This window comes from Phragmites australis, chromosome 11, assembly GCF_958298935.1.
Source record: "Phragmites australis chromosome 11, lpPhrAust1.1, whole genome shotgun sequence".
Taxonomy (NCBI): Eukaryota; Viridiplantae; Streptophyta; class Magnoliopsida; order Poales; family Poaceae; genus Phragmites; species Phragmites australis.
The window spans coordinates 29651185-29769588 of NC_084931.1; the positions used below are offsets into that span (position 1 = coordinate 29651185).

General features: G+C 43.9%; 18 protein-coding genes, 1 long non-coding RNA gene and 1 pseudogene across 26 annotated transcripts; 14 read left to right on the plus strand and 6 right to left on the minus strand.

Annotated features, from left to right (window-relative positions):
* Positions 1-2834: 2834 nt before the first annotated feature.
* On the minus strand, positions 2835-5053 carry LOC133885762 (uncharacterized). The gene is made up of 2 exons (XM_062325508.1): positions 4479-5053; positions 2835-3105 (listed from the first exon to the last, which is right to left on the minus strand). Exons 1-2 carry the CDS (start codon positions 4751-4753, stop codon positions 3063-3065), a joined length of 318 nt encoding a protein of 105 aa, XP_062181492.1. The 5' UTR covers positions 4754-5053; the 3' UTR covers positions 2835-3062.
* A 10836-nt stretch (positions 5054-15889) lies between these two features.
* On the plus strand, positions 15890-18223 carry LOC133885774 (protein SULFUR DEFICIENCY-INDUCED 1-like). 2 transcript variants are annotated; one of them, XM_062325522.1, is made up of 4 exons: positions 15890-16122; positions 17016-17228; positions 17311-17463; positions 17571-18223. In XM_062325522.1, the coding sequence occupies exons 1-4, from the start codon at positions 16003-16005 to the stop codon at positions 17973-17975; spliced, it is 891 nt and encodes a 296-aa protein (XP_062181506.1). In that variant the 5' UTR covers positions 15890-16002; the 3' UTR covers positions 17976-18223. The 2 variants fall into 2 exon arrangements, with proteins under 2 accessions (XP_062181506.1, XP_062181505.1); XM_062325521.1 differs by having other exon boundaries at positions 15891-16122; positions 17308-17463.
* A 485-nt stretch (positions 18224-18708) lies between these two features.
* On the minus strand, positions 18709-20278 carry LOC133884145 (uncharacterized). Its single transcript, XM_062323506.1, has 3 exons — positions 19712-20278; positions 18989-19307; positions 18709-18857 (listed from the first exon to the last, which is right to left on the minus strand). The coding sequence occupies exons 1-3, from the start codon at positions 20276-20278 to the stop codon at positions 18709-18711; spliced, it is 1035 nt and encodes a 344-aa protein (XP_062179490.1).
* Positions 20279-23226: 2948 nt separating this feature from the next.
* On the plus strand, positions 23227-25032 carry LOC133883913 (GDSL esterase/lipase At5g45910-like; annotated as a pseudogene).
* A 4057-nt stretch (positions 25033-29089) lies between these two features.
* LOC133885693 (ribosome production factor 2 homolog) lies at positions 29090-32572 on the minus strand. The gene is made up of 6 exons (XM_062325429.1): positions 32310-32572; positions 30683-30886; positions 30071-30316; positions 29748-29984; positions 29513-29578; positions 29090-29425 (listed from the first exon to the last, which is right to left on the minus strand). Exons 1-6 carry the CDS (start codon positions 32379-32381, stop codon positions 29318-29320), a joined length of 933 nt encoding a protein of 310 aa, XP_062181413.1. The 5' UTR covers positions 32382-32572; the 3' UTR covers positions 29090-29317.
* Positions 32573-33222: 650 nt separating this feature from the next.
* Positions 33223-34071, plus strand: LOC133885610 (uncharacterized). The gene has a single exon (XM_062325340.1). The coding sequence runs from the start codon at positions 33394-33396 to the stop codon at positions 33895-33897; it is 504 nt and encodes a 167-aa protein (XP_062181324.1). The 5' UTR covers positions 33223-33393; the 3' UTR covers positions 33898-34071.
* Positions 34072-34774: 703 nt separating this feature from the next.
* On the plus strand, positions 34775-37012 carry LOC133885829 (large ribosomal subunit protein eL38z/eL38y-like). The gene is made up of 3 exons (XM_062325581.1): positions 34775-34928; positions 35548-35731; positions 36804-37012. The coding sequence occupies exons 1-3, from the start codon at positions 34926-34928 to the stop codon at positions 36824-36826; spliced, it is 210 nt and encodes a 69-aa protein (XP_062181565.1). The 5' UTR covers positions 34775-34925; the 3' UTR covers positions 36827-37012.
* Positions 37013-38932: 1920 nt separating this feature from the next.
* Positions 38933-43285, plus strand: LOC133884615 (calreticulin-3-like). The gene is made up of 14 exons (XM_062324089.1): positions 38933-39125; positions 39484-39591; positions 39713-39905; positions 40316-40574; positions 40657-40713; positions 40804-40851; positions 41196-41282; positions 41365-41422; positions 41614-41681; positions 41987-42082; positions 42166-42222; positions 42306-42398; positions 42801-42824; positions 42922-43285. Exons 1-14 carry the CDS (start codon positions 39020-39022, stop codon positions 42931-42933), a joined length of 1266 nt encoding a protein of 421 aa, XP_062180073.1. The 5' UTR covers positions 38933-39019; the 3' UTR covers positions 42934-43285.
* Positions 43286-44298: 1013 nt separating this feature from the next.
* On the plus strand, positions 44299-44943 carry LOC133884146 (NAC domain-containing protein 68-like). The gene has a single exon (XM_062323507.1). It carries the CDS (start codon positions 44299-44301, stop codon positions 44941-44943), a length of 645 nt encoding a protein of 214 aa, XP_062179491.1.
* Positions 44944-55902: 10959 nt separating this feature from the next.
* LOC133884617 (low-temperature-induced cysteine proteinase-like) lies at positions 55903-59695 on the plus strand. Its single transcript, XM_062324091.1, has 6 exons — positions 55903-56585; positions 57929-58164; positions 58264-58404; positions 58494-58925; positions 59160-59283; positions 59409-59695. Exons 1-5 carry the CDS (start codon positions 56111-56113, stop codon positions 59256-59258), a joined length of 1383 nt encoding a protein of 460 aa, XP_062180075.1. The 5' UTR covers positions 55903-56110; the 3' UTR covers positions 59259-59283; positions 59409-59695.
* On the minus strand, positions 59594-62646 carry LOC133884618 (uncharacterized). 5 transcript variants are annotated; one of them, XR_009903145.1, is made up of 4 exons: positions 61020-62646; positions 60773-60925; positions 60564-60628; positions 59594-59711 (listed from the first exon to the last, which is right to left on the minus strand). It is a non-coding gene; the product is annotated as an uncharacterized LOC133884618 (long non-coding RNA). The 5 variants fall into 5 exon arrangements; XR_009903142.1 differs by having other exon boundaries at positions 60564-60925; XR_009903144.1 differs by lacking the exon at positions 59594-59711 and having other exon boundaries at positions 60288-60925; positions 61020-61919; positions 62126-62646.
* A 5226-nt stretch (positions 62647-67872) lies between these two features.
* Positions 67873-71871, plus strand: LOC133884616 (jacalin-related lectin 3-like). The gene is made up of 8 exons (XM_062324090.1): positions 67873-68052; positions 68204-68782; positions 69225-69443; positions 69779-70240; positions 70337-70579; positions 70657-71001; positions 71110-71325; positions 71431-71871. Exons 2-8 carry the CDS (start codon positions 68780-68782, stop codon positions 71725-71727), a joined length of 1785 nt encoding a protein of 594 aa, XP_062180074.1. The 5' UTR covers positions 67873-68052; positions 68204-68779; the 3' UTR covers positions 71728-71871.
* Positions 71872-73868: 1997 nt separating this feature from the next.
* LOC133885717 (thioredoxin H-type-like) lies at positions 73869-76581 on the plus strand. Its single transcript, XM_062325454.1, has 3 exons — positions 73869-74049; positions 75977-76099; positions 76197-76581. The coding sequence occupies exons 1-3, from the start codon at positions 73948-73950 to the stop codon at positions 76329-76331; spliced, it is 360 nt and encodes a 119-aa protein (XP_062181438.1). The 5' UTR covers positions 73869-73947; the 3' UTR covers positions 76332-76581.
* A 6169-nt stretch (positions 76582-82750) lies between these two features.
* Positions 82751-84925, plus strand: LOC133884147 (uncharacterized). The gene has a single exon (XM_062323508.1). The coding sequence runs from the start codon at positions 82751-82753 to the stop codon at positions 84923-84925; it is 2175 nt and encodes a 724-aa protein (XP_062179492.1).
* Positions 84926-89040: 4115 nt separating this feature from the next.
* Positions 89041-100608, plus strand: LOC133884620 (TNF receptor-associated factor homolog 1b-like). Its single transcript, XM_062324092.1, has 13 exons — positions 89041-89316; positions 89789-90006; positions 92126-92237; positions 93286-93374; positions 93458-93526; positions 93622-93751; positions 94098-94256; positions 94364-94727; positions 95324-95433; positions 96112-96265; positions 97391-97584; positions 97662-97860; positions 98479-100608. Exons 2-13 carry the CDS (start codon positions 89829-89831, stop codon positions 100426-100428), a joined length of 3708 nt encoding a protein of 1235 aa, XP_062180076.1. The 5' UTR covers positions 89041-89316; positions 89789-89828; the 3' UTR covers positions 100429-100608.
* Positions 100609-102061: 1453 nt separating this feature from the next.
* On the plus strand, positions 102062-108171 carry LOC133884621 (calmodulin calcium-dependent NAD kinase-like). 2 transcript variants are annotated; one of them, XM_062324094.1, is made up of 8 exons: positions 102062-102589; positions 103189-103412; positions 103517-103578; positions 104342-104563; positions 104879-105008; positions 105287-105612; positions 105832-105912; positions 107748-107920. In XM_062324094.1, the coding sequence occupies exons 1-8, from the start codon at positions 102484-102486 to the stop codon at positions 107749-107751; spliced, it is 1155 nt and encodes a 384-aa protein (XP_062180078.1). In that variant the 5' UTR covers positions 102062-102483; the 3' UTR covers positions 107752-107920. The 2 variants fall into 2 exon arrangements, with proteins under 2 accessions (XP_062180078.1, XP_062180077.1); XM_062324093.1 differs by having other exon boundaries at positions 102067-102589; positions 105832-105973; positions 107748-108171.
* LOC133884149 (small ribosomal subunit protein uS19-like) lies at positions 108082-110848 on the plus strand. Its single transcript, XM_062323509.1, has 3 exons — positions 108082-108104; positions 108725-108782; positions 110533-110848. Exons 1-3 carry the CDS (start codon positions 108082-108084, stop codon positions 110779-110781), a joined length of 330 nt encoding a protein of 109 aa, XP_062179493.1. The 3' UTR covers positions 110782-110848.
* Positions 110849-111570: 722 nt separating this feature from the next.
* On the plus strand, positions 111571-112351 carry LOC133885759 (photosystem II reaction center W protein, chloroplastic-like). 2 transcript variants are annotated; one of them, XM_062325501.1, is made up of 2 exons: positions 111571-111746; positions 111834-112351. In XM_062325501.1, the coding sequence occupies exons 1-2, from the start codon at positions 111671-111673 to the stop codon at positions 112166-112168; spliced, it is 411 nt and encodes a 136-aa protein (XP_062181485.1). In that variant the 5' UTR covers positions 111571-111670; the 3' UTR covers positions 112169-112351. The 2 variants fall into 2 exon arrangements, with proteins under 2 accessions (XP_062181485.1, XP_062181486.1); XM_062325502.1 differs by having other exon boundaries at positions 111579-111746; positions 111852-112351.
* A 730-nt stretch (positions 112352-113081) lies between these two features.
* On the minus strand, positions 113082-113696 carry LOC133884150 (NAC domain-containing protein 14-like). The gene has a single exon (XM_062323510.1). The coding sequence runs from the start codon at positions 113694-113696 to the stop codon at positions 113082-113084; it is 615 nt and encodes a 204-aa protein (XP_062179494.1).
* A 2006-nt stretch (positions 113697-115702) lies between these two features.
* On the minus strand, positions 115703-116332 carry LOC133884151 (NAC domain-containing protein 83-like). The gene has a single exon (XM_062323511.1). It carries the CDS (start codon positions 116330-116332, stop codon positions 115703-115705), a length of 630 nt encoding a protein of 209 aa, XP_062179495.1.
* Between the last annotated feature and the right edge of the window lie 2072 nt (positions 116333-118404).

Below are 118404 nucleotides of genomic sequence, written 5' to 3' on the forward strand. Positions count from 1 at the left end.
CATGCAAAACAGTGTAGTCGATCAGTGGCTTAGTCAAAGGAAGAGGCTGTCAGTAAGCAGCACAATGCAAGGAAAACCTTCTGATACTAAATAATTCAACCTCAACTCGTAGGCATGTTCTGTCAGGTATTCTTTGGCGTGCCTATGCCCTTCCTGGCCTCTCCTATCACCAGAAGCTAACGTGGTTGGACGTTCCAGCGAACACCCAGCGGAACGCAAGCACCGGCCACCGGGGGGCGGGCTACCGGCACAGCACAGGGCTAGGCACACCGCACGCGCCTAGTCGTCGGCCGGAGGCGAGCCGTCCAGGCGCGTTGCAGAAGCCATCCAGCAGGGAGCTTTTTTTATTTTTATATTTTTTCAATTAAAAATTTAAATAAATAGATTTTTTGTGAAAAAAATTGTAAAACTAAACCCTTACCATCCTTCTATAGAGCAGTTAGTCCCTTATCACCTTTCTGATAGGTGATAAGCAGTCCTACAGACTCTTACCGCTTTCTCAGTGCCGGTAGCCTTACAACCCTATAAAGCGGTAGCTACAGTACATGAACAGTAAACCTCACTGAACAGTACTTCGAAGTTTAATTACACTCCTACCTTCTCTATTTAAAATAATGATATTCTGTTGCTCCAAAAATCCTAAATCTTTTTGTACGTGTTACATAATACATGTGCAACCCATTTTAATTGAATTCACCCAAAAATCCTATGTAGAATTTAAACTAAAATTCTCTAAAAAAGGCTACTTTTATAACTTCTAGTAATTGTTAGCACCTCAAATAAATTTCTAAAAATCTGGTAAAATCCACTAATATTCTTCTTACGTGATGTGATAATTTATAAAATTATTTTCAGCCCGATTATATGGTAAAAAAGTGGATTCCTTTTTAATGCACCATTTATATGTATTTTTATAATTTCATGTGATATTCTTCTTTTAACTTAATTTGAATTCAAACATATATAAAAATAGTGCTAAAAATAATTTTAGAAATTATCACATCACATAAAAATAATATTAGTGATTTTTACCAGATTTTTAGAAATTTATTCGAGGCGCTAACAATTGCTAGAAGTTATAAAAGTAGACTTTTTTTGGAAAATTTTAGTTTAAATTCTACACAGGATTTTTGGGTGAATTCAATTAAAATGGGTTGCACATGTATTATGTAACACGTACAAAAGGTTTTAGAATTTTTGGAGCAATAGAATATCACTATTTCGAATAGAGAAGATAGTAGCAAAATTAAACTTCAGAGTACTGTAGCTACCCGCCCCTTCATAGGTCTGTAGGGCTGCCGCCCGCTGAGAGTGCAGTAAGCAGAGGGTGGTAAGGGTCTAACCACCTTATGAGAGAGCGGTAGGTGTCTAGTTTTGTAATTTTTTTTATGAGGAATCTATTTATTTAAATTTTTAATTAAAAAAATATATAAAAAAAACTCTCCAGCCCACGTCCCTTTTCTCGCTACCTTTTGCTCTGGTGCTGGGCCCATAACCTAGCATCACTCCCTTCCTGTCGAGCCTAGGGATTTAAGTAGGTAGTTCTAGATTATACTTTCTAGAATTTTTATGGTTTTTATGTATAAGTCTGATTATTATTTTCTATTAGAATATATTTATAATATCTAATAAATATAATATTATGAAAGTATTTTTAAGATAAATCAATATATATATTTTTTATAATTTTAAACTAAATATTTTGAAAGTTATTGACGTTCAAAATTTTAAAATTTTGATTGGATCTTTATCAAAACGATAAATATTTATGATCTGAGGAAGTACTTAGTTTATTTTTTTAACTTAGCTAGATAAGAGTGAATATTTAGATTATTTTTTAAAAGTTTTTAACCAAGAAGGCCGAACGCTCTAGACTGCCTGCCTGGCCTGGCCTGGCCCGTCCGTTGCCGACCAACACCGGCGCCAGGGCGTCAGTGTCTCGTCTTTGTGACCTCCTTGCTCGACCAGTCGCGGCCCGGTCAATTCCGTCTCCTCCTTTCTGCGTGCCCCGTGTGGCTCTGCCGCGGCGATCTGCCATCCTGTTCCGTCAGGCACGCACCAGACCGGCAGACCTCAAGCCTAAGTTTCACGTCACCCGCACGACGGCGCCGTCGTTGATCTGCCGTGCGCCGTCGTCGCGTCGCGCATTGTTCGACGTCGACCGCTGCGTAGGAATCACCTGTCCGTACGCGCCCGGAGGCCTCGCTGTCGCCGCCGGCGATGCTACGTTGAGCGCGACGGGATCTTTGCCGACCTCAGTAGTCTGGCATTCTGATGGTTTTTGCAATTTAGGCTGCTAACCTTTTGAAATTTAGGCTTACGTACGTGTGGGCGTGAGGTTGGAGATAGCCGTGTCATGTAGGACTGCAGGAGCCAAGGTAGCCGCTCCAAACTCACGCGAGAATGTACAGTGTTTCAGCTCCTTTCTTGCTCCTCGAACACTTCAAAACTTGTGACCTGCAACAAAAGAAGTAAAAGGGGAAAGCGCCCCGCGGCACACGCGCAAACGCAAGCCGTGCCCATCGATGCTGGCTGGCTTTAGCTCTCTCTTTCGCTTTTCCCTATCGCTTACGATGGTTCATGTCTCGGATAATACCATGGCCATGCCATGCCATGGCATGCAAATGTATAGGAAATACACGTTTGGTGAACATTTCATGCATGGCTGTTGCAAAAAATGCAAACCACAAGCAAGGTTTACATTTAGTGGTTTGCATATATAAATCATGGATTGACTCTGGCTGCTGACAAACAGAGCAAGCTGCACACTACAAATAGCTTTGGTTTCTTACTTCTTACACTCACAAAAGATAACAGAATAACAACAGATTCGAATCAAATCTTGGAAGAATATGCGAAAGGTTGATCAATCTCATGAGTCATGACTCACCGGCTTGGTGAAAAAAAAAACAGAATTCTTGCGAGGGAAGATCGCAACTTTATACATACCCCCACAACCAAAATCTCATAGTAACAGAATTCTCTGCAGAAAGCCAAGGATCTCGTCTTCTTCGCCGCTAGCTGGCTAGATTAATGTTTCGCTCGTCGTCGTCAGACTCCAGCTAGTCTCTCCGCCGCGGCGCAATCGTTGTCTTCCCGGCACGCCTGAAACCACATGCCCGACGAGGACGAAGGTGAGCGCTAAGTACGAAGCTGTGTTTCTTTCAAAAGAAAGAAAGAAAGAAAGAAACAGGTACTGGGCTGTTACTATGAGAGTAAGACACACTGACACAGGAAGTTCTCTTCCTATGAGATGACAATTGTACTACCTTGGCAATCATCATTAGTTTGTGATGCTTGTCTTAACTGGTCTAACTGGATCCAAAAGCAGGGGCAAGTGAGAATAAGGTCCCAGCAGTAATAGAGGCTTATGTGGATACTATCAGTAACAATGAGCTAATTGAGCTGCTTTTCTTGTCAGTAAAGCCGACTTCTGCGATGCTTTGCTTTGCTCAGAAGTACACTCATTTTTTAAGGAGCAAACAAGAAAAATAAAAAAGATACAACCGCCACACCTAGATCGGAAAACTCCACGCACACTACACTCTGTAGCTCACAATCTAATACAACTGGTACGATGCTGAAGCACACAACATGCACTCCACCAAATGACACACCAAGGCTTCAAAAATTGTGTACTAGCTAGACATTTCGGCGGATCACTAATGCACGAAGCTTGAGACTTGAGAGAGAAGAATAGAAACAAGCACAAGATGAACCACGAGAATCACCAGGGACGAAAAGCCATGGCATGCACACATCGACGCCTCCCCGCGCGGATCCGGGGCAATCGCCGCCCGGATCGACGCCACTGTGCGCGGGAACTGTCGCTGGCTATGACGTCGAAGAAAAGGGGTAGGGGAAGGAGAGAAGGAGGGGCTGCGAACGGTCACCAGCTTCGGCGCCACTGCTGGCCGCTGCCGCATTTGAAGTACACTACATTCGAGTTTGTGAAGGTTCTCAGAAGTGCACTCGTTTTGTTCTTCGGTTGTGCTTTGCCAAACTTAGAAAGAAGAATCCAAGAACTCCTCAATTCAAAAAAAGAAAGAAAAAAAATGTATTTATCAGGTGGCATTGCATGTGGGCCTGTGGGTAGGAATTCCTCCGCTTCCTCAGAAGAAGAAAAATAAAAGAACAGAAGATTCTTATACCGCCATACGAGTTAAGGATTATACATGTGCAAGTGTATCCAGATTTTTGCTGGGACAAAACATAGATGTACCACTGCTCATGCTGTGCATTGTATGATAACTGTGAACAGACGACAGAGTACTAAGGAAATCATTCAGTTTTTGTTAGTTCATGCTATTTCGTCAGTCTATTTGGTTCGCGAATCATGATCCTACCAGTTGGATTTACCAATGCATGCACTTATAAACTGTACGAAAAATCCAAATTGCAGTTTACTGGGTGCAGAAAATGCCAAACGCATGCCAAAAAACTAAAACAACAAGTGCATGCATGCATCGTCAAGGTACCTGTTGTGAATGGGGTCGGGCCCCTTGGGGATCCTCCTCTTGCTGCTCCGGAACGCGTCCGCACCGGCCGTACTGCCGCTCCCGCCGGAATACCGCGCCGGCGAGCCCGTCGTCGTCATGTCGGCAGCGGTCGCGGCGTCGTTTGGCCCTAAGCTCGCAGCGTCTGTCGCCGCCATGGCCATCAAAAGGCAAACGCAGACCAAGAAGACGAAGGTTAGCAGTAGAAGCCTGCAGCGCACCGATTCCCCCGGCGACTTTTTTGGTCTTGTTCCCATATAGAGAAGAGAACAGTCCCTTTCTCTGTGTTTCTTCTCCCTGCCCTATCTCGAATCCTAATGCTCTCACAGGGGGATGAAGGTAACAATGGCGTCGTCCTTACGCTGTAAGATAGTATGAGAAGCAGAGGGTAGCTATATGAAGCCGGTGGCACAGAAAAGCAGAGCACGGGAGGTAGACGGGAAGAGCAGGGCAGAGCAGAGCTGTATGATGACGAACGATGCCAACGCAGCTGGCGATCAATGATCTCAGGGAGCTAATGCTACCAATGAGCATTTAGATTGCGACCTTTGCGTGGCTTGGAGTGGGTCTGGGTGGGTATCTGTGATCCTGCTTGGTTTTGTAAACATTCTTATCTCGTTCGCTTCTCTTCTTTCTTTGCTCGGCGCTTTGCTCTCTCTCTCTCTCTCTCTCTCTCTCTCTCTCTCTCTCTCGCTTCCTTGGCCGGATAACTTTGCTCTTTGTTCTTTGTCTTTGTGAGTTCAAAGCAAATCTGCTGCGCTTTTGTAGGACCATGCATGGGGCGGGGAGCCGAGCTGGGTTCGGAACGTGACCTGTTTCATTTCGAGCTCTTGTCTTTGGAAGCCCGCGGGCCCCTGCTTCGCTTCTCTTATTTCCCGTTCGAGATGACTCTCCTATGTCTGTGTGCACACATGGCGTACTGCATGGTGGCATCTGTCAGAATCTCGTCGAGATTCGTGCAAAGTTTCGGACGAGATCGTTACCACTTGATTTCCATCATCGTTTGTTTCTTTGATCCACCCTGGTATTCTCACTTTCTGCACGAGCAGAGGGCGAGAGCGTCTGGTTGCGGGTTGGATCCATCTTCTGGAATAAGAGCTGTTGTTTTTCTCGCAAAACTACTCCATCTCGGTCGCAAAAGAGAGTGTTTCTGTGCGACTCTTCAACTCTGTATATAGACATGGCATGCAATGAGTTGAACGGCTCTTTGCATGGGTAAGCATTTAGATCCTTAATTTAAGTTTGAGTGGTTGATAATACCATGATCATCATGACTAACGTGTATTTTATAGAATTATTGAAAGTTAGTAAGAAAACATGTTGAGATATGCTGGTTTATCTTGTGTGATGAGTGATTGATGTTTGTGTGGTTTTTGTTGGTTAGTATATGCATGGTTATATACTTCAATGTTGATTTTGTCTAATCAAAGTTGAAAAGAATTAAAGTTTGTATCGTTATCTCGGTGCAGGAAGCTTACACTCATCGGATGATCCGGTGTGAAGGTTTTTGATATCACCGGATATTTCGGTGTGTGGTAGATATGAGCACCGAAGATTTTCAGCGCAGTGACAGAGAAAAATTCATTCATCGAAAGATCCAGTGTCGGTGAGAGTGAGCACTGGACTAATTTTTCTAGAGAATGGTGCAAATGTGAAAGTCTGGTGCGGTAGCCTCACTGGATAGTCCAGTGTATGCACGAGTGATCATCGGACAAAGATTTTCACATAGGTTGAAAAACTAAGTTCCAGTGATGATGTACTCACCGGATGGTCCGGTGATGGGTGTGTGAACACCAGATAGTATCACCGAAGCCTTTCAGTTCTGAGACAAAATATTGAGTTGTTCACCGGATTATCTGGTGTTGGGATTTTGTGATCACCAGACTAATTTTTTCAGAGAGGAATGCAAACTAATTTTCAATGGAGTTGTACTCACCGAATGGTCTGGTGTTGCACTGGTGTGAACGCTGGAACGTCTGATCTCATGGTGTGTAGGTGATAGATGCAACTTGGCGATCGACGATGAGTGATCGGGACTAAACGGGGTGCTTGGAGTCAGACGATCAAGGAGGCTGGGTGGAGTCAAAAATAATCCTAGTGATACATGTAAAGGTCAAGTAAAGCAAGAAATGAAGGTTGATGAAGGCAGTGTGTTGACAAAGTCAAGCGAAGACGATGCCGGTGCAAGTGACAAGACGATTCGAGAGATCGGGAGAGAAAGAGACTTGTCTGCAATCAAGATCATAAGACGGAGAACACGTGTCATCATCGGAGCACTTGCTTCGGATGGAATCAAGTGACGGCTAGTCACGCTTTGAAAAGCATGCTAGGGTTTCGCGGTTTGGTCTCAAAACCCTGGGAGGATTAGAGATCCATATGGTATCATCACGAAGCTTGCATCGAGGCGAAGCTAAGTCGTGAAGTCGTCACGGTCGTCCGATGGATAGAGAAGAAAATAGACCAAAATGCTCACGATGGTAGGTAGGAGTGTACTACAAGAGAGAGATATTTTAGAAATAATCAAGGAAACTTAGGAGTCAAGTTTTCTAGGCTATAAATAGAGAAGTTTGGCTGGTTAGGAAGCCCCATTTGAGCCATCCTTATGAGAGTCTTGTAGTAGGGTTTTAGATGAGAGGGAAAAGGTGCTTAGAGTATGTAATATGTGAGAGTTTTGAGAGATAAATCTTTATAATTTGTTTAAAATAGGGCTGATCTATTTGAGTAATGAAGTTTAAGTTTTTGCATATGCTTGAATTTTCCTCCTTCTAATTTTTTTCTATTGGTTTCCTTGCAAGTTCTTGGTGTTTTTATTGTTGACTTACGTTTTTCTTTTTGAGTTGAAATTTCAACACCTTGGAAAGTTGTTTTTCCTGATGCTAGGGCATAGAATTCATATGCACATACATATATGATGTAGTCTTGAATTTTCTTATCTCTAGACCATCATCTTGGAGAGTTTACTTTCTCGGTGATCTTGTCTCTGTTTCGTCCATCTCTAAAGTTGCGAGCTTTTAGGCATAAAGACGTATGGAATGATTTTGAATAGAATATATGGTTCATATTCCATTTCGCGGAGTCATATCACTTGAAACTTTCTATATTGCTTTGTGTCTCTGAGTATTTTGCTTCCGCTCAAGGTTTGAGGTGCGTTGGGTGATTAAAAATAGGCTCAGTACACGCGACTTCAATGTGTCCGCAGGCGAGAGCACGGCGGCTGTGTGGGTCTCTTCACGTGCAGGCCGGGTGTGTGAAGGAGAAGGGGGGGGGGGGCTCGCGATTGACAACGCGATGTCCGGCGACCGGCTTCCCCGAGCTCGGTCGTCGTTCGTGCAACGGGATGGGACAAGTTGGGGCAGAGAGGGGTAAGTGGACGGCACGGCGGGGTGGGCGCGTACCGGCAGCAAGGGAGGAGCCACGCGGGTGTACGGCGGCCGTGCGTGCCTGCGCGCGCATGCGTAGGGCGATGCACGGTGCTGACCTAGGGAAGAAGAAGGAGGGGGAGGGTGCGCGGGCCAGGCCAGCGTGGCGCGTGTGGGAGAAGGAAGGGAGAGGAGAGGTGGGCCGGGGAAGGGGAAAGCGGCCCAAGGGAGGAGAAGGGTGGGCCGGCCAAGAGGAAGAAGAGGCCCAGTCGGGTGAGAAAAAGAAAAAGGGGTGATGGGCCAGCTGAGGGAGGAAGACAGATTGAGCCCAAGAGAGATGAAAGGATTTTGAGATTTTTGGAAATAGTTAAAATGGTTTGAATTGATTTGAAAGGATTTGTTTGAATCAAATTTTGAAACTGTGCCCAAAAAATTTTGGGATGTTACAAAATGGAAAGATCTCGCTGTTTGATGACCGTGATTTTTTTACTGGAATGTGTGTATGGAGGCTTATCTACCAATGAAGTACAATTTGGAAGGTAGTTGATTCCAACTATGAAATCTCTGCTGTATGTACGACTCAAGTTCAAATCGAACAGTATGAGGTCAACAACAAGGCCAGAAATATTTTGTTCACAAGTCTGAGTCAGAATGAGTTTAACAGTGTTCAGCACCTCCGTACTGCCCAGGGGATCTAGACTACTCTAAGTGTATTTTATGAATGCACTAATCAGATTAAGGCCACGAGAGAGCGATCAAACTTCTCTATGCTCTCGATCAACTGGTATTTTGCCTTATTTTGATCACGAAAGAGCGATCAAGCTTCTCCGTGCTCTCGATCAACTGATGTTTTGCCTTATTTTGACTACGAGAGAGTTATCAAATTACAATACGTTAATTTATGGTGAACTTTTCAACAAGTTCAAGTCTATCGAGATAGGCAAGATGGCTCAAATTGATTTCGAAAACCTCTTATCTCAGAATATGACGTTAGTGTTTCAGACCTAACATAAACGAGTCAGACGCGTTTTGAACTCACGATCTCTCTAATCTCAATCAACACTGCACGTCTACACCATGTAAACTGTCCATAGTTCAGCACTCTTCCCTTCTTCTTTTTTGTGAGGTGTAGTTTAACATTGTTCTTCTTCGGAGAAACCCCCCACAAAATTCCGTTGGTGCACTGCCTCTCTACCAGGCCCGGCCATGGAGGGCAGGCCAGAGACTAGTGCATGATGCCACCACGAGAACGGCTCGATGGCGCACCGTTCCACTTTACTCATGGCGTTTGGTCGTTTGAGCGTGTAGGCAGCAGCAGGGGCCTTTTTTCTCTAGTTCCGATAGGTTTTTCGAAAGGGCCCCCTGCACTTTCCGTCTTTCCCAGCCTTGGGGGATACAGGATACCGTGATACGTATCGGCGGAAAGGGCCGGTCAAATACGGCCATCTTTAATCCGTTCGTGTAATCTACTCATTGCGAGCTCTTGCGTGGGAGTAGATCCTTTAAAAAGGCGAGTATATTCTGGCAGATGCATGTGATCCGTCTACGAATCAGGTGTTTTTTTTTCTTTTGCTCTACGCACTTTGAGATGATGACGGAGGTTATTCCCATCTTTGTTAAAAGTGCAGATACGAAAGATGTACATACATACATACATACACGGTGGAGTTTTGTAGTTTAGGACAAACATATATATGTATATATATACCCAAATGTATTGTAGTTTACTGTTGTGATACCTTCCAATTATAACTTAAATAACTATCGGTTACAACCGTATATTCAAAAATACATAATTATAATACGAAAAGCTAACGAGTTACGTTTTAGATTATACTATGATTATTACTACCTCCGTTTCGCAATGTTTGTTCATGCCCACCATTGCGTACAAATCAAGAAATACTGAAATCGAGTGAAAAAATGCTGTGAGATGACCATGCTACTCCTAATGCAATGATGAGAGCAAGTAACTCACCAGTGTTGAAGTAAATGCATCCATGCACTTAAGGACATAGCAGTAAAATGGATCATAAAACATCCTTAGTTACCGTAATGGACAAACAATTTGAAACGGATACCCCCGAGGTCATGAACAAACATTACGAAACGAAAGAAGTATCATATTCCTTAGGTTATACATCATTAGATAAGAAATTCGTTAAAAATTACATTCATTCATAACGTAATTGTAACTTAATTTTTTTATTTACGTCTGGTAACTCTCTGTCTTACAGATTGTAACTCTACTATTTTTTATATTGTAATTAAGGTGACATAATAGTAATTAGAGTTGGAACTAAATACATAATATATATCCAGTGTGTATATATACACTCCCACCTATCAGGTATCGACCCGTTCTCTTCCACAACAGCATTCAGAGTTCGGTTTTGAACGTCGCCATCTCTTCTGCACCGAAATTTTCTCAACCGCTAGCTCCTTTTTTAGTTGTGATGCATTTCTTTCTTCCGATGTTGTTACAGGCAGCAAGCTACATACTTCCAGGAACATCATACTAAGTGCTAGCCGACAAGCCAATGATTCTCCAACAAGAAGTATTCAATTAATTTTTAAGGAGTATATACCTCTCACAAAGTAGTAGTACTTCCTTTATTTGGTATATACTCCTTTAAGTAGTATTATACTTCTCTTTTTTATGAGTATATACTCCTCACTAATTAGTAGTACACTTGTCTTTTCTGAAATGTAGTATATATATTGCATTTATGAATAGTAGTATATACTTCTCAAACAGTAGCATCATATTTTTTTTAAAGATAGTAGTATATACTAAGTATTGCAAACAAGTAGTTGTCTCTTTTTTTGGCATGAAGATAGTATCACTGCACAGGAAAAAAAGTATATATGCTAATACAATCGGAACACAAGTTCCTGCATAGAAATTTAGGAAGTATTTCATCACTTCATGATATCTAAGCACCTGTTTCTGTACGAACAACAGAGGAGGTATATTAACAGCTATACTTCTAAGACGGAGAAAATCCTCAAGTAAATCCATCCTTGTGTGCTAGGCAGAACCGGCACATGACTTGAAAGAAGGATGCTGCCATAGCAAACAGCAGTACAAAGAGTCTAATCCTCCCAGAATTTTCTTGCCACCTATATGAACTCAGTGGTGCGCATTAGACATTTTGAAATGATCCATGTTATACTGATGAAAAGAAAATGCATAATGTTATCTTTGCCCCAGCTGATGGTGATATCTAATCTGAAAAGTATTCTTACGAGAAAGCTCAATAAAAGATCCTCGGTGTCAGTCACAAAAACAAAGTGTGTTTTTTTATATCTGAAGTTATTACTGATCAATTGATCATTATACTTTTTTTCTTTTTACTTGAACATATCCCTTTTCCAACATATGGGTTAGCTACAAACTAGGGAAGAATTTAAAGTTGTGATATACATTTTGAATTATACTGATGCGCATGCATGAACGCTGATTCCAGATGGTCAGGTTTCAATACAGAAATTCAGCCACACATCTAACTAAAATCTAATCTTCTTCTCATTCCTAAGGATATAAATCAAGCCCATAGTTGTATAGACTTTAATGGAATGTAAGTCTTTCCAAAACTAGGAACCATCAGATGTGTTGCTACTGTAAAACCCCCCATCTACAAGGTATTTCTTCCTTAACAACTCATAAATAGGATCACAATCACCTCTTTCTAGTTTCAAAATCCATTTAGATAACAGGCAAACATTCATAACTCTAGTATCAGTAAGGCTCAAACCTCCAAAATCTTTTGGCTTAGTTAACACATCCGATTTAATCATATGATATCTCTTCTTCTGCCCTTGCTCATGCCGAAAGAAATTTGATCTCACAGACTTCATCTTTTTATGTATAGTTTCTGGTCAAAGATGCACCCACATCGTGTAACTAGGAATAGAACTCAAAAAGACTCAATTAGGATTGTTTTCCCTAGAGGAGAGGTACATGCATTGCCAGTTCCCTATTTTTTTTTCAACCTTCTATCCCACAAACATCAGCTCTCTAACTCTAAGATGGGTAACACTCACTGGAATGCCCAGATATTTGATTGGTAAAGAGCCCACTATACAATTGAACATATTAGCAACTCTTTTTTGTTATTGATCAGAAGCACCCACAACAATCACATCACTCTTCTCATAAGTAATTTTCAATCTAGATATGCTTTCAAAATAGTACAACAGAAATTTTGTATAGGTAATGGATCAATCATCCAACTCTAAAAGAATAATCGTATCATCTGCATATTGAAGATGGGTTATCCCACTAGGAAACAATGATGAACTAAATCTTTTATTCACCCCTCCTTTTTAGCATTACTAGGAATGGCATCTAAAGCATCACTGGACCACCTTTATCTGAACAGGGACACCATCACCAGGGATTCTAGAGCTCTTCCTTTTGGCAATCACTGGACCACCTCTTCGTTTGTAGGTTACAAGTGTAAACCCCTCCTCTAGGTGAACTGCCTCCTGTGTGGATGGAAGAATTTGCTTCTCTTTCTCAGAGCTGCCCATCTCTACTGCTTGAAAATCTTTGATTGGGTTTAGGTTCAACAGTGGACCTATCTTTTTTGCTCTCTCTTCCACTCCTGCCTCCAGCCTCTGCATCTCTCCCTTTCTGTTTCTAGGGGGTCCTCCTCATAGTCCACTTGTTCCTCCTCTACTTCATCTTCTGCTACCTGTTGTGTAGGGTCTTATGAGTCATTGAAATCTATATGTTCATTTATTACTTCTTGTATACCAGATACCATGCCTGACTCTACTTCCATCTTGTTTTCATGCTTCTCCAACTCTTGAAATAGTGTTGGTTCAATTAAAATTTCATTTGTATCACTATTTGCATCCTCCTCCAACTTTTCTGCATACTTATCTCCTATATCAGTCTGTTTTTTGTTATTAGTGGTGTTGCTTTTGCCTTCTTTACTGGTACCCTCTTCACCAGCTTATGCTTGCATCAATCTAACAAAGCTAGAATCATGGCTACCTTCATAATCCCCACCAGAATCATCTTTATCATCATCATACTTATCATTATGTCTGTCAAATTTAGAATGAGGGTTATCAAATGGAGGAGGATTATGCTTGCCAGCAGGCTCAACCTACCATGTAACCTTATACCCTTCACCATTTATAAAGACCTTTGTTTCTCCTCTAATCTGACAAGAGTCCCTACAGGCTATCTTCACCCTAACAGGGCCAGGTCTACTCAAAGAGTGCTCATCTACCTCTATAGGATCACCAACTAAGAAAGCTAACTCGGTAACAACTTCATCATATTCTGCAAAATCAGGAATGTCATACGCTTTAACCCATATCACCTCTAAAACACAAGAAGCATCTACATATATCTCTGTAGATTTGACATTGGTTTTGATCATAGTGTTCTCAACTATCTGAAATTCAAAACCCTTGAATCTAGTCAATTGATATCTCATATCATCATCTGGAAAGGTTATTATAAATTTCTGCTCTGACATTTATCTGATTTTCGACCCTTTCTTGCCTCTAAAAAGGTGAATCATCTCTTTATTTATAATCTCTATAGTAGCTTGCCCTCTCTCAATAGTCATCACTCCTAGCACTTAATTATTGTTTAACTTTTTTCCTAGATGGAATATGCATATTGTAGAAACCCATGCCTAGAATTCCAAAGCCACAAACCCTGAGACCTCTTTTTTCTGGACATGATGTGGCTTTGTGTCCAGTCTTCTTACAACCATAGCAGAGGGTAGGCTTGGTGCAGACAACTATATGATGACCAGGTTCATTGTGGTTATAGCAAAACATATCAGAAGTAGTGGTACCAAGGTTCTTCCCTTTACCCTCTTGCCCCACATCTCGGAGAGATTTGGAGAAATCAACCTCACCCTTGCGCTTCTTCTCTTGATCTCTTTTGAGTTTGTTACAAAGATCATGTTCCAACTCTATAGGATTTTTGTCTAGTTCATCAGGTCTCCTTTTGTTGGTCTGGCGAAAATCTCCCTCACCTAGGTCTAAGCACACATGGTGATCCCCTCCAACCTTCTGTAAATCTGGATCTCTATCAAACTGTTGGCGCCCTTCTCGATTAAAATTTCTCTAACCAACTCTACCAAAAACCAGAGGAACCATCCCTATTGTTGTTGGAAGGGCCATCTCTACCCAGCAAATCAGAACCATCTCTACCAAAGTTGGGGTTACCATTTCTGTGAAGTTGTTGATCTCTTCTAAAACGTCACTGATCTTCACCATCTCTTCCCATCGGAGGCTCATCCCTTCGATTTGGATCAATTTTCACACCGGATCAAAAGGAGGGGCCACCCGTTGACTTCTTCTTCCCTGAATTGTGATTTATCTAGCCTCTAACAACCGCCGCAAACGATCGAGAGTCAACTCTATGTTGCACTGCTCGAACAACTCATCGTGCCGTCACCCCCAAACCGACGGATCTCCGACGCTCGTGCTTGGAACCCTAGATGCGCCACCTCAAGCTCTCTCCCTCGCGGAACCCACATCCAGATTCCAATCGAATCCGTCCAGGAGTGTCCGTAGATATCCTCAACACAAGTGCCGAAAGCACACTTGGGTCGAGCCGAATTGCTTGACCAAACTGGGCTAGCGGACGGGCTCTCACTCCTGAACAACAGAGGAACAAGGCGCCAGAATTGCCTCTCGAAACACCACTCTCCCATTCTTTTTCCAAACTACTCTCTTTTTCCCCCACTCCTAAAGGAATTTATAGGAGACTGTGCTCTTATCCTGAACGACCAGCAAATCAAATCGGAGTATTTAGCAACTTTTTTCTTCATAGCATGCATTCCGGACTTGTTAGGTGCACTTATAATAAGGTACTATTAAATAATAAAGAAAAATACTATCATATCACATGACAATTGGAACACATAATTTTCGCATGAAACATCAACGATTGAAATTCTTGCGTTCCAAACACACCTTTGTTCTCTTTCTAGTTTCCCCTCCTCTGTGTTCTAGTGTCTTGATTTTCCATCCAACGACTCACCGTCACTACTCTACTACATGTAAGCATAAATTTAAAAAAATTCATACTAAGAGTGTGGTTAAAGACAGGAATATGGGAGATGAAGTAATTCCAGACACAATTGGACATGTTCAAATGCTCATATGAAGGGAGTAATAGAGGCGCTTGAGTTGCCTATCTCAACTAATCTCAACCCACTAGGGATGACAATCTAAGTATGATATGTGCGTATAATGATCATCTATATCCGTACCTATTAATTTCTATCTGTTTATGGTTATACCCGTGAACGTTCACTGGCGAAAAGCAACCCCTAAACCCATTGTCCGTGGGTACCCATCACCAGCGGATATACCTATTTACCCGCTTGCCACAACAGATATAACAAACACTACCACAAGAGTCATACATCATTCGTTCATTCTATACGAGAATAATGTAATGGTTGTAACAAAATATATAAATAATTTTAGCAAGATATATAAATAAATGATTTCAGCTTAAACAATTTTAGCAAGATGTATTATTTCTGTATGATTTCAGCAAGACGTATATTGAACTTCAATATGATCATTTACTCTAAAATACATCATAATTTTCACTCAAATGAACATTTGAACAGACGAGCAATTCAAAGACTCTAATGAATATATAAACGATGAATAAAGACATCATCGGAGAACTATATGGGTTTCATTGGTATGGATACATCTTCCATGTATCTGTATGTATCTACTCATCGGATAATATTTTTCATCTATAAATGTATTTATAAATATCCAATACTACTCATATTCAAATATTTATCTACAAGTAAATATGTAAGAAAAATAAATTGCCATCCCTACAACCCACCCCCTTTCTCCTTCAAGGCGCCGCGAGCACACCATTGACCCGGCTCGGATCATGACACGTCACGCCACCCGTCTCGCTAGATGGGCGCCATGTCCCCATCCAACCCCCGCGCTGGAACCCGGACGCTCTCCCGTCCAGGTTCAACCCCCGCCCCCCCGGGTCATCTTCCTCCGGTCCCCCTCTTACCCCCAGATCCCGCAAACCGCCTATCCGTGGGCGCTGATCATTGTTCTCATCACCCACGCACCTCTGCTCCTCTCTCGCCAAGCCTCCGTTCAGAGTGCTCTCCTCCATGGCTTCTTCCAAGATGAGAGGAGGTGGTGGTGTTGGCGGGGAGAAGAACGATCTGTTCCATGTCGTCCACAAGGTGCCCGCCGGCGACAGCCCGTACGTCAGGGCCAAGCACCTCCAGGTTACTGGCTTTCCCTGTTCTTGCCAATTCTGTCTCTGCCTTTTCTTGACTAGATTTTAACAATACCGAATTGGCATATCAATCTGGCAGTAGCTAGCTTGTGTACATACGAGTGTCCAGCTATATTTGCATGGAAGCAACCGTCTTTTGTATGTTTCTGGGTGCCTCCTTCATTGCTCTCCATGCCAATTGACCTTTGCCCTAGACACTGGTGTGTTGACACAAACCACCTTATGCGTTAGTAGGTCTTTTTTCGCTAATCCTAACAGTAGATGTTTTCCTGATTATGAATATCAGCTATTTTTGGTCATTTTTGTTTGTCGGTAGAAACTAAATATCATGGAGCCTTTTTACCATCGACGATCTGTTAGCCAATTGACAAAAACATCGCTGCCTTGGGAGGTACCCAGAATTTTAACTTGGGAGGTATCAAAGGTACCAAATTTCGGTACCTCCAGAAGTATAATTTGGTGGCACCTTCCAGTGACTGGAAAAAAGCTCAATATGGTATGCTTGCAAATATGGCAAGGTTGCCTTTGGCTGATATGGATATTGATTGTGATAGTTCTTGTCGTTCGGTTCTGTGCTTTTTGCTATACTGTTCACTGAGTCATTCTATGTAGTACTACTACTACTATATTAGGCTTGGAGCACATGGTTACCAGAAATGGATAATGATCCAACGGGGATGAGTTATTCACTGGTCCAATCTCCAAACAATTGCGTGCTTCATGATTGGTTCATATTTAGTACTTAAAAGTTAAAACACCTAATTGCACACGGCTTAGTTCATGCTTACTAGTAGTGGACCTAGTGGTACAAAATTTAGCTGAAGTCCTCCCAACCATCTTGATCGCTAACTTGCGTGAAATGATTTTCATTGCATGAATCAGCTTGTGGAGAAGCAGCCGGATATGGCGATCGTGTGGTTCTGGAAGGCGATCAACTCCGGGGACAGGGTGGATAGTGCCCTGAAGGACATGGTCGTAGTGATGAAGCAGCAGGATCGCTCTGAGGAGGCGATCGAGGCCATCAGATCCTTCAGGCACCTCTGCTCCAAGCAGGCCCAGGAGTCCCTCGACAACCTCCTCATCGACCTCTACAAGGTGTATTTTTGGTGCATCACATCTTGCACAAATGCTCAAGGATTTATGCATTCTAACATGATGTGGTCACATCTTTTAGAAGTGCGGGAAAGTCGAGGAACAGATAGAGCTACTGAAACAGAAGCTGAAGATGATATACCTCGGTGAGGCCTTCAACGGGAAGGCGACAAAGAAAGCACGCTCCCATGGCAAGAAGTTCCAGGTCTCCATTCAGCAGGAAACGTCTCGCATTCTGGTACGGGTTACTGCTCCTCATGTTACTCCTACTGATTGAAATTTGACCGTCGATGAAGTTTTCAGTTACACTCAGCTTACTGAAACTTTCCCTGGTATCCGTCACAGGGCAATCTTGGGTGGGCTTACATGCAGCAGAACAACTACGAAGCTGCTGAATTGGTGTACCGCAAGGCACAATCTATTGAGCCTGATGCCAACAGGGTGTGCAACCTTGGGCTCTGCCTGATTAAGCAGGGTAGACATGAGGAGGCAAAACAAGAACTCGAGGATGTCCTACTGCGCAGAACCTATGGATCAGACGATGCAAAGGTGGTTGCCCGCGCTGAGCAGCTTCTCCGTGAGCTCAACCCATTGATGCATGTTTCGTCGCCGTTTGATGTTGGCTTGAGTGTCAGTGAAGAGATCATGGAGAGACTAGACCTTGTGATGAATGAGTGGACGCCATTCAGGTCAAGGAGGCTGCCTGTATTTGAGGAGATTGCCACTTTCAGGGACCAAATAACTTGTTGACTCATTGTTCTGCATGGTTTTTTATCTTAGCGTGCATAACCGTTTGTTACTTTAGATGCTTTTGTTCATATATGGAAGGTGATGTGGGTTTTACAGCGAGAATTAGAGATCAGATAGATATCATGTAGCTGGGGTTGATGCAAAGCGTTCCCTTCAGGAGTAGTGTGGTTTTTTCTTCATGTTGTGTGGTGCATAATCTTCAGACAGTAAATAAATGGTCTTGAAGCATGTTGTGAATTTGTACAGGATATACAGTTGCCTGTTCTGAGCTGATCGCTTTCTTGGCTTGTTGCAATGAAAACTGAAATGACTCGGCTTCAGGCAAAGCCAAATGTTTAGGACGAGGAGGAAAGAACAAGACAGAGAGACAGATCAGCGTGATCTGCATCAGAAATGAAGTGCCAAAAGTAAGAGGTTGAAGCAACTAAAAGAAACACAGCACATATGCTATTGATAAGGAACAGTACACAACAAACATCATGTTGAATAAGAGAGAGACTCAAGAGCTGGATGACTAAAAGTAACTCCATTATTATTCCCGAACAAATTCAGCACCATACTTCCAAAAGAATTTGTATACCTTTCTGACATTCTTGTCGATCTACCTGTCTGTTTGAAGCGAAGTACATGTTTAGTGTCCAGAATTAGAGAACGAAGGAAAAATAAGCTTCATCCTAGGTGACTGAAATTGCACTATGTTCAGTTCTAGTTATGCACAACTCTAGGATACACACTACAAAAATGCAGAGCGGAGCGCCGAACTGCCGAAGTACTCTCCATCCTTCTTACAACGATGCCAGGCCACGTCCTTATGGCCATTGTAGATCATTTGCAGCTGCAAAAACAGGTGGTAAACAACATCAGTCCTTGTTTCACAAATTCCTAGACCAAAAAAAATGTTCAGAAATTAAACAAGGACAGGAGATTAGAAGCCGCATGAACAGATTTTCAGAGGTTAAACAAGAGCAGGATGCTAGAATACAAGATGGAAAAGCTGAGAGGCCCAGTGTTACCTCTAGATGGCACCAAGACCAGGACAAACTCCATCTCATTGTTGCCGGGCGGCAGGTCCAGGACGACGGGGAACAGCCTCGGCAGGGCGCCGCCGCTCCGGCGGCAGATGACGAAATCCTTGTGCTTGGTCTCGTCTTCGAGCCTACGGCGCAGCGCGGCGAGGCTCTGCTCGTTGAACGTGAAGTACCTCCAGGTCCCCTCGTCGAAGTCGTCCACGCCGCCGTCCTCCCTGGCCGTGTTGTGGAAGATGGTGCGCCGCGCCGGCATGTGCAGTGGCTCCTCAACTGATGGCGGCTCCTCAAGCTTGTTTTTTGATTCCTAAATCATTACGAGTTCCTTAGCCTTGGATACAACTTAATTAAGCTAAATCAAGATCACTAATCTGAAATAACAAGTCATTGATCAGCGACACCAATTCATCAGAATGCAACTCGTTCAGGACAGAACGAATAAGAACAGTAATCATTTTCCCAAGAAATTAACATAGCAGAAAAAGCGTCAATTACACAAGAACCAATCAAGTTGGAACTGATTGGATGAACTAGCTGGTAACTACGCAACAATCAATCTTAGCAACTCAAGAAGATGCATTCGTTCTCCAAGAATTCAACGAATGGTAATGGTAACATGCTTGGAGGTTGGAACAATGCAAGAACTGGACCCGTCAGATCAAGAACGAACGAACGAACCAAGCAATCAGGATCAGGCTTCTGTTCGAATACCTTGGCGGAATAGAACCTGACGAAGGCGCTGGACGCGGTGTCCGACGTCGTCGTCGTCGCTTCCATCCGAGCGTCGCAGGATTGGGCGCGGCAGGGCGGCTGCCGCGGCCCCGCCGCCTGCTCCGCCGGGACGACCTCGACCACCCAGGAGCTCTCCTCCGGCTCGACCTCGAAGTCGAGCGTGACTGCGTTGTCCCGCGGCGTCTCCCCGAAGCTGGCGCGGAGGAGGCGGCCCAGGGGCCCCGACAGCGTGAGGCACCCCCGCTCCCCGTCCCGCCGCGGCGTCCAGAGGAAGGCGCTGTCGTTGGGCGTGGACGGCACGCCCTGCACGACCCTGCAGCTGGGCGTGGCCGCGTCGAGCGCGGTGGCGGGATCGGCGGCGCCGAGGTAGAGCCCGCGCTGGCCCTGTAGGCGGACGTACTCGTCGCCGGCGGGCTCCACGGCCCAGACTGTGCCGCGGGAGTTGCGGCGGTAGCCGTGGGAGACGGCCTCTGCGTCGTCGGCGCAGAGGTACGTGCCCAGGTGGCTCTTAAGCCGCACGGACCGCGCGTCCTCGAAGAACTCCATTGCCTGCACGCGGAGGAGGGATCAAGAATTCAAGAACCGGGTGGCGTTTCTTGATTTTGTTTGCGAAGGGAAAAGGGAGGAGGAGGAGGAGGCTTGTTTAGGCGGGAGGAAGGAAGGCGGTTCAAGCACAACGGCCCCTTCGTTTCCAAAAAAAAAAAAAGGCACAACGGCCTCGTCTGCTCAAGCTAAGCTATTTGTAGGAGTGGGAAGAGTGGGACCCGGACCAGCCGACTACGTGCCCACTCCCCTCACTCGCTGCTCCCTTCGCCATGGCGGCGAAGGGGAAGGGCAAGCAGGTGGCCGCCGAACCCGCCGGCGGAAAGAGGCGGAAGGGCGCCGAGGACGCGGGGCCCTCGTCATCCTCCGCCGCCGCAGCCGCCGATCCGGCGTCCTCCAGTTCGTCGACGACGCGGCCGGCGTCGACGACGAGTACGAGGCGGAGGAGGACGACGAGGACGAGCCCGGGGAGGACCTCGACGACGGTACGTACGGGACTCGCTTCGGTTCCCGAGATCGAGCCTCCGTTCGGTACCATCGCGCGTGGAGCATGGATCGGTTGGGTGGTCCGTTCTGGGGTTTGGGTTCTGCGCAATGTGGATTCAGGCATTCCACTCTGCACGCCGGGTGCCGGGGCCTCTGCTTCTTGGACAGGGTACGACACCGCGCCGTCCTGCTCCGGCGAGACGATGTTTCTACGAGGCCTGCCCACGTACGACGAGTGGGGTATCGCTGGATCTGCAGGTGCGTCGGGTGCCTCATTGCCTTGGACTGTTGCATGGCTGATGCGAGTGACCGTGACCAAGACCATGGCATCTTCGGCTCTTCGCTAGTTCTTGGAGCAGTTTTTTTAGTTGCTGGTAGGATTAACATGTTCTATTGTTGTATTAAGACCTTGATGCATGTTTCTTGACGGGACATTAAGACCTTTATGTTAAATTGATTGATTGATTTTTATTTTAGAGTGTTGTAACTTGTAACAGCTGAGAGCCCACATGTTTATCCAATCAATTTTTTGGGGCTGTTTATTCAACCAACCTCTGTATGATTTTCCTTGCGGTGTGAATGTGAACATCTGGATGCCAAAAGCCTGCGTGCAAGCTCGGCCAAAATTAAAAAATAAACAATATATGCATCGTATATTGTAAAAATAGATAATATGTTACCGTATTTACAAATTTAGTATGTGTATTCGGTACCTTATTTACCGAAAATGTGATTTCGACATTTGATGTGTTGAATACGACACTGTGCATCATATTCGGCACCACAGATAAAAAAAAACAGACTGTATTTGGCACTCAGATGTTGAAATCACGTTTTTGATAAATAAGGTACCAAATATACATGCTAAATTTATAAATACGATAATATATTATCTATTTTTACAATATACAGTGTACATGTTGTCTATATTTTTTAATTTTTGCCTGCAAGCTCTGAAGTTTGCTGCTGATTTGGGCATGGGCATGATTGAGGTTGAGTCAGATGCTTTCAATCTAAAGACTGCTCTGGAGAGCACAGAATTATTGCTGAATAGCACTCAGTATCGGCGCAGCGTAAGTGTGTAACAGTGTAAGGGCCATTGAGCCACCCCTGGGCTATGTAGCGATCGGTGGCCTCCGTGTACTACGTGACATGACCAAGTTGTGATTCTTTATCAGGAGGTCAGAGCACAACACGCTCGCCTCCGGGCGGGAGCAGCCGCAAGGGTCGTGGCGCGGTGCGCGGTGGCCTGGGTCGATGTACGTGCGTGGAGCCGTGGATCACCGGCTGGAGGCGTTCCAGCTCGGCGGGTCGGCGGCGGGGGCCATGCGCGATCCCGCCCGATCGAGCCGCGCGGGGTTTCGTTTGGGATGGTGTACTCGGGCGTGTGCGCGGGTTCTTTTTTAGGACGAGGAAGTGGACACACACTCACACACGCATACACATAATACTTACATCTGCACACTCGTATTAATACGTTCTAACTCACATAAATACATTCTAACAGACATCTAAATAAAATTAAAGATTTAACCTTATGTACCACATGTACACATTTTGATTATTAAACATACCTTATATGCATGTACTATTTTTATCTAAGAATTAATTTTAAAAAAATGCGAGCACACGTGCTGGATCCAGAACTGGAAAACAGATGTAGTTCGCACAAGTGCGCGGGTTCGAGGCGCACGAGAAAACACAGTACAGTAGTCAGCGTGTCGGGCTCGCTCGCGCGGCTTTGGGAGGGTCTATGCCAACACGCTAGCGGCCGCTCCCCGCGCGCGCGCGGCTACGGTTGCGGGCAGGCGCCGCTCCGGTCTCCGGCGTTCGGCCCACGAGCCTGCGTGCGTGCCGACCGCGCGTCGGTCGTGAATTCGTCGCACGGGCACCTGCCTGGCGACCCGTCTGCTGGGCATCTGTACGAACCCGAGAAGAAGATTTCCGGCTTTTGAGGCGGTTCCTTTACAGAAATGCAATGCGGCGAGAGAAAAAAATGTGCTGCGCTATATTCTATGTATGTACAGGGAAAAAAAGACGCTCCACAATCTACAACTGGCGTATCATCAGTTCATCACAAGCTTCTGCTGTTCAAATAAACCAACGATGATTCCAAGTGCAGATCATTCTACCCATTCATGCAGTGTCCCACATGGTCCGAACTTTGAAGTCTTCTTCATCAAAACAAACAATGGTCAGTAAGAATTTTTAAGTCGTTGTATAACGAAGGTCTCAAACGGACACGATCTAAGACGTACATGATTTGACCTCAAACACAACTGTACGAGGGCGGCATAGCGCGGCATAAGTGCCCCTCAGTTGACCAAACGTATCCAAGCATTTCTCCATGGCGCAACAATTAGTCCAACTTGTGACTTGGTCTTCTTCTCCCTTGCAAACTGTAGCAGCCGTCTCCTTCTTTAATAAAGACACGCAAGTTTTTTGTCAAAAATGTAGTAGCAGCCATGGAGCTCGCACTTCTCTTCTCACTCGTCTTCCTCCTCGCCTGTCTCTCCGGCGTGAGCTCTGGCTCATCAGGCTACTTCACCTCCATGTTCACCCTTGGGGACTCCTACATCGACACCGGCAACTTCGTCATCATGGCAACTCCAGTCATTCCTGTGTGAATCGACAAGCCTCCCGACGGCATGACCTTCTTCGGCCGCCCCACAGGGCGCACCAACGATGGAAGAGTCATCATAGATTTCATCGGTAATTCCAAATAACTTAATGCATTTCTTGTCAGAATTTGACTGTCTGAAGTCTGAACACGCACTTACCTGTAGTTTGAGCACATGTTTAATTTGAAATTCTGCACTAACACTTCGTTCCCGCGGTTTTAGCGAGAAGTTTGGCCTCCCGTTCCTCCCAGCTTCCCTGTGGAACAGCTCGGACATCTCGCGAGGCGTACACTTCGCCGTCGGCGGCGCGACGGCGATCGAGGTCGGCTTCTTCGAGAGGAACAACCTGGTCCAGTTTAAGCTCCTGAACAACTCGCTGGACGTGCAGCTCGATTGGTTCGAGAAGCTCAGGCCGTCGCTCTGCAACACCACGGAAGGTGTGCCCTGTGTCCTCTGCTCTGTAACTATCAGCATGTCTTCTTCAAGAGTACACATATTGTTGTGCTCATTTTCTACTGAATGAGGTTGACAATTAAGAAACCGATTGGTGCAGGGTCCGGGGGTTGTTTCGGTAAATCACTTTTTGTCGTCGGGGAGTTTGGAGTCAACGACTACAACTTCTTCTGGATGGCGAACAAGACCGAGGCCGAAGTGAGATCGTACGTGCCAAAAGTTGTGGAAACCATTGGCATGGCCGTGGAGGTACAGCACATTTCTGTTCAGTGTCCACGCCGTTTCATCAGTTCTAGCTAGCTTGACACTGACAGTCAGTGATCGAGCTTTGCAATCATGGCAGAGGCTCATCGACGACGGCGCGGCGTACATCGTCGTGCCGGGGAACCCGCCGAACGGGTGCTCGCCCACCGTCCTCACCCTCCGGCAGAGTCCCAACGAGACGGACTACGACCGAATGGGCTGCCTCCGCGGCGTCAACGACGTGGCTAGGGGCCTATTTATTTAGGTTTTTATTTTTTTTCTCTGAAAAGTCGTGTTTTTGTTTTTCTGAAAATTTGTTTTTGGATTTTAGCTGTTAGATTTTATAATATTTTTTTGTTTTCAGCACATTATTTCTCAGAAAAACTACTCTCAGCTAGCTTCTTAATTTCTAGTTTATTTTCTCAGAAACAGGTTTCTAACTTCTTATAAACCACTTTTCAACAAACCCGTTTATTTTATCTTCTAGCTTCTAAACTTTTAACAAAAACAGAAAAAAAAACAGCATAAAACAAACATGCCTACCACGCTCTGCTCCGTGGGTGGCCTCACGTGTAAGTACCCCCATGGCAGGATCATCTTCGCCGACTTCTACAACCCAATACGCAGAATCCTCCAAAACCCCAACCATTTCGGTGAGCTCTGCATCTTTCATTTCCAGATCTTGCACGTCCTCGGACTTGCCTGGACGTTTTGCAGTCACTGACTTGCCTGAAAATTCTGCGACGTGCAGGAGTGGCCCCTGACGACGTTCTGAAGGCGTGCTGCGGATCCGGCAGCGCCGTCTGCGGCATTCCCGGGGTGTCCGCCTGCCGGAACCCGTCGGCGTACGTGAGCTGGGACGGGGTGCAGCACTACACGGAGGCCATCAACCGCTACGTCGCCAAGGGGTGGCTGTACGCTGATCCGCCGATACTGACCGCTCTTCGGCACTAGATTGCCAAAACTGCTGCGGTTGCGTAGTTCTCGCAAGCGTGGCAATAAGTCAACACAGATCACAAGCGTGCCAATAAGTTACTAACACCGGTCATGCACAGGCATGCCAATAGGCCAACACGAGTGCAGTTTGCGTTGTTGTTTGGGCTGAAAAGAGACTTCCCGTTAATGGATCTGTTGAGTGTCATATGGTTAGGGACGTAGAGTTCGCGCGGTTAAGAACTTAGAAGGACCACGTAAGTCTTTTCCTTCTTCGTGCCGAGATCAAGACACGAATCACAGAAGGATACCGTGAGCCGTGAGGTGTAACGTGACACGATCTCATCAGAACAGTGGTTCGGCTCCGCTAGGTGAAGTTCTTGCAAGCATGCCAATAAGTTTTTTTTTCTAGAATCGTCGATGAGCGCCGGTACGGTGGCTGTACCTTGTGGAAATCCACTCAGGGACAGAGCTAGCCGGGAATATCATCCAGATCATCATCTATGCACGATGAAATCAACAACACAGATGATATAATAATTTTTCATAGGATTCGCAGAATTTTATCGGGCTCACTTGATCCGATGGCAAAGACTAGCTTCACCACTGAATCCACGTGATGCGAGCTGCGACTGAAACTTGTTGGCCATCCCCCAACCCTACTTCACGTGTTCACCCGTGACGATCACAAGCAGAATCACAGAAAGATATGGTGAGGTACAACGTGACATGGATGGCATACGATGCTTCCCAGAACAGTGGTGCGGCGTGCGGAGGCCGGGCCGACGTACATGGACCGGATCACAGGCAGGAAGCGGTCCAGCTCCGCTCGAGGTCGAGTTCGGCCTTCGGCTTTGGTGGCGGAGGCGCACGAGACGACGGCCGTCGGCATTAGGGCCGTCGAGCCACCCCTTGGCGATGAAGCGATCGGTGGCCTCCGTGTAGTGCACCCCGTCCCAGCTCACGTACGCCGCCGGGTTCTGGCAAGCGGCCACTCCGGGCATGCCGCAGAAGGTGCTGGGGGCTCTAGTTGTAGGCGCCGCCGGCTCCGCGGCAAGCCTTCGGAACGTCATTGACGAAGCCTGCACATTGCAAAACTTCATGCTAGTGAGCGAGTGCAATTTGCAAAACTACAAATGATTGTGCCGTGCAAGAATCAGAGAAACCGATTGCTGTTCCCAAAATTAGGAAAAACTAGATGCTTTTGAAAAACTACCGCAATGCGAAACGGAGGTTTAGTCTGGAATGAAAAGATGTAAGGCTTACCGAAGTGGCTGGGGTTCTCGAGGATTCTGATGATAGGTTCGTTGAAGTCGGCAAAGATGATCCTGGCATAGGGGTACTTGCCCCTGAGGCTGCCCAGAGCCGCTCGGAGCAGCAGGTTGTGGTACCTGACCACGGCGTTGGCGTCCGATGTGGTCGTAGCCTGTCTTGTTGGGGCTCAACCGGAAGGTGAGGACGGAGGGTGAGCACCCGGTGGGGCGGAACCAGCCATGGTCAAATCAGGGGCCGGCCTATTTAAGTTCAGGCTAGATCTTAAAAATCTATTATTTATATAGTAAAATTCAATAAAAGTTTGGGTCCAAACTCTAAGCTAAAGCCTAGGTTACCATGGATTTGATTCCGCCCTGACCCGGTTGGCAAATTCCCCATCACAACAATGTGACTGCAGACTAAAGATGGCTAAATGGGCCAGTCGGACCAGGTCGGCACAGGCCCGGTTAGACACAGCCTGATTAGGTATGGCCCGACAGGCTCGACTAGTATAATGGGTCGTACCATGTTGGCCTGCATATCGTGCCCTCGGTCCACGACACGACCCGTCATGCATCATGCCGTGTCGGATCGGTTCAGACACGATTGCGGTCCGGTGGCACAACTGGTTTGATGGGCATGACGGGTATGGTTCCACAGGCGGCTCGAAAAAATAAAAATAAAAAATAGCTACAAATTTTAAAAATATATATAGAAAATAGATAAAAATAAGATAAAAATATAGAAAATAGATTAAAAAATACCTGCAAAATTAAAAATATACATAGCAAACATAAAATATCCGGGTCTAAACATGCCGGACCGGGTTGTGCCCGTCCGTGCTGACTCGTGCTGGGTTGTACCTATGCCGGCCTGCCGTGCCGCGCGCTCGGCAAAGGCACAATCCATAGCCTCATGCAGTGCTAACTCAGCCCAGCTCGGTTTGGATCATGACTGAGCCGTGCCTATTATGCCAGGGCTCGAGCCGGGGCCTATTTGACCATCTCTAGACTGCACCTTCGTTGATAAGCCTCTGTTGCTCCAGGGAGAAAAGAGAGAGGATCATTGTGTTAATCAGATCAACATTCAATCAGACAATCCGTTGGTGCATACAAATTCAGTGGTCACAGAATGTGACTTACACATGAGAAAGCAAAACTAGAGGTCAACTGGTGGCCAAAAAAAACTTGGTGATTATGTTCTTAATCAATGCTGGCAACTAGACAAGTAAAAGTCAGCAAAAAAGAAAAAGAAAAAAAAGAGAAGTGTTTTACATAAGTAATGGCCCTCCGCACCAGGATCAGGCAGGACTAAAGAAGGATTAGTGGATGGAGCAAAGCGGTATTTAACTTGGCAACAAAATAAAATCGATGATTTATTACTCCCACTTAATGTTAAAACCAATATATGTATATTTCTAATCATTGGTTTGATATGTTCTTTTATGTTGGTGCAAATTTGTCCATCTAATAATAACTACTCCCTCTATATTTTGTTTCGAAAAAGTCATCAAAAGTAAACTTTGTTAATTTCACTTCTAATATGTTGTCAATTGTTATAAAATAACATCATATTAAAAAATACTTTGAAATATAAATCTATTGAAATAAAATTTGTATACTAAATATGCATATAATTTGTTAAACTGTCGATCAAAACTTATAAAGTTTGATTTTTCAAAATAAAATACGCCTTACATTCTTGAACGAGAGAGTATTTATTTTAAGAATCGTGACCTTTTCTAAATGAAATCACCTCACATTCTTTTAAGTACATTTCGCCAACTGAATGGTAAGATGTGGCTACCACCAACACATTCTGTTTTACTAAGACAATAGTGTTGACACAGAACAGAACCTCACAGTCACAGGTCTAGAATTACCAATTAATAATAATAATAAACATATTAATATTAAAGATTCAAGTTGCAAACGGTATATACTCTGTGAACACGTGGATGGGCAAGTGCACAAAAAGGCATGGCCATGTGCAAGAACATTGCATGGACGAGTGGAAAAATCTGTGCTAATACATCGAGAATTCATTTGAACGAACTTCAGATCGATTCAGGTTCTGGCATGTACTACAAATTAAAGCTAGCAAGAACTGTAGAAAGGATTGTTAGAACCGAAGCTTGTGATAGGCTACTTTAGTAGTTTTAGACCCGTACACAAGTCCGGAGCAGCCTGTTCTTATATGTTCCATGAAAGTCTATGAACTGACAATTAGGCCTCGTTTGTATAGGATACGGTTTTAGAGTTTCTGATTAGTTAAGAAAGTGATGATAGCTGTTAAATTTCATTTATTAGTTCTTATAATAAATTTTTAGTTTTTTATATATCAGAAATAAAAAAATTCATCTCAGTCTGCTTCTTAGCTTTAATCAATTTCAGCTACAGGTACCTTCGGTCAGCCAAAAGCCACCCAACAGAGCCAAAAGGTTGCCGTTTGAATAGCTTCTGTTTTTCTAGGAAAAATCTCTTTTAAGCCTATCTAAACGAAGGGTCAGACATCTCCCAAACATATCCTCCCAAGTCCTCATTCTTGATTCCAAAAAAAAAAGTTTGTCGCCCTTTGGCAGTGATCCCGCCTTGCTCCAAGACTGGGTACGGCTTACCCAGAACCAAAACAATGATACTGGTTATTCGAAGTGCAGAAAATGATGGATGGTCTTGGGACAGACACAGAAAACACAACAGTTTGTGGGGCAATATGGATCAGTAGCAATTGTGCATTCGTAACAGCTTCAGGATTCACAACCACATGAATGGAGATGCCATCCAATTCGTGACGACAAATCATCAGATATCATTGGCATCAGGACTAACTGTAAGATAAAATATTTTTAACATACCATTGCTCAAAATTTCCATGCTTATGTCTGACAAACGAGTTGGTACACGATATTGTTGTGGAAGTCTCAAAGGCTTTTAGCCTAGGAAGATGGCACTAAACTATTTACCACCCAATCTAACAGCAAGCGGCTTCCACTTGGCTAACACAGCAGCTGGGACCAGTTACAAGCAAAAGTCCTTAATCTGACCAGAGTTCTTTACTCAGGGTTGACCTTTTGCTTCTTTGAGTGCTCCTTATTTTTCTTGGCCTCGCGGCGCTCCCTCTTCAGTCCCTTTATGTCATTCGATAAACTCATCTTTCCAACCTTTTCAGTCAAAACAGTGAACCAAATTAGTTCGTCAGTAAAATAATCTTCATGTTTACAATTGCTCCAAACAAATTAGATACAAACCTCCTGGTCTGGCATGTACACCCTTCCCAACTTGCCGTGTACTGGATCCTTCGTGACATTTTTCATCTGCAAGAAGGTTCATGATAGTTGTGAATACTGCAGTGACTCAGGAAGATTTTAGTCAACAAAGAAGACAGAGCGGGTATTAGCTGTTCAAGGCTAATGGAACCAAAGTTAGCAAGATAAGATAACAATAATCTGAAGAATAAAAGACAGATAGTTCCATCAGGTATACCTTCTTAGCATGCTCAGCAGTCTTCATAGCTTCTTTCTCTAAACTTTCAACTGGAAGCCTGTGCCTCCTAACTACCAGATCCATTGAAGGTCCAACTTCAACCAGCTCCATTCTAGGAATAGATGTGCCTGACCTTTTTAGACGAAGAGCACAGTGCATCATGTAGATAGTAGTAGGAGAGATTGCTGTGCACACATAGATTCGATCCACACCGGCAAGGTTTAGATTCTCTACAACCTGCATTCAACATCAACAGTTTATTGTGAAGCTCAAGAGACTATCTACGTCCTGCATACCAGATAATATTTAAAGAATGGGCACACCTCTCCTCTGAAAAGATCAAGCAGCACTTCTTTTAAATGCTTCAGCTCTTCAGCAGTCTCAAAGTGTTCCCCTATAAAGGCAAAGAAAGGCTTCGATCCAAGTTTTGGTGCCAGCTTCTTGTCATAAACAAAAGATTCCATCGATTTGTAGTTCTCAACTCCTACTTCAACAAGGTCATATATGTGGTGGTCATATGTCCTTCCCAACACCAGATTGTTGGGTCTCTTCTTTGAATGAGCACCATACTGCAGCACAAGTAAAAAAATAAGTTGAAAACAATGGAGAGAAGAGCACCATACTGCAGCACAAGTACAAAAATAAGTTGAAAACAATGGAGAGAGATAATCTCTCAAGACAAGTCAGCATATCACCACATTTAAGATACAAGGACAGAGAAAAGCATTAAAACAGAAATAGAAAGTGTTATACTCCATTTGAGATAGGTTTATCAGGGGTTGACAGAAATTCATCATGTAGCTCATTCGATTGTTCTACTTCTAGTCCGCACCATGAGTTATTACAGCATTAGCAAATACAGGATCACATCTCTTGAAATGGGAAAAAAATACTTCTTAACGCTGAGCACCAAAATAACAAATGATTTCACTCACCACTATAAGGCTGCAGTCCGTCTTGAGGGAGAAAAACTCCAGAGAAGATTCTCCACCACTCTCAAAAGGCCTAATGTTGTCATTCTTCTTGGTGTACTTCACAGCATTATCACGCTTCAGATGGTAAATATCTGACAGTATAGAGTTTAACACAGCACTAGTCTTGGTACCATGGAGGATAAGCGTCTTCTTGCTGGTCTCAACCTGGCAAAAGTATCAAAGCAGAAATCAGACGAGAGACTCAGTCAACCATTAACTAAGAAACACATGAAGAATTTTCTTTTCAGATTTCTTACCATACAAGGTTCAAAATATGTTGAGCCTCCTAATATAATAACTAAATGAACTAACGCTAAGAATCCCACGTGTTTTGAAGCGTAAGGCATAGTGCACTGAGCACTCTTCCAAAACCTCACGCCTTATTTCATTTTTTTTTCAACCCACTAGAGTGGTAAAGTTTTTCTAGAGTTCCATCACTAGCAACGGAAAACAAGTTTACAGGAAGGTAAAGATGTTCAGGACAGGAAACAGAAGAGTAGAGCTGCAACAGATTATCCAGATGTTGCCTACTCGGTGCTGTTTGTTCTAAGATGGTTCCCACACAGTGGACCCGTAGGCAAGCTGCTCATCTTTTTTTTTTCCGAATGGGGCCGGGTTTATAGGTAAACTGGAAGCATGGTACAACCCGCCCTTAGGAACCTCATCCTCGAACACAGTCGAGGAAAACATATTGGACTCCGCCGGAGCAAGCCCCAGCGACCCGAGAGAAGATCGAGATTCGCCGGAGCAAGCCCCGACGACCCGAAGACATGAAGTTACACCGAGGGGAGCTAACGCATCCCCCAAACGCAGCTACCCTACCAACAAACCTAACACAGATGTCAGCGAGCTCAAGTAGGCCGAAAACGCCACCGGAGAGGAGAAAGACATAGACACAATGCACTACTCAAAGTTGCTGCAAACTCCTCACCGCCAACTCCCAAATCCAGCGCATCTAAAACCAACTCCTGCACACAGGCGACGTGACCAGATCTGTCGGGGGCCTACCTCTACACGAACATACTAAACACAAAGACACACACATACGTATCGGCATCCGTAGAAGCACCGAGAAAAGAACAAATCGTGCCGATGAATCGGCAGCGATACCCGGCTGAACTCCAAACGGTAGCCCTGTCGCTTGGCTGCAATACCGACGCCACGCGCCGCCCAGCCCGCGGCACGCAGCAGGCTCACGCTGCTCATCCTGAGCAGCCGCAATCCTTGATGGCAATGGCAGATCCAGAACTAACATTTTAGGTATGGCGACGCGGTGCACTACTAGTATTAGTATCCAAGAGCAAAGAAAGTAGCAATCACGCTAATAAGCTATGTAAAACACTACAGATTTGATACTTTAGTCGTGTTGTCATGCATGCATATATTGATTTTCTACTTTTACTGACACAAAATGTCCTTCTGTTAAAAAGGATGGCAACTATGTGTTCAATTGCATAGAAAACGAAAAAATCGGAACGTGTATTCAGGGCACACCGAAGCCCGACAGGTAGCTCCGCCCCCTGCTCGACGGCACTGATGTTTCGGGAAGCGAAAGCTGCGGTGGGAGGTGGCAGAGAAAGAAGCTTACGAGCTTGGGCGCGTGCTTGAGGAGCTCCCGCTTGGCGCGGCGGCTCTTGGGCACCCTGATCGCCGCCACCATCTCCTCCGCTCCGCTTCGATCCGAGCCGCGCGGCGGAAGAGAGAGAGAGAGAGAGAGAGGAGGCAATGAATCGATAAACCCTAGAAACCCCGAGGGACGCCGCTTTTGTCCTGGAGGAGGCGGGGGATCGCGCCGCACAGAGAGGCGGAGTCGAGGCGAAGCGACCAGGATGGCGGCGCAGGCAGCACTAAACGGTTGCCCTTCCTTATCACATGTGGAATTAGCTGGGCTTTCTTTTTCCTATGTGGCGGCGCAGGCAGCACTAGAAGATGTACTGGTCTGGGTTGGGCCGGCTAGCTAGTTAGCCCTTGATGGGCTTCATGGGCTTTTACGCCTATACAGTGAAGTGTTTACTTTTTCTTCTTTTTCTCACGCTTCCTATTTTTCAGATGCTTGAAGTAGCGTGATATTTCAGTGATCCATGTGAACGCGTGTCAACACGCACTATTTTCTTCTTCGGCGGTTTTCTTTTGTCTTCGAGCTTAGAGGGAGGTAGCAGGGTGGCCCAGCGGCAGTGGCGAGCATGGGGGCGGGACGGCGGAGGACTACCGAATAGAAAGTGACAGAGCAAGGGCAAGAGGAGATAGATGACCCCGGTGGAGTGGGTTAGCACGATAGGGGTGGGGTGGTGGCAATGAATCCAAACTCCTCAATGCGAGGAAGAAATGAACAGCGTCGGGCGGACAAGAGGAAGAAATGAACATCATCGCGCGGACAGGAGGAAGCAGAAGCACGATGGATCGTCAGATCACCCTTTTTCTCGGTCCCAACGTCTCCTTGAGCACGCTCCCTGCTCCGCTACTAAGGCAGGCTCCTCCAGGAGCTAGCTGTCAACCCCTCGCGGCCCAACGGTCGCGAGCCCCTTTCCCGCCAGCGACTCTATTAATGCTATCGCTTCCACGCTCTCCAGCGCAGTCCATCCCTCGCACCCCGCCCTTTCCCCTCGATCTCTTCGCTCTCGCTCACAGGTCCTGATCGAGAAAGAAGCAGCCGGTGCGGCGCTGGGTGATCGATGGCGAGCGGAGGGCGCGCGGCGCACAAGGCGTTCCTGCTGTGCGACTACACGCTGCTGGGGGCCGCGTCGGCCTGCATCTTCCTCACGCTCTCGCTCCGCCTCGTCCCGTCCACGTGCGGCCTGCTCCTCGTCTTCCTCCACGCGCTCACCGCCGTCTTCGCCGCCGCGGGTTGCTCGGGCTCCTTCACCGACGGCGGCGCCGGGGCCGGCCGCGCGCACGCGGCGCACACCGCGGGGGCCGTCCTCACCGCCATCTTCCAGGGCGCCGCCGCGCTGCTCGCCTTCACCCGCACGGCCGACTTCCTCGCCCAGCTGCGGTCCTATGTCCGGGAAGAGGATGGCCAGGTGATCCTGAAGCTGGTGGGCGGGCTCGGCGCTGCCATCTTCGTGCTCGAGTGGGCCGCGCTCGCCCTCGCGTTCGCTCTCCGGCTCGACGACGGCGGCGGCGAGGAGGCGGATGCCGAGTACTCTAAGAGCTGGATGTCAGGTTACCATGTCTGATTCTGCTGTGATCCAGCATTGGAGAGCCTGAATCCTGGAGACTGGAGAGATAATGCACATAAATCAGAAATGAGGTATCTTTTTTTGGTTCTGTTTATTTACAGATTGGTGGATCTATTCAGCTGTTGTTACCGTGATCATGTACTAGAGCGCAAAGGCAAACGTATAGCTTTGCTCTGTATTCATTTCATTCGTTTATCCGATCTGGTATAAACTGAAAGGAGATTTTTAATTCGATGAGTCGAAACAATTTTGCCCTGATCCTTTTCTTTTTGGAGATATTAGACTATCATATTTTGTTTCTTCTCTTTCGGATGATTTGGCAGTCACTCTCACTCCTGTCCCAGGCCTCAAGGCTCCACATAGTATGAAATTAATTTCAGCTGGGCCTTACTTTTCTGCGTGGAAAGGATTTTGCTGTGATTTATTTTGTTCTTCTTTTGGGCAGATTGGTCCATCCATGTATATGATTTGCCGATCTGTCAAGCCTCGCAGAGTACGGCAAAGCAAAATAAAATCAGTTTTTCGGTTCTTCTCTTGCAGATGATTTCCTCAACTCCTCTAGCCTCCACAGTCACAGAGCATAGCAAAGTAAATAATAAAAGAGAAATTTAATCTGGGCCGTTTTTACTTGGTTTTTTTTTATATTTTTTTAAATAAAAAAATACGTCTGTTTTAAAAATTTGCAAATTTAAACTCATTTCGTCCATTGAAACTGCCAACATGAACAGATCTGCTGGAACTTATATCCGGCGACAGGAGTATACATCTGTAATTTTTTCAAAATAAATGTATATATTTACAATTTTTATTTAAAAAAATATAAAAATCGTTTTTTACTTACCTAGTTTGGGCCGTCGTAACTTTGCAAACTGGGCCTATAGGAACGGCCCAAAACATAAGGCAGGATTCCGCCTGGCTACAAAACCTAGCTCATCTCCGCCGCGCCGCCGCCGCCTCGATCTCTGCCGCTCTACGCCTAGGTTTTGTGACTCAAGGTTCGTGGCCTCCTCTCGAGCGCAGCCAACATGGTAACTTCCGCTCCTCCTTTGTATCTCATGCCCCTCATTCTTTTCTCTTCTCGATAGATCGACGAACTGAACACTGAGTAAGGGATTCAGAATGCGAAATTTGTACATGTCTTGGTTGTCCATGTCGTTTTCTAAGTGTGCAGCCGATGCACTGTTTATTTGTTTAAGATGATAGCTTTTCATCAGATCTAGCTAACCTGTAGTGCTCTGTGTAAATATCGTTCGGTTTCGTAGCGGAAATCGAATTCGGTGGGTGACTCAAAATGCCATTAGAGTTCATAAATCAAAAGAAAGTGGGATAATTGTGAGACCAAAATGTTTAATTCCAATATTAAAGACTTGACAGGATAATAGTCCTACTCAGATGTGATAGCGTGCAAGGGACCTGGATACTGATTAGCTGTAAATAAATTTGAATTTGTTATGCTATTGAGGATACACTATTGGGGATACAATACCCATTTTAGAACCACCCACTGCTTCAAGGTATTGGCCTATTGGTTATTTCGGTATATGACAGTTGTTGGTCTTGCAGTGCTGAGCTGACATGGTAAGTTGATTAGTCGTAAGTGGTTGATTCTGATTGTTTTTCTGTTCTTTTTTTTTTTTTGGTCTAAAGCCGAAGCAAATCCATGAGATCAAGGACTTCCTTCTCACAGCAAGGAGGAAGGATGCCCGCTCTGTGAGGATCAAGAGGAGCAAGGATGCTGTCAAGTTCAAGGTTCGCTGCTCCAAGTACCTCTACACTCTGTGTGTCTACGACACTGAGAAGGCTAACAAGCTGAAGCAGTCTCTACCCCCTGGTATGTAGTGGGCTAAGCCCAGCTTGATCCAAAATAGTCCTTGTGTATCCTAATGTCTCTATGCTCTTAGTGGATGTGACTTTGTCTATTGTATGACTTAAATCTAGATAAAATTAGACATGGGATTGTAAGTGTCGCACAGATGTTCATCAAGAAAATAAACTTTTGTTATTCCTAATTGTGAGTTGTGAGCAGAAATTTTGCACAAGAATGTAAGATAGTTTTTCACGGAATAGAAAAACATTCTGTATTGAGAGTTCTGGCTTCTGACTGTTGCTGGTTTTGCTATGCATGTAGTGTACTGTGTACGTTATTGCAGCCCTATTAGATTTTAGTAATTGTAGTTTTTCATCATTGGACAATCATTTGAACTTTGAACAAGCTGTTTCTTGAAAGAATTGTAGTGCTTTACATATTTATTTGATGTTGGTAAGTGTCGTCTGGTCGTCATGTATACTTATTGTTAGCTGAAAGCTTGACTCTGATCTTTGCTTCAATAGAGATCCTCATCGGAACACTGTTATTTTCTGTGAATACTGCTTCAAGCCTACTTAATTGCAGCACTAATGAAATATATATGTTACTCTTACTGAAATATAGCTTTGGGAACTTTGTACTCCGTGATGAGACATGCCTCTTTGAACAAAGTATTTAGTTAAAGGTTTTGCTATGGTACAGGTGATTGAATTTGTTGTTTGTTATACTCGATGGCTGAATCGTGTGATTTTTGTCGTGATTAGTGCATGCTGCACTGAGACGAGCTCACATTTGTTACAGTAGATTGTTTCCTCAGTTTCTTTGAGTTAACTGTTCCTTTCGGTGTTTTCAGGCTATTGTCAGATAGCCCCTCCCTTAGCTAAATCGAAAGGTTGTACACACGCATTCTTCAATTTTGTTCTAGCTGTCAGCGTCAGGTCCTCAATTGAGAAGTAGATAAGGATTAGTATTAGCTCAAAAACTTGATTCTTCTGTGTCCTTCAGTGCACCTGTTTAGAAATGAAATATGGTTATGAAAATTTCCATGCCATTGTGCAAGAATCAAGATACTGACTTTGATCTCTTCTTTTGGCAGGCTTGAGCGTGCAGGAGGTTTGAGATTTGGAAACAGTGACTATGGTTCCTCCGTTGGTTACTTCAAAGATTTGTCAATCTACCTTCAATTTAGCTTATGTAGTCGACTCCTGAACGATGTTGCTAAATGTTTTGCTGTTGAGAGAAAAATGTTATGTGGAATTAATATGATGACCGGCTGATCTTGTGAAATCATGTCGATGCTTTCTACTCTGGAATGTTTTGCAGCGGTGACATTCTCTGTGTGACATGTGAAGAGTTGATATCAGGTTTAATGGTTCTTATGGTGTGAAATTCTCCGTGTGACATGTGAAGAGTTGATATCAGGTTTAATGGTTCTTATGGTGTGAAATCGCTGGGCTTTTAGTCTAGGGGATCAGTTAGATCAAACCACTCGATCTCTATGGCCTTGGAGATGAACTGCAACACCTACTTGCTGTTGGTTCTCATCGTGAGATGCGCATGCTACACTACCATTGCATTGCTGCTCAACTTTTACCTTGCAAGTTCATATCAGTTTGCGATAAATTGTACTCCTCGGACGAGGTTTTAATAAGTAGTATTGTATAAGTAGTTAAACAGAGTCATATCTGGTGAAATTAAAAGTATTTGATTGATCGTAGCTGTCTAGACAAGTTAAATTGAGTTTCTGTTTAGTTGATTGAATTTGAGATTGCAAGAACGGATACAAAAGTTGAGATTATTATTGGTTATTTTTATGCGGATTTTGTGACACTGATGAGTAGGTCTTGCTTGTATGAGCGGATGTTGTATATTTGTACTCATCGGATCAGGTAGCAGCAGTAAATACAGATAACCAAACGGGTTCCTTTTCAGAATCCTACACATTGGTTATGCCAGATTGAGAAAGATTTAGAGAACTAAACACACCTATTATAAGTAATTGTATAGAGATAAAGAAGTAGAGAATATAGAGTGATTCTTGTATTTATTGATGAGAATGTTTACATATTTATACATGTTGAATGGACATATTAAGTGGACATATCTATTAAGGAGATATAACTCTTGTAGTTAACTCTTAATTGATCACATGATGTTTATTCTCAACTTATTCTAGTTGTAAGCTTTTTTTTTTAAACTCCTTTAAAACCCTATGAGAAAATATAAGGATAAAATAATATGTTAATGTGCCATTAAAACTCCTTTAAAAACTAATAAAAAATATAAGAAAAAAATAATATGACATATATTGATTATTGTCTCATTGTAAGTTTATATGAGAAAGCTAGGTAGGAAAAAATTCATTGGTGAGCTGAGAGAATAATAATTATGATATATGGATCATATTAAAACCTTTTCAAAAATCTTTTAAAAAAGTAGGAGAAATAAGATAGATATTGCTTCGTTAAAAAACTTATATGAGAAACCGTATAAGAAAACTTATAAAGAAAAATAGTGTAATATAGCATGAATATGTTATTATTCAGGGATCAATCCTCCTGGATCTGTAAATCTCGTAGTTGTCGCATACTAGTTACATGAATATATTTTGAAATGTGAAAATTGATAAAGACTTAATAGATAAATCAACGAGATTATCACATGATTAATTTACAAGATTTATATTTTCTTATTATTTTATAATTTATGAGGATAGAACAATTGTTTGAACTGATGAAGTGTTTAGTCTCGACAACCCCACCCTAGATACCAGAAGCCGCAACGACCAAAACGACTCTTCCACGGGCAACGGATACACGTCGTTTGGGTGACGTGGAGCTCTTCTACAGGCTGTCGCAGCAGCTCCGACGAGCGGCGATTCGCTGCAGCGGGATCCGTTACGCTCAACTGTGAACGTGGGAGTCACGGCCTCCGGGTTCCACAGCTCGGGCCGTGGGAGTCATGGTCCACGGTGCACTTTGACGAGTCAACGTCGTCGCCCGCGTTGCTGTCCACGTAAGCCGGTCCACCACGGAAGACCGGACCGGCCTTCGCTTGCAGGTCTCCACCAGCAAGCCACTCCCCTTGGAACGAGCCAACTCGACCCCCTTGTGTTCGCGAGAACCACAAGAATGCCATCCTCGTCAGTCAGCCTGAGCGGGACGGGATGGCGTCGCCGTAAATACTTCTCATGCCGATCCCCTTCTCGGCCCCCCTCGCTTTACAAATATTCCCTTCGCGGCGCCCACCAGAAATTGGAGAAGCTCGCCGCAGTGCGGATTCCCGTTTAGCGGCGGCTACGGAGGCGAGGCGATGGGCCGCCCCCGCGATGGCCGCGCCTTCCTCCACCGCGCGCTTGTTTTCTCGTCGCTGCTGCTCCTCGCCTCCGCCGAAGTCATCTTCGAGGAGCGATTCGATGGTACTGTACCTGTCCGCTGTCCCTATTATTTTAGTTACTAGTTTGGTGTCACTAGTTACTGGCTTACTGCTACTATCGGCAGTTCGATAGCTTCGGTTTATACTTCAGAAGAGGGCAAACTTAGTCTAGAGAGCTTTGTGTTACTGTGTTAACTGTTGATTGCGCGTTTTGGTATGCTCCTGGAGTCAAAGGGCAGCATCTGAGTTAGTGCAAGTTAACTAATGGCCGTGGCTATGTCATATCTTGTGCAATCCATGAACCTTTTCAGTAATCCATGTTGTTTTGCTCAATTCCTTCTTTTTTTCTGGTGGACCTTTTTTTTTTGCCTAATGAAATTGTGCAACATGCTAACATTTAGATGGGTGGGAGAGCCGTTGGGTGAAATCTGATTGGAAAAGGAGCGAAGGAAAAGCTGGAACGTTCAGACACACTGCGGGAACCTATTCTGGAGATCCTGATGATAAAGGTGAGGATTTGCATTCGCGCCATTTCAAGTAAAAATGGTCATATGAAAGGTGGAGCTTTATTATGATATAGTTTGTTTCACGCGTCATATGGTTATTTGTGTTTTGCAACCGTTTTCTCAGGTATACAAACAACTATAGATGCTAGGCATTTTGCTATATCGGCAAAATTCCCAGAATTTAGTAACAAGAACCGGACATTGGTGATTCAGTACTCAATAAAGATTGAGCAGGATATTGAATGTGGCGGTGCTTACATCAAGCTTATGTCTGGTTATGTCAACCAGAAGAAATTTGGCGGTGACACTCCTTACAGGTCAATTCACTACCTTATATCTTTGGTTATGAGGTTCCTTCATATAATGTTTAAAATAAAAGACATCATGAAAAATATTGTGTCTACATGCAAATATAATACAAAATTGACCAAAATGTCTTAAAGTTTTCAATAAATCACCATAAGAAGCATTAAACCTTGCACCTAAGCCAGTTGTATTACCAGATAGTCAAATGCCCCATGCTTACCTGTAAATATGTTTACTGACACAATACCAGCAATGATTGGAGAATAATCTACAACTAGATGTTGACCTAAGCTGTATACACCATGAAATGATCAAATGACTTATGTATCCAGTCCAGTTGCTCTCCTTATTGGACTTTTAGTAGTTGTTCAGTCTGTCTAATCTTCTGCTGAGCTAACTGTCTTGACGTTTACTTCTGCAGCTTCATGTTTGGGCCTGATATATGTGGGGATCAGACAAAGAAGCTTCATCTCATACTTTCTTACCAAGGGCAAAAATATCCTATCAAGAAAGATCTAAAATGTGAAACAGACAAATTAACACATTTTTACACATTTATTCTTAGGCCTGATGCCTCTTATAGCCTCCTTGTTGACAATCGGGAGAGAGAATTTGGGAGCATGTATACTGACTGGGACATCCTCCCTCCTCGTAAGATCAAAGATACTAATGCAAAAAAGGTTTGAGGTTTGCTGGTGTGATCAAAGCAATATTATACTGAAATACAACGGTATTCTTTTCTTATACATGTGTTTCTTGCAGCCAAAAGATTGGGATGATAGGGAATATATTGAAGATCCTGATCAAGTTAAGCCAGAGGTCTGCTTTGTCATATTTCTCGTACTTAAGTGAACCGATTATTTAAATCAATAATTCTCTGTAACCTTTTACCTGCACTGCACTGACCAGGGCTATGATTCAATTCCTAAAGAGATACCTGATCCAAAGGACAAAAAGGTATATATTTCTGAGTTCTTACTTAACCATTTTATTGCCACATTGGTGATCCAGAAAACTTCTTATTTATTTGAATTTCGGTGTACAATCTCACACCTTTTTAGTTTATATTATGAGACAAAGGAATAAACAAATGTTTCCACTTGACCAATTCAAGCTATTTATATTTGCTTGCTACTTTTGAAACATCCTAGTCACTTTTCTTGAGTTGCTGGCTAGTTGGCAGCGATTTCTTAGCCAGCATGACTAAATGATTCTTCTAATGCTCGATGAATATTTTTTAATATTGTAATTAGTAAATGCAACAATGTGATGCAAAACATTTTGTTCTTATGCTAAATCAGCCCGAGTCATGGGACGACGACGACGACGGCATATGGAAGCCTAGAATGATTCCAAATCCAGAGTACAGGGGACCATGGAAGCGCAAGGTTCGTTTTCTTGACTAATTATCTTCTTGTAACCTTTTATTTGTTTGAACAATTATGTACTCTCACGTGCTTCTGCTCTCAGAAAATCAAGAATCCTAAATATAAGGGAAAGTGGAAGATCCCATGGATTGATAATCCAGGTGAGAAACATAGATCTGATCTCTTGTCTGTGCTATAGTAATGTCCCTTCCATATTCTTTTGTAGATTATGTCTACTGTTTGATGCATAACAGTTTTCTCCTACCAGTAATATCACTTCATATCTATTTTTGAACTGAACCTTGCACGCCTAACCTTCAAGAGTAAACATTACATGAACTATCTTCTGCAGAGTTTGAGGATGACCCAGACCTATACGTTCTGAAACCTTTGCAGTATGTGGGAATTGAAGTTTGGCAGGTAACCTTTGCAGTAGTAGTTGGTCGTGGGTTAACAGTCTCTAGTTCCTTGTGCTGGCTTCTTGTCGGCCTGCAACTTGTTTAGTTGGCATTCGTTGGCCTTGTAGCCCAATTTTTGCCTGTTTTTCTTTGTTCTGTTTCCCCGGTTTAGGGTCTTCTTTAATAAATTCACAGTAGGGGCTTCCCCTACTGTATTTCCGTCAAAAAAAATATATATATAGTAGTTGGTCAAAGATGCGATCGTAATTCTTGGTTGTATCAAATGACTTGAATCCTATCTGAACTTACTACTACTACTATATACAGGTGAAAGCAGGTTCAGTTTTTGACAACATTTTGATTTGTGACGACCCGGATTATGCAAGACATGTTGTAGACGAAACTTTTGCTGCAAATAAGGAGGTAGATGGGACATATTTATTAAGTTGATCCATGCTGTCTATTTCCCTGGGAACCGTTTGTCTCAGTTCATTTCTGTGCTGCAGGCTGAAAAGGAGGCCTTCGAAGGAGCTGAAAAGCGGAAGAAGGCTAGAGAAGATGAGGTTAGCGCGGTCTAGTCTGGTTGCTGTTATGTGTGTACTATTCTATGGAGTGGGACCAGTTAACAGGGGTTACTTTTCCACAGGAAGCACGGCGGGCGCGGGAGGAAGGGGAGAAACGAAGGCGAGAGAGGGATCGGGACCGTGGCAGGGACCATTACAGGAATAAATATAAAAGAGTACATTTCTTCTCTTTGCTATGTTGGATCCTCTTTTTCCCTGTTGCAATTCAGTTCGTTTTGTCCTTGTCATATAGGGAATTATCCTTTTGATTTGAAGTTTAGAATTTCATCCTCTTAATTTATCTCTTGCCTTCTCAAGGATTATCTGCCAAAAGTTTCAGGCTATAGGTCTTTGCTTTCCGGTAACTAACAAGTATAAACGATTGCATCGATGATGCAAACAAATAACACATATGTCCAGCACACCAATCAAGAATTTTAAACATCATGACTCCAGTGAACAAGTGTTCATAGCTGCATTGTGTGCTTAACTATTGATGCATAGTCAGTCAGCGATACGATAGCGCTCTAAATATCAACCATAAGCTGACATGCTCTTTCTTTCCTCTGCATTTGCAGCATCATAGGCACTACGACGATCATGTAAGTTGCAAAGCATCTTTGTTTGTTATCCTGTGACGACCTAACTTACCTAAGAAACAGTTTACTGACGGATATGAATTGTTGGTTCCATGTTCAGGACGAGCTATAGATATTTGCATTCTTTCAAGGGGTGCTAAACTGGTTACTGCTGGACATCGACTGTCGTCTTCTATGGAAATTGAACATGATGCTTGTGTCAATAAATTATGTCACTTCGGGGCAGAGCAAGTTGAAGTCCTTAACCATACGGTCGTAGTCGTGGAGAGCACACGTACAGATGTTGTATGCTGTACGCAGTACACCCGAATCAAATTGAAACGGTGATCTTAGCGATGGCATGAGATTCGCCATATCCCAGCTGTAAATTGGCCATGAAGTGTGAAGTCTGAAGTGTAGCACTGTCCTTGGTACTCTTAGATTTACCATGACGAGTTAAATGCATGCTGCTGATTTTCAGACTCCTTTTCTGCTTTTTTCTTTTTTAACGTAAGACTCCTTTTTTTTTTCAGTTTTCCTTTTTATGATACCGCAAGTCACAGTGGTATATAACTATATATATGGCTGTTTGCTCCATTGGTGCTTGCATGTGTTATCCACGTGTCCAGTAGACGTAGCCATGCGCCGACAACTGCACAAGCGTATGCCCGATCCAAATCTGCTGCGTCTCCAGCGAGCAGCAGAGCGCCAGCGTGCACAGCCGTGGTGCAATGCTACGCGCGCCGCAGCCGCCACGCGGACACGGCACCGATCGATAGTCAGAGGAAACAGGGAAACAAGGAAAGAAGTTATCACTGTAGAGGATAAACAGTATTTTGCATTAGGATCCGTTCCTACCGGCGGATCAAAATTTAACGGATCGGATCAGACTCTACAGTAGCCAATAAACAGTAGTAAGGAGGTGCAAACAGTAAGCGAATTACTGTTTCTACAGTACTATATATAAGAGTTATAAGATTATGGTTGACTGCTTGTATGAAGATAATTTTATAATACTAATAAGTGGATCTGTTTGTATAAGTAGATATAAAATTTACATTTGTTAGATCAGATCGCAGAGTGAAGCTCGAACTTTTAGATCAGATTAAGACTATATATTAAAAAACCATTGAATCAGATTTGCTATAGTATATAAAGACAAATAAATATGTTTTTTAGATTTTACGTATCCACTATGTCAGGACTGAGGAGATGTAGGGAACCAAACGAACCCGTAAGCGCGTGGCCGGGCCGGGCCAGAATTGGCGCCGAGCCGCCGAAGTTGCCTGACCCAGCACCCGATCTCGGCCGTTGCTGTCCAATGCCGGTCGAATCTGACGGTCCGGTGCTATCAACCGTACACCTCGTCGACCTCGACCACGCGCAACACCAGGCGCCAGGGCGATATAAGCGCGTGGGCGGGCGCCCCAATCTGCGCTCGATTGTCTTGCCCTAAACCCGCTCGTTCTCGCCGTAAGCCCTCCGCGCTCCACAACCCATGGCTCTCCTCCCGCCGCCGCGTGGCCTGCCGCCAGGTCTCGTCTTCTACCCCTCGGACGCCGACCTGCTCTCGGCGTACCTCCGCCGCAAGATCGCGGGCGAGCCGCTCCCCGCCCCCGCGGCCAAGTTCTTCCACGACGCCGACGTCTACGCCGCCGACCCCAACACGCTCACGAAGGCCTACCAGGGTGCGCAGGGGAGCAGGCGCAAGGGAGGTTCTTGGTTCTTCCTCACCCACGCGAGGCCCAAGAACAGCAGCCGGCAGGTCGGGGACGGCGAGGGCGCGTGGTGCTCCGTCTCCGTGAAGGCCGGCGCCTGGGACGTGGTCGACGGCGAGGGCCACCGCGTCGGGCGCAGCCAGATGTTCGCGTACAAGCCCAAGAACATGAACGGCGGGAGCTCCGAGTGGTACATGGTGGAGTTTGCCGCCGAGGATCAAGAAGATTACCAGGGCCGTGGCGGCGAACAAGAACAGCCCGTGCTGGTTCTGTGCAAGATCTACCAGTCGCTTCCCTTCGGGCGCCGCGCTCATCCATGGATTCCACTGCATGCGCCGGGTTCCGTGACCTCTGTTTCTTGGACAGGGTGCAGCGCCAGCAATGAGTTTCGTGTCGCGCGCGAGCGGAACGCCCTATGCTTCTGATCTGCCGTCGGCATCGTCTTCTCTTCGCGGTGGCCTGGACTTCTCGGAGATTTTGATTAGTGCATATTAGGAGCGCTCCATGACTTGTCTGCATGTTTTGTTTCTACTGATGGGTGACCATGACCGAGACCTTGGCATCTTTTGAAGTTCTTTGACATCTTTAGTAGTTGCTTCGAACAATAGCCTATGCAGTCCAGAGTAGTGTAACTGTTGGAAGTTCAAATGTTTTTTCAGTCTGAATTTTGGGGTGTTTATGCAACCTCTTTGTGATTTCAAGAGATGTAATTGTGTAAGCATGCATCTGTTAACAAGAGATTATCGGTATTCCCTTTGATGATCTTCTTTTATATGTGACTCGTAAATAATCATATGTCCGTCTCTTTTGAAATGCCCAGATCTGTTATCATCTTTGAGTTCAGATGTTTATCATCTAGTAATTTAGTCGAGTGTAGTGTAACTGCTGAAAGTTCTAATGTTTATTCAATCTGAATTTCGGGATGTTTATGCAGTCTGTGTTTTCCTTGTGTAGTAGACATATGTAGTTGCTGCCAGTTGAGCTGAATTGGCTCATGCACAATATAAAGAGCCTTTTGCATCATTGATCTATGGGAAAAGTACATTTTACTCTCCTCAACAATCCCGTTTGTCCGGTCTAAAAAAATAATCCCGTTTGTCCGAATTGCCCCCAAGACAAAAACTTGACCCGATTTAGTCACCAAACTATTCAAATGTGCTCAATTTATCACCTAATGAAATTTATATTTTCTGTTTCTTCTCGTACCAATTGTATTTTAATTTCAAATTTCGTGGGATGCTAGAAGACATTATACCTTATGTTAGAAAAATATTTATAATTCCTCTATTTTTCATGCATTTCTGTACCTCACGGTTTAAAATAGTATAGAATAATCATAATCTATGAATATGACAACAAAGTTTTTTTTGTAATGTAGGGTTTAATGTCTTCCATCGTCCCACAAATTTTGTGCTTAAACCAAAACTTGTATGAGAAAAAAGACAATTTCATTAGGGGGTAAATTGACCACATTTGAATAATTCGGTGGAATAAATCTAATCAAGTTTTTGTCTAGGAGGCAATTCGGACAAACGGGATTGTTGTGTAGTAAAATGAACTTTTTTATCATGTGACCCCTTTAATCATCCTTTTTTTATCTCTGTATGTAGGCCTAAATTTGTTATCATCATGGAGTTTGCACTGTGTTTTTCTGATGACCTAGAAAAAGCTATTTTGAAACCCCAGCTTGTGAATGGATCTTCAGGCTCTCAAGACTATAAACTAGAATGAAACGACAACTTAACATAAGTAAACTCTGCTGCATGTGAACATTGGCAACATTGACACTGTTCTAGCTAATGGCCACACTGCAATATGATTTCAAGATATTCTTCTCTCACAATCAGCAACCAAGCCAGATTCATGCCAAGCATAACACCGGAAGGTCGATCTATCAGACTTCGTCCAATACTGCAGATGCACAAATTCTTCCACGGATGCTAGGTGCAATCCGAACCCTCGATGAACGCTCGAATGTAGCTAGCATCAGTTTTAATTTATCCTCGCGTGGTTGAAGGAGATGCTGCTGCTGGATGGAATGCTTCCGGGATCTCAATTGCAACGTGCTCCCACAAGCAAAGAAGGATTCCAAATATGACGTCGATGTGATCATAGTAGGATGGATGTTGAGAATGGGGTTGTCATCGGTTGCTTGTCTTCCCTTAGGTTCATCTCACGTCGATCAACTCGTACCCAGTGGACCAACAATACAAGCCACAACCTGTGTGATTTACATCCGATTAGCGGTGTTAATCAGCCCAAATCATTCCCTTTTTTTCATTAAGAAGGATTATACTCTTCAACCACACAGGTGCTGAACAGCGTCTCCGAGGATAGACGCAGCGGATGAACCCTTCCCTACCAAACTAAATCATCTCAACTCAAAAACCAGCCCACTAAAACCGGTTTGAGACCAAACCATTAGCAAATTTAATTAGCATGGCATTTTTCTCGCATAGTCTCGCACGGCTTGTGAAACAGCACCCTTCACTTCACCGTGAATCTCCTCCCAAACAGTGAAACAGATCAAGCAACCAGCTGCATCCATGGCCTTATTGACGTCGACAGAAACATCAAACATCCTCTGAGAAGTCCAACATCCGGATCACCAAGTCCAGAAGAAACGCATTGCAGCCTTTTCTTTCCGGACATTATCAAGCAGTCACGTCATAAACCGAGCACAATCTCAGTTGGCTACGGTTTTACGATGGAACCTGCTCACTCGGATTGCTGTCTCGACACCAGCCGCGGTGGGTTCACTCTTTTAATAATAGATGTACATAGTTAAAAAAAATATTCGATAATCAAGCTAGATTATATATTTGGGTTATCATAAGTTAATTGAGTTTTGAAATAGGGGAGTGTGATAGTGAGAAAATGTTCAGGAAAATCTGAATAGTATGTTGAGTGAGAATACAACACATAATTTAAAAAATTAATAACTATTGACATCTACATCTATTCTATATGATATATAGTATTTTTAAAAAAAATTAGATATATAGATGTACACATATACATAACGTAGACCTACCACTGGACACAATGCTTACATTTATAAGATGACTACGTATATTTTTCACGCACTATTGGTCCATAGATCAGAAGTTCACTTCCTTGTAGAAAAAAAAAATCAAGTGTGGCTTGACGCAGAGCCGACTCCCAAAAAACAGACTCCCTCACCCATCTCGTTATGAATAGACATCTTTTAAATATAACTATGTGATCAATTATCAAGGGTTGTATCTATCGAGAAAGGGTATCTCGCTAATAGATATGTCATCTTATCATATCCATTTAACATAATAAATATGTAAACATTATCATCAATGAAAACAAGCAATAGTTCTTTCTGCTCTCTATTATCTCTATCTTCTATCAACTCACAATACGTTATCAGCACAAAGCTCACCACTCCGCTAATTAGGCCGCATGAATAACGGTAAGCATTGCCATGGTTTCATCATCTCAAAGAGATCATCGTTCTGCGTCTGGAAGATGGTGAGTGGCCAAGGTGCTGCAACATATCGGCCACCGATTACACCATTCGTAGGTCGATCTTAAATAGAAGGCAAACAATGATGGACGAACATTAGAGAAAGCGATTGATCACCAATCGGAAAAGAACACAAGTGGCTCGAAGGCCGTTGCACAGAAGAAGAAGAAGAACGAGGCACGAAGGCATCATTGATTCCGCTAGGGACACATCAACAGAGTAAGAACATTACAAGATAAGCATCAAGGCGTTCTTGCGCTCAAAGACTATGCCGTATATCTTTTTCCTCCACTTTGATTGAGGACACCATCTTCAACAGCGTCTCTCACCCTTCTCTGTCGCTGGCACGCACGGATCAGAGCCCTCGCCGGTCTCCACGCACCTCCACGCGCTTCTCTGCTGGCATCCCACGCGAGACCCCTCACCGGCCAGCGTGAGACACCACCGGCACTCACGCTCATTCATGCGGCTCACGCTCATTCATGCGGCGCCATCCATTGGCCACCTAGCCACCTCATCGGTAGGGGCTGCCGCCCTGGCGGCGGTAGTAGCAGCCATGCCAAGGCCCACTCGCCAACCTCTTGCCTCATCCCTGTCCAACCCTCATCTAGCAATGAGATTTAGGGATGGGGATGCCATTTCCAATGATGGATCTAGCGGCGGAGGTCACCACGTCTCAACGCGTGCCTCTACATGTGCCTTCACCCGCCGACCTACGCCACCGTGCGAACCACCACCGATCCCAATAGGTGCCTCTGCGCGCACGGCTCGATCGGCTACTCTACGCTAGTAGCACGTAACAGCGGCCGGCCTCGATATCCACGACCATGCCACCGTGGCGGGCTTTGGCCCCATGGTCGGACCATCCTTCACCGTCGGTGCCACTACGTCGACCTTCTTCACCGCGGTCGTGCCATACTCCAACTGGGTTGGGACCACAGACATGGCAGACCTAATCCCCTTCACCTTTGCTGCAAACAGCGCCACCATGGCAGCAAGCCACGGTATCCCATCGACCTTCACCACCTCCTCCTCACCGGCTCCACCGATGAAGCCCACGGAGAGGACGGTGGCGCCCACCGGCATTGCTTCGGTGCCCGACCCCGACAGATTCACTCGGATCTCTTCGAGCCATGGTGGCACTACAAGGTGGCGACACGATGACTCAGGGATGCGACAGCGCGAACCACCCTTCGGCGGTGGGGGCGCACAGTGAAGAGAAGGGCCAAAAGGTTGGATCCAACCCTAACCGCCGACCTCTTCTTATATATGGGGCGAGGAGGGGAGCCCGCATGGTCCTGATTTACTTGGCCTTGCGCGAAAAGAAAAGAAAAAAAACCTCTCCTGGTGGTTTGGGCCGGGAATTAAAGGGCTTCGACCCAAATTCATTTTTAGGCCTCATACAAATTTTCAATGGCTAGCTATTTCCATTCAAGCCCTCTAGGTCCCAATAAATAGCTCATATAAATAGTGTTGTATGTATTATTTCTGTTATTATAATTGTATCAATTTATGTACCTTTATGAATAAGCATTTCTAGACCCAATGAGTGCTAGATTTACAACATGTTTCATGTGTTTGTATCTCCACATTCCCAAAAACATGTCTTTGCCATTCCATACTTTTAAATTCTTGCAATTTACTTTTATATTGCAATTGATTACTCTCATTTAAACCCAAAATTGCTTCATAAAAGCACAAAATGCTTAATTAAAAGTAGACTTTAATGTAGAATTTTAAATGATTGCCTCCATTTAGTATTTGTGAAACACAAGGTAATAGAACAATAGCATCTACTGCATATTTGCAGATTATCCACTATTACTGTGAGGTCTACATATTATCATTTTGACTTAATGATTACCTTGAACGTGTCCTTTTAAATATTCTACTTAGCATAACATAAGGTAATAATAACATAAGTATCTACTGATAAATATTAGATTATACCTCCTACTACTGCGATATCTACACCATATTTGGTGATTACCTTTAACGTGTTAGCTACATCATTTGAGGTATACACTATGTACTTCAAATTTCAACTTGATTTTACAAATTATGCATAATTATTACAACATTATCATGATGATTTTTAATTTACTTATAGTAAATTAATCAAATCTATGATCAAATTCATATATGATACAATGACTAACTAAGAGTTTGATGAACTCACGCTTGATGGTCACAATTATCCAATGTTGGCAATGGACTTCAAGGTCAGTTTTACATCCCGTAGAATAGTAGCGACTTATTAACCTCCTCAGGAGAGAGATCCATTGCTACCAGATCAAGTTAAATTATTTATACATAATAAGACATCATATCCATCCGGATCTCAAATCTGAGTATCTGATAATTGAAGAAAATCTAAGCACTATATGGCTAGCTCTTAAAACCATATAAGAAAGACAATCATTCTGCCTGATGTAAGTCATGAATGGTCACATCTCTGACTCCAGGATTTCAAATCAATCGACGATTATAATCATGTTGTTCATCAAATATGTTTCAAGTTGCATTTTTGCGAAAAAGATAGTACCAAGTTATTCTAACTTAATCCATATATTACTTTATGCCGAAAAATGATGAACTCCTTCTAAGAAATCATCATTAGCGTCCAATCGATTGTTGCTCCTTTACCTGAAATACATGCTAATATCAGAAATAACAAGTTCAATGACTCTCTTAGACATCATCCAAAGATCTTCAATGGTAAATGCAAACGCAATAAAGAAGCAGAAGCCCTATGCACCGGATCAGAATAAAGGCATTTATAGACTCAAACTTGACAAATCTATTGTTTGTCGCAAGTGTGGATGCTACAAGCACTCCGCTAAAAATTACCGCACCCCGAGATATTTAATTGATCTATATATACAATTTGTAGGACGTAATCAACCTACTCAAGAACAAAGATTTGAAGTACACTTTAATCTTCAAACTAACTCCACCAAAGAGACTAGTTGTTCACAACAAGTTCCACAAGAATCAAGTAACAACCAGACACTCTAGCAGCCAAAAAACCCCATGAGCATGGAGAACATGTTTGTTGAATTTGCTTTGCCCGATATGTTTGAAGACCTTATTTAGTCTCCCAATTCCAAAGATATCATATTATCTATATCCTAATAAATATTGTGTCAGCACTTATGATACTACATAAAGTTTGTATGTATTCTATATATCTGATAATAATTTCATATTAAATTCTTCATTTCTATATATAGATTTCTATAGAAGTCAATCCGATAGAGGAGAAAATATGCCTTGTGAACAATTTCACCACAAATTTTATACTTAGTGAAACAAAATATTTTCAAACTCTTACAAAGAGATAACGAAATATTTTGACAATCGTTGGACGTGATGTAATACTTGTTGACTCCGATCGTGCTATAATTACTCTCCCTATGGATACTGAAGTCATAATCGATGATACTCTATTGTATCCCGATTCAACCCGTACCCTAATAAGTTACAGAGATATCTCTCAAAAATCTATGATGACAATAAAAGAGGAATTTATCCTCTTAATCAACGGATATGACAAGCTTCTCTATGCACCATATAGATTGTATTATACATATATTAAACTTGTATCACATATTGCATATAAAATAATTTTTCTATTTTGATTAAATCAAGACTTGACATGATTGTCTTGGTCACTCTACCTTAGAGATGATGGAAAAAATTATTAACAATTATATTGATCATAGTAACAAATCCCAAAATCTTCAGATTTGTGTGCACCGCATGTCATAGGGAATTTAATTTTAAGACACTTCTACCTTAAAATTCATAATGCACCACCCATTTTCTGAACGCATTCAAAAACATACATGTGGCTCTATTCAGTAACTTTATAGACCATCTAGTTACTCTATAATGCTAATTGATGCATCTTAAAAATAGTCCCACATATATGCCTTATACACAAGACATAACACTTTTTCCAAACTCATTGATAAAATAATTAAAATTAGAGCAAATTATTCTAGACGCGGGATTAAATCCATTCACATGAATAATGATGTTCCTTAATGTGCATTCAATTATTATTTGATTTTGGGTACTATTGCATTAAGTACCATATGTGCACATTCATAATGGTCTAGCTGAATCTCTCATAAAAAGAATCAAATTATTTGCATGACTAACCATAAAATTATAATTTGCCAATATTTTGTTGGTGACATTCGGCTTTACATACCGCATCATTAAAAAAATTCATCTAACTGCAATCATGCGGCTCCCTCTGTTGCAATTAGTATGTAGAAATTTAGCCTCAGTCAAGTATTTCTTATCTGTGAATCGGTTACATTCTATACGTGCCGATATCACTACCCTACAACATACATCAAAGGACATTAATGATCTATATGAGGTATAGTTATCCGTCAATTATATAATACCTTGTGTCCCTCACAGGGGACATATTCATTGCTCGTATGCTTATATTATTTTGAGGACAATTCATGGTATTATGGGGAAATTAATACCACAAAGAATACCATAAATATAAGAGAATGTCATACACGTTTATATTCAGTCTTCATATCCACGTAACAGAGATCTGAACTCTTACTAAGAACATCTTGTATTTGCAACATATTACAAATAATCAGACAGATGTGTTTACTCGTTATAAATATGTCATCAAATCCGATTCCCGCTATTAATGTGCCAGAAAGAGTGGAGGTACATAACAAAACCACTCAACTCTCAAATAAAAATAAGAGATGGAGAAGTATGGTCACAAAGGGATACAACTTCTTACGAGCATTCTTATAAACATGAGAGAACATCCTCAAAAACAGTAAATACAAATCAATATCAAGTTGATAGACACCTTATGGATATTCACCATTTAAACACATATGGATATTCAACATCCAAATGTCCAGCACATATGTGTACATAAATTCAAGCGCTGGGTCATGGGAACACCCTGGCTCCATTATTTTGAAAAATACATGGAGTTAAATAGGATAATATTTTCACAAACTATATTGATTCCATAAAATCAATAAATACCAAAGACTATAAATTATCAGGATATATATTTCTTATCAAAATGGCCGTACACCTTCAATTGGATCCAGACCAAAAGTCCTAGTCAGAGTGCTTTAGCACTCAAATTAGTCAAACCAAAGGTGGTAATCAAAGATGGCCAGATGGGCCAGTCGGGCCAGGCCGGCCCGGCACAGCCCGATAGGCCCGGATACTGTAATGAGTGGTGTCGTGCCGGCCCTCGGCCCACAGCACGTCCCGTGAAGCATAGTACCGTGCCGGGCCGACCCGGGCACGGTTGCGGCACGACAGGCCATACTGGGTCGCTGGGCGGTGGGGCTAGGCGGCGGGGCAGGGGTGGCATGACCGGGCAGGGTGGGGAGCTCTCGGGCGGAGCGGCAGGGCAGGGCAGGGTCGGCGGGCGGGGTGGGACGGGGACGGCAGGGGCGGGCTGCCAGGGTAGGGCAGGGACGATGGGGCAGGGGCGAGTGGCGGTCGGGGCGGGGGCATACAGCACGGTGAGGTAGGGCGAGGCGGGGCGGGGTGGCGCAGCGAGGTGGCTCAGGGGCGACGCAAGGGTGGGGTGGCGAGGCGGCGCAGGGGCGGGGGCCCGATACGGGGTGAGGTGGGTCGTGCCCGTGCCTAGGTCATGCTCGTGCTGGCCCGTCTAAACCGGGTCGTGCCGTGCCGGTCCACCGTGCCGAGGCGTCGACCCAGGCACGACCCGGCCCATCTACATTCGTGCCTGGGCCGTGCCTGGGCCATGCTTACAGTGCCGTGCCTCGGGCCGGTCAAGTAGGCACAGCTCAATTGGCCATCTTTAGTGGTAATTAAGGAGAATCACTTTTACTCAACAACACGATGTCTTCCCTACGGAAGCAAAACAAATTATCATTCCATAAGGTGGTAAAATAACGAGGCTTGTAGCACAAGGGTTCACGTGGAGGCCCGAAATCAATTACGATGCTATATACCCCATGATATGTGTGGAAATTATGTTCTCATATTCAATGTCTTTGGCAGATCAAATGAATTGGATAGGTTTGAACATGTAAGTCCCTAATAGATTTCATATTCTAAATCTAAATACAAATTGTAATATATATTGTGTATATCTTAAAATCACTCAATGACTTCAAACAGTTAAGTTGATTGTGGAATAACTGACTAAATGAGTTCCTTCTATATAAACGTTACTCCAACTACAATGATTACATATGTGTGTTCATAATGAAATCTCAATTGGATTTGTATTATCTCCTGTTGTATGCAACAATCTTAAGGCGGAATTTGAGATTAATGATTTGGGTAAAACCAAATTTCGCTTGAGTCTACAACTTAAGCGTATTACTTCAAAAATATTTATCCATTAATCTATTAATATCCAAATCATATTGGATAATCATATCCATAAAAAAACTTATAGTCATCAAATTCCTAAATATGAATCAAGACCCATTCATACCTTAGATTGACGATGAGAAGATATTGAACCTTAAGTTCTATATCTTAGTACCATCAAAACGCTTATATATCTTGCAAATCGCAACATGACTGATATTGTATTTACAGATAACTTGCTAGCTTAAATAGCACAGCTCCAACAACACTATTAAGTGGGAGTCAAAGATAATATCTGCAAATATTTTTATGACATCAAAAATCTAGAGTTATTCTATCAGAAAAATCTAGATACGATCATAGTGGGATATTCTGACACTGGATATATAATTGATCATCGTAACGTCATATCACAGACTGATTTTACGATGATATAGCATTCTCATAGGAGTCATCAAAATAGATTTTAGAGGATATTTCCACCTATTATTCTGAAATATCATATACATATGTATGACTTCGCAGAATGATCAACCACATACAATAGTCATATGGTATTGGTTCTATTGAATCATCAACTATTATTTAAAAGATAATACTTCTTGTGTTGCTTAGATATAAACATGTTATATAAAGAGCAATATAACAAAACATATTTCCCCTAAATTATTCTATCGTCATGAATTACAAAATAATGGATAGATAGAAATCTCGCAAACTAAATCATATGATAACCTAGCCAATCGATTTATTCACTAAGTCCTTATCAACTTTCATATTCCAAAATGTATTCATGGAATTGTTATGCGGTGACTACAAGATTTACAAGGTTCAGGAGGAGTTGATATCTGAATAATAACTTATTCATATTATATTGCACTCTTTTTTTTATGATTTTTTTTATAGATCTTCTCATATAAGGTTTTAATGATGCAATATCTAGCTTATCCCTCCTATTTTTTAAAGAGATTTTTGAAGGTTTTAATATGATCCATAGATCATAATTATTGTTATATAAACTCACCAATAAGTTTTTTCCTACCTAGGCTTCTCATATGAGTATATAATGAGACAATTATTAATATATGTTATATTATTTTCTCCTTACATTTTTTCATTAAATTTTAAAAAAGTTTTCATAACATATCAACATATTATTTTCTCCTTATATTTTCCCACAGGATTTTAGAGGGGTTTTTAATAAGAAATTACCACTGAAATAATTGATCAATAGGAAGTGTTATGGATAGACATATTTTAAATGTAGTCATGTGATCAATTATCGAGAATTATGACTATTAAAAATTACATTTTCAATAAATATATCCTCTCATCGTATCTATTCAACGTATATAAATATATAAATATTCTCAACAATAAAAACAAACAATAATTCTTTGGGCTCCTTGTTATCTCTATCTACTATCTACTCGCAATACATCCATTCTACCGACTCCACGTGTGTCACGCCCTGACTAATCTGCCTCCTCTGATCGCTCGGTTCGCCGGCCCAAGAAAACAAGTCGCCCCTGTCCTCGTCCATCGTTAGCTCCAATCGATCAGCCAATCAGCCGTTTGCCTTGCGCTTCCAGTGCTCTCGTCTTCTCCATTCTTCTCCGCTCCCCAGAGTCCAAACCAAATCGCAAACCCTACTTGAACTACGCTTCTCTGGTCCTAACCAAAACACACCAGAGGCGGCAGAGGAGTGCTGCCGGACGAGCGGGGGAGTCGCCAAAATGCCCGCCGCCTCCTACCTCCTCCTACCCCTGCTGCTGCTCTCCGCTTCGACCGCTGCCGGCGCGGCGGCGGCTGCTGCTGCCACAGCCGGCGCCGAGAACCTATCGGCGTACGAGGCGCTGTTCGATGCGTGGTGCGCGGAGCACGGGAGGTCCTACGCCACGCCCGAGGAGCGCGCGGCGCGGCTCGCGGCGTTCGCGGGCAACGCGGCCTTCGTGGCGGCGCACAACGCCAACGCCGCCTATTCGTCCAGGTCCTACACGCTCGCGCTCAACGCCTTCGCGGACCTGACGCACGACGAGTTCCGCGCCGCGCGCCTCGGCCGCCTCGCCGTCGGTCCAGAAGGGGCGGCGCTCGGGCACGGCGGCGGCGTGTCGTACCGGGGCCTCGGCGGCGGCGGCGGAGCCGTCCCCGATGCGGTGGACTGGAGGCAGAGCGGCGCGGTCACCAAGGTCAAGGACCAGGGCAGCTGCGGTGAGCGCACCTATCTCTATCTGCTATACACTTACATTGCAATTTGCAAAGCTCATCCTTCTTACATCAGATTTATTGTTCCGATTGATTGTTGAGAATATTGTTGGAAACTAATAGGTTAGCAGCACATGAAAAATTGATGATTTACCACCCAAAACTTTGGCCCCTTTGATTATAATGCCACCCAAGTCAATGACATGGGACCGTCTGAGTCTATGATTGTCGGTCAGAGTGGCAAATAAGCTCATTTTTAGCGGTGACAAATCATCATTTGGCCCGCTTTGCCTCTTTTAGTGTTTCTCATCCTGTCCATTTAGAAAATCTTGGAAAATTTTATGTGGTGTGACACCAATCGACTTTAAACATTTTGTGTACAGGACTGTTTGCAATTTTACTGACTAGAATTTCAATCTGTATTTTGCTTGGACTGTTTGCAATTTTACTGACTAGAATTTCAAGCTGTATTTTGCTTTAGTCATTTGAGCTTTTTCCAGCACGAGATTCAAATGCCATAAGCTTCACTATGCTTGGAGTGAAGAAGGTGTTGTAGTGAATGCCTAGCCACCTGTACTGTCCATAGAACTTGATCGAATCCTCTGCGACAACTAAATAAATCAGAGATCAAGAGTTGCACCTCTAGTTTCATATGATATTCATCTAGAAAGGGTTTCCTGTGAGATTCGGCTTCATGGCTTAGGCCTGTTTGATCCAGCTGTGGCATTTAGAAAAGCTGATTCTGGATTGTGAATTTTAAAAAGCTGATTGTGAGATTAGCGTTGGATTCTAGTTATAAAACCAGATTTTGATTCTCATAATCGCTTTCCAGAATCCAAAATCAAAAGCTGAAACAAACAGGGCCTTAGTGATCTGTCAAACTTTTATAGCTGTCATTCCTGTTTACAGTGTTCTGCATTAAAGAATTTCTTATATGGATATATTTAGCTTCTTGCTATTGAAATCGATGTGCATGTTTTCAATATGCTTGGCACTTTGGCCTTTATGGCTTGCATAATAATTTGTAAATATCAATGCTCTTGCTTACCGCAATCCAGTGTTCTAGGTTGGGATTATGTTAAAATACCTATGGTAATTAGAAAGATGCACATAGTAACGAGATTCACATAAGAACCTTCTCAGGAATCTTGTTTCGCAAGGTAGGAATAGGAGCAGCCAATTAGGAGTGATGCTTGACACAACATGATCTGTTTTTACAGTGCCTTGACTTGTATCCTGTTTCTGTTTCCTTTTGTTAAAGGGCCTTTAATAATATTTTTTCACTTTTAACTGTTGGTGCTACCCATTTCCAATTACTTTCAGTAAATGTGGTCTCGGTTGTTGTTCAGGTGCTTGTTGGAGCTTTTCTGCTACAGGTGCTATGGAAGGAATAAACAAAATCAAGACCGGCTCTCTGGCCAGCCTTTCTGAACAGGAGCTAATTGACTGTGACAGATCCTATAATAGCGGTTGTGGTGGTGGCCTCATGGATTATGCTTATAAGTTCGTGATTAAAAATGGTGGAATTGATACGGAGGATGATTACCCCTATCGTGAAGCAGATGGAACATGTAACAAGAACAAGGTAACATGGTGGTGTAGAAAATAACCTGCACAAAATGTTTAGATGCCTTTCACAATTTCACCGTGTCATGTTTATACTATGTTTTTGCTTATATTGCAGCTTAAAAGACGAGTCGTTAAAATTGATGGTTACAGTGATGTACCTTCCAACAATGAAGACTTGTTACTCCAGGCTGTTGCCCAGCAACCTGTTAGTGTAGGAATATGTGGCAGCGCTAGAGCATTTCAGCTATACTCTCAGGTACAAAGACAGAATTTGGTCTCTTCTCACTGACGTGTTCCAGAACAGTAACCATTTATTGTACTTCCTTCTAATATTTTCTTATGCAGGGTATCTTTGATGGTCCATGTCCAACATCTCTCGATCATGCTGTGTTAATCGTGGGTTATGGTTCTGAAGGTGGCAAGGATTACTGGATTGTGAAAAATTCGTGGGGTGAACGTTGGGGAATGAAGGGCTATATGCATATGCATCGAAACACTGACAATTCCAATGGTGTCTGCGGTATAAACCAGATGCCATCATTTCCTACAAAAACAAGCCCGAATCCTCCTCCTCCACCAAGCCCAGGTCCAATGAAATGCAGCGTGCTTACCTACTGCCCTGAAGGATCCACCTGTTGTTGCTCCTGGCGCATCTTGGGATTTTGCCTTTCCTGGAGCTGCTGCGGACTAGACAATGCAGTTTGCTGCAAGGATAACCATTATTGCTGCCCCCATGACTATCCTATTTGTGATACAGTTCGCAATCAGTGCTTAAAGGTACATACAATATATTTTTATGGGTTCAGTTGAGCTTTAGTCATGTTTGTGATTGGGGTCTGACCTACCTGAGAGTTTGGTGTGGATTGTTCAAATTTTTACATAAGTTTCTACCTTTATTTGATTACATATTATTTTCAGCTTTTAACTCACTGTTAGAGCTCCAGGAATTAGGAGTAAAACATGCACATAACTGTGTATTCGAACTGAGTATTTGATTAATTATGATTTCAGGCCAAGGGCAACTTAACTGGTATAGAAGGAATTGGGAGGAAACAGTCTTTCTCTAAAGTTCCTTCTTGGAATGGTTTGTTGGAACTGCTGGATCAATGATCATATAATCAGTGATGGATGGAAGGTAAGATTAAATAAACTTGCTTTAGTAAGCACTGTTATCTTTGACATCCATATCTTAAGGCAATACATCCTTCAATTCTTATTCTTTCATGTGTGCTGACCTTCTCTGTTTCTCCAACAATACAGATCTCAGCAAGCTCTTGTACAAGCAGTAGGCCTAGTCTAGCTGCCTTATCCCTGCCGTCTTCTTGCAGACTCTAGCTCTAAGTTGGTTGTCTTGCACAGAGATGTTCAGATTTGCCATGTATTTGTGAACCATACTCTGGAGTGAAATACATGATTGTACATGTCAGACTTGTTCTAGCCTATCAATTTATTAGAGAGCCGCTGCACGGATGATTTCGTTTCGCTGAATTTGTACCACAATTGAGGACCAGACCTAATAAATATATTTGTGTAAAGTGTACTTCTCCCATTTTTGTGGTTATGCTACAGAAGCATGAAACACGAGCAACAATGTCAGCTAATGAAGTAGCCATGTAGTGCTTAGAATATAAGTTTTTTTTTACGATTTATGTCATTATAAATATTACTATTTTGAATATTTGGAAATATATTATTATAAATCTAATAAAATTGGATTTAGATTCGTAATAACTTGGATCTAATTTCACAAGATCCATAATAACATGGATCCAATTTTAGAATATTTATAATGACATGTTTCTGAATACAGAAAGTGCAGTGTTATATTTTAAAATGTGATATTTATAATGGTATAAATTAAAAAAACTAGATTATATGTCAGCGAATGAAGTAGCCTTGTGGTAGCTAGTTCCTTCTTCTACTTAGTAATGTGCTCGTGTGTTGCAACGGTTAAAAATATGACACTCAATATATAGTTTTTTTCCCCTAAGGGCGATTCTATTTATGCAATGATTACATGTCAGAGCTTCATATGATCAAAATGTGTTTGAACACTTTCTCAAATGCAAGATACTATTTCGATCCAATTCAAATCTCAATTTAAGAAGAAAACAAAGAATCGATTCAAACCATGCAAGGATTACATATAATCACTTCAAAACTGTTATTATACAATTTCAGACTATTTATAGAAAAACCACACAATCCAAGGTGATATTTTGGCATTTGGCATATTTCAAAATCTTATACTATTGTGTAATTATAATCAAACAGGCATTTTTGGCATCCACTTTAAGGACATAGGCAACACTAAAAAAAGAACAAACTGCGCTTCCTACTGTTTCATGCTACTGAGAACAAATTGACCAAACAAAAGAAATAAACTCATCATTGTCCAGAAAGAATATTGCTCACATATTCTACGTGGGTCTGATGCTCTGATAAAACCCTTCCATCTGTCAATGCCAAGGCAGAGGTTCCTGAAGCGCTCGATGTACGGAGAGAAGAATTACCGGCCAACACAATGTACATGCGCATTGTCAAGCAGGATAGATATATATCATCACAATTAAAAAACACAATAAGACAAACAAAAACCAAAGTGGTGTGATGTCGTTGATTACTCCATGTCGTTGCGTTCGTTGAGTCAACGTCACGCAGCACCATGTAGAGGACCTACAACGCCTGCCACGTGATGACGGTGGAGTATCCTGCTATGAGCATCATCAGCTGCTGCAGACCGACCGTTGATCACCACCGTGCACTTCATCTCTTTCCTGCAAATTCACCTAGTGTCTTACTGTCATCTGTTCAGTGATTGCCATGGGAGAAGAGAAGCATTTCTTGCTTTTTTGGAGACGTAGTGTTTACCTTTTTACCAGATCCTAGAGGGGTGCTTGTCGCCAGAGAGGGTGATCTTGAATTTTGCGCAATTTTGCGTTCACTCGCATTACTGATGAGATCCTAACTCACCCAATATCCTCTCCATTGCATTCACTCATCGTATTACTAGCATTTACTTGCATCTCTAAACTATGTGAAAAACATGAATTTTATCAGATTTTCCTTGATGCTAAGTTGACTCCATGTCTCGATTGTGCTTCATATCCTGCATTGTTGAGTTTTTTTGGTTGAACTGATGGTACTTTCACATGCTAGAGCAAAAAAATACAAATAAATAAAATAAAATAAAATAAAAGATATTGCAATAGTCTTACATGAGAACATTTGGATGAAAATAGCTTACAAATGTTTTGGGCTTAGCTGAAGTCGATAACATCTTGTCAAGAAAATTACAATTTAGGCAGTCGATATCATCTTGTCAAGAAAATTACAATTTAGAGGCATAACCACATGATATATTCGAGACTTTAGGCCATTGCTTGACTGGAGATGAAGTATCTGCATGATCATGAATGTAATATTTATGTTAGCAACTGTAAAAGGGTACTCCAATTGGGCTCTTCTACCACATTGTTTCTTTAGCAATCTTTGAAATGACGCATGTAGAAACAAAATATTAAGATGGTTACTTACCACTTAACCATCAAGAGGAAGAGGGCACTTTCAAAAAATGAAAAGCAATTATATTGCCACATGTTGCTTACAGGGAATGTCTTGGCAAAGAATATAGAATAGTCAATTCTCCATAGACTGCTTTTCCTGAATGTATTTCTCTTCCTTGCCAACTCACGTCCTTCCACTGTTTAGATATCAAACTTGAAGTTCTTGATCAGGATATGTTGCATGCCAAAGAGCTTTTAGGGCTTCCTATTATCATTAGTATTGTTACTCATCAGGATTCAATAGACAGAGGAAAGAGTAGAATAAGCAGCAACATAACTATCCAGGTGCAGAAACTACTACCAAACTCAGTACTCAATAGTAACATTTTGCAAGAGCCACTAAGTTTCAGATCAGTCGTTTGATTGAAGCATACACCAATGTTACTCATCATAAAACTTGCAGGCAAATACCTTTGCATGTAATCATGGATTTGATTCCTTCCTGCAGCATTATGTCAGTGTAGTTTGATCCTATTTAGCAATCATTTGTTGCCCGTTGATGGCATTTGGATGATACTGAAGGCGAAGAACCTCAACCTAGGGAGGAACGACTCGATCACTCGAATAGAATTCTGACATGAAACAAACAAAGATGAGTAGATAATCCGGACAGGCAAACCAAGCCAAGAATTTTTCAAATGCTACGATCCATGTGTGCTACCGTGCTACCAACGATGATCAAGGTGGTTCATATGGTCATGAAATATTCTGAAAAGAAAATTATTAGATAAGATTGACATAATAAAATCAAGCATCCACCAATAGTTCCACTGATATATGGTGCATACAAAGAGAGAGAAAAACGAGAAGATGGGAGGTTTCAATTGATTTGGATATAGGACTTGAAGGTCCTTGCTTGACTTACACTCCACCATCTGCAACCAGGAATAAATATTTTTGTTCCATCTTTTGCCTCATAGAGAATATGCAGTAATTATTTTTTTCTAGAATACGCAGGAGACGTGCGTATCTTTGCATTAAGGAAGACCTGGAAGAAAGATCCGGAAGCAAGCCAAGTTTTGAGATTAGATACACAGACCCTTAGGTCCACAGAAGAAGAAAGAAAGAAGAAAGAGGGAAGAAATACAGTGAGATAAGCAACAGGAAATACAGGGATATAAGCAACAGGAAGTAGCCAGCTACAGCGCACTGCACAGATTATAAGATTGACTGAGAGCTACGCAAGTGAGACAGAAGCGTAGCTAGGTGAACCGCTCCGGTTGCGCACCATTGCTCCGCCGCACTCCAGATGGAAGTCGATATCGATGCGGTAGAAGAGCGGCTATTATTGAACACGATGTTGTTACGCGTGACCCAAATTGTCCAGGCAGCTAGGAGGATAAGAGAGTCCAGACCACGGCGCAGGTCCTTAACAACTCTACCTCTCAAGTCGAGCCACCAATCACAAAAAGACGGATGATCCAGAGGAGGTTGAACACCTAGGAGTCGCCACCAGATTTCCCTCGCCCAGACACACTGGAGAAGCAAGTGGTCCGTCGTCTCAGGAAGTTGGGAACAGAATGCACAAGAGCTATCCACCTGCAGACCGTGGCGCTGCCGACAATCTGCTGTCCACAACCTCCCTATCAAACCCTGCCAAGCAAAGAATTTCACCTTTCTGGGTGCCCAAGACTTCCAGATCATCTTGGCGCCAACGAAGAACTCGGAACCCTGGAAGAGCATCCTATATACAGAACGAGTCGAATACTCGCCAATTGCAGTCCACCTCCACACACAGTATAACAATTATAGTATCACAATCAAATTTTATACATAAATATTAAGGTTCTGAGTATAAAAAGTTACAAACCATACTTTATATTACAAACCTATCCTAACGGCCAATAAAACACAGCGGAAAGCAAAAAACCAAGCCACAAGTAGCGAGGGTGCGAACGTGACTCTTTAGACTACTCTTCATCCTTGGTTTCACCTTCGGCAAAATCGGCATCGATTTCTTCATCTAGATGACAGCAAGAGTGAGTACGAAAGGTACTCAACAAGCTCTATACTATTCAAGGGTAAGACTTTACAGTTTTGGTTTTAGCGTAAAACAGTTTTATGCAGGTATTCAATTATGTCATCTACTACAAACTTCAAAATAGTTTGAATAATTCAAAACAAGGTAACAAGTCGTATCTAAGGGTTTTTTCGGTCCTAGGAGAGACTACACCTCACTCTGCAGTCCCTATTATCACATCTGGTGTACCTGTAGTACCACATAATTTCTGACGGATTAAGCAAGGAACTTCACCACACGGACATCTAGTCCACACAGACACTCATCAAGACACACGCACCCAGAGTCTAGTCAAATGGGGTCATGCTTCGCATGTCCATGACCGTAGACACGGCCATTCGAATAGATTTATACTCTGTAGAGGTTGTACAACTTTACCTAAACGATATACTCAGTCTCCAACCGTAGCAAGCGGAGGAGCAAGTCATAAGACCCTCCAAACACCTTTCCTATCAGGTTTTTCTACGAGACACCCCAACCCCAGAGGCCATGCACTGAAGGCTAGCCACCTTTTTAAACCTAGACCGGTTCTAGAAACCTTCAGACAGAGGGATAGATGGGCACTTAGCCTCTCGCTACTCTCAACCTCCTAGTATTATGCCTAACTCAGTCTGGTGAGAGGAAAAGTCAAGTTCTACCCATTCAAGACGTATGGTTATATGGGAGTGGCTAAGCATGTCGAGGTAATTGACTCGATCCTTAAGTGGGCGGGTAGATATTTTCTGGCAATAAATACCATAGAGATGACCCGAGCTCTCAGGAGCATACTCATCCAAAGGACTACTCCACCTGGTCCCGCCAAACAGTTTTCATCTAGTTTTACAAATCACCCACCATATGCCACACGACATCAAGGATTTCATAACCATCACGAAATTCACAACCATCAAGGATTCATGGTATATGAGTTATCATTGATGACAGTAAATCTTAACTCTGAGGAGAGGTGTTTTAGAAACGACATCTCTGAGAGGACGTATTTAATACTAAGCATGCTAAATATCAAGATGTAATATGTCATTAATATATATAACAACATGTAATCCTAGGGTAATATGTATTTTGGGTGATATTATTCAAGACATGGCAAGCGTTTGATAGGATTAAGTATTACAAGTAGTTTGTTAAAGCGCAATACATAGCACATGCGATAATAAGTTCAGTTTTAATTGATCATGTCGGTTATTTAGAAATCATAGGTTCAGTATGATCAAGGAGTTAGGACTTTTCTTCTCCGAAGTTTTCCATGAATTCTCGGTTGAAATCAGGACCCTCCTCACTTCTAACACTTCTCGCGTAGAATTTGTGCTTTTCTGCAATTACAACTGCGATCAACTACAAGTTATACTAGAGAAGAATCAAATAACACCAAATAGAAAGTAAAATGAGCTCTAATGGATACCACAATATGATAGATGGGTTGATCTCGAATTTAGATGAATTTGGGTGAAAGAATCGTTGAAATTGGAGCCTAAATGGAGAAGGTATGACTCCCGAAAGATTAAATCTTAATTTAAATCAGAAAAATTATAAAATGATACTATTTATAGGTGGTGCCTATGGTTAAGGGCCATATGAACAGTACTAGGTGGGCTAATATGGGCTCAAATTGGGTCGGACTTTGGGCTACACAGTACTAAGCTGCATAGTACTGGGTCGCTCGTGTTTGGGCCGAGCGGCTTAGTGGACTACGGGAGTTGGGTCGCCTATGGGAGCGTGGCCTATGGGCGGCTGGGCCAGCCTGGCAGGTCGGCCGCTATTAGGTCGAACCAGGCCTGCAGGACAGGCCCAGCGGCGCGCGGGCGAGCTCAATCACGCGTGCGCGCAGGGACACGACGGAGAAGGGGGAGAGAACAATGGTAGTGAGGGATTGCGGCGGAGGTCACTGGAAGGCTCGCTGGCGATGCATTCCGTCCAGGGTTTCACGACAGGAATTTCATACCAGGGATCTTCACAACATGATAGACTCGGTGGTGGGCTCAATGTCAGCAGCTGGCGCCGAGAGCGATACTAGATATGTGGCGCGGGAAAATTGGGCAGCACCTCCCCTGTATTGGAAGGTGCCAACCTACAATGAAAAGGGGCATGAGGCCCCTAGGTATCACGGCACGATGGCCAGCCACACACACGGAGCACTAGCACGTCGGCGATGAGCAAAAGAATGGCGGCGGAAGACAAACACATGGCGGCATGGGGCAACCAGCCAAGAGAGTGCACGGGATTGACAAAACACGCTAAGGGATCCAGGGAGGCTCACCATGCTCGGAGACGACGAGAATGGGATGGTGTCCGATGGAGTGATGACGAGGCACGACGGCGGTGAATAGGGAAAAGGGGGGAGGAGAGAGGTTGGGTCTAGGCTATTTATAGAGGGGAAGGGGCGCACAGAGAGGCGGCGAGCTCGCTAGCGTCATGCGGACGTCGACGGACTGCGCAGCAGCGAGGCGGTGGGCGGCGCCCATCACGTTTCCCATAGCGTGGGCACTCTGCGCCATCCACGCGCGGGAGGGACACGAAAGTCACACAGTACGGGCGGAGAGAGAGCGAGAGAGAAAGGAGAGAGCGGGAGAAGCGGAGGCCAGTCGGGATATTTCCCGGAGACGGGAAAACGGCGACCGGCGTGCAGTGAGGTGGAGGAGGGAGGAGAAAGGAGAGGACGCGCAGGCACGCGTCGGATGGTTGACACGCGGACGACCGAGGTGCGTGGGGGTGCGGGTGAGGGAACGGGGCGTAACTAGGTCGGACGTGCGCGTGTGTGGGAAAGAAATGGCCGGTTGGACTGGACAGCTGGGCCGCGCTAGGGAGAAGAGAGAGAAAAAGGATTTGACCTGGGAAGAAAATGGAAAAAAGAAAAGGAGAGGAAATTTTGGGATAAATTCAAATGGGGCATTTGAATTTGGATTCGATTTTGGATTATGATCAACTCCATTTGGAATATTTGATCTTTAATTTATATTTCTAAGGTGATTTGAATCAAATAATTTGAACTTGAATTGAATTTGAGCTGAATAGAATCTAAGAGTAGATTTAAAATTGAGAGACATTCAATTTCAAATCTCCATACAAAGAGCCATAAAAATCTCAAACCAATGTGTATGAACCAATTCAATACAGGGACTATCTTGAATTTGATACTAGTGCATTTTAGAACACCTATTCAACTTAGTACCTTTAATATATATATATATATATATATATATATATATATATATATATATATATATATACACACACACACATAATATATATGTATGTGAATGTATACATATTAGTATATATATACCTTCATATACCTATTTTTTAATATTAGTTAGCCTAATTAATCATAAACTTTTTTAATTTGGAGTGAAATTTATAACTAATTATCATGTTTAAACTCAGGATGTTACAGCCAAGCATCGGGGCTTCCTGCGGCGTCGACGACGGGGTGCGCAGTGCGACATAGGCGTGGGCATAGGTGCTTGTACAGTGAGCAGAGGTCGTGTAAGGGGCAGCGGCGGCAGTGAGCCGAGGAGTAGGTGCGGGGATCCGAGAGGAAGTGAGCGGGAAGGAGGTGGTGTTGATTGTGGAGGGAGCGAGCAGGGAGGAGGCGGTGTTGCTTGGGGAGGGGATCAGGGGAGAGGAGACTGAGACAGTTATGGAGATGGGGGGGAAGAAGGGAGGGCGAGTGCGACGTGTCAAGATGGAGCGAAGGAATCATCTGTTAGAGTAAAGAAAATAGATGATAAATATTCTATTTAATATTAAAAATATTACGTATTTTTTAAGTAATAAAGATATAAGTGTAATACTGCAAACTTCTCCACGTTAGTTCAGCAGCTGGCTAGATGTTGAGGAGGGATTCTTCAGAATTCGATTCCGGCATCATGACCTCCAGCGCCGTGCAAGTGCAAACCAATCATCCGTGGCCTCGCCCAGCAGCGAACGGGGTGCGGCCGACGGCGCCCGCTCGACGTATCCGTATCCGTATCGGATGATTGGTAAAGTCTATTCCGATGATCCGATCCCGATACGTTGTTAGCTGGCGCCACATGCGGCGAATCCGCTCGCCCAGCAGCGAACGGGGAGTCGGGGAGCGGCCGACGGCGCCCGCTCGATGCACGCCAATGGTGCCTGCTGACTAGTGAGGTGACGAAGGGACCTCCCCCGATTCTGCCACACCGACCGTCGCTCTTCGCCGCGACTCCCCAGCGCGCACAAGCCAAGCGGCCTCCAATTCATATAGGTGCGGCAAGAAAAAAAAGAGCCCACCAAATTGGTTTTCGCGTGGGAGGCGTTCGGGGCCAAGCAGGCATCGAACTCCTCGCCGCTTCGAAAGGTTAAAGCAAGCCAAGTGCGCATGCCAGATTGGTAACTGGTTGTGCGTTTGTTTCCTCTCTATCTTTCTCTTCAGATTGATGCCATTGCCATATGCTGCTGCAGGGGTTCATGACATTACTTTCCTGTTTTTCATTTGATTTGTTTCTCAGTGCGGCGCCTGGTGGAAAAGAAATCAAGAGCGTGGTGGAGCACAAGCAAGCAATCCCCATCTCAAAGTCGGAATCAAGAACCCTGAAACTTATTTTCTGCTAGGTGATCTCCACCCACACACACAACACGCAGAATAACGAGTGAAAAAACATTCTGCTATTGCAGAACTGATATCTTAAAATATGTCGCTTCTTTAATTTTGCATCGCTAATGCAGGGAATCATGCAAAGTCGGCGAGGCAAGGGACCGAATATCAGGAAAATGCGAGTACGAGAGGCTGGAAAAGGATTGATCGCGTCATGTTTCCTTTGTGTGTGAATTGGCTCCAGCAGGTCAGAGAATCGAGTTCCTTTGGTTGCTTTCAGGACTCCTAAACCGTTAACGCGGCTGCCTGCTTGTGGCCAGTGGCTGGTTTGGCCTTGGCATCCTTTGTTCTGGTCATCCTATAAATTGGCAGGTGGGTGTTTCTTGTTGCCTTATTAAGCCCACAACGAAGTGGCTGGCTGGTACTAGTAGGAGGAATAAGCTCAGTTCTCTGTCTGTTTAAGTGTTTGAGCCTATTTGCGCCACGAAAAATGGTACATTCTTTTGTTTCTTCGTGAGCTTGTGTGTGCATATTTTTGTGTTTGTTTTCCTAAACATATGTGCGTCAACAATGGCATAATGATTAATGAACTTCTAGGCATGCATAGAACCTTCAGAAATGCCATCCTAGAATTTGGCTGAATAGTTGGGATCATAGCACATCACAAAACATGTGATGTTTTCATTTGCCAATTTTGGAATTGGAAAATTTTGGACCCTTTGAATTTCTTGGAAATCTTGGAATCTGGAACGGGGTTCGCATCCATTGCAACTTCGTCCTTCCCTGGAAAGCTTGCTAACTGAATGTCATAACGGTACTTGATTTCACTAACGACGAAATGAAAACACAGTATTTTATTGATATATCTTATAGTTTTTGGAATTCAAATTCTGTTATCGTGCTCTACCAAAAAGTTTGTAATTTATGTCTAGCAGAGCATCAAAAGCATTAATGGGAAGAGCCCCATAGTGATTGGGCCTTGGGGAGGGACAGGAGGATACCCTTGGGATGACGGTGTATACTCGACAATACGCCAGATCGTGATCACCCATGGTGCAGCTATTGACTCAATAAGGATCGAGTATGATCTGAAAGGAAGATCAGTTTGGTCAGAGACACACGGGGGCACTGATGGAGGCTCTGAAACAGATAAGGTCTAGTTTACCATATCTTTACTGAAGTTTGCAGTTTTCTAGCATGATTGCAAAATTACCCTATTTGGACAAGCTGCAATGAACATCTCTGTGATTGTTAGTATTGATGCTTACAAGTATGAACATCTGTATACAGTTCTGAATACTGATGAGGTTTGAAGATACTTGCCATTTTGTTAATCTGGTTTGTGGAAGCTGCACTGAATTTATACTTGACAAGCCTAATTTGATCGTTATTCTAGCGACAAGTGCTTCTGTATTGATGCGGAAGTTCAGAACTTCAAATCAATTTTCATGTTCGTTGAACTAAATTTTTTATACATTGTAATCGGCAGGTGAAGCTAGATTTTCCTGACGAAATCCTTATATCTGTAAGTGGCTACTACGGATCAATCTGCGGGACTCCGGTCATCATAAGATCGCTGACATTTCAGAGCAACCGTTCAAAGTATGGGCCTTTCGGCACTGAAGATGGGACGCCTTTCTCACTTCCAGTGAGCAGTGGCAAGATTATTGGATTTCATGGACGGTCTGGGTCATATCTCAACTCAATAGGCTTTTATCTGAAGCAAGTGCATGTTCCAAATCCATTGAATTCACCAGCCTCACCTGGAAGCCTCCCAAACGCATATAGTAGAAATGGTTATGGCTTCACTGAGGGTGGTCCTGGACATGACAACATGGTCCTCGCTGTGCGAGATAGAGGCGACAGCTACGCTGTTTATGCTAGCAATCACCCCAAGCAGTATTACACAAATCCGTCCCCGGATTATAATGATGGAGCTCTCTGGAATAAGGTGTGACAAACTAGACTACCACATTTGCATTCTCATGCCCATTCACTGTCTTTCTGATAATTGTACAACCTTTAAATTCTGAACTTTGCCTTGCAGATGGTTTCTTTCCCTAGTTACTACGGAGAGAAAGGAGCTGCAGCTGTGAGAAGCCCTCAGACTTATGGTCCCTGGGGTGGAAGTGGTGGCACCATCTTTGATGATGGCGTATACACCGGTGTGTGGCAGATCAATTTGACCCGCGCAGTGGGAATTTCTTCTATGAAGGTTCTGTATGATCGAAATGGGCAGGCAGTATGGGGTAACAAGCACGGATTCAGTGGAGGTGTTTCACCTGACAGGGTAATGTGATTGCAGTATCAGTTCTTTGCTGAACGGTAACATTTAGGCTTGGATGATCCGAAACTCTTGTTTTGCAGATAGTATTCGATTTCCCGTCCGAGGTGTTGACTCATATAACTGGGTACTACGATTCGGCAATAATCATGGGCCCAACCGTTGTTAGATCGCTCATGTTCCACACGAACAAGCGGACATACGGACCATATGGGGATGAGTACGGCACATACTTCTCCACAAGTTTTACCAATGGGAGGATAGTAGGATTTCATGGCAGGGAGGGTTGGTACATCGATGGCATTGGAGTTCATGTCCAGGAAGGCAAGGTGGCACCACAGAGATTTATTAGCAGAACAAGGACCACGACGAGTCCATCTTTGCTTTACCACATGCCTGCCCAAGCGCAAAGTGACTCGGACGATGAGGTAACTGAAATTCTTATCTGGATCTTTTACAGAAGCATAGAAAGCCATTGCCACATACCATAGCTAGCTAACAGTTCTAATTAAGGATGCATTCAAATCGTTCTGCAGGTTGCTTATGGCGTGGTGAAAGAACCGGTCCCAATGGGGCCAGGGCCGTGGGGCGGGGAGGGAGGCCGGCCATGGGACGATGGCGTTTACACCGGGGTGAAACAGATCTACATCATGAGAGGCGCGTTCATCGGGTCGATACAGATCGAGTACGACAGGGGTGGCCACTCCATCTGGTCTGCAAGGCACGGGAACAGTGGCCACATAACCCACAGGGTGAGTGCAGAATCCAAGACATGCCATCAGTGCTCGCTGAGAACACATGGGCCATGTTTCTTCAGTAGCATGCATGACGTCCTTGTTCTCTGAATGCGTTTGCAGGTTAAGCTGGACTACCCCCACGAGGTGCTCACATGCGTGTACGGCTACTACAACAGCAGGAGGGAGGAAGGGTCCCGGGTCCTGAGGTCGCTCACGTTCATCACCAACCGGGGCAAGTACGGGCCGTTCGGCGACGAGGCCGGCGCCTACTTCTCGTCGGCGACGACGGAGGGGAAGGTGGTCGGGTTCCACGGCCGGAGCGGGCAGCACCTGGACGCCATCGGCGTGCACATGCAGCACTGGCTCGGGGACAGGAGGCCTGCCCCCAAATACGTGCTGTCCAAGTACCTCTTCTGATCGGGCTGGTCAATTTACATGTAGTTTCGGTTGCACGAGATTTGGTTTTGGGCTTAGTTTGGAGGCAGCATACTGTCTGCATTTGAGTTCATTCCCTGTATTCAGGCGTACGTACTGAATGCTAATTTAGTAATTCTTACATAATTCTGTCATAGTTTCATCATTTTTGTTAGTGAAATACAGTAGGGAAACCCCGATTGTGAAGAAGCCCGAACGCTACGTGCTCTGACCAATTGCGCTAGGCGTAGCTTCTACTGGTTTCGTCATTCGTCGTTCAAATTATTGATTATCATGGAAAATTGTAACATTCTCAGTATTGTGTGATCAAAGATTTTTCGATGGTGGGACAGTGGACCCAATCAACATTCGGAGGCGTATACGGAATGGACTGAGATCAATGAATCACCGTAGTAACACTGCAGCAATGCAGTGAACAACTGTAGCACTGCTGTAGCAATAAATCTCGATCATCCTCCCTATCCAACAGCTCGTGGAAGAGGCTCGCGGAAGAGTTAAAGCCATAGATAACTTTTCTCTATAAAGATAAAGGTAGAGGATCTAAGTTCATACGGAATTTACTATGTTACGTTTTTTTAATCGTGGTTAATTTCGACACTATGAGCGTGCAAGTTTGGAGGCAGCATATTGTCTGCATTTGAGTTCATTCCCTGTATTCAGGCGTATGTATTGAATGCTAAGTTAGTAATTCTTACATAATTCTACCATAGTTTCATCATTTTTGTTAGTGAAATACAGTAGGGAAACCCCGATTGTGAAGAAGCTCGAACGCTACGTGCTCTGACTAATTGCGCTAGGTGTAGCTTCTACTGGTTTCGTCATTCGTCATTCAAATTATTGATTATCATGTGAAATTATAACATTCTCAGTATTGCGTGATCAAAGATTTTTCGATGGTGGGATAGTGGACCCAATCAACATTTGGAGGTGTAAACGGAATGGAATGAGATCAATGAATCACCGTAGTAAATACTGTAGCAATGCAGTGAACACTGTAGTGCTGCTGTACCAATAAATCTCGATCGTCCTCCCCATCCAACAGCTCGCGGAAGAGGCTCGCAGAAGAGTTAAAGCCATAGATAACTTTTCTCTATAAAGGTAAAGGTAGAGGATCTAAGTCCATACGGAATTTACTATGTTACGTTTTTTTAATCATGGTTAATTTCGACACTGTGAGCGTGCAAGTTTGGTTTTTTTAATCGTGGTTAATTTCGACACTGTAAGCGTGCAAGTTTGGAGGTAGCATACTGTTTGCATTTGAGTTCATTCCCTGTATTCAGGCGTACGTATTGAATGCTAAGTTAGTAATTCTTACATAATTTTGCCATAGTTTCATCATTTTTGTTAGTGAAATACAGTAGGGAAACCCGATTGTGAAGAAGCTCGAACGCTACGTGCTCTGACCAATTGCGCTAGGCGTAGCTTCTACTGGTCTCGTCATTCGTCGTTCAAATTATCGATTATCATGAAAAATTGTAGCATTCTCAGTATTGTGTGATCAAAGATTTTCTGATGGTGGGATAGTGGACCCCATCAACATTTGGAGACGTATACGGAATGGACTGAGATCAATGAATCACTGTAGTAACACTGTAGCAGTGCAGTGAACCATTGTAGCACTGCTGTAGCAATAAATCTCGGTCATCCTCCCCATCCAACAGCTCGTCTCTGCTCGCGGAAGAGGCTCGCGGAAGAGTTAAAGCCATAGATAACTTTTCTCCATAAAGGTAAAGGTAGAGGATCTAAGTTTATACGGAATTTACTATGTTACGTTTTTTTAATCATGGTTAATTTTGACACTGTAAGTGTGCAAGGTGACAAAAACCAGCAGCTATGAGAATGAGAAATCAGAAATGTCAATGAGGGTGTACGTAATAAGCGTGAGCAGATCGAAGGCGACGAACGGTGTGACGTTGCCACAGGCTCACAGCCAGCGCCACTCGCATCCAGATGGTTGCCGCGTGGCGTGAACACACCCATCCAACCGTTCGTTACCGATCGGACAGCAGAGAAGCTCTACCGACCGTTGACTAGAGCTCTGAGCCCCTGATCGTAATTTCCTCCGGGCATAAGGGCATCTTCGTAATGTGATCCCATAGGATATAGAATTCGATTGGTGGCGAGCCGGGGAGAGGAGAGAGAGAGAGAGACTGCGTCCAGTGTCTACTCTCGTGAGAAGCGGTAGGAGTGCGCGAGACAGAGATGGCGGCGTCGGCGGCTGCGGCGGAGGGGTCGGTGATCGCGATCCACAGCCTGGACGAGTGGAGCATCCAGATCGAGGAGGCCAACAGCGCCAAGAAGCTGGTATTCATTTATTCTCTTTTTGTTCGTCTTGCCTTTCCTTTATGTTGTTGCAAGGCAGCAAGATCAGTCCAGACCTAGGTTTCATCTAAGAATCCGCAAGATATGAAGTGTATTTCCTCTGTTTTTTTGTGTCAATTATTGTATAATTATTTTGATCTGGTTGGTGTGATTGCGGTTTACCGGGGCTATTATCCCCCTCCACTGAGCGGGCACCTGGCCACCTGGTGCCGAGTTTGTGCTTAATCAAGTTGGAGTTTCTGTTTATTTTGGATGATTCAGGGAGCAGTTTAGCTGTTTAGGGGTTTTTTTAAAGCCACCATATGAGCGGTTATATTAGAAATAGTGACAGAGTGGTATCAAGGATGCCTACATTTAAGATGTTCAGGGTTTTCGTTCCCCCATTTTATTTTGGTGTTAGGGATCTACTACTTTATACCATATGAGGGTTTATCGAAGGAAAACCTGTGCCTTTTTATTTAAATCATGGGTTATCATTTCTGAAGATTTTCTAATGTTAACTTTGATAGTTCCGGTTGGTGGAAAATGTGATGACAGCAGATATGAGAATTGGCTGCAGCGGAAACTTATCTTTTGTGAGATGTTGCCCTTTTGTTTCACATCAATGTCAATTTGTTGGTTTTTTTAATGAAAAGTGAATAGTGCTGCATTGATGGTTGATCTCAGCTTCCGAGTAATCATGCATGTTTTGTAAATGAATATTCTGTTAGTATTTTATAACACGGTTGCTTGGCAGATGGATAGCTCTTTTTACAACTGCTGTAACGTTATTTTTAGAATGAATTGCACAATCTATAACTATTGTGTCATTTGTAACACAAAACTACAATTATTATATCTAGTAACACAAAACTACAATTATTATATCTAGTAACACAGAACTACAAGTTTTATACACTAATTTCACACATAATCCGATTTAAGTTACTTTGCCGTCAAAATTCACTGTTTGCCGTCATTGTTCGCCGATACAAAATCAGTGGTCTTCTGATTCTCCAAAAAATTTAGAACTTTTTTACGTGTTTCATAATCCATGTGCAATCTATTTTAATTGGATTCATACAAAAGGCCGATGTAGAATTTAAACTAAAATTATCTAAAAAGGCTACTTTTATAATTTATCATTGCATATAAATAGAGCATTACAAAGTAACTCACTTTTTCACTATATAACCTAGGGCTAAAAATAATTTAGAAATTAGTCCATCATATAAGAAGAATATTAAAATGGATTGCAAATGGATTATGGAACACGTGCAAAAGTTCTAGATTTTTTTTTGGAACAGAAGACTACTGATTTTTTATCAGTGAAGTGAATTTCGGTGGCAAAGATAACGGAAATCAGCTTATGTGTGAAATTGGTGTACAAAACTTATAGTTTTGTGTTATTAGACACAATAATTATTGTTTTGTGTTACAATAGCACAATCGTTGTTGTTTTGTGAATCCACTCTTATTTTTATGTGCAGTGTTGCCCCACAAGTTCGGATTGGTATTTTATTGTTTTGACGGAGAATACTTTTGCCGCTTCCTTTTAACTTGAGAAAGCATGCTCTTCTAATCATCCCTTATTTCGTAATGCTGAAATTCTGCCCGGTTTGAATTGTTTATACTCATATCAGAGTGTGTTCAAGTTTGTATACTAAAACGGACCACGTTAAGTAACTAGAGCGCTAAACTATGATATCATTTGTCATACTTGTGCGCTATTGAAGTAATAATGCGGTCATTTTGGTAGTTTTTAACTTTGTGACAGACTTCCAATCCAGAGATTGTTGAGTCATCTCAATTTGAAACACGTGATCTGATATGCTTATTTTGAGTTGTTGAGTATCGACAGATTTATGAAGTCATGTTTCATCTACTTTGGATGAATGCATAATAGATAATACGGTTTTCCTCATGACAGGTGGTGATTGACTTTACCGCGTCGTGGTGCGGACCATGCCGCATCATGGCTCCAATCTTTGCTGATATGGCCAAGAAGTACCCAAATGTTGTTTTCCTGAAGGTTGATGTTGATGAAATTAAGGTTGTAGAACTTCTCACACTATTTGCAAAGTATCGTAATGCAAAATACCTGTTATTTTCGTCCTCTGCTTTCCTAACGAGATTGATTTATTAAGCAGACTATTGCTGAGCAATTCAGTGTTGAGGCCATGCCGACCTTCCTTTTCATGAAGGAGGGCGACGTTAAGGATAGGGTTGTTGGCGCAATGAAGGAAGAGCTGCCAAAGAGGCTTCAGCTACTGATGGCCCAGTAGACCTGTGATGTTATAATGAAGTAGTATTTGCCTAAATAAGGGGACCCTTCAACTCTGAGAGCACCAGTGCCACTATGATGGTACTTGATGTGTGGCGTTAACTTCCGTCTTCTGCTACGTAGTTCCTCGATACTGATGGGTAATGGCATAACGCCTTGCTTGATCTAAGCTTGTGTTTTGCATGTTATGGTTTTTCTTTCAGCTGAGATGCTAGAATGGTGAATCAATGATCTTGGAAGTTGTTTTACTATCATAGTTGTCATATGTTTATTTGGCTTTCATCCGACTCAGGTACCTGTGCATAAAAATATCCAAATAGGCCATATCTACTTAGATTGGTCTCATATTGTAGGCACGGTTTAGCACGGTCTGGTCTAGATGGGTTGGACTGGCATGGCACGAGGTCTTGTACCATGCCTAGGTCAAGCGCACGGCACGGCAGGTCGGCACGACTTGACTCGACGTTTCAGGCCAGCACGGGCACGACTCAACCCACACATGCATAGGCATGGCCCGACTCACCCAATTGGCATGTGGTGTCCCTGGAAGCATGGCTCATTCGGCACGCTTGGGCGGGCGAGGCCTGGCTGGTCCGACATGTCTCAGCTCAGCGGGCACGTCTAGGTCGGCTGCAACTGTTGCGCGTGGACCCAACATGCGGGGGCACGAACACCATGCAAGGGCACACTGATTTAAGGGGAATGGTCTGTTTAACCCGTTAACTTGGTATTTTTGAATTTTATAATCGTTCTGTGACCGTTTAAACTCAAAAAAATGAAAAAATTGCAAAAATAATTATTTTTCACCAATAAATAGAGGATCGTCTTGCCCTTTGAAGAGATCGATGACGTCCTAAGAGAGGGGTGAATTAGAACACTTAGAATCTATTTAGCTCCAAAAATTACATAAGATAAAACTATATCAATTTCTATCTGTATGTGATTTATATTTATCTAGTATGTCTACTTTACCGATTAAAGTATTTATAACTCATCTAAAAAGATAAATTGTAAGAATCTAAATGCGAAAACATAAATAAGGTAGAGAGAGCAAACTCGGTATAAAATATTTTTATCATGTGGTATCGATAGTATGAATGTCACCCATAGTCCACGTTGGAGCTCCACAAAGTATGTGCTCTTGGTTAGCATCTGGTCACGGCTCTTGAGACACCAAATCACAAAGATAATATCTCCATTTGGATGAGTCACCAAGGCAAGATCTCACTACTAGCCTCTCTTCTAGTTTCTTGCCATTGTAATCACTTCGGAGCTTAAGCTATCAAGGCAATGGTTTCCATATCCCCGTACATGCTTCTCGTCGCCACTCCACATCAAGTCCGAGGGTCAATAAGCTTGCCAGCGAGTCACCAAGATTCCAATGTGCCGACGTATCACTAAGTACATGGTTTGATCACTCTTTGATGCACTATCTAGGCAACAATCACCTAACAACACTCTATCTAGGTCTATAAGCACTAATCACTAACTAATATTGTACTTAATCGTCTATGATAATCACATTAAGTGCTTTGGTGGCTTGGATGTCTTCTTAAGTGTGTATAAGCTTCCTCTAGACTTCAGCACCATGTCACCCCTTTGAATGACTGAATGGAGGGGTATTTATAGCTTTAAACCCGCGCACTAGCCGTTAACCCAACGACTCAGAAAAGTTATTAACATCGGATGATCCGGTAAAAATAATAGTACTAACACCAGATCATCAGGTAACTACACTCTCACAAACTAGCCATTGGAACTCCATCACTGGACTATCCAATGCCTTGAACTTTGTTTTGCATATTTGAATTGTTCATTGTCCGATATATTGTCTGGTGTAGCCCTACTTCGTCATCGGATATTCCAGCGTGTTGATCTCCGATCTTCTACGGCTGCAACCTTCTCTAGTTGAAATACTCTAGTGTGTATCTTCCTCTGATCACTGGATTTTTTGGTGGATTGTTCCATTCAACCTTCTAGATAAAAACACTCAAGTGCTGCCATGCTTTGATCACCGAACTATCCGGTGAGGTTTAGCATTTGTTTTGATCACCGAACTATCTGGTGAGGCTTAGCATTCGTTCTTCAATATGACACCCTTCTCTGTAAGAATTGCTCTGGTGAGCACACTTGCTGATCACCGGATCTTCCGGTGAGGTCTTCAAGCCTCTCTCACCATTTGCCAAATATGCTTAGATGAGTTCGACATCTAGAGCAACAGACCATCCGGTGAGGTAAATCTTCTTAGAACTTCTCCAATTCAATTCAACTTTGTCTTAGCTGTAGTGGCTTCTTCATGTATTGCATCCATGAGACATATTAATATATATTCTTAACAAACATGTTAATTCTATTGACTATATTGTTATTAATTACCAAAATTGCAATCATAGCATAATATGATCATTTTCGCTACACCCTTCCATTCCACCCCGGTAACACCATTTGCTCTCTTGACTCTTGTTTCATTCTCATTCTTGTCTCAAAGTTCTTGAGAATTAATGATGATTTGGTAAAATTAGTTTGAATTATTGCCAAAAATCCAAGCAATTTCAAAACTGTTATCCTGTTGTCTAGAAGTTGAAGAAATATTGGTGTCTTTTTTGCATCATTGTTCATTCTTATTTTATTATTAGCTTTATTATTTGATTATTCCTAACTCTAAATATTTGTATCTTTTTTAGTATCATTTGACATTGATCATGGATGCCGGTGGTCATGATCATAATACATCCATCAATCATAATTTTTTTTCTCCAAGGACTCACAGGGGATTATGGCCCCTTCGATTCCAGTGTTGCAGGTGATGATGAACTCGACGGTGAATCTCCGGTTGGTTCACATGCAGGTGATGCAGCAACACCTTTATCACTAGGCTCTACAAGTGCACATGTATCAACAAACACCGGCTCTAAAATATTAAGAGCCGGTACTTCTAAAGTTTGGCAAGACTTTAAAATATTCTATAGAGAGGAAGATGAGATAAGTGTTGGGTATGCTAGGTGTTATATTTGTAAATATGAATTATTTGCAAAGCCCTCGGGTCGAACGGGACATTTGAAGAGGCATGCCACAACTTGCAAGTGAAAGAGTAGAGCAACTATAAAGAAGACGGTACTGCAGTACAACCCCGACAACTATATTCGTCATTGGGAGTATGAATCTGCCAATGCTCGAAAAGAGTTATGCCACTTTATTGCAAGAGCAGATCTACCCCTCAATATCGGTGAGTCTCCTTTATTTGAAGATATATTAAACAAGCTCATAATCCTATGTTCACGCATGTTACTAGACAGACAACTAGTAGAGATATGGTAAAATACTATAATGCGTGTCATAGCAACCTTAAAAAAAATATTGCAAACATGTACATTTTCAGTTGCTTTGACTTCAGACATATTGGCCGGTAGGGCTAGAGAAGATTATCTTAATGTTGTTGTTTATTTTGTTAATAATTATAAGGAATTATAAAGGACAATAATAGGTTTTAGGTTGATTGACAACACACATACCGGTGAAAATATTGCTGAAAAAAATCTCAAGTAGTTGAAGACTTTGGTCTCACAAATAAAATATTTTTTATCACTTTAGATAATGTTGGTACAAACTCTAGAGCCACGGATATTTTTACTTCATTGTTTAGTACATATGTTGAATCTTTCTTGTTACATCAATGATATGCTTGTCATATTATCAATCTTATAGTAAAATTTAGTTTGAAGAGGTTGTCGTAATACCTAGAAGATTTTCGTACTGCAATATCTTTTGTAAACTCCTATAACCAACGAAAGCATATAAACAGTATTGTTACAATGGGTGTGTGCATTTGGTGTATTTATTCATACACACTATCATCAGAATGAGGTTCAACTTTACTCAAAAAAGTGTATTGTTATGTTACCGAAAGGATACTAGAGTTTTTTGAATTTTTTTATGATTCAACTGTGAGTTTATCAGAAGTTTATTATCCAACATCCTATTTAGTAATACATAATATTGTTGAAATTGCTACTCATTTAAATATATATGAAAATGACAATCTTCTAATAGATTATGTAGTTCCTATGAAATCTAAATTTTTAAAATATTAGAAAAAATCCTTTATTGTATGCATTTGCCTTTATTTTAACACATGATCTAAAATAAAGGATGTCATAGCTAAAATCAAATATTTTTTAGGTGATACTTTTGACTATGATTATTCTACTTAGTATACTAATGTTCATTTTAAGTTATTATATGTTTATAGTGATTTTTTAGGTGATGCTTTTGACTATGATTAGTCATTTTTTAGGTGATGCTTTTGACTATGATTATTTTTTAGGTGATACTTTTGAATATGATTATTCTACTTAGTATACTAATGTACGAGAACTGGAACTCTAACATCCAGAGGGGAGCTAACTACCTTCATCAACAGCGACATTATCAACCATGAACAAGAAAATTTCAACATACTGTAATGGTGGCATGAGCACAAGATGAATTATCCAATACTTTCATTGTTAGCATAAGATTTGTTAACGGTTTCGTATCTACAGTTTATTCTGAGATTGCATTCAGTCTTACTGAAAGTATAACCGAAGAGAGAAGAACAAATCTCATAAATGAGATGATAGAAATACTCATTATAGTAAAAGACCGGGAACAGGCTAAAGCGTGAATGCAACACACTGCAGAGAACATTGAGCTTCAAGCTTCATTAAAAAATTTGTATATAAACGTATAATTTTTAATTTTCTAAGCTATGTTGTACTCTTTCTTTTTGCTAGAAAGGTTTAATTAGGCAACCTATCAATAAAACTTATTTTTAGAATTAATTATGTCTCCATATTATTTCTACACTTGTTTATGATTTTTCTTTCTTTTTTTTTGAAAGCAACTCAGACCCGTCACCCACCTCTCATCTTAGCCTATAAATAACCACTATCCGTCCATGCCAAACTCCCACTAATCCAAACCCCAAAGCTACTTACCCACTTCAACAAATCAATTCTATATTTCTAATTTTTCATTTATAGATCAAGGTGTCTAAAACTCGTATGTATGGTCATGTGTGTGGCAATATTTTGAGAATATCTTCAAAGAAATTAACGGAGAACATGTAAGATTTGCTAAGTGTAATATATGCAACAACAAATTAGTCACTAGGTTTACAAATGGAACATGACACTTGAGAAAGCATGTTAAATATTGCAAGTAAAATTCTATAGTTTCTAATGAAATCTTGTAATTTTTAGGTATAGCTATAGGTTGTATTTTTTTCTTCTAGTAAAAAGGTTTTTTAATGAGACAACCAATCAATAAAGCTTATTTTTATTATTTTATATTTTTTTTATTTTTTAGAATTTTGTAACTATTTTTTTTATTTTTTTTATTTTTAAGTATTGCCGGGCCGACTTGTCTAGTCATGTCACGAGTCGACAGTGCTTCCATCATGTCCACCGGCGCATCGGTGTCCAGCCGTGCCGCTGGGTCGCCCCTGCACGGTGCCTCCGACAGGCTGCTCGTGCCTCCGGGCCAATCGGGTTAGCCGTGCCGCCAGATCGCAATCGTGTCCGAACCGATCCAGCACAGCACGGTAGATGACGAGCCGTGTCATGGACCGAGAGTGCGGCACACGGACTGACACGATACGGCCCATAACAGTAGTTAGATGGGTCGAATCGGGCCGTAGCCAGACCGTATTTGGATGGGCTCGTGCCGGTGTGGACTGAAAGGCCTATTTGGCCATCTTTGAGTGTGCAGACCTCACCCTTTTTTTAAGATCTACAGATCTCTCGTTAGCGGAATGCGCCTAGTCCTATCGGTTCACACATTTAGAAAATGCATTGATAATTGCACCTGTGTCTTCTCAGGCCAGTGTGCTGTTGATTCTGAATACTCTAAGAGTCTAAGTCTCCAAGGTTATAAAATCATTGTTCTGGCATGAGAATTGGTAGCTGTGGTTTGGGAATTGGTAGCAGCGTTTCTGCACATTCGTCCCCAGATCACGCTTGCCTTTTTCTTTTTCTTTTTCTTTTTCTTTTCTGCGATGAATCATGATGCCTTGGCCCTGCATGAGATATATCCTTTCCGTCACTTGTTACCATTTCATCGGTCCAGGCTTTGGGAGCTACTCCTCACCGCTCTAGCCCGCAAAGGAGATTTACCTTACCAGCTGCTGAGAATCTTAGAACTGTTTTGATATCTGACAGGCTGAAGATAGAAGAAAGGTTTCTGCCAAATGTTTCTTCAAACTTTGGAGAGATGCTTGTCTTGCATGGAATTCCACCGTCACGAGCCCACAACCCACAAAAGAAGCAATCTTGGCATATTGCAACCCCCACAAACACACACAGCTCCAATTCCATTTCTTCCTTGTCTAGGCATTCTCTTTCCTTGATCTGCTTCAGCCATTGCAAGAGCTTTCAGTCCGTCATGGAGGAGAGCCAGGCAGCCATGCCCGGCATCAGGGAGAGCTTCGGCTTGGTGCAGGGCATCCTGCTGCGCCTGGAGGTGGTCGTCCTCCTGAGCGCGCTCATCCTCGCAGCCCTGGTGCTCTACGGCTCCGCGCACCGCCGGAGCAGCGACAAGGTGCTCCGCGGCGCCATGTGGATGGCCTACTCGCTGTCCTACGTAGTGGTCTCCTACGCCGTGGGGATCATCCAGGACGGGCCCTTCCGCGCCGAGGCGTTCGCGCTCTGGGCGGCCGCGCTGCTCCTGATCCAGGCCAGCGCGTACGCAGCACCCGTGCACAGCCGCCGCGACGTCGACCAGCGCAAGAGGCTGCTGCTGCAGCACGTCCTCCAGACCGGCCTCGTGCTCTGGCTCATCCTCAACGCGACCGGCCGCAACGCCAGCTACCGGGCGGCCATCTGGGCGTTCTGGGCGCTCAACGTGCTCAAAACGGCCGCCAAGATCGTCGAGATGATCAAGGTCAGCCGCCCCGACACGTCCGTCAAGGTGGTCGCCGAGTACATGGACGTCGAGGAAGCTCTCGCCTCCGACCAGCGGCCTGACCCCGTCACAATGCAAGGATACAAGTACATCTTCCACGGCGAGGATACAATGGTGCCGGTCAGCCACGGCGGCGGCGGCCTCGCCCGGCAGGACACTCTGGCGCAGAACGCTGGCAGGTCGGTCGTCACGATCGACCAGGTTTACAAGTGGATCGATCGGCAGCCGTACAGCGAGGTTGAGAAGGACAGGGCGAGGGACTTCTGCCTCGCGTTCGCGCTGTTCAAGCTGCTGAAACGGCGGTTCTACGGGTACGTGCCGGCGGAGGCCGGCTCGCAGAAGGCGCGCGACCTCGTCTTAACTGGGCTCATCCACGAGGACGCCACCGGCCCCGACGCCGCCTTCCGGGTCGTCGAGGCAGAACTCGCCTTCCTCTACGACTTCCTCTACACCAGGACCATCGTGCTGGTGGGAGCCAAGACGTACATCTGCATAGCCGTCGCCGTGGCGGGCATCACCATGTGGACGGCGTTCTTCGGCGCGCTCGGCCCCGGCTACCACCGCCTCCTGATCGGCGTGCGCAACCTCGACCGCTCCGTCACGGTGCTGATCGTCGTGATCACCGCAGGACTCGAGGTGTTCCAGGCGGTGGCCGGCTTCTCCTCCAACTGGAGGTACATCAAGACCTTGTACCGCTGCGTGCGCGACGACCGGCCGTGGTCGAGGCGGTGGCGGGGCCACCACCTCTGGTGGAATGAGAGCATCACGCCGCCGGAGACCAAGTACTGGGAGGACAAGGTCGGCGAGTACGTGCTCCTGGAGCGGTTCCACCACCATCCGTGGAACCTGCTCTCATGGCTGACGCTTTACCTGGTGGAGCCGCGGCGGCAGGGCCAGAAGCGAGGGCGGAGGAAGCCGCTGCCGCCCGAGGTGAAGCGCGCCGTGCTCCTCTCGCTCAAGCGTTGCCGTTGCCAACCCACCAATGGCATCGCCGCCTTACGAAGTCACGGCCTGCAGACGCGGTTGTCGTGGGCGTGCAAGTTTCCCAAGATCACCGACCAGATCCTGGTGTGGCACGTTGTGACCACTCGCTGCGACTGGGCTAGTGACCGTCCTGGCCGCAGTGACACTCTCGCCACCGTCGGCGGCGAGCACCGGCTCATCGCGACGAAGCTATCCAACTACTGCGCGTACCTGGTGGCTTTCGTGCCGGAGATGCTGCCGGACCCGAGCTACAACGCCGAGCAGATCTTCGACACGGCGGTGCAGCAGGCGCGGGACCACCTCGGCGACTGCAGGACGGAGAGAAGCATACTCGCAAGGCTAGAGGAGATGGAGGCCAATGAGCTGGCGCACCCGGAGGGCATGGAGAGCTGCGGCGTGCACGAGAGAGCGAGCCGCACCACCGTCATCGAGCGGGCGGCGCTGCTCGGGGGGCAGCTCAGGGCGGCCGTGCGCACCGACGCGCGGAGATGGCAAGTGCTGGCCGAGTTCTGGACGGAGCTCGTGCTGTTCCTCGCGCCATCAGACAACGTGGACATTCACGCCGAGATGCTCGGCGCCGGCGGCGAGTTCATGACGCAGCTGTGGGCGCTGCTGGCGCACGCCGGCGTCCTGGACCGACCGGCCGGTCACGTGTCAGCAACGATGGGGTGATTCTGGTGATTGATGAGTGACCACGACACACCGTAGTCTCCACGAACTCTGCACGATGCTTTGTATTAGAGCTTCGAACTAGAACGGAGTGGGGAACTAGGCACTTAGTCTCGGAATGTAACACTAAATTTTTCTCCCCGAGCTTTACGAGAATTGAATCACTGAGGGCTTATTTGGGAGACCCAATCCACGAGGGGATCCTGGCCTTTTCCCACAGGTGGAGGGCCACACAGAAAGCTTCCCTAGGCAATATGTCGGCGGCCTTTGGAAGCCCACTACTCGAGGTTCGATGCCCAAATCCCCCTCATTTCCACGTGAGAATTATTCATGCATCAGGAGGTTAGGCACGATTCCCCTTCGCTGGCTTGCGACGCAGTCTTGGCCTCGCTCATGACGTCACCTTGGCCGCGATGGCCTCCGCCTCCATGTGCTCCTCCGCCTCTGAGTCGGCCTCCACCTCCCCCTCCCCCTCCGTGACAGCCTCCCCCTCCACGACGCCCTCCGCTTGCTCCTCCCCCTTCGTGATGGCCTCTGCCTCTGCCTTCGTGACAATCCCTCTCATCACTCCGGCGACAGCATCTCAAGAAGGTAAAAATCCAATCTTCTTCCTCCCTCCTCCGCCTGAGGTTCGTCTCGCGTGGTGAGAGGTGTTAGGGTTCAACGCCTCATCTCATATCTTAGCAACAGGGAGGAGGAGCCGGAGGAAGGTGACTCAGGGAAGGTCGCTGGGGCTGCGGCTAAGGGGAAAATCGACATACTTCTTTCTCTTTGGCTGAAGGTATAAAACCAAATCATATTCTTACCTCAAATGGTATGGTGTTGGAGATAGTTTATTTGCTTAGATTCATTAGGCTTCTTGCTTCAAAAATGATTTATTAGGATTCATGAAGTTTATTTGTAGTTACACTGCTGATGGTAGCAAACATTGTAGTGTCCTTTAGCTATGTTGTTAACACAGAAGGATTAAATTATTGTTAAGCATATCCTGTTAGTGCAAGTCAGATTAGTTTTTTCTAGAGCCCCTAGTCCCCACTACAGATGCAGAACATGTAGTCTCATTAGCATATATAATTTTTCCTACATGGTTGATGTTTTGAGTTAAAAACATGATACATTGTGGTATATAATTTTTACAAGTGCTTATGTTCTGTTAGAATATCAAACTTTTGTTACATTCTTGTCATTTTACTTCAATATGTATTGTGCTTGCCTTGTATGCTTGAGAAATATAGTGTGGGTATAATTTTTAGTATGTATTCTATTATTTGTTATATGATGTATAGCCTAGTATGATAATTAACAATATGATCTCGGTATACTAGCTAATGGGTTCTTAGGAAGAGCAAGTTAGGCGTTCATGTTAGAGGAGGAAGAAGAGGATGAAGAGCTATTTTTTTATCAGTGTCCAACTAGTGCAAGAAAGCAAGATTTCTTATCAGTGTGCCTGCTGCTGTTGCTGCTGCAGTGCCTTGATTACCACAAGCTATTTTTAATATGTATAGATGAAGTAGGATATAGAGTCGTTGACATCTTGACAATGTAAACATATCATATTATTGGGATAACTGAAAAATATTCAATTCAGACAATATCATTACACTGAACTTAGTATTGGATAATGTATAACTAATTAGGATGATATTGTGAAAGGATGACCAATATATTTGCTCAAGTCAAGAGTTAGTTTTTTACTATCTTCTATGAAGTGTGACCAAGTAATCTTAAAAACATCTGCTTATTGTTCTGTTCATCCACATATAACCTATATTTGGTTATTCGATGTTCAGGAATTTACGGATGCATTTCGTCTTATGATCAGGTGGAGATATACAACCGATGTTACGAAAGCTCCCCTCTGATGATTCAAGGCGCAGGAGCTGGTAACGACGCCACCGCAGCAGGTGTTCTTGCTGACATGCTTGACCTTCAAGATTTGTTCTAGAAGACAGCATGATTGGCATCCACAACATCTAGTTTGCACCAAGGTGTTGGATTGTTGTACAATATATGAATGCTGGTGTAGTCCAAGACCTGACTTGAGATCTTTTAAACATTTTCTTGGTTCCGTGTTGTACTATAGTAGCATGTTGTCAACTTGATATATGAGATATTTGAGCAGATTTTGAGCTGGCATGATGATGCTGGTATCATATCCGAGCACCGTATAAAATGATTATGAACTACTTCTAACGATTATGAATTTATTTTGTTTTCTCGTTCGATCTGACAATGTTTTCTAGGGTCTATGAATGTTTCATATTTTCCCTTATTTTTTTTTTCTGATTTATTGAATATTTTTGAAGCAATAGGGATTTTTGTTCCCTTTGTTTCCAAACGGTACCATACCCAGGGATTGTCTCCCTTGGTTCATCAAGAGATTCCATGTGCCACTCAAATCCCCTTGGTGGCTTTTCTTCACTGGGTTTTCACCCCTTTGTTTCCAAACAAGTCTTGAATGTTCTATAAATTTCCTAGAGGCAGGGGAGATTGTCGCGGATCCAGCAATGCTTCCACCGATAGAGACAGGCAAGGCGGGGCAGGGTAGTGATGATGCTTTGGTTGTTGGATCTTTATCCAACTGTGGATTATGGAGATGCACATTTTTAGCCACCTAACAAAATAGTGCCTCTCAATATGTGGAATTTCTACAATTTACTCAGGTCCAATATGCAACACTGGAAAATTTCTCTAACTCTAGGAATCGAATGTTCTATATGGAATCTCTATAATACAATTGGTCGGATTGAAATATCCCCAAGTGTCTGTCCTCTCACAAAGACAACATGACACCAAGTAACTTGGTTGCAAGGACCAGGTAATCTGCCAGCCTCCTTGCCTCCCATGGCGACAACCGAGCCAGGTATGCGTGGAGTCGGCCACAATGCAGGGGAGACGATGTGATGGACGATGCTACGCCCTAGGAGGTTGCCGTGTTGACCAAAGAGGGTGAGGAAAAATTAGGTAAACAGAGGAAGTGGAAAGTGTAGAGTGTCCGAACCAAGCGACTGCGTTTTCAAACTATGCTGTGGATTCAAATCCTCTGACTTCACACTAGTGAAATCAGAGAAACAGTGTCCTGACGTCGATCATTGGTGCACATGCACTATAGCAATGGAGATGTAGCGATTTACTGCTCACAAAGTTACGGTAGTATCTGATTCTATCCATCCATATCAGATCCAACAGCTCACAGTAGAGTGAAGTCACCGTGACTTTACTTCAGCATGAAGTCAGACGATCCCAGTCCCTACGTTGCATCTACACATGAAGCAAACAACAAAATGGACATCTGTTGCATCATGCAATCCCATCGGTTACATTTCACCTCTACGCGTGAAACAAAAGGTAGATCAGACGTCCGCTGCATGATGCAATCTCATTTAGGAAACAATAGACTTTTTCTTTTTTCGATTACAAGGTGACGCACACTCACACCTGCGAGTACGTCTTTATTACACGTTTACAGATAATATTGCTGAAAAATATTCATGTGTATGTAAATAATTGACACTAGGATTTAAATCCCGATGAGTGAAGTCTTATCGTCACCACATTCTACTGGGAATCATACTTAGGGTCTGTTTGTTTCAGGCTGCTTCTGGCTTCAGAAGCCTAGAAGCTAGAAGACTAACAAACAAGTTTGCTGAAAAATAGTTTCTGGAAAAACCAGAAACCTGTTTATGAGGAAATAAACTAGAAGCTGAGAAGTTAATTGATAGTAGTTTTTCTGAGAAATAGTATGCTAAGAAGCTAAAAATTATTATAAAATTCAACAGCTAAAATCCAAAAGCAGTTTTTTTAAAAAGCAAAACATAGCTTTAAAAAAAACAGGAACAGAAGCCAAACAAACATGGCCTCGAGTTGGTTCATAGAATAAAAAAAAAGACTTCGTGATCATCTGTAGAAGCCCAAAACCGAAGCCCTGCCCCCAAAACCTCCCGACCTGCAGCGCCCCACCGCCGACCCAGGGCGCCAGTGCCACCGGGGAAAACAAGGCCCAACAAGATCGACGAGACGGAAGTCCACGAAGGCAAAACGGGAGCCACACCTCTCCGGATCTCCTCCCCATTTCGCTCGTTTTTTCCTCCCCCTCCCCCGTCCGTCCGTCCGCCCGCCCGCCCGCCCGCCCCCGTCCGCAGCACGGACAACGCGCATCTCGTCAGCCATCGCGGGCGCGAGCAGACGCAAGCGAGATCAGACCGCGCAGAGACCATCCACCTCATCGCCTCGGCTCGAAAACCTTTTTTTTCCCCGTCTTGCTCCCTGCTACAAATCGCAATTCCCCAATCCTAACTTATTCCCTTCTCTCTCCTCCCTATTCCTCGTCCTCGCTCGTCGCCGCCGCCGCCTGCCGCCGCAACAGGCCGCCGCCGCCGCCGCCGCCGCGGCAGGTAAAACCCCCGGTGCTCTGGCCGTCAGTAGATCGGGAGCTGCTCCGCTCGTTCGCCGACGCGCTGCCCCATCGATGTAGGCGGTGGTTTGGGTGGGGGGCTAGGGTTCGTGTGGCTGGGCGGTGAATTTTTGTGGTCGGGGAGCTGGTTGATCGGATGATGTGCTAGTTTTTTTTGTTGTCTGTTTTGCTCGCGGAGGTGATTTTAGCTCGGGTTGTCGCAGTTTTTTTTTCTTGAGCTGAATTCGATGGAAATTCCCGCGAATCGGAAGGTTTTCGTATTGGGTTAGGCTGTGATATGCGTGTTTTTTAGGAGGGTTTTATGCGGCTTTGTTGATGGTTTTGGGGAGCTACTCGACTCGATTCCCTTGGGAGTTTCGTGGGATGAGATATTTTTCTAGTACTGGTTTTGTTAGCTTTCCGATGTGTCAAATTCAGCTAAAAAATTATGTTGTTATCACTCATGCATGCAGCTGCGAATAAGGTTGGTTGTAGCGTTTGAGGATTTTGCGGATGGCTGGTTCAACGGTAACGGATGATTCTGCTGCAAGCACTGCTGGGATGGGGGATGACGACCGCAGCCTGTCCGGTGAATCCTTGTCCGAGTGGAGGTCCTGCGAGCGGGCAGAGAGTGACAGCCCTTCAACGTCCCCGCCCTTCTGGGACACTGATGGCGATGATGATGATCCTGGTGCGTGATTGCACTCGCTTGATTTAATGCCTGTTACTTTGGTGTAACATTTGAAAGAATAGAATATCCTCAAAGAACTCTCCATGGATAGAAGCGTGTAGAAGTTAGAACCGTAACTTATGCATCAGTCTCCTTGCACTGTTACTACTTTTACTTTTTTACTATTACTAGTATCTTCATTATTATTATAATTTTCTCATCATGTTTTTAGTTGGATCTTGTGAGTTTCATCTCTAGCTTACCCCAACTTGCTTGGGACAAAGGCTTTGTTGTTGTTGTTGTTATTGTACTTTGGTGTAACACTGAGTGTTAAAGATTTGGTCTGCATGGAGCAGTGCTTTTTTAACTAATCATGATTAGCACAGTTGATATACCTGCTGCATGCACAAACTTATCTTCTTTCAGTTGCAAGAGATGAACCCGTGACCTAAGGACCATGTAGCTTGTTCCACAAAGTCCCAACATAGCTCTAGTTCGCATATTGGAAAGGGCATTTTAACGCAGGATAGCTCCAGATGTAAGTAGGCATGTGAGCGCAACGTGCCATAAGGAAGATAAGTTTGTAGCCTTAAGGCAGAGTATGCAGTTTGTTCAGTTATCAGTCAGTGAATGTTAGCCGAAGGCACTAGTGGTTGGCTGGATTACTCCATCCGTTACATAAAATTAGTCCAGCCACGCTGTGCTCACCCCTGTTAAATAGGCTACTTCTATCACTTAGTCTCCTTCAATGTTTTAGACAGTGTTTTAAAAGACGGATTACACGGCCACCTAGGCGGTCAGTGCCACCTTGCTGCCACATGATTTGGGCATAGTCGGTAGGCTGGGCAGCTGAAGCACCTAGGTGGTCCAAGATGGGCATTAATCAGCCTAGGGAGAGTGGGGTATGTCCCAGCTGGAAGGAAGGAGTAGGAAGAACAGAATGTGCAGGTGGAGAAGGAGGAAGGGGTGGTGATGATGGTGTTGGTGAGGTGGCAGTGTTCATGAAGCAGAGGTGGTGGTTGCTGCTGAGTGACCTCCATGCTTTTGATTTCCGCTGGTCATGTAGCAGGGAGGAGGAGGAAAAAGGGGGGTGGAGGTGGAGAAGGACTGGAGGAGGTGGTCGTGTTGACAGCAGCTGCTAAGGAGTGGAGGTTGGAAGAGTCCTTAGGGTTTGGTTTTAGTCATTTCGTTGTCTGCTCTTGGACCAAGTGGGCCAACTTGACACTGCACCATCAGGTTCTCGTCCTCCTTCCTTCCTCTCCTCCCCTTCCTTTCCCCATGATTCCGCCTAGGAGGTGCTTAGGCGATAAGCCGATAAGCAGCACCACGCTGCGCACATAACACCTTTTACAACACTGGTTTTAGAGGTGATGGTGGAAAGATTGGAATATCTGCATTTCTTCAGTGTATATGTGTTATGAAATGACTACCTCCGAGGAGACGCATTTTTGCATAGTATTCGTCTGTTTTTTAAAAGTGGAAACATATTATTTTATTTTCGCCAGTTAAGTGGTCCAAGAAAAATAACCAATTTTGGCACTGGAAGACTAACGGTTGGTCTATTAGGAATGATACTAGTCTGAACGTAGTATTTTCCAACTAGGTAAGATCCGAAAAGTAACCGTTCTGCCACCAAGGGGGGGGGGGTACCAAGGAAAATAGCATAAATAGTGATTGAGCCTGAATGCTGGATGATTCTAGACATTTATGATAGGACTCAGACTGCATGCACACTAGAGTTTGAAGTACATCAGGTGGAGTTTTTTTGGCCACGAATTATCTTGTGAAGAAACAATATATTATGATGCCGCTTATAGTTATATTGAGAACATTAATATGACCTTGTTGACTGACTTTCTATTTTTCCACACAATGCCATTAGTTATACCATTTATGTAGTCTCAATCCTTTGTGGAGTAGTAAACTGGAATATGACTTCCAAAAGGTCAATTGGCATGCTGATCATGCCCAAATTATATCATTTTTAATCTCATCATTTGCTGTTGCTACAAGTATAAATCTAAGTCCTTTCCCTGATTCAAGTGTTAACATTTTATTGTTCATACTAATTTTTGAAGATATCATGTGTTTTTCTTATGTTACCCTCTTCTTAGCTCATTTATCTGAATTACCATAACAGGACCCAAACCTTCAGATTTATTCGGACGTTACACTTGGAGGATTGAAAACTTCTCAAAGGAGAAGAAGAGAGAAATGAAAAGTGAGCCATTTGAAGCTGGCGGTTACAAATGGTAAAGTTCTTGATGGCCATCATTTGGAAGATATGTCTTGATGTTTCTCTTTTCTGCCTTTTTTTCTTCTTCTGAAAGCTTATACATTGGTCTTGGTATCTAACCTAGCTTCAAATGTGACTTGGGTACTCGAGGGATGGAATCTGCCATTGATCACATTTTATGATGAACTGATTGCTTTTTCACTTGATATGGCATCCTTCATGATTGTCAGTGCTTCACAGTTTACCTTGTACCTTTTCCTCTCTTTTTTCCTCATTCAACGACATTACTTGCAAGTACTTGTTTCCTGTTTTCACTTATCAAGAAGATGTTATCTGATTTTCTCATACCTTGTCATTTATTTATTTTTCTCATGTTGGTATCTACGGATGCCATTTATGCTAATTTTGGTCTCACCATCATTTCCTTTCTGTGCACCCTAGTTATATACATAATGACCCTAAAGCCTATCATCTTGTAAATGTTTTCTGATATATTTACTCCTGACCAAGAATACAAACTTTTCTGATTTGTGGCATTGTATAGGTATAGCATTTTTGTCTTATCACTGTGACTATTTTTCTGCGGTGTCTTAAACATTGTTCCTTAAGTTGGAGATTGGAAAGTGCTACACAGTATTTTTCTCCTATGTGCTATGCCATAATATTTGACATAATATGCTATTTTTTCCGTTATGGTCATTATGGAAAGTGCTACCCAAACTTGCTTGGGACTAAAAGGCTTTGTTGTTGTTATGGTCATTAGTCCTGTGGGTGGTTGTGGGGAGCTGGGAACAGGGAGTGAGGACTGGGAGTTCATAATCCTGACATCTGTGTTTTATATCCTGATAGTGTTAACATAGTGTATCACATTCTACACATATGATACACCCCCATGGTTTTGGCTTTTGTGGCCGCGGAAGGTTGTTACCATAAAAAAGCTACATAATTTTATTGAGGGCTTAGAAAACAAACCTTAAGCTTCCTGTGCCATTCTTTGGGGCATATCTTCTGTGTGCCAACATGTTGACTCCTTTGTTTTTCTTTTTCCAAATGTTATTACACAGGTATATTCTTGTATACCCTCAAGGATGTGATGTCTCTAATCATCTTTCATTGTTCCTTTGCGTCGCTAATCATGACAAACTTCTCCCAGGTTTGATGTTGTGTCTGCTGCTATCTTTTACGTGCCAGTGCGCTACTGAGATTACCTTTCTGATCCTAATCTGACAATTTCAGGATGGAGCCATTTTGCACAGTTCACTATAGCTGTAGGCAATATAGATCCTAAAAAGATGAAATACTCAGGTGAACTGAACTTGGTTTGTTCTCTTCCTAGGAAGCTGCATGCAGTAATTATCTTGTCGTCATCTTCAGATGTTAATTAAGTAATTTTTTTGTAGATACTTTGCACAGGTTCTGGAAGAAGGAGCATGATTGGGGATGGAAAAAATTTATGGAGTTGTCAAAGATTCAGGATGGTTTTCTTGTTGACGATGTTCTTGAAATCATAGCTCAAGTTCAGGTTATCAGGTAGCTTATCTGTCTATGCTCTGATTGGTAGTGCTTCTGATTCAAGTATTTATGGAAATTCTGCAAGTAGTCTGCCAACCTATATGAAATAATGTTTCTTCCTACAAATGCATTCCTATTGATTCTGCTGTGACTATTCGCATGGAGAGCATCTCTTGCATTTGCTCCAGTTTATAATTCTCTTGGTCAATTTCCAAGCCTTCAATAACTTATATGGACCAGCAAACCACCGTTGTTCTCAGCTAAATTTGTATATGAGACAATTTGCTCACTTCTGCTTCTTCGTGATGCCGGCAAACCATCTTGTAACATGCTAACATCAGACTGCTATATTTTGACATTTAAGGGAGAAAGTGGATAGACCTTTTCGTTGCCTTGACCGTCCTTATCGGAGAGAATTGCTCCGTGTCTATATGACAAATGTGGAGCAAATTTACCGACGTTTTGTTGAGGAGCAAAGAAGTAAACTTAGCAAGCTCATTGAGGACAAAATGAGATGGTCCAGGTTAGACAATTAGCTTTCTTAGTTTAATTTGTCACAATAAATTAGTTAATGCTGCTTGTCAGTTTTTTTAGTTACTTTCAGCCATTGAAATCTTTGTTGGCTTGCAGTTTCCGTGCTTTCTGGTCAGCAATTGACCCAAGCGCCAGGCATCGCATGTCCAGGGAAAAGACTGACACTATATTGAAAGTCTTGGTGAAGCATTTCTTTGTAGAGAAAGAGGTTACTTCGACCTTGGTGATGGACTCTTTGAATACGAGTCTAAAGGCACTTGAATACCAGATGAAGGGCAAGAAAGGCAGTACGAAATTAGCAGACTTGGAAGAATTACCTGCACCTATGGTCCATGTTGACATGGACATGTTTGTTTTGGCTGGTGATGTTATATCTTTGCTTGAGAGAGCAGCCTTAGAACCCTCGCCTTGTCAACCTTTAGCTCCAAAGGATGACAAGAGTTCCCAAAGCCGCATGAAGGTAAGAATAATGTAATTTGATATATTGTAACATGATTTTTTTGGGCGTTTGCACATCTTATTGGTGCAAGTTTCTTTTTGGGCCCTCGATTAATTATATTAGGACAATTTTGTTCTTGCAACTCCAATGGACCTTCTAAGCTGAGTCCAAATGGATTACCTACGCGCAGATATGACAAACTAGAAACAAAATTGTCCTAATATAATTCTAGATTCTGACAGCTGTTGAGTGGACACAAAGTTAATAACTGTCTGTACCATTACTCTTTCGCCATATACACAATACCTAGCTGTTGTAGCTCGTACAATTTTCCCTTGCTGAAAGAAATGTTCTCAGTTCCAGCCAGAATGCTGTAGCATATGGCATCTGCTGAGATATGTTGGTTTATATAAACAAATGTTTGAGTAGGCAATTAGCATGTTGTTTAAACTATCTCGGTGGGCTGGTTAATCGTTAGCTTGTATTTAGCGCATGGTATCAACTAATTGTTACTTCTGTGTAGTCTGTATATTTAAATCTTTCATCCCTTTATTATACTTTGAGAAGTGAAATTGTTGTTGCATCTAATCATTTTCTAATTATGCTCGTCTTCGTAGGATGGAAGTTGTGGCGAGGTTTACAAAGTTTCTATGGAGCGTGAGGAAAGACGACTAACTGAGCTTGGTCAGAAGATACTTGAAACATTTGTGCTATCTCATATATTTAGGTAACTGTTGATGTATCTATTTTGATCTTGTGATTACTTAAGTCTAATTGATTCCCTTGGACAGTATCAGAACTTTAGAAGTGGTTGGTCACCAAACTTTGCGGACTGGCTTATTCTTAGTTGTGAATATATGTATAGGCTACTTTACCCTTAAAATTTCAAGATTCATCTAAAATACGAAAAGAAAAGTAGACATAGCAAAATTGATGAAAATTAGAGTTGAAAGGTTAGATGGTTCAAGTTGAATGTTCAGCGGCCTAAGTTGGATAGAGCTGCTAAAATCCTGTATGAAGCCTCTCCAGCTGATATTATGACCATGCAGATTATCTAACTCAAAAGAGGCTAAAAGGCTGTATGAAGCCTCTCCAGCTGCTAAAATCTTGTATGAAGCCTCTCCAGCTGATATTATGACCATGCAGATTATCTGCGACACATGTCGAGTGACTGTATTTTGTGACTGCTCTAAAGCACATGCAGATTATCTAACTCAATAGAGGCTAAAAGGCCTTTTCTGTTTATCTTTTATGCACAAAAAATGGAAGACATCTCTTATAGTTCTGTTTGAACTTTGAAAAGAAAATTTGGGTAGTTGAATATCTTCAAATCATCGGTCAGCTGTTCTTTAATGGTGATCAACTGACTGTTGCTTCTGCTTCTTACATTTTTTTTTTGTGTCAGTGGAATTGAAGTTGCATACCAAGAAGCTGTTGCTTTGAAAAGGCAAGAAGAGCTTATTCGCGAGGAGGAGGAGGCAGGGCTTCTTGAAAATCAGATGAAGGGGAAGCGTGGTGGCGGTGCAAATGAAAAGGACAAGCGTGCGAAGAAAAAACAGGTGACATTTCTTTGTGTGCATTAACTTTCTTCTCAGTGTCTTATGTTGAATGCCATGTTTCCATTAATGTTTAGCTATGCCACATCTGGTAGCAACTCTCTAGCTGCTGTGACTGCTGTAGTTTTCTGGAACAATTCCCTCACCTAGGAATATTTGCGAGTTAGGATATATATATATATATAGTTCTTCTCTGTATCTCTTATTGATTTTATTGAACTTGTTGCATGACATGAGAGAGTTACGTCCTAGGTTTTGCAGTTTCATCAGGGTTGATCTTCCTATTTCATCAGGGCTGTCAGTGATTTCTTGATAGCAACTGCTTGGAACTGTCACTTGGATTTTAAACACAAAACAAAGTCGGTCAAGTTGCATCTGTTTTCTGCTGGGAACAGCTTGGAATCCTTCTGATTCTCAAAATGTTTCCTGTTGCTGATTTTTAAATTCTGTAATATAGAAATTTTATAGGCATAGCATGATGGGTTGCACTGAACTGTTCCCAGAGTCCAGCCAAACCTTGCGTACAATTGCCTAGGCTCAAAAGAGTTGTTTAACCTATAGCAGGACATCTCAGTTTAACAGGAATGATTTTCTTTCTGGTTTCTGATAACATGTCCTCAAGTTATGATTGCTCATCTATTATTATCTTCTTCTTTTTTTGCGAGGATACCTGAGCATTACTGGCTTTTGTTCATTTAATTTAAAGCCAACTTTGCCTCATTTGTTACTGTCGCATCTGATTTCCCCTTGTGTGATGTTCAAGATACAAATATTGGCATCGTGTTCTCCGAGTTAGCACTTAGCCCTGAGTTAGTAACGTTGCATATCTTCTGAACTTTTGTACTACTGCTATTTTTGAAAGACAGCTCGCTTGTGATGAATAAGTTGTTAGGATGAACATTGATTAGTGTGTTATTGCTCAATGGAAGCTCTAGTGCCGAGTATAACTGTTCTGAAGTTTTTGTATGCTTCTTAAGACGTTAGCCTACATTTGTTGGATCATTGGGCAGTTTTGAGTTCTCAAAATGTGTTAAAATTTCTTGTTTTTAACCCTTAGCTCTAGTTGTTTGCTTGATGCCTTTATTGCTCTTGTATTGTTCTGTTTATGATATATTCGGTCTGTTTCAGGCCAAACAAAAGAAGAACAATCGTAAGGTTAAAGACAAGGAAAGGGGTGAGAAATGCGAAGTGAAAATTCTGGAAAGATTTCGTGATGAAATTGCAATTGATGATAGTGATGGCTTACTGGCTAAGGTGGAAGTGACAGCAAAGGTTGATGCCTTGGACGAAGGTGCTTCAGATGTGTCAGACATACTAAATAGGTTAGTGAACACTTGAAGCATGTTGTGCATTGTTTCCTTGTAAGATTGGCATATGCTCCAACTGGACTTATGTGCAGAGGGAAAAATCAGCGCAACAAGGGCTTAAGCATTATCAGCTTTACCGAAGAAGTTGATGGCCTTCCCTCCACCTCTAGCGTTGCTGGTGGTTCATGTCGCAATAGCTCTGGCTGCTGCACAGCTCCAAAATTGGACCAGGATACTGTTCTACTTACATTGAGAGATAAACTCCGTAAGCTGGGGCAGCGTTTGCATGAGGTGAATTTACTATTTTGAAAGAACTTATCGTTGTTTTGTTATGAAATTCGTAGTTTGGCTATTATATTTTCTGCGTATGCATGGACGAAGGATCTTAGTTACGAGTATTGGTTTGTGATGCATATCATAAACGCTAATTATCTGGAACGTTGTTCTGGGGCACATTTTCAGAGGTTGAGGTCATCGGGTTAAGACCATCCTCATTCCTCCAAATAATTGATTCAAAGTTCCTCCTGTGCATCCTCTATGCTATTCTGTTGAAGTTAATGATTCAAAAATTAGATGCAAAATGGTGAAGAATATACCTTTTATGCATATGGCATTTTCTGATTCAGAGTCTGGACAAACTCATATCTCAAAGCAAAATCATTAATTATGTCAGTTTTTTTCTTATGTTTTTGTTTTTTGTTGTTGGTGAATAATTAAATTATGTACATGGATTTTATATGACTATACTCATAGCCTTTTTTCCGTGAAACACATCCAGTCACTCGTAATGTGCTGACAGGTCTTGTTTGCCAGCTTTAACATTTTGAAACATTAGGAGTGTTCATTTTTTACTTCATATAAAACTTCAACCAATTATTTTTTTTGTTTTGTTTTGTTTATGTATTTCAGAAGAACATTGAGGGGCAAAAACTTCTCAAAGCTCATTTTGAAGCTAGGGATGCAAAAGCTAAGGCAGCAGAGTCTTCCAACTCATCCAGTTCTTCAGAGAAGCCGCCTGATGTTCCAGAGAGCCCAAAGCATTCCTCAGAAGATACAGTTGATCTAAAAGTTTACATGACACCAAATAATGATGCCCCTGCGGTCAACTACATGCCGGAAGAATCTGTTTCAAGCATGCCAGCCACCACAAATACTGAACCTGTGTCTGCTCCAGCCTCAACAAAAGTTGACCCAGTTTCAAACAAAGATAATGCATCGAGTTCGAAAATGAAAGCCAATATAGCATCTCCATGTTGCTCAAAACTGCCTGCAGTTGATATGGATAAAGATGCCCCTCTTCCTTCTAAATCACCACGCATCAATAAAGCTGCTCCAATTCCTCCAAAATCGCCTTCAGTTGATAAAGCAACTCCAGTTCCTTCCAAATCTCCAGCGGTTGACAAAATAACTCCAGTTCGTCCCAAATCTCCAGCAGTTGACAAAGCAACTCCACCTCGTCCCAAATCTCCAGCAGTTGACAAAGCAGCTCCAGTTCATCCCAAATCTCCAGCAGTTGACAAATCAACTCTAGTTCGTCCTAAATCTCCATTAGTCGACAAAGCTTCTTCAGCTCCGCCAAAATCACCATCAGGTGCTAAAGATGTCCCCTTTTCTTCAAGATCACTGCAGATTGATAAGTCTATTCCAGCTCCCCCAAGACTACCACAAGTTGATAAAGCTGCCCTGCCTTCCCTGGAATTGCCACAAGCTTCTCTGGCCTCTAATTCTAAAGCTCAGGAAGAGACTACTGCCATGAAGGTCAGAGCCACCTCAGTTTCTGAGGTTGCCACTACAACATCGAGGCCATCAAGTGCCCCTGTGCTCCCCACGCCTTCAAGATCAACTGCACGAGCTACTTCACAAGTTCAAGTTTCCATGGCGCTTTCTCGCTCGATGAGTGAAGCAGCTGGAAGATCAATTAATGGCCCATCCCCTTCTGCCCTACCTTATGTCCCACAGACCTACCGTAATGCCATCGTTGGTAAGCCTAGTCTTGGTACAACCTCTGGAAGTCTGGCATACCTGTCAACTTCTCTGGGTCAAAATACCACCTTTTTACAGCCGCTGTCAACATATGCATCAAGTACAACGGTCATGATACCTCCTGCTGGAAGGTCTGATCAGTTGTCGGGCAGGCATGGATTCAAGTCTGGTCTGGGCATGTCAGAAGCACATGATAGCTGGCAACCATGGAATGGTGATAGTAATGTTGATAAGCATCTCTGGAGGGATCACTCCCCTTACCAACAAATGGCCAACGGTCAAGCTTGTGAACAACCTTGGAAGGATGACACTTATCAGCAAGCAAGCAGCAGAGGAGCAGAAAAGCTCAGCAGGTTTGGAGGACTGCAACCTAGGCAGTTCCAGTCTGGGGCAACTGCTAGTCATGTCTGGCACCAACCACAGGGGCCAGTAGCAGAAGAATTTCCACACCTTGACATCATAAACGATTTGCTTGAGGAGGACCATATGCCAAGGTCCATTCATTATGATTACCATGCCTTTGACATGCCGTTTTCGCCAAAAGGCAACGTGGCAGATTTGGAGATGGCTTCTGTCAGTAATCCAGGTCGGTTTAATTCAACTGAGCGCTACTACGGCGATGGATTCTTGAGGGCCTATGACATGAGTAATTTCAATGGGCTGAGGGAAAGGCAATTTCCCTCAATGGGCGCTTATTCTAATGGCCTTTCTGACATGAGCGTGTCAAAGCCTTTGCTGAATGTCCCTCCAAATACATCAATAAGTGTTGGAGGTAACACAAGTGGATTCCCGCACCAGCTCGGGGACTACAGTAATTTGGGGAGTGGGGTGAACGGAGTCTCCGTGTGGCGCCGCCATGCCAATGGGCGCTGGTGATGTGATGCTTGTATACAATCTTACAGTCGAACTAATGCTTGTTGTAACAGATGTTGGTGCTGTGTCTGAGCTCTGTCATGGCCTGTAGTTTGAAAGTTAAGTTTTAAAAGGGAAAGAAAGAGATACATCGTGTAAAGTCTCCACCGCTATTGGCCTAATTTGAGTGCTTATCTGATTAAATGCCTCATTTGAGGTTGTTATGCTGTTATTCGAAAATATATTGGGAGCCGTACGTAGGGTTCCCCAATTTGGCGAGTTGGGGCTTGTTTGGTTGTTAGTCACACCTTATCACGGCGTGCCAAATATTTTTAACCATGTGTTTCGTTTAACGTTACAACTGTAGCTTGTTAAACTTTCTTAGCCCTTTGCTTCACATGTTAGACTCATTTTCTTGCTAAATTTTGTCACAAGTGTGACAGTTATTTTATTCATCACATTTTGTCTAAGTTTAATTATGGCAAAGTTAGATATCAATCAAACAGGCCGGTGTTTGGGTTTCGCCCGCTGCTAGGTGCCAACCACCTGGTGCCTGTTTGAGGCAATGCTTCTCTCAGGTCTCAGGCTAAGCTGTAACAGGTTAGTAGTGCTCCTGCTCGATACTTTGCTGGAGCTGAGCAGGGGCGGCCCTGCGCAAGGGCAGTAGGGGTAACGGCCTCGGGCCCTCGAAAGTTAGGAGCTCCGATTCTATGTACAGGTCTAAAGGCAACTACGTCAAAAGAGATTGCCGTCGTAACCAATAAATGAGACGATAGGCACGCGTCTCTGTTCAAGTAATTTGCTAAGCAATCATTCGTGTGGTATAAGTTGGGCAGTGGCGCTGGACTGAAGCATCATTTTGGAGATAGATCCATGACAAGACCAGTCCATTATTTTGTAGAGATGATACGTACGTAGACTAGCACGTGGTCAAGAGGAACGAATTGGTCATTCTAAAAAAGAAAAGAGAGAGAGAGAGAGGAACGAATTGGTTACGTCAGTAGCTCATCCATTCCGTAAAGAGGAAAGGCGTAGCCCAGGGCCAAATTTATGGAAATGTATCTCTCACTTGAGAAAGTGAAGTCACGTCGTTGAATCAAGAAGGGAAGGACGTGATTTAGTGTTACATTAACTAAATAGTATTGCTACAACATCCATGCTACAGTAGATAAGCACGGTATTCCTATGAAGGTATTTGCGCTACAGTGCTTCGGTGCATATTACTGTTTACCCATAACTTCACTTCTACGAACCAGAGGATCCATTCCCAAATTTCATGTGTGTGATCTTTGTTATGTTTAGCAAACTCTAACTCCTATCAAGACTCTATTTTTATAAGTTCAAATAAAATACCATTTGTGTACTCAAACCGGACCGGACCGGTTTAAATCCAGAGGCTGGACCAGGCAAAATCAGAACCAGCATCCCAACTCAAATAGGACGCCTACTGCGCCATCAACGTCGTCGGCTTGACATTCCGGTATGGTGGTGGGCTGTGAATACTAGTAGTAGTGGATAGTGCGGGCACCCCTATCCAGAAACAGACGTTGATGGCATGGTACACGGCGGGACCGCCGCGCCGAAGCCGTCACCGGTCCCTTGAAATCGCCGAGCAGGTAGAGGAGAGCGCGCCGTTGACCGTTAGTCGCTACCACCCCCCCCCCCCCCCCCCCGCGAGTGCGCGCGTGCGCGGACGCGACCACCCAGTCACCTGTCACCCACCCATCGATCTCCTCCGCCTTGCGCCCTCGTCGCCGGCTTTTCCGCGCGACGCGCCCCGATCTTATTCCACAGTTCATAGCCTTCGCCGCGGTGGCGCCCGTGGATTCCGTGGGGTACTAGGCCACGCCACCGGCACTCTCACACTCCAAGTCTCCAGCTCCCGCGCCGGCCGCCGCCCTTGCTTCGGTCGGCGCTGCGCTGCGCGGCGTCCACTTCCCCGACTGCCCCCGCACGGTCCTGGCCGGCATGCGCGTGCTCCGCTTGCCCTCCGCGGCCTTCTGACGCTGCCTGCCTGCCTGCCCGGCGGAGAGAGGGGAGAGGAGAGGAGAGGAGGGAGGGGGGCGGCAGCGCGGCAGCATGAGGTACGACGGGACGGGACCCGCCTCGGAGCTGGTGGCGCCGCGGCTGGTGGTGTCCGACGCCAGCCGCGTCCAGGAGCTCGAGAGGTTCTCGCATTACGTCGGTACGGTTCCTCGACCCTCCCCGTATACCGTTGCAGTTGCTGCTGGTGGCATTGGATAGTCATAGCACCATGGATTGGCTCTGTTCTTTGAATTGCAAGTGACAATTAGATCGAATTACATCCATGATCTCAGGAGAAAATAGCAGCGTTGCGTTTCAGTTTTGGCTCATGGGTACTCTTCGGATGTGCGGTAATCTCGTATCATTGCTACTAATGAGCAGTGATTAGCACTGATCCATTTCATTAGGGTACGTGGGGTAACTCGTCGGGGTTCCCATTTCTGTTTGTTTTGTTTACTTGGCCCAGCCCAAGATATAAGGATACAGCTCGGAATACCAGGACACAAGCACCTTGACTAGTGTAAAATAATCGGTGCCGTGGAGAGATTTGCGTTGAGCCAACTTGCTTATACGAAATTATGGTTCTACCGCATCCATATCATAGTCTAGATCTAGATTCCACATGCGGCATGTTCTGTGTGGTTGCGATTATAGTTTGTGCATATTATGCTATGCCGATTTTGTGATCTTGGGACTTGCCCTGTCTTCCCACCTTCTTGCCGTGCTTGTATTCATGAGGAAAATTGGGCCCTTTTTCAGCTAGGCAAATTGGCTTTGATGATGTGAAGGAATGCCCCCACCTGTGCACTCTAGCTTACGATTATCTGAGGAAGAACAAGGGCTATGAAGAGAACATATTTTCATTCTTCGAAAACAGCGTTGATCCTGAGCCCCTGATTGTTAAGTTCATAGAAGAGATTGACAAATGCATACTTGGCTACTTCTCCTTCCATTGGAAATATGCAACTTACATAATTACTCAGGTAAAGGGAGTACAATGACCTATCAGATTTACCATCTATTGTCTCCTAGTTAAACCCTTCTTGAACGTATATTTTGCATATTGATATAGTGGTGATCTCGACAGGTTCTCACTGTAGAAGGTGCGCCTAAAAGAAGGTTCAAGAACATGGTGTTAGAGGCCACCAGGTCATTACCCACCCTTATGCTAAATACCTGGTTGCTAAGTGGTTGATATTTGTTCTGTTTATGCTCATTCAGTCAAGCTGTTTTAGTTCCCAAGTCTCCTTGATTACTTTTAGTAGTGCTTTGTACTTCAACCTACCTTATGTACGAGTTAAATCATGTGATCTCTTGGCAGGAGTGTCATTTACAAAAATATATCGATAATCATATATTTTGAGAATATATGATTTATTGTTGGTATTGGATCTCGTTCCTTGATGTACTAGTTGCCTGGATCTTAATAAACTAGTATGCTAACGTGCACTAGATCATTTTCATATTACAACATGGGCACTTCAGCTGAAACTGCATCTTCTGAAGTCCAAAGAATTACTCCCTCCGTTCTGGATATTTATTGCTGATGGTGGGTTTGTGACTTTTAGTTCGTAAATAGAAGTGTGCAGCTGGATATTAGAACTGTAATTGGATTCAGCTATTGAATCACCCACAAGAAAATGTTAGTCTAATAAAAATTAACAAGGCTGCAAGAATTGTATGCTTAATACGTTTCTTAACTGCAGCATTTTAAAGTCCTAAGATCATGAATTTTCCAAACAGAGGAATTAAAACAGAGGAAATACTTAGAATTAGATCAGAGATGGTTGTTCTATTTCAAAAGTCACGCACAACAATCTCATCCTCTCCCATTTAAACTGTACAAGCAAACGTCTCTTGTTCCTCTCACACCAAAAATGACATCTAGGATGTGATTCTCCTCTGAACGCAGGGAACAGAGATTCGAGAGGGTGACAAAAAACCTGAAGGTGACTAGGTTTTTCTCGACACTGGTGGAGGAGCTGAAGGCCATAGGACCATCTTCCCGTGATGAGACACCACGGAACGATGTGATGGTCCCGGTAGCGCATTGCGATCGCAGCCCGGTTATACTCCTGATGGGTGGTGGGATGGGAGCCGGCAAGAGCACTGTACTTAAAGATATACTCAAGGAGTAAGTTTATCATTTCTACTATTTAAGGTAGTGTTTATTTTCCATTTAAAGTGTGTTGCTCATCGTATATTTCTGGTTTCGTGGCAAAATGAAAAGATGTTGATTTGGTCTTCGAAACAGCACATTTTGTCACATCGGAATGAAGAATAGATGAATGAGAAATTCCAATTCGTTAGAATTGATTAAGAAAAAACATTCCTGGTGACTTTTATCAAAGCAATTGGAGCAGCTAAAGAAGACAGAGCACACCTTATATGATACTCTCTGGCTATAGGTATAAGCTGATTGCCCTGCTATGCATTTCTTGACTTGCAGAGCATTTTGGTCTGGAGCAGCAGCAAATGCAGTGGTGGTGGAGGCAGATGCATTTAAGGAAACCGATGTTATCTACCGCGCCATTAGCTCGAGAGGCCACCACAATGACATGTTGCGGACTGCAGAGCTGGTAAATTTTTTTATTTCTTTTTACCATCTCTGCTATCAGAATAACAATAATATATCACGAGTAATGCAATACATCCGAGTAGCTAACAAGTCAAAATACACAATATCACAACATTCAACATTGTAATTGTTCAGACTTTCAAAGAAGCCGCAACCTTGTGTGCACATTGTAAACTACAGATAGTTTCCAGATCAATACATCATGATATTACACTTCTACTAGTACACATGTTCAACTGCCCGAGAATCAGGCCTCAATGACCCACGATCACGATGCAGGTGCACCAGTCATCATTGGACGCAGCCTCGTCGCTCCTCGTGACCGCTCTCAACGAAGGCCGAGACGTGATCATGGACGGCACGCTGTCGTGGGAGCCATTTGTGCAGCAAACGATAGCCATGGCCAGGGCCGTGCACCGGCAGCGGTACCGCATGGGACATGGCTACAAGGTCACCGACGATGGGACAATAACCGAGGAGTACTGGGAGCCGGTTGAGGGCTCTAGTACCGAAGAGGAGGATGAGGCGAGAGCAAGGAAGCCTTACCGGATTGAGATCGTTGGTGTGGTCTGTGATGCATATCTAGCAGTTGTCAGGGGAATCAGGTGCAGTTCATAGCTTAATCCATGCCAAAATTAGCCACTATGTCACTAACATTCTGCTCATTCATGCCTACTTTTGCTCGTTACAGTCATTTTTTCATTCTGTCAGCATTGTCATGCATGGACTCTGAATATCTCACATTAAAACGATCATATGTCAGTCAACAGTGTCTAATACTTTTATTCATACACTGTGCACTACTAAAAGTTCACAATTTGCAGGAGAGCTGTAATCACCGGGAGAGCAGTGAGGGTGAAATCGCAGCTGCAGTCTCACAAGCGATTTGCAACCGCTTTCAACAGGTACTGCAGCCTTGTCGACAATGCGAGGCTCTACAGCACTAACACAATGGGTGCTGCTAAGGTAAGTAAACTAACCTGGCAAGGCCAGCAACCCAGCATTACATGACAAAACCAATCCATTGGAGCCCTGTTACGCAAGGGTTTCACAAGAATTTTGCTAGAATCTCGCAAGAAATAATGTTGACACTAGTTACGTGCACAATATAAATATCGCAAGCGCACGGGTTGTCTGTAGTCTTTCACCCAGAGTATTTCAGGGCTATCGTATCCACAAGGAATTGACATTGCTAAGCTAAGCATATTTACCGTTCCCGATTATCACCTACTAAACCCTCGTGGTTCGTCTTCCCAGGGTGTCACACAGGAAGGGTATACGTACCCTCAGTTCTCAGTTGTTCGCTGAATATGAGCTTGAGAATGATTAGTGCTTGGCCAAAAATGCCTAGCTAAGCTTATATCATACCTTAGTTATTATGATAGTTCAACCATCAGATCTAATCACCAAGATCACATCTAATCGTCAAGTCTAGACTAAACGAAAGATTAAGCATAATCACAATAACCAAGACCAAGAGAGAAACAATATCGCTTTATATTCTAGCAAGGCAAATCAATCTTCACAAGATAAACGATACGAACACCTTCATAAGCGTACCTGACGGTGATCAAATCCAGCTCTTGAACTTTGGTCTAATTAGAGCCATGACTAGTTAGAGCCTAATTAGAGCGTTCTTGAATCAAGGGCTACTATAATTAGAGCAGGCTAATTAGCCAACTAGAATAAACTAGACAACTAGACTATGTTGCTTAAGCTAGCAGTGTGAGGCCGCCGTTTGTGGCTCTCAACTCGAAATTATGTATTGGTGTACAATTGAGGGCACCCCTAGAGTCATATTTATAGTCTAGAGGTGCATTGGGGTGTGCTCCACCAACATATACATGAAATATATTGATGGAAATAAATTACAACTCGTTTTACACATTTCCAAGTTGGTTTTAGACTTTTCTTTTTCACAGCTCTCCCTTCCAAGGATGATCTCTCTCCCACATCCGGACTCTAAATTGTAGCTCTCGAAAGATCTGCAACTTTGTCCATTATGACACTGTTCTGATTTGGATGCTTCAGCGTAGCACTCATTGCGGGGCCCATGTCTCCTAGCTCTGAAGTCCAAATCACATCTTCCATATGTGAAAATCGAAGCTCTCGACGAGATATACAACTTAGGTATTCATTGGATTTCTAGAAAATGCTATCTTGGACTAATCTGCATTGGAAGATGATGCTGTCCTAGACAGCGCAAATAATTCCATATTTCGGTGATCTTTTGGATGGAACTTTTAGAAGACTTGTGTGCCAAGTTTTGAGCTTGAGCCTTTCATGTTGGGCCTTATGGACCACTGCGGATGCTTTAGGCTTCACGGGCCATCAGGCCAGGGTTTCAGCCCGTCTTGGATGGAGAATTGGGCTTCGTGTCAGCACATGTCGTATTTCACCGTTTTGAGTCTTATTTCCTACAAACCAATTTGCATGCACTATATCGCAAAATCATGAATATTAGTGATAATAATCTATAATCATGATGATAATTCTGTCATATATTAAGAGAAGTTGACGCTGAAAATGTATAATCACTGCGGTCAATAAACAGTTATTGTCACGTTTGTAACGCAGGAGTTTCACATTAATTTTGTATCAATTTTTGTGGTAAATGGGGGCCTAAATTCGCACAGTTCATATGGGACCCATCCTAAATTCGTACAGAGAAGTGGGAGAATTCCCGTGTCCGTGCCTTCCGTGAGTGTCACATTTTAACAGAGCCTGTTCCATGTTGCAGTTGATAGGATGGAAAGATGGCGAGAGCAGCCTATTGGTGGACCCCGAAGAGATCGGCTGCTTGGAGAGAGTGCGCAGCCTGAACGAGGGGGCCAACTGCGTCCACGAGCTCTACGCCGACGGCCACCCAACCGGCGGCTCGTCGTCGGTGTGGCAGGACCTGGTCATGTCGCCGTCGAGGGCGTCGGCGCAGCGCGAGCTCAAGGCCGCCATCCAGAAGAGCGAGGCGCGCTTCCGATCGGCGTAGCATTGCTTGCCTGACGCGGTGAGGATGTTACATGTGGTCACTCGCGCTACAGAACTCGCGTAGCTGTAGCCTGCTTGCTGGCAGAGTGATGCTAGCGCATGAAAGATCCATGTAATGCTTGATTTTGGAATACGGAGTATCATTTTGTTGCATCAGCTGATATGATCTTATGTGACCATTTTGCATCTTTCCACGAAATGAGCGAGATTGTAGCAGTTGCATAAACATGATGTTACGACTAAAAACTCTGATACCCGTTGTTATGGATAAAAGAACTCGCGCTTGTGACACAATCTCAATAGCAAGCTTGCAAACTGCAATACAAACTTTTCAAAAAACATAGAAAATCAAAGATCTTACCATATCCACGGAGGTGGCGACACCTCCGTCGATTGCATAATAGTAATGAAGGTTTTGCAACTTAAAAAAAAACTAAGTTTACAGAAGTCTACTGAAAAACAATAATTCAAACGGAAACATATACCCTTGCTGTACCTCTCTGGATCCGCCTCTAAAGCCAGAGTCGAACATATCCTTAATTCTTTATCTAAATTACAATTTCATAATATCATATTGCATAGGGGCAGTCGAGCTTCCCGCCTACCTTACTATATGGATGGTTAAGACATTTCCAAACGTTTCCAAGTGTTGCGGGGATGGGATCTCGCATTGGAGAGGATGTCTCGCTCGTTGTTTTGATTCTATATTTGAATATTTCTGTGTGGTTTTAGGTTCCAGAGGGGGCTGAAGAGGAAGCCTATGGCTGTCGTCAAGAGGCTGCGCAAGGCGGTAATGCATGGCTGGCTCTCTGCAACTTAGTTTAGTGGATTGCTCGCTTATCATGTTTGTGATGTATGATATGGAGTCATTTGACTTAGTAGATTCTTAGGGGCTGTAGTTTCAGACGTGAATAATAGCCTTCTGTTTTGCTTAGCAGTTAATGGTTTTGGATCTTTTTGATAGGGGGCCTTCTGTTCTGCTTTGCAGTTAATGGTTTTGGATCTTTTTGATAGGGGGAGTAGGAAAATTACGTCTGAGCCTTTGTCCTGCCCATAAACTCTATGGTCCTGCAGAAATGAAATGTTAGCACATGTCATTTATTCAATAGTAAATTTCACAAACCGATAATTATGTGTACATTTGTAGCGTAAAACTATAACTTTTGAGATATATTTTACAAAACTACAACTAGTTGTGCACTCAGTAACATAAAACTATTTTTTTTTTATCTCACCCGTCAGCCATACATTACTCGTTTTCCCCATTATGCTGAAAATATGTGGCAGACGGGTGAAACCAGACTAAAAAATTGTAGTTTTGCATTGCTAAGGGCAAAAGTAGTTGTATTTTTATGAAATAAGTCTCAGAAGTTGTATTTTTGCGTTACAAATGTACAAATAGTTGTAGGTTTGTAAAATTTACTCTTTATTCAACTCTAAGAGTCAAACTGGGTGGATGACTCGATGGTGCTTCTATGTTACACTTCTGATGTTTTGACAAAATACCCTGGTCCAGATCTACAGTGGTGATGGTCAATTTAAGGTGTTTGGGTAACTTTTTAGCATTATGTTACTCCGTTTTGTAATAGGAGTCAGGAGATGCCAAGTTCTACTGGAACCAACTGAATGTATTGTTTTGTGTCATTGGAAAATCATTGCTTGATAGCTTCTTAGCAAGACTGCAACATCTGAATCGTACTTTACTGTTTGAAACCGGATCAAAAGAGTTTGATGATGCCATTGAAGACTGATATTTGTTCAATACACTTGCTATAAGTACATAACAAGTTATCAGCTGCCAAATCCAGATTTATGGTCTTGTTCAGGGGCGGAGCCAGGGCCCGTGCTGGGGGTGCTGCAGCACGGGTCCAGCCCAATTCGTCTCAGGTAAATCTATGTATATTTGGACCAAAATATTAGAATTTGGAACAAATCCAATTAGCTCAGCACCTGTCCACAGGCCCAGCACCCGGTGACAGGCCTTTCTGGCTCCGCCCCTGGTCTTGTTGGATGTTGATGTTGGATAAATGAGGGTATGGCCTTGATGATATATGCTGGGCTGTTGAGCCTCAGATGGGAGAGTTTTTATCTGTTTTCGGAAAAATACAGAATACTTCAATAGAGCTTAAGTTGTAGGGTACTCATGAACAGTATGTCTAGCCCCTTAAACTTTGTGTGCCTGTCGTATTATCATTGCCATGCAGATTCAATGCTTTCTAGTTAAATGTCTATGCATTCTTCTCGTGGAAACGGGTGGGTATAGTTGGCTCAAGGAATGTTATCATGAAAAAAAAAGTAAATACAAAACAATAGGTGTATGATATACATTGGTGACAGTACATAGTTCTATATATTCTGATTTCATGTGATCATGTTGATAAGGTGATAGTGTGTTCACGATTTCTATGTTATTTGTGCGCCATCAAGTGTAAAAGAGTATGATAAATTTAACACTGTTGTGGTTTGTCTGTTGCACCATTGCTTTGAGATCATCAAAACTGAAGACCTTAGATCATTCATTGTTTTCGGAACATGTACAGAAAAAGGAGGCACCTGCTGGTGAGAAGCCGGAGCCTGTCAGGACTCACCTTCGCAACATGATCATTGTGCCAGAGATGATAGGCAGCGTAATTGGAGTGCACAATGGGAAAACGTTCAACCAGGTTGAGATCAAGCCTGAGATGATTGAGCACTATCTTGCTGAATTCTCCATCAGCTACGAGCCCGTCAAGCACGGAAGGCCCGGTATCGGTGCTACCCACTCCTCGAGGTTCATTCCTCTCAAGTGAACTATCCCAGCGCATGCTCATGTCTGCGCCAAAGTTTTCAGGACCTCTGTTTATCTATTTTCGGATAAGACACATGGCCAAGTGTTTCCCTTCACGGTCCAAATTTCTATTGTGAAGGGATTTTTGTTACCTTCAGCATTTCAATGATTTTCCTTCACGGTTCTAAATGTCATTCTCTTCAGGACGGAATTCTCTTTCTTTTCCTTGCGCGATTTCTCTCGAAAGGAAGTTTTTGAAGATGAGAGAAAATAAAGGGAATGAGAACGGAGAAAGAAATCGAGAAGGGAACGAAACAAAAAGAATATAGTTGAAGATGATCTTAGTATTCGGAATTTTGCCTGAGGAAAGTTTGTTTAACTCTGTATCCTAGTTGTTTAGTGGATCTGTGAGAACCTGAGTGCTACTTTCTTACAATTTGAAAGCAGATATCTGTTGCCTGTGGCGCTATTCCCTCCCCTCCAATTTATGTTTCTGCATTTTTTTTTCAATTATCGTTGTCTCACCTGTCAATTCAACATGCAAGTCCCCTGCCTCACTTGTTCACTTCTGATGCGGCTGCTATCGTATCTGTCCAGGCTGCAATGCTACATTCTACACGTCGTTGTGCTGCGCCTGTATCGAAGCTGGTGGTTGGCGCCGCGCGATGATGTGGCAGTGTTGACGCCTGCTTATTTTGCTGTGGGAATCGCCGGGTCTACGTGGCCAGCGCCCATTAGCTCCAGAAGGATAGAGCGTGTACACATGGATAACCAAGCAGCTGGCAGCCACACTTCAGTGGCAGCAATTTGGCTGAACGCCTGGAGAATAACACCACCAAGAACCCCACTCTCCATCGGTCACTTGTTGCAGCTAGACCCAGGCACCAGACCGTTAGCTTAACGAGTGAGCAATGGCAACCGTCAGCGCCGCCGGAGCCGCCACCCTCGTCGCCCGCGCCGCAGTCGCCAGGCCGTCGCGGGCTCAAGGTAAGCTCGTCATCTTGAGATCTGATGCAAGAACGCCGCCAGTCAGCTGCTGCGGCCTGTAGAGAGATATCTTTTAACGCGAGGGAGGTTGCTGCACGGCTGCAGGGCTGCCTCGGCTGAGAGTGAGAGCCGAGAAGGTGCGGTGCGGCGCCTACTCAAAGCAGCAGGACGGCGACGGCAAGGCGCCATCGGCTCCGGCCGGCGCGTCCCTGCTCGCCGCGGCGAGCGCGATGACGGCGTCGCCGGCGCTGGCGCTGGTGGACGAGCGGATGTCGACGGAGGGCACCGGGCTGAGCCTTGGGCTGAGCAACAACCTGCTGGGGTGGATCCTGCTGGGTATGTTCGGCCTCATCTGGTCCCTCTACACCGTCTACACCTCCACCCTCGACGAGGACGAGGAGTCCGGCGGCCTCTCGCTGTGATTAGGCATGTGAACCTTTGGTTTCTAGCTGTTTTTCGATCTGCCTGACCTGATTTCGATCTGTGTATGTGAGCATGGCGGTGTGTAATCGGTGCAACTGGAGACATAGTTGTCTGTAATTGAGTTGTTGCATCCGAGATGTTGATTATTAGTTGTTTTATGGGAGAATTGTGATTTGCACAAATCATATTCATGCATGCGAGAAGTTGTGTGCAGACACAGCTCTGTAAGAAATGGATTAGGGAGACCGAGCGTTTGCTCGGGTGGTAAGACGCCTGGCGTGCGTCGAACCCGCCAGAGTTCGAGCCTTTTGGCCGGCGTGGGTGCTCACTAGGGGGATTTGATCCCTACTATTTTCGGGATATGTACCTCTCAAAAAATAGATTAGGAAAACAGAGAAGTAGTGATACTCTTCCTCTCACCAGGAAAAATACATCAATTGTCCCAGTAAACAAAAGGCTCTATTAAGTGTTCATGAGCCAGTTCTTTGCTCAACGGCAGCAGCAGCAGATGTTTGCACCACAGGGAGTCATAACGAGATTAAGCACGTCAAAATTCAGATTGAATAAACACTAACATTCAGCTGCCGCATGAATCATGGTTATGAAGGCAAAATTGGTCTCTGCTATGGTTGTGAAATCTTCCAGCAACCAAATAAACGATGTCAAAGAACTTCAAGAAAGTGCCAAGAGCCCAGTCATGGTTATCAATCCAATTAGACAGAAATCTTAGAACATCGCAAAAAAGAGAGAACGCTCCAAATCAGAACCACATCAGCACCAAGAGGACGATGCCCACAGCAGTTTAGGAGCAGAGCACGTCATGCGAATCCAGAGCGAGATGGGCACCGCCGACCGCCGAGAAGCTGCAATCCAACGTCGCTGCCCTACCTCGCGACGCCTCTGGCTCCGGCATCAATAAACTGGGAGGATATACTCCGATGTAGCGCTCTTGACGGGAGCTAACTTCAACACGGACCCATCGGTGCGGCACGCGCAGCGGGGGGACTGATAGATCTTGCAAAGAACGAGAAGGGACTCGCCATCACCACTGCGGTCCTCGTCATCCTCATCTTGATCATCGACGGCAAACTCCACCATATACCAGTCGGACCTCTTGTCGTTCTTGGGCCTGTACGAGAACATCTGGCTACGCCCAACCCGGCGGCCCTTGCCGTCGAGCACCACCCTGGCGCCGGTCCTCTTGGTGAGCCACGTGCCCTCGCTGTCCCCTACCGCCAAGAACTCTTGGCCACCGCGGCTCGTCTTGGTCCTCGCGTGGGTGAAGAAGAACCAAGAACGGCCGTCGCGCTTCGTCGCCGGCGCGGGGAGGCGGTCTCCCGTGAGTGTGGCTGGGTCGGCGGCACAAATGTTGGCGTCGTGGAAGAACTTGCCCGCGGCACACAGGAGCAGCTCGCCCGTGGGCTTGCGGCGGAGGTAGACGGCGAGCAGGTCTTCGTCCACGGGGGTAAAGAGGAACCCCAGGGGCAGATCATGCGGCGTGCCGTGGAACGGTGGGAGGGGAGCCATGGGGATGTGGTGGAGTGGAAGGGCTTAGGGCCTAGGGAAGAACGAGGGCAAGCGCAAGAAACAAAGGGCGCCGAGAGAAATAATGCAGAGTCGATTGATCGATTAGGAGGAGATGCGACTCGAGTCGGTGTCGGCGCGGTTATATGGGAAATGCAAGTTGATATTCCCGCTACGTGAACTTTGGATGTTTAGCTTATCTCAGTCGTCAATTTATTTTATCTGATATTTATTTATTTATCAATTTTTATTTCCAAAAATAAAATAGAAGCTCTGTCATTCATTAAAGAAGAATAGAATTTTTATAAGGAAACACTCCCATTCTCAAAACAAAGAGATAAAAAACTATGGAATATCAAACAATAAAGTCGCTAGCACCTAAGACCTAACAACATCAAACACCTCTAATATGTACATAAAAGAGATAGCTAAACAGATGACCAAAACACTCATATTTTCGCGATGATGTCTTCCTTTACCAAGATTGAAACCTGACTTAGTTGAAGATTAGAATTTTAAAAAATCCTCACGTTCCAATTCGCATAAATGAAAATAGGGTTACACGTACATTTTTTATCAGATAAAATGTACGTCACAACTGTGATAAATTTTAGTAACAAAATTAGTCTATGACAAACAGAACTAGCAAAAAAAACTTATCCCATCATACTTATAACAACTAAACAAAGACTTATCTCAACTGATAAAGTTTAACTGCATGAGATGAGCTGCAACCACTAACCAAATAGCCCCTGGATCCTCGATGCACCAAAGGCCCGCCTCAACCAGGCCGGCACTGTTAGCCTCTCATCCCAGCGGCTTCAAGCCCAATACGAAAGATCAAAATGGGCTGAAAGGCTAGATCGGGTCGGTTGGGCCCGTGCTGCAGCGAGACAGGTAGCATCCGTCGCAGCAGGCCACTGTCGCCACTCCCTCCCCTCCCCGCCGGCTTCGCCACCATGCTGCCACCGCCCGTCCACCACCTGCTCGACCTCGTCTAATCCTCCACGCTCGATGAGATCGAGGAGTCCGGCTGCCTCTCCTTGTGAAATTATACTTTGATCTCTAGCCTTTTCGCTCTGCCTGATCTGTGTTGAGTTGCAGTCGTGCAATTGAGATGTTAATTACGAATACTTAGTGGTTGCCTTCATGGAGGACCGATGAGATTGCGCCTATCACGCGAGAAAGAATTTGTGCACACGCACTTTTCATAGATCGACCATCCGGTGTGATGTATGACGTAAATCTGATTTGGTTGCTGAGAAGCAAGCGATAGCTCAGTTAGTAGAGTCTCTCGTTGGATTCTGATCAGTCAGGATTCAATGCTCCACTTCTTCAAGACAAAGCTAGGGATGTCATCTCCTTGTGGTTGATTTTTTTTTTTGAAATCATTTTGGAGGGTGGCCATTAGCGGGAAGAACAGTGTTTAATGCTGCGATTATTCACAAACGACAGAGCTTACTTATGTTAAATTGTCATCTAGCTTCAGTTGACTAGCTGAGACTTGAGAGCCTGAAGATCCATTACCAAGCTTGGGCTCCAAAAAAGCTTTTCCCAGGTACATAGGAAAAACACAATGCTAACTACATTTATGGTGTGCCATCTGAACTCAAAGATGATAACAGATCTGGGCCTTCCAAAAGAGACGGACACATGATTATATAGGAGTCACATATAAAAGAAGATCATCAAAGGGAATTAATACCAATAATCTCTTGTTAACAGATGCATGGTAACAAAGAGGTTGCATAAACACCCCAAAATTCAGACTGAAAAAACATTTGAACTTCCAACAGTTACACTACTCTGGACTGCATAGGCTATTGTTCGAAGCAACTACTGAAGATGTCAAAGAACTTCAAAAGATGCCAAGGTCTCAGTCATGGTCACCCATCAGTGGAAACAAAACATGCAGACAAGTCATGGAGCGCTCCTAATATGCACTAATCAAAACCTCGGAGAAGTCCAGGCCACCGCGAAGAGAAGACGATGCCGACGGCAGATCAGAATCATAGGGCGTTCCGTTCGCGCGCGACACGAAACTCATTGCTGGCGCTGCACCCTGTCCAAGAACCAGAGGTCACGAAACCTGGCGCATGCAGTGGAATCCATGGATGGACGCGGCGAAGCGACTGGTAGATCTTGCAAAGAACCAGCACGGGCTGTTCTTGTTCGCCGCCACGGCCCTGGTAATCTTCTTGATCCTCGGCGGCAAACTCCACCATGTACCAGTCGGAGCTCCCGCCGTTCATGTTCTTGGGCTTGTACGCGAACATCTGGCTGCGCCTGACGCGGTGGCCCTCGCCGTCGACCACGTCCCAGGCGCCGGCCTTCTCGGAGACGGAGCACCACGCGCCCTCGCCGTCCCCGACCTGCCGGCTGCTGTTCTTGGGCCTCGCGTGGGTGAGGAAGAACCAATAACCTCCCTTGCGCCTGCTCCCCGGCGCTCCCTGGTAGCCCCCCGTGAGAGTGTCAGGGTCGGCGGCGTAGACGTCGGCGTCGTGGAAGAACTTGGCGGCGGCGGCGGGGAGCGGCTCGCCCGCGATCTTGCGGCGGAGGTACGCCGAGAGCAGGTCGGCGTCCGAGGGGTAGAAGACGAGACCTGGCGGCAGGCCACGCGGCGGCGGGAGGAGAGCCATGGGTTGTGGAGCGCGGAGGGCTTACGGCGAGAACGAGCGGGTTTAGGGCAAGACAATCGAGCGCAGATTGGGGCGCCCGTCCACGCGCTTATATCGCCCTGGCGCCTGGTGTTGCGCGTGGTCGAGGTCGACGATGTGTACATTGATCGCACCGGGCCGTCGGATTTTGACCGACATAGGAGAGCAACGGCCGAGATCGAGCGCTGGGTCCAGGTCTACAGTGATATTTTCCTTCACAAATATAGATCATACAGTGATACTAGATGTACAATTTGTTATCTGATGGATGGGGATTATATTGTGTTCATCTATTTTCCCTCTTTTATTTCTCTTTTTCCTCCTACTTCTCTTCTTCTTCCTCTTTCACGCTCCAAAATTGAAGAAAAGGTTTGGAGGCTACCAGATGCACCCAAGGGCAGAGGGCTCCAGCCTCCGGCCCTCCCGATAGATCCGCCACTGTCTATTTTCCAAATGCAAATGCTAAGCATGCTAAGCATGAAAGGCAACGTCAGCTTTATACTTCTTGTGATTATGCTGCTCAAGTGGCACAAAAACTCTCTGGAGCTTTATTGTAGAGGTTCAAGTTTGGGTTATTTGGACCTGCCGCGACAGCAACAATGGAGGACATTTGTGTCGGAGTCCCAGGAGGCAGCTGTGGTGATGTGTAGGAACTTCATTGCTGAATTCTGAGAATTTTTTTCAGAAGAAGAGCAGCAGTAACGAGAGAACAGGTGTGCACCCATAGGCCATAGCCTATATATTAACACCAGATTGGTGCCCATTACTTGTCCTCTTTTTTTTGTTTTTTCTTTTCTTTTCAAACAGAAACATTGCTAGAGGTGACTTCATCATGTCAACAGTAAAAAAGAAGTAACTGCATTAACTCCTAAGTTAATTTACCAAACGTAGAAGTTGATTAACGTATAACTCATGTGCCATTACAACTAAACACCATCGTTAATTCCTCCGTGATTAGCGAAATTGAATTTACTTCAACATATAAAAATCACCTAAGCCTGTGGTTCCGACGGCAAGAAGCCATTCCAATTAGCACCACTTAACGTGTAGGGAAGCTCCCTCCTGCGGCGGGCCGAAATTTTAGCAATGAGTGTATATAGTTAAAAAAATGTTCAAAAACCAAGTTACTTGCACAATTGAGCCATTGAGAGCTAAAGCTTTGAGATGGTTGAGTTCTGTAGTGAGAAAAGGCTGACAAGAGTATGAATAACCTGTTGAATCGAAATACAACATGTAATTCTTAAATTTTAACAACTACTGACATTTACATGTAATATACTCCTATATGATATATAATTAACTTTAAAAAAATACATTTGTACACCTTTATCCTAATATGTGGCCGCCACTGGCTCTCTATGGCTCGATCTCAACCGTCAATCACAAACATCACCAAACCGCAAGAGCCAAGAGATGACCAAGATCGATCGCCATCTTCGCGACCATCCTCCTTGCCGCCGTGGCCGCGGCAACCATCTCGCCCGCGCACGGCGCCCGCACTCTGGAGAGCGTTGAGCGCGTGACCATCCCGGCGGCCTCGTCGGTAGCCGAGGCCGGGGCTCATCCACGGCAGTGGACGTCGCGGCGCTCGGCAACATCGACGTTCCACTCGAAGAGGCCGCAGCTACGGCGTCCTACCGTGCGATCGGCTGCGACCACGAAGGGCCGGTGTACAGCGCCGGAGCTCGGCAACATCGACGTCCCATTCGAAGTAGGTGCCACTGGAAAGAAAGCGCGCGTACCTCAGGAGCACGTGATTAATACTTATAAATAGCAAGTTCTGTGACTCGTGATTCGTCGTACATGTGTCAGGAGAGAACTCATATACATATAATGAGTTGTACGATGCAACACACGACTCTAACTTGACCATGGCTACACATGATTCAAACTCCGCTACTAAATTTGAAACACCTACAATATTTGCCCGAATGCTCTCAAATTTCAAATTGCTTCGTATTGTATACTACTGTACTTTGTCACAGAAATTCTGTGCAGCTACATGGTTATATGAAATTTTGTGAAGTTACTTGGTGATGGGTATCTATAAATGA

Bases quoted from the DNA above. Each gene is read 5' to 3' on its own strand.
- LOC133885762 (XM_062325508.1), bottom strand. From the start codon at position 4,753: ATGGGAACAAGACCAAAAAAGTCGCCGGGGGAATCGGTGCGCTGCAGG. The intron at 3,106-4,478 runs GTACCTTGACGA...ATGTGGTTTCAG, and splicing joins CCCGACCCCATTCACAACAG to GCGTGCCGGGAAGACAACGA.
- LOC133885774 (XM_062325521.1), top strand. From the start codon at position 16,003: ATGGCTTCTTCCAAGATGAGAGGAGGTGGTGGTGTTGGCGGGGAGAAG. The intron at 16,123-17,015 runs GTTACTGGCTTT...TGCATGAATCAG, and splicing joins TCAGGGCCAAGCACCTCCAG to CTTGTGGAGAAGCAGCCGGA. The intron at 17,229-17,307 runs GTGTATTTTTGG...CACATCTTTTAG, and splicing joins TCCTCATCGACCTCTACAAG to AAGTGCGGGAAAGTCGAGGA.
- LOC133884145 (XM_062323506.1), bottom strand. From the start codon at position 20,278: ATGGAGTTCTTCGAGGACGCGCGGTCCGTGCGGCTTAAGAGCCACCTG. The intron at 19,308-19,711 runs GTATTCGAACAG...GTAATGATTTAG, and splicing joins TCAGGTTCTATTCCGCCAAG to GAATCAAAAAACAAGCTTGA. The intron at 18,858-18,988 runs GTAACACTGGGC...TTTTTGGTCTAG, and splicing joins GGTCTTGGTGCCATCTAGAG to GAATTTGTGAAACAAGGACT.
- LOC133885693 (XM_062325429.1), bottom strand. From the start codon at position 32,381: ATGGTGGCGGCGATCAGGGTGCCCAAGAGCCGCCGCGCCAAGCGGGAG. The intron at 30,887-32,309 runs GTAAGCTTCTTT...TACTTTTGCCAG, and splicing joins TCAAGCACGCGCCCAAGCTC to GTTGAGACCAGCAAGAAGAC. The intron at 29,985-30,070 runs GTGTGCCCATTC...TGTTGAATGCAG, and splicing joins TTGATCTTTTCAGAGGAGAG to GTTGTAGAGAATCTAAACCT.
- LOC133885610 (XM_062325340.1), top strand. From the start codon at position 33,394: ATGGCGAGCGGAGGGCGCGCGGCGCACAAGGCGTTCCTGCTGTGCGAC.
- LOC133885829 (XM_062325581.1), top strand. The intron at 35,732-36,803 runs GTATGTAGTGGG...TTCTTTTGGCAG, and splicing joins GAAGCAGTCTCTACCCCCTG to GCTTGAGCGTGCAGGAGGTT.
- LOC133884615 (XM_062324089.1), top strand. From the start codon at position 39,020: ATGGGCCGCCCCCGCGATGGCCGCGCCTTCCTCCACCGCGCGCTTGTT. The intron at 40,575-40,656 runs GTTTGAGGTTTG...TGTTTCTTGCAG, and splicing joins AAGATACTAATGCAAAAAAG to CCAAAAGATTGGGATGATAG. The intron at 41,423-41,613 runs GTGAGAAACATA...TATCTTCTGCAG, and splicing joins CCCATGGATTGATAATCCAG to AGTTTGAGGATGACCCAGAC.
- LOC133884146 (XM_062323507.1), top strand. From the start codon at position 44,299: ATGGCTCTCCTCCCGCCGCCGCGTGGCCTGCCGCCAGGTCTCGTCTTC.
- LOC133884617 (XM_062324091.1), top strand. From the start codon at position 56,111: ATGCCCGCCGCCTCCTACCTCCTCCTACCCCTGCTGCTGCTCTCCGCT. The intron at 56,586-57,928 runs GTGAGCGCACCT...GTTGTTGTTCAG, and splicing joins CAAGGACCAGGGCAGCTGCG to GTGCTTGTTGGAGCTTTTCT. The intron at 58,405-58,493 runs GTACAAAGACAG...TTTCTTATGCAG, and splicing joins CATTTCAGCTATACTCTCAG to GGTATCTTTGATGGTCCATG.
- LOC133884616 (XM_062324090.1), top strand. The intron at 71,002-71,109 runs GTAACTGAAATT...ATCGTTCTGCAG, and splicing joins AAAGTGACTCGGACGATGAG to GTTGCTTATGGCGTGGTGAA. The intron at 71,326-71,430 runs GTGAGTGCAGAA...ATGCGTTTGCAG, and splicing joins GTGGCCACATAACCCACAGG to GTTAAGCTGGACTACCCCCA.
- LOC133885717 (XM_062325454.1), top strand. From the start codon at position 73,948: ATGGCGGCGTCGGCGGCTGCGGCGGAGGGGTCGGTGATCGCGATCCAC. The intron at 74,050-75,976 runs GTATTCATTTAT...TCCTCATGACAG, and splicing joins CCAACAGCGCCAAGAAGCTG to GTGGTGATTGACTTTACCGC. The intron at 76,100-76,196 runs GTTGTAGAACTT...TTTATTAAGCAG, and splicing joins TTGATGTTGATGAAATTAAG to ACTATTGCTGAGCAATTCAG.
- LOC133884147 (XM_062323508.1), top strand. From the start codon at position 82,751: ATGGAGGAGAGCCAGGCAGCCATGCCCGGCATCAGGGAGAGCTTCGGC.
- LOC133884620 (XM_062324092.1), top strand. From the start codon at position 89,829: ATGGCTGGTTCAACGGTAACGGATGATTCTGCTGCAAGCACTGCTGGG. The intron at 93,375-93,457 runs GTTTGATGTTGT...TGACAATTTCAG, and splicing joins TCATGACAAACTTCTCCCAG to GATGGAGCCATTTTGCACAG. The intron at 97,861-98,478 runs GTGAATTTACTA...TATGTATTTCAG, and splicing joins TGGGGCAGCGTTTGCATGAG to AAGAACATTGAGGGGCAAAA.
- LOC133884621 (XM_062324093.1), top strand. From the start codon at position 102,484: ATGAGGTACGACGGGACGGGACCCGCCTCGGAGCTGGTGGCGCCGCGG. The intron at 103,413-103,516 runs GTAAAGGGAGTA...TGATCTCGACAG, and splicing joins CAACTTACATAATTACTCAG to GTTCTCACTGTAGAAGGTGC. The intron at 103,579-104,341 runs GTCATTACCCAC...CTCTGAACGCAG, and splicing joins ATGGTGTTAGAGGCCACCAG to GGAACAGAGATTCGAGAGGG.
- LOC133884149 (XM_062323509.1), top strand. From the start codon at position 108,082: ATGCTAGCGCATGAAAGATCCAT. The intron at 108,105-108,724 runs GTAATGCTTGAT...GTGTGGTTTTAG, and splicing joins CTAGCGCATGAAAGATCCAT to GTTCCAGAGGGGGCTGAAGA. The intron at 108,783-110,532 runs GTAATGCATGGC...GAACATGTACAG, and splicing joins TCAAGAGGCTGCGCAAGGCG to AAAAAGGAGGCACCTGCTGG.
- LOC133885759 (XM_062325501.1), top strand. From the start codon at position 111,671: ATGGCAACCGTCAGCGCCGCCGGAGCCGCCACCCTCGTCGCCCGCGCC. The intron at 111,747-111,833 runs GTAAGCTCGTCA...AACGCGAGGGAG, and splicing joins CAGGCCGTCGCGGGCTCAAG to GTTGCTGCACGGCTGCAGGG.
- LOC133884150 (XM_062323510.1), bottom strand. From the start codon at position 113,696: ATGGCTCCCCTCCCACCGTTCCACGGCACGCCGCATGATCTGCCCCTG.
- LOC133884151 (XM_062323511.1), bottom strand. From the start codon at position 116,332: ATGGCTCTCCTCCCGCCGCCGCGTGGCCTGCCGCCAGGTCTCGTCTTC.